We start from the raw sequence: 144,179 nt of genomic DNA on the forward strand, positions 1-144,179 counted from the left end.
TTTGTTTTTAAGTTTACCATTCACATACCGATAGAATAGTTTGGGTTGCTCTTTGCATTTGTCTATAATATCCTTCTCATGGTTCCTTTTCTCCTCTCTTCTCACATTAACATACTCATTTCTATAGTTAACATAAATTTGCCATTTGCTTTGTTTTTTGTCTTTTCTCCACTTTTTCCAAGCTTTGTCCCTTCTGTCTTTTGCCTCACTGCATCTTTTGTTGAACCAACATTTAATGTACTCTCTCTCTCGCTTTTGTCTTGGTACATGCCTGTTTACCCCTTCATTGTAGTTTTCCATCAATATATTCCATTTCTCTTCCACTGCTGTTTCTTCCCTGTAAAATATTTCCCAGTTTGCATTCCGGAAGAATGTCTTAAGTTTTGTAAAGTCTGTTTTGTTGTACCTCAGTCTTCCTTTCCTATGCTTTTCGTTCCTCTCTATGTCTATTTCTTCCTTTAGTATAGTTTCGATGAGTACATGGTCACTCTTTCCAATTGGTGTCTCATACTGGACTATATGCACTATTTCAGGCTCTGTTGTAAATATTAGATCTAGTTTCGATGGCTCTTCATTATTTCTGTACCTTGTGTTTTCACGGACCCATTGGGTCATTGTGTACTCCATGGTCATATCTAGCAGTACATTGCCCCACGAGTCATCTCCTCCTTGCACTGTCATGCTGTCCCAACAAATTTCTTTGCAATTGAAGTCCCCCATAACTACCAGATTACCCTTACCCATTAGTATCTCATTGAGTGATTTTCTTGTGTCATCTAGCATTTTTGTATGTTCAATTTCTTTCCAAGCGCTTGTTTTTGGAGGCACATAAGTCACCACAAACTTTCTACTTTTCATATTCTTGCCTTCGACTTTTATCATGATCAATTCAGCATTACCTTTGCCCTCTGCAATTTTTGTCACCTTTAGGTCTTTCTTGGCCAAGAACATGATTCCCCCTCCCTGTTTCTTGTCCCTGTTTTTTATCCAGTAGTTGTATAAACCTTGTCCGATAACAGTGGATGGTATTTCACCTCTTAGTTTAGTCTCTACAATTCCCATTATGTCTGGTTTTGCTTCTAACAGATAATCATTGAGTTCGTTCAGTCCCGAAATTAGTCCGTCAATGTTGGTATAGGCCACTTTTAATTTTCTTCCTTCTCCCTGGTTTCTTCTTCCCTTGTTTTGTTCGTTTTGAAGCGCCATTGTCTTAATCTCAAGTCTATTACTCTCCACTGGAATTCTTTGCATTCTGTCTCCGATCTTTTCAAGTTTTTTTCCTTTGCTTCTTCTCTTAGCGCCCTTTCTTTTTCTAATTCCTCAGTACTCATTTCTCTTTTTATCCATATCTTATTGTATTTTTCACTCTTTGCCAAGTTACCTACTTTTTCAAATATGTCTTCTACTACCACTTGTGACCTTAGTTTTATCTTTAGAGGTCGATTCCTATCCTTAGTATAGCGACCAATTCTGTAAGTCTCTTCTAAGTCTGTGCCTGAATCACTATCTCCCCCCTGAATTTCATTAAGGATTTCTACTGCTGTCTCTTTTTCTTCTTTTTCTCTCATGTACCTCGCCAATCCTTGTTTTTCTTTAAGCCCATAAACCACAATACATTTCTTCCTATCTACTGTGTCCCTGACCCAATTTGCTTTTTCGTTAATCACTTGAATGATTGTGTCTTTTGCATTATCTTGCATTTGCTGCTTGACTATTTCTTTGAAAGCAATTTCTTTATTTTCAATATTTTCTTTCCACTTCTTAATTTCCTGGATACTGTCCCCACCTAAGTTTTCTTCGATCTTTTGTGTCAATTCTTGTAATTTGTTGTTCACTTCCTGCTTTAGATTTTCACTATTATTATCATTAATTTTCTTCTTTTCATTATCATTCTTCAGTTCATTTATGTCTCTTTTCATTTCTTTAATTTCGTTTGTAAGATCCAAGTTAGCTTTTTTCAGGTCAGAAATTTCATGGTTAGTCTTAGATAAACAATCAATTAAACCAATGACCTCTTTTCTTAAGTCCATGATTTCATTTTCCCACCGAGTCCTATTTTTGCTCATCTCTCTCTCTATCTCTAATAATCTACTTAAGTTCTTTCTTTCGTACTTACCAAACCCTAAGAAATCATTGTCATAACATGTGTTTAGTTGTTTGTTTACATCGCGGTTCAGTGGATTGCCGCCAGATGGCTCTGATTCGCAACTGGCTTTCGAGTCGTTTTCATTCATTTTTGCTAATTTCGAGTTAACACAATTAACTAGCACTGCATAGATACCATTTCGGGCACTCACGTTCACTCCCCACCCCTACAGTACAAACCAGGTTTTCCTTTTTCGTCGTAAATCCTCTTCTTCTTGGTCGGAAGGATGCCTAAGACGATGCCGTCTGTACAGCTGCCGGTGTTGTTGTTGTGATAACGCCGCAGTGATGCCAGCTCTACCTAGCTGATGCAGCCAGTGTTACCACACGGCTTTATGCGCACCAACTTCAAATATATAATAGGTATTTTGAAAAAAATAATCGGCCGCGACTATTTTTATTTATTTATTTATTTTTATTTTTTAGGTCAAATCGCATATCTTCGAATATATCCCCGCACAAATCGAAAAGTGGTGCAAATTCTTGAATCGCATATACGCGAATTCGCATATATCGAGAACTACCTGTATATATATATATATGTCCCTCCGTTATGCTGTCCCCCAACCCCTTGTTTGCTGTCCTGTACCATTTCTCTGAGTATTCATTTTCTGTGGTGGGGGAAAAGAATACTGCCACCAAGTATTTCCACTTGGATCGTAAGAGGCGAGAAGAAAGGGACGGGGATTGGGACTAGGCATCCTTCTCCTTGTAGCCCCACAGGGGACATTTCTAAAAGAAAAAGTAAAGGCATGAGAGGGTCTGGGAGTTTTCCGACCAGCACCCTAAGGTTTGGGTCTTTTAATGTGCATGGATGTGGTACAGATGAGAGTAAAAGGGAAGAGATAGGTAGTATGTTTGTGAGAAGAAAGATGGATGTGTTGGCTTTGAGTGAAACTAAGTTGTTGTTGTTGTTGTCGTTCCCTAGACTGTCTGTCCGAGCAGTCCCGTCTCCCCAAGGAAGGCCACAGCCGAAACTGGGTTTTCCCACAAATCCTTTATAGAGTGTATGTTGTGTTGTTTGCGTGCATGATTGTGTATAATGCAGTCTTCCATTATGTGTTGTATGGTATGGGGTGAAGTGTTACATTCTGGGCAGCTGTTCACAACACGGTCGTCCAGCCTCTTCTGGTAGCTTAGAAGTGCTGGGTGGTGACCGCATCGCAGTCTGGCCAAGTGGACTCTGTCCTTACGTGGGAGAGAGGATTCATAAGGGTGGATATCAGGGGGTCTGGCATGTAGCAGTGTGTTGTCTTTCAGTGTGTTAATGGAGCGGTGAGTGATATGATTATGAATATGTTTCCGGAGGCTGGTATTTGGTGGTTGTGGAGGAAGAGAAGAGAGTATCTGTGTGTAATAAAGGTCTATGGGTGTAGTTTTAATGTTTCTTGGTGTGTGTGGGTGTTCTGCTATGTAGTGTAGTGGGTGTGATGTGTTTGTGGTGGCTGCAGCAAGTGTTTGTGTGCCTCTCATGTCGAGGTGGTCCTTGACTTTGAGGACTTTTGTTTCATGGTGTAAATGGTCTGTAGGTGATGTATTTGTGCAGCCTGTAATTGTTTTTAGGGCTTTGTTTTGTATGATTTGAAGGGTGTTGTGGTGTGTCTCACTGAGATTAGGAGCCCATGCAGGACTCGCATAATTCATCACTGAGCGTATGCATTGTTTGTATATTGTTATATTAGTTTCTTTGTTTTGTCCAAATGTTGTTCCAGTAATTGACTTGAGTGCGTTAAGTCTAGGTGTGCATTTGTTTTTTATGTTTGTGAGGTGTTGTTTGAAAGACATGGATGTATCGTATGTTACACCAAGAATTTTCGGTGTGTTTGTGTGTGGTATTAGAGTGTTGTTGATGTAGAGATGAGGTATGTATTTGTGTTCTTTTGTCCAGTTGGTGAGAAGTGTTGCTGTAGATTTGGTTGGAGCTATTTTGAGTCTGTTTGTGATGAACCATGTGTTGAGTGTGTCAAGGTAAGGCTGGATTATTTCTGCAGCTTTGTCTGTGTTACGATGTGTGCATGTGATTGTTATGTCGTCTGCGTAGGAAGAGATTTGTATTTCTGAGGTGTCTGGCGTGGGTAAGTCATGCATGTATAGATTAAATAATGTGGGGGATAGAACTGAGCCCTGTGGTACTCCGTTCTTAATGTTTCTGATGTGTGATGATTGGCCATTATATGACACATGAGCATTCCTGCCTGCCAGATAATTGGCCAGCCACCTTTTGGTGTTATTGTGCATGTCTGTGTTATATATTTTATTTGTTAGGTTGTGGCGGGGGATAGCATCAAAAGCTTTACTAATGTCCAATGTTATAAGAAGTGTTCTGTGGTGGGGCCTATCCGAATTGATGCCATCTAAAATTCTTTGTGTGAGGTTTGTCAGAAGAGTGTTTGTGGAGTGTAGTGGCCTAAAACCGTGTTGTGAGTTAGCAAGGGGAATATATGGTGTGACAAGTTTAAGTATTAGGCGTTCAATGACTTTAGAGGGGGTGCAGAGAAGTGTGATTGGGCGGTGCGATGTTGGGATTGTTGGGTCTTTGTTCGGTTTTGGAATGGTGATTATTTTACCATGCTTCCAGATGTCGGGTATAGTGTTGTGTGAATAGCTGTAGTTTGCAATGTTTGTGAGTGCGTGTATACCTTGTGGTCCAATGTGTTTTAGGTGGATGTTGCTTATGTTATCAGGGCCACAGGCAGATGAGTGCTTGAGACTATGCATTATGAGTTTTGTCTGACTGTCTATGAAGGGTGTATAGTCTGAGTCTGTGGGAAAGTCTTTCTTACGTCGAATGGTGCGTCGGTCGTCAGGGTGAGATGTAAGATGGCTCGTCTGTGCGAAATGACGTATGAGTGCGTTTGCTTGTTGTCTGTTTGAGTGTAGAATATCTGTTGTTGTGATTATTGCTGCGTGAGAGCGTGTAGTGTTAGTGTTGAAAGGGAAGGGTGAGTATAAGTTTGGGAGTGTAAGTGGGAGGTTATCAGGAGTGAAGAGAGGGCAAGGGAGGAGTGATTTATGGAGTTTTTGGCTCGAAGGCCAAGCGCCGGAGCCGGTAAGCCATTCAGCGCATATTTATCTTTTAGTTTAAAAATAAAATTCAAGTAAAACAATTAAAACAATAAACATTCACGAACACACTTCAACAACACACACTCACAAGCATTCACACACACAATTTTAATTTTCATAAATAAATTTATGTCTTTTAAAAACTTTAAAACGTTCTTCACACAACCTTCCTCCCCTAAAATGTCTTTAAAAGATAAATCTGTTAAGAAATTTGCCCTGCACTTATTAGAGAATGCAGGGCACTGAACTAAAATGTCTTATTGTCAAAACTACTTGGCAAGTAGGACATTGGGGGGCCAGCCTTTCTGCCCCACTTGCCATTGAAAATTTATGTGTAATGTAGGAATGGCCAATTCTCAGTCTTGTCAAGACAATGCTTGACCTTCTGTCCAAAGGAGGACACTTCCAAGGGTTCACTAAGGGATGAATTTCTTTTAATTTATAACTGCCGTCCAGCCTTGTCCATTGCTCTTGCCACTTCTTCATTGTATAACAATGGATCACTTGTTTCAAGTCCGTATGTGGGACTTTTTGGTCTGCTATATGGGTGAGCCTAGTGGCGGCTTTGGCTGCAGCATCGGCCTTTTCATTTCCAGTGACACCCACATGGGACGGCACCCAGCAAAAGTTTACTTTTATCTTCTTTCTGTTGTTTATGAGAATCAGCCATTCCTGTATTTCTTGCACTAAAAAATGATGAGGCAACAAATTATTTACAGAGGATAGAACGCTCATGGAATCCGTAAAAATAACAACGTTCCAACTACACGGAACAGAATTAAAAACAAACTTCAGGGCGTTGCTGACTGCAAGCAGTTCAGCAGTAAAAACAGAGCTAAAATCAGGCAACTTTCTCTTTAAAACTGTGCTATCAGTTACAACAGCACAACCAACACCGTCTTGGGATTTTGATCCATCTGTATAAATAAAAATTGCATCAGCATGTACTGATAAATGTTCTAAAAATTCATTTTTTAGCTCGACAGCAGTTCTGTTTTTCTTTTTAAGAGGACATATTTCAGTGGGGCATCAGTTCCAAGGAGGGAATTTGGGAGGCGTGATCTTAGCAATTGTGTTAGGAACAAGTCCTACCTTCTCTGTCTCAACTTCACATCTCACTTCTAAAGGTTTCGGCAGAGTACTTTTCCTTGGAGCTCTGTCTACCGGCTGCTTTACAAATTTGAAGTTTGGATTCTGTTTGGATGTCAAGACACGAGATATATATCTAAGGCTTAATTCCTCCCTGCGAATATACAGGGGAGGAATTCCTGCGTCCACATACAAGCTATCCACTGGAGATGTTCTATAGGCTCCCGAACAGATCCGTAAAGCCATATTGTGGACTATATCAAGCTTCTTCAGTGAACTTTTACATGCCGATCCATAAATTTGACATCCGTAATCCATTTTGCTAAGGCACAATGTTTGGTAAAGCCTTATTAAAGTTACATGATCTGCTCCCCAGTTGAAATGAGACACTACTTTTAGTATATTAAGTCGCTGTTTGACAGTGTATACAACCTCGTTTATGTGATTTGTGAATGTCAACCTTTTATCCAATACCAGACCCAAGTATTTTACTTCATCTTCATACGGTAATATGACACCCTCTAAGAATAGTGTTGGTATTTCTTCCTTGCGTCTTAGTCTGGAAAACCTTATGGCTTTGGTTTTTTCAGCAGAGAATCTGAAGCCCCTGCAATTAGCCCATATTGTTGCTAAGTTAATAACCTCTTGAATCTTTTGGCCCGTTTCTAATGTTGGGCCTAACCTGTGGGAACTTGTTCTAATAAACTATTAATGGCTATGCTGAAGAGTGTAGGACTCAGAACACTTCCTTGGGGAATCCCTTCCTCTTGAAGATATGCACAAGAGAAAAAAAGAGCCCACTCGAACTTTTAGATAACGGTCAGATAAGAAGTCCTTTAAACAATTGAACATATTACCCCCGATACCCCACTCTGCAACTTGCTTCAGAATGCCTCCCTGCCAGGTAGTATCGTAGGCATTTTTCAAGTCAAAAAACACACCAATGCTAGAGTTCTCAATTGCGAAGGCATTCTCAATCTCACGAGTGATAAAAAGTAAGGGGTCCAGAGTGCACTTATTTCTTCTAAATCCAAACTGTCTGTTAGATAGCAGATTTTTAGATTCCAAAAACCAAACTAAACGCGTATTAACCATTCTTTCATAGATCTTACAAATGCAGCTTGTGAGAGCAATAGGTCTGTAACTTTGTGGGTCATGAGGGTCTTTTCTTGCCTTTAAGATTCCTATGATGATTGAAGTCTTCCAAGATTTAGGAGAAGATCCAGAAGACCAAAATTTGTTCAGCACATTTAAAAGGAATTTCTTCGACGATATGGATAAGTGACCAACCATGGAATAAAGAATGCCATCCTCTCCAGGAGAGGTTGGGGAGGATAGAGATAAAGCATGATCCATTTCATCCAAGGTGAAGAGAAGATTATGCCTCCGAGTTCGTATTGGTAGGAGGAATAATCGTGGTCTTGGCTCTAATTCTTCTGAAATCATCTGAATAATGTAGTGGGCTTGAAATATCAGCATAATGTCTTCCAAAAGCCTCTGCTACTTCTCTTGTATCTGATATAAAACAGTCATTTATCTTCAGAATGGGTAAGGGAGATGGAGTAAACTTTCCTTGTAATTTTCGAATCCTATTCCATACTAAGGTAGGGGAAGAGTCATATTTCAATTCGCTAATATATTTAATGAAGGATTCCCTCCTTGCTTTCTTGAAGACTTTCTTCTGCTTTGCTCGAGCTCTTCTGTACGTTATCTTATTGACTAAACAAGGGTATCTCCGATATCTCTTATAGCAAGTTCTTGTAATCTTTCTGCTTATAGCACATTCATCGCTCCACCAGGGGACTACTGGGCGTTGAGGTTTACCAGCTGTCCTAGGAATGGAAGAGAAAGCACCAGAGAGTATCATGTCTACCAGGTAGTCATATGCATCACAGTTACTACCAAAATCACTAGTCTTATAATTAATCTCTGTGGATCTCCTAAATAATTCCCAATTAGCCTCTCCTGTCTTCTATTTAGGTAAGCAACAGGAGGGAGTGTTCTTTAAATATTTGATATGGATAGGCCAGTGGTCGCTACCATGTAATTCTTCATCTATTGACCAACTGTAGTCTAATCTTAAGGATGATGAACAAATAGTTAGGTCTATAGCAGAACATGAGTTGTGAAAGACATCAAACCTAGTTTTGGAACAGTCATTCATCAAAATGACATCGTTACTATCAATAAATTCTTCAATTATATTGCCCCAGGGGTCACACCTTGATTCACCCCATAGAGGATGCTTGGCGTTAAAGTCACCCATTAGAATAAAAGGCTCAGGGAGCTGGTCAACCAAAGATTGTAGGTCATTTAACTCAAACTGACGGGGGTGCTTATATATGTCTACGAGTCGATCTTCCAGTTTAGGTTCCAAATATAAAGAACATAAAGTGATCCATTTAGTGGTAAAGATTTGTACTGCACAAGCCTGCAACACCGAATGTAGCTGGACACTTCTGTGGTTTACACATTTCTTAACAATGATACCAGTACCTCCATGGGCACGGCCCCCAATCATAGGAGGAGATCTGTAAAATTTATAATTAAGTCCAGCATTAGGGGATAAATTGCCAAGCATAGTTTCTTGCAGAGAAAACAGAGACACATCATGTTCTTTAAAGAGAATCCCAACCTGCTCTCGATGAGAATTAAAACCTTGCATATTCCATTGAATTATGGACATTATACCGTTTTCTTTTTCCTTTTGGGGTCTACTGGTCTGGTAAGAGAAGTCTGGGAGAGAGAGGGTTTACAAGGTGGGTTCTTTTCTAATTTCTTTGCTTTCGTGGGTGGCATCCTCCTCTCTGACGATGGTCCGACCGACGATGTAGAGTCTGGGTTATTAGTTTCTTTCTTAGATTGTTTATCGCGATTTGGGGAAGAGGATGGAGATGAGGGTGGACTGTGGAGTCTTTTACTGCGCACAGCTTCAGACTCCATAGCTTCGCTTCTGTGTGCCTCGACTGAGTGGGGCACAACAGTCCGTGTTCCCTTTATTGGGGAGCCCCTCGAGTTTGGAAGTTTGACTGATTGAGAGGAGGCTTTATTAGAGGAGCCCTGTGGGGTCCCAGCAATGAGAACTTTAGGTGCCCCTCTAGATGGGGCAGGAGGCATTCCCTCAACTGGGGATGGGAGAACCTCCGCAGAGTAGGGTTGACGAGTACTACAATTTCCAACTTGTGGGGAAGACCGATTTGGTCTAGTAGTGACTCTTTCACACTGAGGCTTGGGTTCAGCACTTCCTTGATCCTCATTGCTTCTGTGCACCTCTACCGAGTGAGGCACACTAGTCAGCAATCCCTCTACTGGGGAATCCCCCAAGTCTGGAAGAGAGATTGCCTGAGAGGAGGCTTCATTAGAAGAAGCCTGTGAGGTTTCTACAATAGAAACCTTAGGTGCCCCTCCAGATGGGGCAGGGGACACCCCTTCAACAAGGGGTGAGGAAACCTCCGCACAGGAGGCTTCAGAAGTACTAGAAATTCCTACTTGAGAAGAAGAAAGACCATTAGGTTTCATAGTTACACTTTTACACTGAGGCTTGGGTTCAGTGTTAACAGAACCATTCATATTGGCATTTTTATTTCTATTGCCTTCTACTGTTGGCTGATCCACTTTACTATTTGTTTTAACAACATCACTGTATCTTTTGGAATTACTTAATAGTCTTTTAGCATATCCTACGCTTATATGTTCTGCATGAGCTTTTAGTAGTATTTCCTGTTCCTTCTTATAAATTACACAGTTCTTATTTCTGGAATCATGCTCTTCTTTACAATTCATACAAACTGTTGGGTGGGAACAATCCCCATGTTCAGGCTGAGCACATATCAAACACATTTTGTCCCTTGCACATCTGCGGGAAGGATGGCCAAAACCATAGCAGTTAAAGCACTGAAGGGGACGGGGCTTAAACTGCTTCACATAAACAATTTCTTTTTCTATCTCTACATAATGAGGTAGATCTTCACCACAAAAACTTAGGATAATCATACAAGAACGAGGGATTTTAGCAACCTTCCAAACATTAGTTGGGCACATTTCTAAAATCTCTTCTTCATCAAAGTCATACAGATCTCTATTAAAAATTACCCCTTTGGCATAACTAAAGGTGTAGTGGGGTTTAACTTCCTTAATGTCCGATTTCTGTTTCAAGTTGAGCACCATGGCAGCTTGTTCATAAGATTTTACATGAATTAAGAAGGAATTTCTTCCAAATTGTGATACCTGGGAGTTATTCAAATTACCACAGCCAAGGTGACTCTTCAAGAATCTTCTAAACTTGAACAAGTTAGCACGTTCTTTTGCAAGAGTGATAATGAGCCACTTAGCTGGGTTGGGAGGTCTCTGCACACTTTCCTTCCTTTCCTCTACCGGGATTTCTGGATAAAAGATATCCAAGTTAGGTGGCACTCTACCAACAAGTTGGGCTGAAGATTCATTCTCATTACAATTATTATAATCCAAGCAGGCAGCAGCTGCATCCTGATTAGAAAGAAATGAGATCCACACTAGCCAAGCTTTAAAGTTGTCAGTTAGTTTAACTCTGATCTCTTTAATTTGTCCAAATTTACGGAACTTTTCATATAAGTCTGTATAACTCTTATCAAGAGAGACATATTGTAAATGCAAGATTCTATGACTATTAGGGGCAGCATTTGATTGATTGATTTTACCGAAGTCCTTTTTCAAGCCGGAGTCGTCAACTGGGGTTTTTATTTTTGTTGAGTCAATATTGTCAACATTAGGATTGGCAATATTAGGAGAGGGATCAGGGGGTTTAGGAGGAGGATCAGGTAGTGGTGGAGGTTTAGAACATTCTGTTTCAACAGCCGCCATCATCGTGTATATTTATGAGGCCACACCATATATCAAGAAAGAAAAATCAGTGCATAGAAGGAAGATACTGCAGTTGCCCGTTGCCACGCACAATAAAAGAAAAGTCTCTGCAGAGTCGGGAGGTTCCAGAAACGACTATTTACACATGCAGGGCCTCGGAGGTGAGTTTGAGACTTTGTCAACCCGGGGTTTGTCCTCTTTTGTTTTGTCCCATCTAAGATGGGTCCGGCATAGTCACTCTGCATGTGTACTGGATAGGGAGAAAGGAAGTCAGCAGCCTAGTACCTACCTCACAAACATGCATTCCCCAGTCGGTGGGCTTTCGGCCCTCGCAGGGAGTAGTGACCTCGCGGTATACATCCCCACTTGACTGGGTTCAGACATGTAGCTTGGAAGGCACCAAGATACCAGAACCTTCCTTAACAAGTATTAGAGAAAGATGGTGAAAAAGGAGAGTAGGGTAGCAAATGTAAAGGATAGGGATAGGGGAATTCACAAAGGAAAAGGGTGAGGGACCCCCTATCTATTCACTACCCCAAAAACCTCATCCTAAAACAACTGTCATAGGATGAGGGCAACAAATCCTACGAATATTCCAGTCCATAATCAGTGCCAAGCTAGGGTCGTCTACAAAAAAGAGTTTTGGCTCAGTTTTCATCTGGTAGCTCGGGGCTGACCTCTCCAGTATGGTTGCACCTGGCTGGCACAGCTCAGCCCGTCCTTACTACACGGAAGCCCCCCCACTACATCAAAGTACTGGGCCTCGGGGGGGAGGGCAAGGGAGGGAAGGGGTGGCTATTCTAGTAAGTGAAGAGATAGGTAAACGTGTAGTGGAGTGGAAGGAGGTTTCCTCAAGGATAATGTGGATGAAGGTGAAACTGGGAAAGAGGGGAGTAAAGGATAGAGTAGAGGTAGGTGTGGAGGAGGAATGGGGATGGTTCAAGGAGGGAGTCATAAAGTGTGCAAGAATGGTGTGTGGAACAAGAAGGACAGGAGGAAATAGAAGGAAGGGTAGTGAATGGTGGGATGAGGAAACAAAGAAGGTTGTGGAAGAGAAGAAGCGAGCCTTCACAGTTTGGTTACAAAATAGAATGAGGGAGTCATATGAGAGGTACAAAGAAAAGAAAAGAGAAGTAAAGCAAAAGATAAAGGAGGCAAAGAGGAGAGCATATGTGAAATGTGGTAAGAGTATGACAGAAAATTTTGAAAGTAATAAAAAGATGTTTCGGAAAGAAATTAAGAGAGGAAGAGGAGGCGAGTCAAGTAGAGAAGAAAAGGTAAAAGGTAAAGATGGAGAGATGATAATGGAAGAGAAGGTAGTAAGGGAAAGATGGGCAGAATATTTTAGGGAGTTGCTAAATGTGAAGGAGGATAGGGAGGGAAAGATAGCTGCAGTGGGAAATGCTAAGAAAATGACCGTGATGAGTGAGGAAAACAGAGGAGAAATAAGGAAGGATGAAGTGAAGACAGTTGTTAAGATGATGAAAGCAGGTAAGGCATCTGGTCTGGATGGATGGCATGCAGAATGTCTAAAGAAAGGAGGTACAGTGATGGTGGACTGGCTGGTGAGGTTATTTAATGTTTGCTGGAGAGAGGGTAGAGTGCCGGAGGACTGGAGGAGTGCCTGTATAGTTCCACTTTACAAGGGAAAGGGGGACAAGTGTGAATGTAGTAGTTTCAGAGGGATTAGTTTGTTAAGTGTAGTTGGGAAGGCTTATGGGAGGATCTTGATTGAGAGGATTAGGAGAGGAACAGAGGGAGTAATTGGTGAGGAACAGTGTGGATTTAGGACAGGTAGAGGTTGTGTAGATCAGATCTTTGTGGCAAGACAGATATGTGAGAAAGCTATAGGAAAGGGGAAGGATGTTTTTTGGGCTTTTATGGATCTGGAAAAGGCTTATGATAGGGTAGACAGAAAGGCACTGTGGGAGGTTATGCAGATATATGGGATAGGAGGAAAGCTTCTAGGAGCTGTCAAGAGTTTTTATGAGAGTAGTAGAGCATGTGTCAGGATTAGAAATGGAGAGAGTGAGTGGTTCGAGGTAAAGGTGGGACTTCGTCAGGGATGCGTTATGTCACCCTGGCTGTTCAACTTATACATGGATGGGGTAGTGCGAGAGGTAAATGCAAGGGTAGTGGGTCAGGGATTGGAGATGGTTAAAGAAAATGGAGAAAAGTGGGAGGTGAGCCAGCTGTTGTTTGTGGAAGACACTGCACTTGTGGCAGGATGGGAGGAGGGATTGAGGAAGTTAGTGAGAGAGTTTGGGAGAGTATGTGATAGAAGAAAGCTAAAGATAAATGTGGGTAAAAGTAAGGTGATGAGATGTACAAGGGGTGAAAGTGGCAGTAGACTGGAAGTGAGCATTAAGGGAGAGAGACTGGAGGAAGTGGACAGTTTTAGATACTTGGGTGCAAATGTGGCAGGAAAAGGTGGAGTGAAGGTGGAGGTAGAATGTAGATTGAGAGAAGCGAGTAAATGCCTTGGTGGATTGAAGAGTGTAATGAGGAATGGACATTTAGGAATGGATGCTAAGAGGAGACTGGATGAAGGAGTGATTGTGCCAACAGCACTGTATGGGGCAGAAACATGGAACATATGAGAGGAAGAGAGAAGGAGTTAGAATGTGTTGAGATGAGGTGTCTGAGAAGTATGATGGGGGTTACTAGGCTAGATAGAGTGAGAAATGAGGAGGTGAGGAGGAGAACAGGGGAGGAAAAGGAGCTGGGAGATAGGGTTGACGAAAGAGTATTAGGATGGTTTGGACACATGGAAAGAATGAGTGAAGAAAGACTAGTAAAAGAGGTATGGAAGGCAGATGTGGAGGGAGTGAACATGAGGGGACATCCTAGGATGAGGTGGATGGATGGGGTGAAGGGGGCTTTGGGGAAGAGGGGAACGTCTGTTGAGGAAGGACGGGAGAGGACAGAAGATGGGGTGAATGGAGAATGGTTGTATATGGATGATGTTGTGATGTATGAGGTGGAATGGGTGGGGGGATGGGGGGTGAGGTAGTATGTGTGACCAAAATTTGATGCAGCCTAAAGGGATTTCTCCCCGTCTTCTCCTTTTATGCATGGGGGGACGGAGAGGGGGGGTCACCAATTTAATGAAGTGGCCTTGCTGTGGATGTGCTGTGTCTTGCAACACTGCCTCTGACCCAGGGCAGTGGACAAGGTGTAGGGATGACCTGTCATCCAGGAGGTGCTAAGATAAGAGGGAGGGTGGAGGGGTGTGGAGTGTATTCAGGGATGGAATGGGTGGGAATGATTTTATGCTTTTTCCTTTTTGGCTACCTTCCTTGTAAGGGGGAAAAATCCTTGGTATATGTATGTATAAAAGCCCAAAAAACATCCTTACCTTTTCCTATAGCTTTCTCGCATGTCTTGCCACAAAAATCTGATCTACACAACCCCTACCTGCCCTAAAACCCAGGGCTATGGAGTCGGAACACAAAACCTCCGACTCCTCTATTTTTGGCACTACCGACTCCGACTCCTCTATTTTTGGCACCACCGACTCCGACTCCTCTTCATGTAATTAACCGATTATGGCCTACATATTTTATAAAGCCTATACAACACACATACACTCCAATCTTGAGTAGACTTATATCATTATAACGGATGAGGTCTCTGAGAAGTATGATGGGGGTTACTAGGCTAGATAGAGAGAGAAATGAGGAGGTGAGGAGGAGAACAGGGGTGGAAAGGGAGTTGGGAGATAGGGTTGATGAAAGAGTATCAGGATAGTTTGGACACATGGAAAGAATGAGTGAAGAAAGACTAGTAAATGAGGTATGGAAGGCAGATGTGGAGGGAGTGAACATGAGGGGACATCCTAGGATGAGGTGGATGGATGGGGTGAAGGGGGCTTTGGGGAAGAGGGGAATGTCTGTTGAGGACGGATGGGAGAGGACAGAAGACAGGGGTGAATGGAGAATGGTTGTATATGGATGATGTTGTGATGCATGAGGTGGAATGGGTGGGGGGATGGTGGGTGAGGTAGCATGTGTGACCAAAATTTGATGTAGCCTAAAGGGATTTCTCCCCGTCTTCTCCTATTATGCATGGGGGGATGGAGAGAAGGGGTCGCCGATTTAATGAAGTGGCCTTGCTGTGGATGTGCTGTGTCTTGCGACACTGCTTCTGACCCAGGGCAGTGGACAAGGTGCAGGGATGACCCGTCATCCAGGAGGTGCTAAGATAAGAGGGTAGAGGGAGGGTGGAGGGGTGTGGAGTGTATTCAGGGATGGAATGGGTGGGAATGATTTTATGCCTTTTCCTTTTTGGCTACCTCCCTTGTAAGGGGGAAAAAGCCTTGGTATATGTATGTATATAACTGGTTTATATCAAAGAATATAGTTATAGTGTGGCTTTCCTATGTTTGACCTCTTCATTAATATTTTATTACTGAAGTAGTTTTTTTGAAAGGATACCGAATAAAATTCAGTAAAATAAAGATTCTATAATGTACCTCTTGATTTAACTACATACTGGTACTGGTATGTGATTATTGCGATGGACATTACTCTGGTTCTGGAATCGATCTTATCAATACGAGTACAATACAAAATACAGCTGAACGTGTTTGAAACGTGAAACTTTTTCAACTTTAAATATCCCTATTTCAATAATTCAATGTTAAAAAGTATAGAGGGGACAAAGAAGGGGAAAGGAGAGAAGAGATAGTATTATTGCGTTAATCTATAGTTGAAATCATAATTATCCTACTGTTTGGCAACACAGCAGAGGGAGAAACCAACAAACTGATGGAGTGATGGAAACGAGGCATATGGAACTTGACAGGAATGTTACAGGTCCCGTGACTGTGTGTCAACAGAAGGTGTAAAATGGAGGTGTTTATCTAATTTATTCAAGTAATACTTTGGATGTTTATCACTCTATGTATAAATTTGAAAGCCAGCATTGCACAAGGACGTTTTGGGGGTTTAGTGGAATGACCATGAAGATAAGACGATGAGATTTATTACATTTTATAAAATGATCTTTTTTCATATAATCTACTTATAAGGAGTGTGCACTGCATAACTCTACAGACTAAATGATGGCAATATAAAGTGTAAATTTAACTGGAGTCAGTATATTTTTACTGACTCCGACTCCAGTGACACCGTACAGGAGTCCCTCAAATAACGTGGATTCGAATAACACGGATTCAATCATATGCGGATTTTATTTCAAAACCATCTCAAATGTAGAGAACCGTTTTAAAATTCGCGCCGAGTCGGGCACGCATACGCACACACGCGGCAACATCGCAAACATTTGTGGTGACGGCTTTCTATTTTACCATATACAGTCGATCCTCATATAACGAGGTCATTATGTACACTGAGAACTGCTCAAACAAGGGTGTGGGGCGAGGGGATAGCCGTGGGTGGCTGCCTGCGGTTATGTGTCAACCTCCGGGTACTGATGCAGGAGGGAGGGAGGGGAGGAGAGGGGTGGTAGGGGGGTAGCCAACGATCTTTAGCTTGTCGCTTCCACCACCTGCGCCGTGCTATCGTGAAATTTTACCGCCCTAACCTGTTGAAATGTAATGTTTCTTTCATTTGGAACACAACTAATAAGTCTGATAATGACTGCGCTTGTCGTGTCTTAATTTCTCTTATGAGGTTCTTGTTGTTACTGGCGGTGGTGGTTTGGGAGATAAAAAACAGACATATACATGCTTACACACATGTAGACACGCACACGTAGACACGTGTTAGACAACCAGTGTATGTTGTGAATGCGCGTCCGTGTCCACACAAATACGAACACAGACACACACATGTACATGCTTACTTGTACATGTGAACACAGACACATACATGCATGCACACACACACACACACACTTTCAACGAACGGACGGCTTGAAGAACGCTCTGAAGAAAAGTGCAGATTGTGGATACCAACGCAAAGAGAAGTGCCTTTTTGTATTTGCAGGGGGGGGGGGAAATTGCTCGTGGGGTAGTGGGAAAGTAAGGAAAGAGGAGAGGGGGAGGGATTGCTGGGGAAATGGAAGGTAATGAGGAGGTGGAGGAAATGGCCCTGACGGGCCGCCGTAAGGTAGACAAACGACCCCAAGACGAGTTGGATGATAACATGTCTAATAGGAATGTGAAGATTAGAGGTATAGATAGGAGCAATATAGCAGAAAGTGATGAGAATATTTTCAAGGGATTTAAAGAGAGTGGGGGGGACACAAACCCCCCCCGACTGACAAGACTAGAGAAGAAGGTTGATAAGGTGATCGAGGACTTGGAGAGTAGGTTAGGTCATATGAACACCATTTTAAAAAGGGTTGAAAGATTGGAAGAACTGGAAAAGGCGAATAAAAACTTAACTGATGAAATAGAAGAACTAAAAAGACAGTTAAGAGAGGTAAAGGGGGAGAATGAGGAATTGAAGAAGAATAGTAAAGAAAACAGAGAAACAATAGCTAAAGAAAGTAAAAATTGGAAGCAAACCCAAGAAGGAAATAAGATTTCATTCACTGACATAGTCAAACAGCAATTGAAAGAACATACTGAAGACTCAGTTATTAAAGTGATGAGACAAAAGGAGAATATAGTAAGGGATTTAGCAGACAAGAAGAAATGTATAATTATATTAGGAATGGAAGAGAAACACAACACAGATAGAACCACAAGAATCAAAGAGGAAAATGAAAAAGTAAGCCAATTACTAGAATCAGTTCAGGAAGATGAACCAGGAATTATGAAACAAATCGAAGAGAAATTTAGACTCGGAAAGTATAGCACAGACAAGACCAGACCAATTAAGATTAAATTCAAGTCACAAACAACGGCAGAGAATATCTTATCCAAAACAGGGAAACTAGCAACAAGTGAACAACACAAAAAGATATGGATAAAAAGAGAAATGAATAAAGAGGAAAGAGAGGAAGAAAAGCAGAAAAGACTGGAAGCTAAGACAAAAAACGAGAACAGAACGGAGTCAGAGAAAGAGAGATTCTATTGGAGAGTAGTGAACATGAAACTAAGGAAGTTCGACATACAAAAGAAAAACATAAGGGAAACAGAGAACACAATGGAAGTGGCAGAAAACTAAGAGTGTCTTACACAAATATAGATGGATTAATAACAGGATTGAATGAGCTGAATGATTATTTGAAAGAAAAAGAACCGGACATAATGGGAATTGTAGAAACAAAATTAAAAGACCCACTACCACCCAACAGTGTAGGACATGATGCATACAATTATTGGATTAGAAACAGAGAGAAAAAGCAAGGGGGTGGAGTTATGTTCCTGACTAAGAAGGATATAAACGTGAAAGGTGTCATATATGGAAAGAATACAGTAGAGATGATTATGATAGAAGTGGAAGACAGAGATAAGAAGAGCAGAAAATTTGTGATCAATTATGTGCCTCCGAAAACAGCCTCATGGGAGGAGAGTGAATATAAAAGTATGCTAGAGGACACAAAGATAGCATTAACTAAAATAATGGAAGACGGAGGAAGAATAGTTATGATGGGACTTTAATTGCAAAGAAATCTGCTGGGAAGAAATGACAGTAAAGAGTGGTGATGACTCATGGGGAAATGCTCTACTTGAGATGATTACTGACCATTCAATGACACAATGGATACAAGAGAACACTAGGTATAGAAATGAAGAAGAACCATCGAGGCTAGACTTAATAATTACATCTGAACCTAGAATAGTGGACAAGATTGAATATAAAACACCAATAGGTAAAAGTGACCACATATTGATTGAACTGGAACTTAATGAAGAAAAATATATGAAAAGAAATGAACAATATAGAAAAGGAAGAATGATGTATGAAAAAACAAACTTTGATAAAATAAGAGAATTCTTCCAACAAGAAAACTGGGAAGAAATATACAAAGAAGAAACATCAGTGGTAGAGAAATGGAATATTTTGACAAAAATTTACAAAAAAGGAGTGGAAAAGTATGTCCCAAGACAAAAACAAGAAAAAGAATATGTAAAATGCTGGTACAACAAAAGTTGTAGGGAGTTAAAAGACAAAAGAGACAAAGCCTGGACCAGATGGAAAAAAGACAGAAGACCTGAAAAATGGAAAATATATACTGGTTATAGAAATGAATATGTACAAAAGTGCAGAGAGAAAAAAAGAAAATATGAAAAAGATGTTATAGAAAAGTGTAAAGATCAACCAAAACTATTCTACAGATTTGTAAACAATAAACTGAAAAACAAACAAGACTTGGAGAAATTGAGACAAGGAGGAGTTGAATACACTGAGGAAATGGAAATGGCAGAAATTATGAACAAACATTTTAAATCAGTGTTTACAAGGGAAAATATACAACCTGAAGAGATTGAGTGGAAAGAAAAAGTCCCCCCTATGGAAGAAATAGAAGTAACAAAGAATGAAATATTGACACACTTGGGTAATTTTGATGTCAGAAAATCGCATGGGCCAGATGAAATAGCAAACTGGATTCTGAAAGAATGCAGGAATGAACTGGCAGACAAAATACATAGCATAATAAGCAGTTCCTTAAAAGAAGGAAAAGTTCCAGAAGATTGGAAAAAAGCAAATATAGTACCTATATATAAAGGAGGAAATAAAGAAGAACCTACCAACTATAGACCAGTCTCTCTAACAAGTACAATAGCAAAAATTTGTGAAAGAATTATCAAAAGTAGATGGGTAAAATACTTGGAAAAAAACAACGTACTAAATCCAAGGCAATTTGGATTCAGACAAGGACGGTCATGCGTCACCAATTTAATATGTTTCTATTCAAGGCTAATAGATATAATACAAGAAAGAGATGGATGGGCTGATTGTGCATTTCTAGACCTAAAAAAAGCTTTTGACAAAGTACCACATAAGAAGTTGCTTAAGAAATTAGAATATGAAGGAGGAATACAAGGTAAATTGCTAAACTGGATGGAAGACTTTTTGCAAGAAAGAAAAATGAGAGTAGTGATAAGAGATCAGCACTCAAAATGGAATGAAGTAATAAGCGGTGTCCCGCAGGGAACAGTTCTGGCCCCAATAATGTTTGCTATATATATTAATGATATGGATGAAGGAATTGAAAGCTATATGAGCTTCTTTGCAGATGATGCAAAACTACTGAAAAGAGTGAAAACTGAAGAAGATTGTGAATCACTACAGAGGGATCTAAATAAAGTACAAGAATGGAGTAGGAAGTGGGAGATGGAGTTCAATACAAAAAAGTGTAGTATAATGGAATTTGGAAAAAGCAAAAATAGAATAACAGGATCATATAATTTGGGAGAAGAAGGAATAAAAAAAGTAGAAAATGAGAAGGACCTGGGAGTCATTGTTATGAATAATATGTCACCTGAGAAACATATAAATAAGATTTTTGGAGAAACTTATAATTTAATAAGAACAATCAAAGTGGCATTTACATACCTGGATGAAGAAATGGTGAGGAAAATCCTAATCACCCTGATAAGACCAAGATTAGAATATGCAGCAACGATATGGTCACCAAGTACAAAAAAATGTATAAAAAAACTTGAAAGAATACAAAGAGCAATCACAAAACTGGCACCAACACTCTCAAAACTATCATATGAAGAGAGACTACAAAAACTTAAACTACAGACACTAGAGCAAAGAAGAGAGAGAGGAGATTTGATAGCTATTTACAGAATCATGAAAGGCATAGAAATTACTGATAGAGAGAATCTGATAAAATGGGATGACAGAAATACAAGAGGACACGGAAAGAAAATAAAAAAAGACAGCTATAGAAGAGATTTGAAAAAGAACAGCTTTCCTCACAGAGTAATAGACAGTTGGAACAAGTTAGATGAGAAAGTGGTGTGTGCAAAAACAATACATGAATTTAAAAATAGTTTAGATAAAATGAGATATGAAGACGGGACCCCACGAGCATAGCTCCCCTTCCCGTAAAATACAACTAGGTAAATACAACTAGGTAAATACACACACACTTTCAACGAACGGACGGCTTGAAGAACGCTCTGAAGAAAAGTGCAGATTGTGGATACCAACGCAAAGAGAAGTGCCTTTTTGTATTTGCAGGGGGGGGGGAAATTGCTCGTGAGGTAGTGGGAAAGTAAGGAAAGAGGAGAGGGGGAGGGATTGCTGGGGAAATGGAAGGTAATGAGGAGGTGGAGGAAATGGCCCTGACGGGCCGCCGTAAGGTAGACAAACGACCCCAAGACGAGTTGGATGATAACATGTCTAATAGGAATGTGAAGATTAGAGGTATAGATAGGAGCAATATAGCAGAAAGTGATGAGAATATTTTCAAGGGATTTAAAGAGAGTGGGGGGGACACAAACCCCCCCCGACTGACAAGACTAGAGAAGAAGGTTGATAAGGTGATCGAGGACTTGGAGAGTAGGTTAGGTCATATGAACACCATTTTAAAAAGGGTTGAAAGATTGGAAGAACTGGAAAAGGCGAATAAAAACTTAACTGATGAAATAGAAGAACTAAAAAGACAGTTAAGAGAGGTAAAGGGGGAGAATGAGGAATTGAAGAAGAATAGTAAAGAAAACAGAGAAACAATAGCTAAAGAAAGTAAAAATTGGAAGCAAACCCAAGAAGGAAATAAGATTTCATTCACTGACATAGTCAAACAGCAATTGAAAGAACATACTGAAGACTCAGTTATTAAAGTGATGAGACAAAAGGAGAATATAGTAAGGGATTTAGCAGACAAGAAGAAATGTATAATTATATTAGGAATGGAAGAGAAACACAACACAGATAGAACCACAAGAATCAAAGAGGAAAATGAAAAAGTAAGCCAATTACTAGAATCAGTTCAGGAAGATGAACCAGGAATTATGAAACAAATCGAAGAGAAATTTAGACTCGGAAAGTATAGCACAGACAAGACCAGACCAATTAAGATTAAATTCAAGTCACAAACAACGGCAGAGAATATCTTATCCAAAACAGGGAAACTAGCAACAAGTGAACAACACAAAAAGATATGGATAAAAAGAGAAATGAATAAAGAGGAAAGAGAGGAAGAAAAGCAGAAAAGACTGGAAGCTAAGACAAAAAACGAGAACAGAACGGAGTCAGAGAAAGAGAGATTCTATTGGAGAGTAGTGAACATGAAACTAAGGAAGTTCGACATACAAAAGAAAAACATAAGGGAAACAGAGAACACAATGGAAGTGGCAGAAAACTAAGAGTGTCTTACACAAATATAGATGGATTAATAACAGGATTGAATGAGCTGAATGATTATTTGAAAGAAAAAGAACCGGACATAATGGGAATTGTAGAAACAAAATTAAAAGGCCCACTACCACCCAACAGTGTAGGACATGATGCATACAATTATTGGATTAGAAACAGAGAGAAAAAGCAAGGGGGTGGAGTTATGTTCCTGACTAAGAAGGATATAAACGTGAAAGGTGTCATACATGGAAAGAATACAGTAGAGATGATTATGATAGAAGTGGAAGACAGAGATAAGAAGAGCAGAAAATTTGTGATCAATTATGTGCCTCCGAAAACAGCCTCATGGGAGGAGAGTGAATATAAAAGTATGCTAGAGGACACAAAGATAGCATTAACTAAAATAATGGAAGACGGAGGAAGAATAGTTATGATGGGCGACTTTAATTGCAAAGAAATCTGCTGGGAAGAAATGACAGTAAAGAGTGGTGATGACTCATGGGGAAATGCTCTACTTGAGATGATTACTGACCATTCAATGACACAATGGATACAAGAGAACACTAGGTATAGAAATGAAGAAGAACCATCGAGGCTAGACTTAATAATTACATCTGAACCTAGAATAGTGGACAAGATTGAATATAAAACACCAATAGGTAAAAGTGACCACATATTGATTGAACTGGAACTTAATGAAGAAAAATATATGAAAAGAAATGAACAATATAGAAAAGGAAGAATGATGTATGAAAAAACAAACTTTGATAAAATAAGAGAATTCTTCCAACAAGAAAACTGGGAAGAAATATACAAAGAAGAAACATCAGTGGTAGAGAAATGGAATATTTTGACAAAAATTTACAAAAAAGGAGTGGAAAAGTATGTCCCAAGACAAAAACAAGAAAAAGAATATGTAAAATGCTGGTACAACAAAAGTTGTAGGGAGTTAAAAGACAAAAGAGACAAAGCCTGGACCAGATGGAAAAAAGACAGAAGACCTGAAAAATGGAAAATATATACTGGTTATAGAAATGAATATGTACAAAAGTGCAGAGAGAAAAAAAGAAAATATGAAAAAGATGTTATAGAAAAGTGTAAAGATCAACCAAAACTATTCTACAGATTTGTAAACAATAAACTGAAAAACAAACAAGACTTGGAGAAATTGAGACAAGGAGGAGTTGAATACACTGAGGAAATGGAAATGGCAGAAATTATGAACAAACATTTTAAATCAGTGTTTACAAGGGAAAATATACAACCTGAAGAGATTGAGTGGAAAGAAAAAGTCCCCCCTATGGAAGAAATAGAAGTAACAAAGAATGAAATATTGACACACTTGGGTAATTTTGATGTCAGAAAATCGCATGGGCCAGATGAAATAGCAAACTGGATTCTGAAAGAATGCAGGAATGAACTGGCAGACAAAATACATAGCATAATAAGCAGTTCCTTAAAAGAAGGAAAAGTTCCAGAAGATTGGAAAAAAGCAAATATAGTACCTATATATAAAGGAGGAAATAAAGAAGAACCTACCAACTATAGACCAGTCTCTCTAACAAGTACAATAGCAAAAATTTGTGAAAGAATTATCAAAAGTAGATGGGTAAAATACTTGGAAACAAACAACGTACTAAATCCAAGGCAATTTGGATTCAGACAAGGACGGTCATGCGTCACCAATTTAATATGTTTCTATTCAAGGCTAATAGATATAATACAAGAAAGAGATGGATGGGCTGATTGTGCATTTCTAGACCTAAAAAAAGCTTTTGACAAAGTACCACATAAGAAGTTGCTTAAGAAATTAGAATATGAAGGAGGAATACAAGGTAAATTGCTAAATTGGATGGAAGACTTTTTGCAAGAAAGAAAAATGAGAGTAGTGATAAGAGATCAGCACTCAAAATGGAATGAAGTAATAAGCGGTGTCCCGCAGGGAACAGTTCTGGCCCCAATAATGTTTGCTATATATATTAATGATATGGATGAAGGAATTGAAAGCTATATGAGCTTCTTTGCAGATGATGCAAAACTACTGAAAAGAGTGAAAACTGAAGAAGATTGTGAATCACTACAGAGGGATCTAAATAAAGTACAAGAATGGAGTAGGAAGTGGGAGATGGAGTTCAATACAAAAAAGTGTAGTATAATGGAATTTGGAAAAAGCAAAAATAGAATAACAGGATCATATAATTTGGGAGAAGAAGGAATAAAAAAAGTAGAAAATGAGAAGGACCTGGGAGTCATTGTTATGAATAATATGTCACCTGAGAAACATATAAATAAGATTTTTGGAGAAACTTATAATTTAATAAGAACAATCAAAGTGGCATTTACATACCTGGATGAAGAAATGGTGAGGAAAATCCTAATCACCCTGATAAGACCAAGATTAGAATATGCAGCAACGATATGGTCACCAAGTACAAAAAAATGTATAAAAAAACTTGAAAGAATACAAAGAGCAATCACAAAACTGGCACCAACACTCTCAAAACTATCATATGAAGAGAGACTACAAAAACTTAAACTACAGACACTAGAGCAAAGAAGAGAGAGAGGAGATTTGATAGCTATTTACAGAATCATGAAAGGCATAGAAATTACTGATAGAGAGAATCTGATAAAATGGGATGACAGAAATACAAGAGGACACGGAAAGAAAATAAAAAAAGACAGCTATAGAAGAGATTTGAAAAAGAACAGCTTTCCTCACAGAGTAATAGACAGTTGGAACAAGTTAGATGAGAAAGTGGTGTGTGCAAAAACAATACATGAATTTAAAAATAGTTTAGATAAAATGAGATATGAAGACGGGACCCCACGAGCATAGCTCCCCTTCCCGTAAAATACAACTAGGTAAATACAACTAGGTAAATACACGTACACATACACAAACATACGGTTCTCGGTATTTAATATGGAAAGTCAGCATATGCGGTAATTTCAGGAACCTAACCCCCGTGTTATTTGAGGGACTCCTGTAATTGCTTCCGACTCCGACTCCAGTGACCGTAATTGCTTCTGACTCCGACTCCACAGCCCTGCTAAAACCACACTGTTCCTCACCAATTATTCCTTCTGTTCCTCTCCTAATCCTCCCAATTAAGACCCTTCCAAAAGCCTTCCCAACTACACTCAACAAGCTGATCCCTCTGAAACTACTACACTCACACTTGTCCCCCTTTCCCTTGTAAAGCGGAACGATGTAGGCACTCCTCCAGCACTCTACCCTCACCAGCCAGTCCAACATAACTGAACCTCCTTTCTTCAGACATTCTGCATTGCATCCATCCAACCCAGGTGCCTTATCTGCTCTCATCATCTTAACAGCTGCTTTCACTTCATCTTTCCTTATTTCTCCTCCATTTTCCTCACTCATCACTCTCATTGTCTTAGTGCTTCCCACTGCAACCACCTTTCCCTCCCTATCCTATTTCACATTTAGCAGCTCCCATAAATACTCTGCCCACCTTCCTCTCACTGCCTTCTCTTCCATTATCATCTCTCCATCTGCACCTTTTACCTTTTCTTCTCTACTTGATTCACCACCTCTTCCTCTTTTAATTTCTTTCCAAAACATCTTTTTATTACTTTCAAAATTTTGTCATACTCCTACCCCATTTCACATCTCTCCTCTTTGCTTCCTTTATCTTATGCTTAACTTCCCTTCTCTTTACTTTGTACCTCTCATACAATTCCCTCATCCTAATTTGTAGCCAATCTATGAAAGCCTACTTCTTCTCTTCTACACCCTTCTTTGCTTCCTCATCCTATCACTCACTACCCTTCCTTCTATTTCCTCCTGCCCTCCTTGTTCCACACACCATCTTTGCACACCTTATGACTCCCTCCTTGAACCATCCCCATTCCTCCTCCACTCCTAGTTCTACTCTATCCTTCACTCCCTCCCACTCCTCTCTCAGCTTCTTCTTATACTCCTTCTCCTTTTCTTTCTCTTTTGAGCAGTTCACTCCAAGTACCTCCCTACCTTCTGCCCTTTTCCTCTTTCTCCACCTATTCTCCACTCTCAATTTACCTTCCACCAGAAAATGACCTCACTCTCTCCTTCATACTTCATACGATCTCCTCTTAACATCCATTCCCAAATGTCTATTTCTCATTACACTTTTCAATCCCCCAAGGCATTTACTTGCTTCTCTCAATCTACATTCCACCTCCACCCCCCTCCTCCCTTTCCTGCCACATTCACACCCAAGTCTCTAAAGCTATCCACTTCCTCCAGTCTCTCTCCCTTAATACCAACTTCCAATTTGCTGCCATCCTCTCCCCTTGCAGATCTCATTACCTTACTTTTACCCACATTTATCTTCAACTTCTTTCACACACCTTCCCAAACTGTCACTAACTTCCTTAAATCTCCTCTGATCCTGCTACAAGTGCAGTGTCATCAGTAAACAACAACTGGCTTACATCCCATTTTCTTTAACCACCTCCAATTCCCGGCCCATTAGTCTTGCGTTTACCTCTCCACCACCCCCATCCATATATAAATCAAACGGGATCCGGGCCGGATAGCGACTGTCAAAACAGCGACAGTCATAATAGCGGCTTCATAAGGGCGACGTAATCAGGTGAGCGACTTTCAAAACGGCGACTGTCATAATGGCGACTGTAACAATAGCGACTTTACTATCAACCGGTCAGAATGGTCGCAGACTTGTTTCAATTGCTTGTGTTTTCGTGTTTGTATTTACGTGTTCAGTTGTGTTTACTTTGTGAGATAGGTTCAGAATGAAATATGCTCAAAAGGTCGCAGACTTATGTTTCCATCGCTCATATTTATTTGTTCGTCTTTACATGTTTGTGTTCACTTTGTGAGATAAGTTCACTGAAGTGAATTTACTGGTCGGTCGCTCGATCGTCAGTCATAGTAATGTTTGGGTAGTTAATCAAAATAATGGAAGGTCGGCAACAACAAAAGGAACCAACAAGAAGACTAATCCTACCAACCAGCAACGTCACCTCCCTCCTCACCCGGACACTTGAGCCGAGCAATATTCAAGTAGTGGGACATTCTAGCAGGACCATCAAGGATCTGACAAAACAGCAGGACAAAAAGGACGCAAGTTGGGGCAAATCCGATCCTTCCTCCCTCCGTGGGTTGGTGTTCTTCCCCCACCCCTTACCGGGATCAGGTGATTTCGGCCCAGGGTTTTTCTGGGCCGAAATCGCCGGTGATTTCGGCCCAGCGAAAATAACCTTTTAAGCTTGAAGGCTTGGTGCCCTGGCTTGGTGCACTGTATAATTTAAGTGTAGTGAAGGAACAGAACCCTGGGGTGTTTGGTGAGGTGTCTGTGAGGACAGTGTCACGAAGGGTGCATGAGCTTGGGTACGTGAGTCACCAGCCTGTTGCTAAGCCACTTGTCACCAAGAAGCAGAAAGCCAGAAGGATTGAATTTGCCAAGAAATACTCTCACTGGACTGAGAACGACTGGCTTGACGTTTTGTGGTCTGACGAGGCCACCTTCAGTGTCACCTGTAACCGTGGTGCAAAGGTGTACTGGCGACATGGAAGTGACCCGCTTGACCCTCGGTACGTCAAGGGTACTGTCAAATTCCCTGATACTTTAATGGTGTGGGGTTGTTTCAGCGGCAAGGGCTTGGGGTCATTAGTAGTGTTACCCAAGAACTTAAAAGTGAACTAAAACGTGTACTTGGAGCTTCTGTGTGAAAATTTACCTGAATCATTTGAAAAAACAGGTGCCACAGTTTTTCAGCAGGACGGTGCCCCCTGCCACACTGCTAAATCCATCACTACTTGGCTCAACGACTGTGAAGTGAACTTTATAAAGGACTGGCCAGGTAATAGCCCTGATTTGAACCCAATTGAAAATTTGTGGCACATTATAAAGAAGAGGTTACAAGGCAAAGACGTCAGCTCTATACCCAAGCTCGAGGCAGCCATTCAGGAAATCTGGGATAATTTTGAGCCTACAACCCTCCACAACCTAGCTGCTTCACTTCCACGTCGTCTTGAGGCTGTGTTAAAGCGCAAAGGACTCCCAACCAAGTATTAGGTGAGTAAAAATCCAATAAATATAATGATTAATTACATTTTTGTGCATTTTTGTTTAGATTCGCTGAGGCGCCGCGAACTTTTGTCGAGCATTGTATATTACTACAAATTTTCTACTTTTCATGTCTCTGTTTTCAACTTTAATCATAAGCAATTTCACATTACTTTTTCCTTCTGTTACCTTTGTTACATTTAAGCCTTAGTCAAAAACCTGACTCCACCCTGTTTCTCCTTTCTATTTTTCGCCCAATGGTTGTGTAGACCTGGTCCCACAGTACTTGACGGCAGTGGACCTTTTAATTTTGTCTCCACAATTCCCATTATGTCTGGTTTCTCTACTGACAGTTGTTTAATTTGTTTAGTCCTGTAATCATGCCATCTGTGTTAGTATATGTTATTTCTAATTTTTTTCCTTTCTTCTTTCTTTTTTGTTTCCTTTTTTATGTACCATTTTCTCAGCCTCAGGTCTAGTACTCTCTCTCAAAAAAAAAAAAAAAAAAAAAAAAAAAAAAAAAAAAAAAAATCTTTTCAGTCTCCATTCTTCTCTTGTATTTTTTTTTTATTTGTTTCATTTCTATGTGTCTCTTCTTTCTCTTCATCATTTGTTTTTATCCATAAATTTTTTGTAATTTTCACTATTTGCCAGCTTTGCTGCTTTTGATAGTACTTCAGCTATCATTTCAGATCTCAGTTTGATTTTTTGTGGCTTATACTGTTTTTCTCTAGAGTACTGTCCCAATCTGTGTACTTCTTCAATCTCTTTCTCCATTACCTGTCCCTCCTCTTGTATCTCTTTCAGAATTGCTTTTGCAATTTCTTTCTCTTCTTTTCTCTTTGGTATCTGTGTACATTATATATTTTTAATACCATAAAATACAATGGACATTTTTTTATCCACTATGTCTCTTACCCAGTTTTCCTTTTCTTTAATTACTTTAATTACCATTTCTTTAGCATTTTCCTCTACCTGCTGTTGCACTATTCAAAGGTTATTTTCTGATTTTCTTGTTCAATCTTCCATTGATTCTTTATTTCTAGGAGATCCATCTCCCTAATTGTTTTTCCTACTTTCTCGGTCACTGCTTGTATTTGTTCTCTGACATCTTTTTTCAACGCCTCATTTTTACTTTTATCTTCATTTTGCATTCTTTTGTTATCACTTCTGACCATACTGAATTCGTTTTTTAGATCATTAAGCTCTTTTTCATCTCATCATTAGCTCTTTGTAGTTGGTCTATCTCTCCGTATATTGCCCTATATTCATCTTTCAAATCTATTAATTCCTCCATCAAATCAACAACATCCCAATTTCTTAGTACATTTTTATACCTAGTTTCTCTTTCCACATCTAAACCTCTACCTAATAATCCTCTTTCTTTTGGAAGAATCAAACATGCATGATCTTTTTGGTATTACCCCCAGCGATAACTCGACTCTGCTCTTGTCCAAATCTCTCTTTGTTGGTTCACTTTTTCTTCTTCTTTCTCCATTTTGTGTATTTAATACACTATTTACTTTAAACTTATTTTACCATTTCGGTCACTCAATAAACACAACTGTTTCTCTTTTGTAAGTACTGTACAACTAGGTGTTTCCTTTTGTTGTTATTGAAAAAGCACTGTACAAGAACTTGTTTTCTAGCCGTTCGTCCACGTCTGTGTCTCTCACCAAAATGTGTTGCAGAAACAGTGGGTAGAGGCAGGCACTGGGACAGGTGGGATGGTGGTGCCATGTGCTTCCAGAACTGAGCTGCTGCATGAAATGCATGCTGGGACCGGAAGTGGACCTGGTCATCAAGAAAACCCTCTCTTGTCTCCACCAGAGGTTCTATTGGATCGGCATGTGGCAAGATATCACAGAATGGTGTCATATCTGCTAGGTGTGTGCCACCAGGAAGGGACCTACTTGCAGGAACAGTGCCCCCCCCCTCAAGCTGTATTAAGTTGGATCACCAATAGAAAGAGTAGCTGTGGACATCATTGGCCACGCCTTGCAGCCCCTGAAGCAACTGTTTCATCTGTGTTGCAATGAACTATTCAACAAATGGCCAGAGGCATATGCTCTGCCTGATCACAAGGTGGAGATCATAGCAGAGGTGCTCGTTAGTCAGTTCTTCACCTGTTTTGGTGTCCTGGGTGAACTGTATTTTGACCAGGTGAGAGAGTTCAAGTAGAGTCTTCTGTGAATGTTGCACAATCCTATGTGTGCACAAGACACAAGACCCACACCACACCCCTAAGACCTCAGGGTGATGGCATGGTGGAGTGGTCTGACCATACGCTGGATGATAAGCTAGCCAAGTACTGTGAGGCGAGCCAGCAGGATGAACATCTGGCTCCCTTGCCTCCTTACAACCTACAGCTCCAATGATCACAAGGCTACAGGGTACACTCCCACTTGTTTCATGTTTGGGAAAGAGCCCTACTTCCCTGTTGACTTGGCCACAGGTAGGCCCCCAGATGAAGACTTCTCAATGGGAAGAACAGAGTTTGTGATGAAATTACTGTAACTTCTAGAGGACATCTGTAGGAGAGTGTGCCAAAGTCTTTGTGTGGCTGGCCAGGTGATGTTTCAATGAGCTACGTACTCTCCCGGTGACCATGTATGGTTAGACAACCCTCACTGGAAATGAGGGCTGCCACCAAGGCTCTAGAGTGCCTGGCGGGACCATATACCAACCTGGAAGGTTTGTTGGAGGTCATACATCATAATTTTCTGGGAGCATGGAAGTGAAGTAAGGTGGTTCATGTGGACCACCTATAGAAGTATGCTAGACAAAGTACTTTCATGTGGAATGAGGAAGACATAGCCATTCTTGTGAGTGACAATGATGGTGATAATGAAGCAGATATTCTGAAGAGTGGAAATGATAATGAAGTAGAAATGATAGTGAAGTAGAAGTAGAAATGATAGTGAAGTAGAAGTTGAAGGAGTTGAGGTTGGTGACACAGTTGAAGAGTTGAGGTCAGTGATGTGGAAGTAGTAGGTGCATTGGCCTTTTCTTTGGCCACTTAGGTCGCTACACTGCTTCTGACCAAGGGCAGTGGGCAAGATGCAGGGATGGCCCATCATCCAGAAGGAGCCAAGATAAGAGGGAGGGGGGTAAATGGGAGTATGTGGGGATGGAATGGGTGGGAGTGGATTTTATGCCCTTGTTTTTTGGCTACCTCCCTTGTAAGGGGGAAATAGCCATTGGTATATGTAAGATTTTGGAATTTTGCATAAGGGCTTCTCAACCTACATTATTCTTTTTTACCTAGTGCTATTGCATCATAATGTGATAGATTACTATAATAGTAATGAAGTAATGAAACCAGGTTCATATCTGCCCATTAACCTCTTCACTCCGGGGCACATCGCACGTCTGGCAGCATTAGCTGCCCGACGTGCGATGTTGCGTCATAATAATTGCATTATAAAAAATAAAGTCAGTGCTCAATCGTTCGTTCTTTCACCCGTGTATTTTGATAACCATAGAAAATTTATGAAGCCAGTTTAGAGAGAATGGAAATTATGTAGGTACGACTACAATAAATATAATCAAGATGGCGATGTCGGCATCATCGAGTACCCACTTGCTCCTCATGCCGCCTATGTAGGTGTCACCGTTTGGAAGTGGTTAAAGTTAAACACATAATTACCATAACCATGAATGGTACTACAAGTGCTGGCTGCTATGCATTTTAACTCAAATGAGAAAAGAGAGGTTACCACCTACCAGTGAGCATTGAAGAGAAGTGGAGAGCTGGAAAATAATGATGTAGGTAGAGGATCCTGTGCATGAAGTAGAAGGGCACATAGTGGAGGAGATATGCCAACAGGAGCCACCAAACTGCCACTGTCAGTCTTGCCTCACTACTGATCTTAGTTTCCACATCTTCAATAGTGCCTTTGTCATTGATAACACACATCTTTTTTCTTACTGTTATTTCTTTTGCTGAAAGGATTAGGTTACATTAGTAAGACAGAAAGAATAAAATATCTCAGTGATGAAAACACCTAATTCATATAGTTTCCCCTTATAACAGCATTTCCCAACCTTTTCCAACCCTAGCACCCACTGTTGTCAGATCTAAGTAGTCCAGCACTTCCTAATATCTTATTAAAAGAAGGATATGGGAAAGTGTATGTATGCATCACTTCCCAGCACCAACAATAATTTATTTCAGTATCCTAGGTTAGTAAACACTGCCTCATAAACAGGACAGCCAAGTCAAAGCATTAATTTATCCACACACATACCACATATATCCAAAACTCATTCACATCTTCTATATTAGATCTTACACCTTTAAGATGCTATGATGTGAGGGGTGACGAATAGATATTGGATGAGTGTAAGATGAATATGGGGTAGGTGTAGAGTTTGACTTGGCCACCCCTCTTATAAGGGAATAAAGGCCTTTTTGTATGTACTGTATGTAAATAAAGGGTGAGCATAATGTCTTTCCCTGATAACCATTTATTAAGCTATAAGACATGGTGGAAAGTAAGTTGGGAGTGGAAAACAGAGGGAGAAAGAGGAAAGGGGCAGAAAGTAGGGAGGTGCTTAGAGTAAACTATTTAAATGAGAAAGAAAAGGAGTACAAGAAGAAGCTGAGAGAAGAGTGGGAAGGAGTGAAGAAGGGAGTAGAAATAGGAGTGGAGGAGGAAAAGGGGTGTTTCAAGGAGGGAGTTACAAGGTGCGCAAAGATAGTATGTATTCATCTTTTTACCTAGTTGTATTTACCTAGCTGTATCTTACAGGAAGGGGAGCTATGCTTGTGATGTCCCGTCTTTGTATCTCGCAGTGTCTAGTTTGCTCTTAAGTTCATATACAGTTTTTGCACACGTTATTGTTTTATCCAATTTGTTCCAGATATCCACCACTCTGTGTGGAAAACTTTTTTTTTCGGGTCTCTTCAATAACTATCCTTATTGAGTTTCTATTCATGTCCTCTTGTATTTCTCTTATCCCAATTTAGTAAGTCCTTTCTATCAAAGGCTTCTGTACCTTTCATAATTGTTCCAAAGTCGGTAATTTCAATTTAGAGTCTTTCCTCATATGACAGTTTGAAAGGGTTGTGGTCATTTTTGTGGCTGCTCTCTGGATTCATTTAATTTTCTTTATATTCTTTTTGGTACTTGGTGACACAGTGTCACACCATACTCTAGTCTAGGCCTTATTAGTGTGACTAGTATATTTTTTAACTATTTCTTCATCTAAATAGGTAAAATCTCAGCAAGTTATAAGATTCTCCGACACTTTTGTATATCTATTTATCAGGGGATATGTCATTTGAGATAATTACTCCCAGGTCTTTTTCAGATCCCACTTTTTCTACTTTCTTTGTTCCAATTTCATATTGTTCTGATATTTTTGTTTACTTTTCCAAACTCCATTATGCTACATTTTTTCATGTTGAAGTCCACTTCCCACTTTTGGCTCCCTTTCCAAACTTCATTTAGGTCTCTAGTGGTGATTCACAATCCGTTTCAGTATTCATTTTCCTCAGCAATTTAGCATCATCTGCAAAGAAGCTCATGTAACAATCCACATCTTCATCCATGTCATTAACATAAACAGCAAACTAATATTATTGGAGCCAATAATGATTCCTATGGAACTCTACTAATCACCTCCCAAGCTGAACTCTTTTCTCTGAGCACTACTCTCATTTTTCTGCCATGCAAGAAATCCTCCATCCAGTTTAGTAATTTACCTTGTATCCCTCCTATGTTTTCCAGTTTTTTAAATAATTTTTTGTGTGGTACTTTGTCAAAGGCTTTTTGTAAGTCTAGCAAAGCACAATCTGCCTATACATCCCTTTCTTTTATTATATCTATTAGTCTTGAGTAGAAACAGATTAATTTTGTGACACATGATCTTCCCTATCTGATTCCAAACTGTCTCAGGTTTATCACATTGTTTTCTTCCAGGTGTTTAATACATCTATTCTTGATAATTTTTTCACAAATTTTGGCTACAATGCTTGCAAGGGAGACCGATCTGTAATTTGTTGATTCTTCTTTATTTCCTCCTTTCTATATTGGTACAATATTGGCGTTTTTCCAGTCCTTTGGTATTTTTCCTTCTTTGAGTGAGTAACTTATTATGTTATATATTTTGTCCATTAATTCTTCTTTACATTCTTTTAGTACAGTATCTAATTTGCAATTCCGTCTAGGCTGTATGATTTCCTGACATCAAGGTTCATTAATTGATCCATTATTTCTTTTTGTGTTATTTTTATTTCCCTCATGGGGGGAAGATCACACTTCAATTCCTTCGTCCCAATGCTGTACTTTTTCTCAAGTGAAAACCAAGTTGAAGTGGTTGTTTATGACTTCAGTCATTTCTAAATATTCTGTATATTTTATATTTCCATGACATAGTTTCACCATTTCCTGTTTATTTTTAAGTTTACCATTCACATTTTCCATTTTTTTTTCCAACTATTCCAAGCTTTATCTCTTCTATCTTTCACCACCCTGCATTTTCTGTTGAATCAGCACTTAATATACACCTTTTTCTGTTTCAGTATTAGTATGTATTTATTCATTCCTTGATTATAAATTTCCATCAAAATCATCCATTTCTCTTCCACTTGTGTCTCTTCTTTGAAAAGTTTTCCCAATTTGCATTTTGAGAGAATTTCTTAAGTTTCCCAAAGTCTGTTTTGTTGTACATCACTCTTCCTTTTCTGCATTTCTCTCTATATATATTTCCTCCTTTAGTTCATCCTCTATTTGTATGTGATCACTCTTTCCAAATGGTGTCTTGTATTCAATTTTATTCAAAATTTCAGGTTCTGTTGTAAATATCAAATCTAGTCTTGACAGTTCTTCATTACTTATATATCAATTTTTTAACCCATTGTGTCATTGTATGTTCTATAGTCATGTCAAGTAATACATTTCCCCATATATCCTCTCCACCTTTCACTGTCATCTCTTCCCAACATATTTCCTTGCAGTTAAAATCTCCCATAAGTACCAGGTTACCTCCATCCTTCAGCATCTTATTTAAAGAATGCCTTGTATCTTCTAACATTTTTAAATACATGCCCTCTTTCCAAGAGCCTGTTTTTGGGGGCACATAAATCACCACAAACACTGTACTTTTCATGTTGCTGTCTTCAGCTTTTATCATGACCATTTCCACAGTTTTTACACTCTGAAACCTTCGTCACATTTAAGCTTTTCTTGGCCAAAAACAGGATTCCTCTGCCCCATTTCTCATTTTTGTTTTTAATCCAATAATTATATAACCTATGTCCAACCCTATTTGGTGGTATTAGACCCCTTAATTTCATCTCCACAATACCCATTATATTTGGTTTTTCTTCTGACAGGTAATCATTTAGTTCACTCAATCCTGAGATTAATCCGTCTATATTAGTATAGGCCACTTTTAATTTTTTTTCCATCCCATTTTCTGTTCCTTTTGTTTCACTTACCTTGGTGTACCATTTTCTCAGCCTTTTGTCTAATACTCTCCAATAGAACTTGCTTTCAGTCTCCGTTCCTTTCACATATTTTTCTTTAGCTTCTTCTCTTGGTGTCTTCTCTCTCTTTCCTCAACATTCATTTCTCTTTTTACCCATATATTGTTGTATTGTTCGCTCTTTGCTAACTTACCTGATTTTGCCAATATGTCTTCTGCTACCAATTGTGAGCTTAGTTATATCTTTAGGGATTAATTTTTTTTTCTTTAGAATAATGTCCCATTCTATATACTATTTTTCTACTTCTTGGTCATCGTCTTATACTTGCCATTTCTTTTTCTGTTTTTTCTCTCAAGTACCTTACCAAACATGTTTTTCCTTTAATCCATATACTACATACATTTTTTCTATCCACTGTTTCTCTGACCCAATTTGCTTTTTCTTTGATTACGGTACTTGAATAATTGTGTCCTTTGCATTTTCCTGCATCTGTTGTCGTACTATTTCTTTAAAAGCTATCTCTGTTTTCACTCCATTTCTTAATCTTCAGCAAATTTTGGTCTAAATTTTCTTCAATTCTTTCAGATATTGCCGGTATTTTGTAATTCACCACTTTTTTATATTCTCACTATTGGTGGTATCACTGTTTTTCTTTTCATTTTCACATTTAACCTCAATTAGTTCTTTTTTTAATTCACTTAACTCATTATTTATTCCAGAGTTATTCTTCTTCAGTTCACATACCTCTCTATTAAGGAGGATGGGAGGAAATAGAAGGAAGGGTAGTGAGTGGTGGGATGATGAAGTGAAGGTTATAGAAGAGAAGAAGCGAGCATTCACAGATTAGTTACAAAACAGGATGAGAAAATCAAATGAGAGGTTCAAAGAAATGAGAAGAGAAGTAAAGCATAAGATAAAGGAGGCAAAGAGGAGAGCAAATGTGAAATGGGGTAAGAGTATGACAGAAAATTTTGAAAGTAATAAAAAGATGTTTTGGAAGGAAATTAAGGGAGGAAGAGGAGGCAAATCAAATAGAGAAGAAAATGTAAAAGGTGCAGATGGAGAGATGATAATGGAAGAGACAGCAATAAGAGGAACATAGGCAGAATATTTTGGGAGTTGTTCAATGTGATGGAGGATAGGGAGGGAAAGATAGTTGCAGTGGGAAGGACAAAGAAAATGACAGTGATGAATGAAGAAAATGGAGGAGAAATAAGGAAACATGAGGTGAAAGCAGTTATTTAAATGATGAGAGCAGGTAAGGCACCTGGGTTGGATGGATGTCATGCAGTGCCTTAAAAAAAGGGAGGTATAGTGATGGTGGAATGCTTGATGAGATTGTTTAATGTTTGTCTAAAAGAGGGTAGAGTGCTGGAAGACTAGAGAAGTGCCTGTATAGTTCCACTTTACAAGGGAAAAGTGGACAAGTGTGAGTGTAGTAGTTTCAGAGGGATCAGTTTGTTATGTGTAGTTTGGAAGGCTTATGGGAGGTTTTGATTGAGAGGATTAGGAGAGGAACAGAGGGAGTAATTGGTGAGGAACAGTGTGGGTTTAAGACAGGTAGGGGTTGCGTGGATCAGATTTTTGTGGTAAGACAGATATGTGAGAAAGTTTTAGGAAAAGGTAAGGATGCTTGATGGGCCATTATGGATTTGAAAAAGGCTAATGACAGGGTAGACAGGAAGGCACTGTGAGAGGTATTGCACATATATGGGATAGGAGGAAAGCTGTTAAGAGCAGTTAAGAGTTTTTATGAGAGTAGTAGAGCTTGTGTTAGAATTAGAAATTGAGATAGTGAGTGGTTTGAGGTAAAGGTGGGATTTTGCCAAGGATGTGTTATGTCGCCTTGGCTGTTCAATTTATACATGGATGGGGTGGTGTAAGAAGTGAACACAAAGGTAATGGACTTGGGATTGGAGATGGTTAGAGAAAATGGAGAAAAGTGGGAGATAAGTGTAGTGTATTCAAGCTAAAACAATGTTTAGGTTCATGGAGATATGCGCCTTTTGCTCTTGTTTTGTTGGTGTTTTTACACACTTTGAGCACCATGATGTAAATATAGTGTAATACAGACAGAGTTGTAGCAAGCATGTGTTTGGTTTATCCTTAATAATTTATGGATATACTGTATATAAAGAAACTGATTGGCACACATAGAAAAACTAAGATATAACACTTTGATCCTTGTCACCATTTGGTGACAAGGATCAAAGTGGGGTTTTTTTTGGTGGTTTAGACCAGAAAACAGTGTTAAACGCACCTAGTGTGGGTACCACAGCCTCCTTCTATTATGTGCATCATGACACCTGGGTTTTAGGCTATGCTAAAGGTGAGCACACCGAGTGTGCCTTTACTTATATTGCTTGCTGTTATACAACACCGGACATCACTGGTTTGTTTGTTTTTTCTCCTATTAGAGAGGAGAAAGGTTTATGATTACCTAAAGTTGTCTGAAAGTTTTGATAGCCAAGAAGGATGAAGTGAAAGCAGCTGTTAAGATGATGAGAGCAGGTAAGGCACCTGGTCTGGATGGATGCCAAGCAGAATGTCTGAAGAAAGGAGGTACAGTGATGGTGGACTGGCTGGTGAGGTTGTTTAATGTTTGTTTGAGAGAGGGTAGAGTGCCAGAGGACTGGAGGAGTGCCTGTATAGTTCCACTTTACAAGGGAAAGGGGGAAAAGTGTGAGTGTAGTAGTTTCAGAGGGATCAGCTTGTTGAGTGTAGTTGGGAAGGCTTATGGGAGGGTCCTGATTGAGAGGATTAGGAGAGAAACAGAGGGATTGGTGAGGAACAGTGTGGGTTTAGGACAGGTAGGGGTTGTGTAGATCAGATTTTTGTAGTAAGACAGATATGTGAGAAAGCTATAGGAAAAGGTAAGGATGTTTTTTGGGCTTTTATGGATCTGGAAAAGGCTTATGACAGGGTAGACAGAGAGGCACTGTGGGAGGTACTGCAGATATATGGGATAGGAGGAAAGCTGTTAAGATCAGTCAAGAGTTTTTACGAGAGTAGTAGAGCTTGTGTTAGGATTAGAAATGGAGAGAGTGAATGGTTTGAGGTAAAGGTGGGACTTTGTCAGGGATGTGTTATGTCGCCCTGGCTGTTCAATCTTTACATGGATGGGGTGGTGCGAGAGGTGCAAGGGTAGTGGGTCAGGGGTTGGAGATGATTAAAGAAAATGGGAAAAGTGGGAGGTGAGCCAGTTGTTGTTTGCTGACAACACTGTGCTTGTAGCAGGATCAGAGGAGGGATTGAGGAGGTTAGTGACAGAGTTTGAGAAGGTATGTGAAAGAAGGAAGCTGAAGTTAAATGTGGGTAAAAGGTGATGAGATGTACAAGAGGAGAGAGTGACAGCAGGCTGGGGGTGAGCATTAAGGGTGAAAGACTGGAGGAAGTGGATAGTTTTAGATACTTGGGTGCAAATGTGGTAGGAAAGGGAGTGGGGGTGGAGGTAGAATGTAGATTGAGAGAAGTGAGTAAATGCCTTGGTGGATTAAAAAGTGTAATGAGAAATAGACATCTGGGAATGGATGCTAAGAGGATGTTATATGAAGGAGTGATTGCGCCAACAGCATTGTACGGGGCAGAAACATGGAGCATGAGAGAGGAAGAGAGAAGGAGTTTGAATGTGTTTGAGATGAAATATCTGAGAAGTATGATAGGGGTTACTAGGCTGGATAGAGTGAGAAATGAGGAGGTGAGGAGGAGAACAGGGGTGGAAAGGGAACTGGGAGATAGGGTTGATGAAAGGGTATTAGGATGGTTTGGACACATGGAAAGAATGAGTGAAGAAAGATTATTAAAAGAAGTGTGGAAGGCAGAGGTGGAAGGAGTGAATATGAGGGGGCGTCCTAGGATGAGATGGATGGATGGGGTGAAAGGGGCATTACAAAAGAGAGGAATGTCTGTGGAGGAAGGACGGGAGAGGACAGAAGATAGGGGTAAATGGAGAGGGGTTGTGTACAGATGATGCTGTGATGCATGAGGGGGAGTGTGTGGGGAATGGGGGGTGAGGAAGTATGTATGAGAATTTTTTTTGACGCAGCCCAAAGGAATTCCTCCCTGTCTTCTCCTTTTCTGCATGAGGGGAGTCGCCAAATTTATGAAGCGGCCTTGCTGTGGATGTGCTGTGTCTTGTGACACTGCTTCTGACCCAGGGCAGTGGGCAGGATGTAGGGATGACCTGTCATCCAGGAGGTGCCAAGATAAGAGGGAGGGAGGGAGGAGGGTGGAGGGGAGTGGAATATATAGGAAATGGAATGGGTGGGAGTGGTTTCTATGCCTTTTTCTTTTTGGCTACCCCCCATGTAGGGGGAAAAAGCCTTAGGTATATGTATGTATGTATGCTAAAGGTGAGCACACGGAGTGTGCCTTTACTTATATTGCTTGCTGTTATACAACACTGGACATCACTGGTTTGTTTGTTTTTTCTCCTATTAGAGAGGAGAAAGGGTTATGATTACCTAAAGTTGTCTGAAAGTTTTGATAGCCAAGAAGCTATACCAGTTTTACAGATGGCATCTTCCATAAAGATTGGACTGTTTAACTCTGAAGAACTCCCTTTTGATGCCTACTTGGTTTTGTTTGAAGCCCATGTAGTAACGCAGGATATAACTGATGCTGACAAGAAGAAAAATCAACTGTTTATTTGCATAGGCACAAAAATGTTTGGAATTTTAGCAAACTTGACTGCACTAGACATTCCAACTACGAAGACATATGATGAGCTGATAGAATTAATTAAAAAACACTTCATTACAAAGCCATCCTATCACTGAAGCTTGTGTTCTTTTCAACAATGGCATAAAGCTGAAAAAGAAACTGTGAAAGAGCTCTATGCAGACCTGAAGAGACTGGCTAAGGATTGCAACTTCGGTACCACTTTTGATGCCAGGCTGTGAGACCAACTGTTTATGGCAGTTGATGAAGAACCATACTTCAAATATCTACTTGCTGAAGACCTGAAACTAGAAGCATTGACATCTTCAACACTCCTAGAATGTATTCTGTTGCTTGAAAAAGCTCACATAGGAGAAGGAGAGATGGCTAATTCCAGTTCCTCAGCTACATATGTGCACAAACTGCATAGCAAGACATCAAAGTGTAAGCATTGTGGTTTCCCACATTCAAGTTCTGCTTGTAGGTTTAAAAACTTGGAATGTCACTTTTGTGGTCGCCAGGGTCATTTAGGAAAAAATTGTAGATTTAAGCAAAATGATGCAAACAAAATAGCTCTAAAAGTTTTAAGAATAAAAATATAAAATCAGTTTCTGAACCTGAACCAGTGCAAGAAGATGAGTCAGAACACCAGTGTAGTGCCTATAATGTTGCTGATAAAAGCATGATGTTGAAAGTTAAACTAGAAATATACAAGTTTGTGTTAAATGATAAATCTATACCTTTAGAGATAGATTCTGGTTCATTTGTTTCAGTTAGGTGAAAATTGGCTAGAAGTACTCAATGTTAAAATGACTCCATCATCCAAAGAATTGACTCCTTATGGAGGTCATCAAATAAAGGTAAAAGGTCAAGTTAATCTTGTAGTAAGATTTAATAACTACAGTACAAAGCATAGATTTTTTGTTACTGATTCACAATGTAATGATTGATGTAGTAGAGATCTAATGAACAAAGTAGGCATAAAGATCACAGGTTTAGATGAAGCTTTGAAAGTGAACTCAGTAAATGACATGAATGTTTCTGATAATCCTAAACAACTTTTGGATAGTTATAAAATAAACGAAGATTTACCTATTAAAGGAGTTGAACCTAAAATATATATGAAAAAAGATGCTACTTCTAAATTCATCAAAGCAAGGCAAGTGCCATTAGTGCACAAAGAGTTAGTTGATATTGCTGTACAAGAGCTTTTACACAATGAACTCAGAACCTACAGGTTATAGTGATTGGGCTTCACCCACTGTACCAGTTTTGAAAGATTTAGGTAAAATGAGAATTTATGCTGATTTTATGCATTTAGTCAAATTAATATTGAGAAATACTCATTGCCTAAGCTTGATGAAATATTGGCTATTGTTGGAGATAATAATGTGTTCTGTAACCTCGATTTGTGTAATGCCTATTTGCAAATAAAGGTTTCTGAAGAAGACCAGAAATACCTTGTTATCTCAACTGAAAAGGGATTGTTTAAAAACAAGAGACTGCCTTTTGGACTGGCATCAGTACCAGTGACCAGTAATTTTTCAAAGGTACATTTCACAGTTATTAAGTGATGGTTTAATTATTTATTTAGACGACATCCTTATCTGTGCCAAGTCAAGAGAAGACCAAAGTAATACAGTTAAGCTTGTTTTGAATAAATTGGCTAAAGCTAATGTCAAGTTGAATTTGGAGAAATGCAAGTTTAATAAGAATGTAATTGATTTCCTTGGTTATGTAATTTCTGAAGAAGGCTCATCTCCATCACCAAATAAAGTTAAAGCTATCCTAGATGCTCCTATACCAAAAAACTTGCATGAGCTACATTCATTTCTTGGATTAGTCACTTACTATAGTTGATTTATCCGTAACTTTTCTGAAATTTTGTCACCACTCTGTGATTCAAGTTTGTATCTTTCCACATCCAGTTCTTTCTTAAAATCATGTATAGTTTTAGCACTCACTGTTTCCTCTTTCAAATTGTTCCATGTATCTATTACTCTGTGTGGATTTTTTTTTTCTGATCTCTTCTGTAACTTTTGCTTAAGCTTCTTGTGTCTTCTTGTATTTCTTCGGTCACATTTTAGTCAATCCTCCTTATAAAGGATTTCCATCCCTTTCATAATTCTGTAGATGGTTATCAAATCATCTCTTTCTCTTCTTTGTTCCAATTGATAAGTTTAGTTTGTCCAATCTTTGTTTGTATGTCAACTTGCAAAGCGTTGGTGCCATCTTTGTCAATGCTCTTTGAATTCTTTCTAGTTTCTTTATGTTTTTTTTTTTATCTTGTTTTTTTTTGTACTAGATGCCCATAGAGATGCTGTGTATTCCAATTTTGGTCTTAACAGTGTAACTAGTATCTTCTTTACCATTTCCTCATCCATGTAGTCAAAGGCCACTTTCACTGATCTTAAGTTGTAAGTTTCTCCAACTATTTTGTTTACATGTTTGTTCTGGCGTCATGTCGTTTGAGATAATTACTCCTAGATCCCTTTCTGAGTTTACTTTTGTAACTTCCTATGTACCAATTTTGTATTGACCTGACATTCTATTTTTGCTTTTTCCAAATTCCATTATGTACATTTCTTAATGTTGAAATTCACTACGTTCTTTATACTCCATTTCCAGACTTTGTCCTGGTCTTCTTGAAAAGATCTGCAATCTTCTTCTGTACTTACTCTCTTACTCAGTAGTCATCAGTTGAGCAGTAGTCGTCACTCAGTTGAGCAGCAGTTGTCACTCAGGTCAGGTCAACCCAGTAGCTGCTTCAATTATTGATATGGTGAGTGGTTATGTTACCATGTTCAGCGCCGATGAGGTACAATCTCTACTTAGTAGAATTGAAGCCTTGGAGGATGCTGTAAAGTGCCTTAAAGAGGAGAATTGAGTTCTCCACTCAAAGGCCCAAAATACGGAAGACAAAACTAGCTATGAGCTTGGATGGAAAACGGCGATAAATAAGATGCGTAATAGTGGAAAAAAGCCCTCACCAGCCCCACTAGATTGCAAGAACTCGTTTCAAGTACTAGCGAATCTGTAGGAAGAAGAAACAAATGAAATTCAAGAGAAGGGAAGGGCAGATGCTGGATCCCTGCCCACAGGTAAGATTTTGGTTGTAGGAGACAGTCAAGTGAGGTACTTAGACAGGGCTTTCTGTGATAAAGATAGGAAACATAGGACGCAGGTGTGTTTCCCTGGTGCAGGGATAGGAGATGTTAGAGATAGGATTGAAGAGTGCTTAGTAGGGGAAGGTAAGGACCCTGTAGTTTGCTTAAGTGCCGGGGGCAATGATATAGGTAAGTTAGGGAGTGAGGAATTGTTGTTCTGGGTGGCAAAATCAAGACACAACGAAAATCAAGGCACAAGTATATTTAGAAACACAAAGATCACAAGCACAAAAAAAAATGCGTGCAGCAGTCATCAAGGCTGCTTGAGTACTCGCTTCCGACGCCACGCTCTCAGTTTTGGCGCCGGTACCCAAACCATGGCGCGCACAGCATCTTGTATACATCACCATTCTCATGCAACACCAACACCACTCGACGTCTGACCTCACCGTCTGGCTGGCGCCTACCATATCCTCTATAATCGCTAAGTCTGCATTTTACCAGCCGAGCGCACCTCCCTGGGGGCCCACACACGCACTCACGAACACACACACATAATGGATGCCATTAGACACGACCCACATAACACACGGAAACATTACATATTAACGAGCCACCCACCTGGATATGTATATATTACGACTTGTATAAAAAATATAGTAGGTAATTAGTGGGTTGCCCCAGCCATGTGGGGCGACGGACTTTCAAGATGGAATTATTAAACAAAAGGATAAAAAGCACCTCAAAACTTTGCTGAGTTAGCTGCTTCCAGCAACAAAAACCCGGCGCAGAGGTCCAAGAGCGTCGGTCTGATAGACGTGCTCTGTGTAAGTGTACTGCAAACTGTGTGTAAAACCATGTATACTAAGTGTACTACAAACTCTGTGTAAAACGATGTATAATTCTATACTGGAAACTCTGTGCAAAGGTGTGTAAAAATATGTGGTGAACTATTCTTAAGATTAACCAATAAAGTGAAGGAAACTGAAGATCGTATCTGTAAATCCAAGAAGATACGGGAAGGGCCTATATAATCTGCTAAAACTTACAATAACACAATCATTGCACTATACACGACAAACATGCAACATCACAATACAAGTTAATAAATATATTTACATTGTGCTAACACACTGTTTATGCAGTTCCAGGATGTGCTAGACAAGATTAGAAATAGGGGAGGTTTTCCTGTTGTATATGGAATCTTTCCGAGGCGTAGAGTTGGAGGCATGTGGCATTCCAGGGCTATTGCAATGAATTGCAGGCTGGCAAAACATTGTAAGGCCAATGGATGGGCATTTGTCGACAACTGGGACCGCTTTTATGGTAGGAATCATCTATATACAAGGGACGGGGTGCACTTGTCGCCCAGAGGATTTCGGCTCCTTGCTGAATCCCTTGAGTGAGCGTCCCAGTACAAAAATGTTGTGATCATGGGAGATTTAAATTATAGAAACATTGACTGGGAAACTTTAATAGATCAAGAAACAAAGAAATTCCTAGATGTGGCGCAGGATAATTTCCTAAAACAAGTGATTACAGATCCTACGAGGGGAGAAAATACTCTGGATTTAGTTTTAACTAATAATGAGCACCTAATGAGTAATGTAAAAGTGGGAGATAGTCTAGGCTCAAGCAATCATCAAGAAATAAGATTTAATATTACTTGGGAAGAATTAAAAAGTACGAATAATGTCCACGTACCAGACTTCAGGAGAGCAAACTTTGACAATATAAAAACTTATTTGAAATTGAATATGAAATGTCATGAGGATGTTTCAGACATTGTCGAGTCTCGGTGCATGACCTGGGATCAGGTCATGGAGGGTAATATGCATACCTTGGGTCAGGTCATTTGGGGGCAAGGGCTCAACAGACAGGTCAGTGATTTGCATGAAATGTATAGCAATCTGACTTAATCATTAATGCACAAAATACATTTATCCCCCTGAAGTCAATACGAAAAAATAGTACATAAGAACATAAGAATGAGGGAGACTGCAAGAGACCATAAGGCCTACACTAGGCAGCTCCGTATCCATCACCACCTGTCATCCCCATCCATAAAGTTGTCTAATCGTTTCTTAAAACAACTGATAGTTTCAGCGCTTACTACATGGTTACTAGGTTTATTCCTTTCGTCGACCACCCTATTAGTAAACCAATTCTTGCCTATTTCCTTTTTAAATCTAAATTTGTCCAGTTTATCACCATTACTGCGAGTCCTGCCCTGTTGTTTTAATATGATGACCTTGTTTGCATCACCCTTGTTAAAGCCTTTGATCCACTTGAACACCTCTATTAGATCACCCTGCACTTTGCGTCTTTCCAGAGAGTGTAAGTTAAGGTGCCTAAGCCTCTCTTCATAAGGTCAATTTCTGAGTCCATGTATCATTTTGGTCATTCTTCTCTGTACTGATTCTAGTGAATTGATGTCCATTCTGTAGGACGGAGACCAAAACTGTACCGCATAGTCAAAGATGGGTCTAACTATCACTAGAGTTTAATAATCACCTCTGCACTTTTATTCGTTACTGTCCTAGCAATGAAGCCTAATACTCTGTTAGCTTTATTCCTGGCGCTAATGCACTGTTTCCTGGTTTTAAGGTCCTGACTCACTAGAACTCCCAAGTCTCTCTTGCACTCAGTTTTCTCTAAAAGCGTGTTATCTAAGCTGTATCTATTTTCGGGGTTGTTTAGCCCTACGTTTAACATGCTACACTTAGAGATATTGAAGTTCATTTGCCAAAGTTTAAATACTATCTATTAGGTAGGAATTTTGAGTTGAAAACTGATCATAAACCACTGCTTGGATTGTTTGGGAAAAACAAAGCAATTCCAATAAATTCAAATGCAAGATTAATCATCAGGTGGTCTGTTTTGTTGTCACAATATAGCTTTGATCTTGTTCATAAAAGTGGTAAAAACAATGTAGTTGCTGATGCTTTGAGTAGGTTACCTTTTGAAGATTGTATCAATTCAGGTACACCAGCAGAATATGTAAAACTTACAGAAAACTTCAATGTTTTTAACTTTTCTTTTATATGTGCCTTTTGCTTTTGTTTTGTTGGTGTTTTCATGTGCTTTGAGTGCCATGATGTAAACATAGTGTGATATAGACAGTGTTGTAGCAAGCATGCATTTAGTTTATCCTTACTAATTTATGGATATATACAAAGAAACTGATTGAAATGCATGGAAAAACTTAGATTAACAATAAGACAGTTGTTGTTTACCTAGTTGTATTATACGGGAAGGGAGCAATGCTTGTGGTGACCCATCTTTGTATCTTTCAGCATCAATTTTTTTCTTAAAATCTTGAATAGTGTTTGCACACACTTTCTTTATCTAGATTATTCCTGGTATCCAGTACTTTGTGTGGGAAGCTGTTTTTTTTTCAAATCTCTTTTATAGTTATCCTTTTTGGGTTTCTTTTTGAGTCCTCTTGTTTTTCCATTGTCCCATTTTAGTAAATCATTCCTATCTACGATTTCCATGTCTTTCATGATTCTATAGATAGTCAGAAGATCTCCTCTTTATCTTCTTTGTTCCAGAGTTGGTAATTCCATTTTGGACAATCTTTGTTCGTATGTTAATTTGGAGAGTTGGTGCCAATTTTGTCGTTTCTTTTTGTATTCTAATTTCTTTATATTCTTTTTAGTACTGGGTGTCCATAGTGTTGCTGTGTACTCCAGTTTTGGTCTTATTTGTGTAATTAATATTTTTTTTTAATAATTTCCTCATCCAAGTAGTTAAATGCCACTTTCATTGACCTTCATAGGTTGAAGATTTCTCCAACTATTTAGCTAACACTGTGCTTTTAGCAGGACCAGAGAAGGGATTAAGGTAGTGATGGAGTTTGGGAAGGTGTGCGAAAGAAGAAAGTTGGAAATATATCTGGGTAAAAGTAAGGTGATGAGATGTACAAGGGGAGCTATGGCAGCAAATTGGAAGTGAGTATTATGGGAGAGAGACTGGAGGTAGAATACAGACTGAGAGAAGTAAATGCCTTGGGGGATTAAAAGTATAATGAGAAATAGATATTTGGGAATGGATGCTAAGAGGAGATTGTATGGAGTGATTGTGCCGACAGCACTGTATGAGGCAGAAACATGGAACATAAGAGAGGAAGAGTTTAAATGTGTTTGAGATGAAATGCCTGAGAAGTATTGTAGGAGTTACTAGGCTGGATAGAGTGAGAAACAAGGTGGTAAGGAGGAGAGCGGTTGTGGAAAGGGAGTTGGGAGATAGGATGGATGAAAGAATATCGAGATGGTTTGGACACAGGGAAAAAATGAGTGAAGAAAGATTGGTAAAAGAGGTGTGAAAGGCAGAGGTGCATGAAGTGAACATGAAGGGGTCACCAAGGATGAGATGGATCGATGGGGTAAAAGGGACGTTGGGAAAGAAGGAAATGTCTTTTAAGGAAGGAAAGGGAGAAGACAGAAGATATAGGTGAGTGGAGAATGGTTGTATGTGTATGATGTTGTGATGCATGAAAGGAAGTGGATGGGGGATAGGGGGTGAGGGAGTATGTGTGAATGATATTTAGATGCAGCCCGAAGAGATTTCTCCCTGATGAGGGGATGGAGAGGGGGGTTCACCTATTAAATGAAGCGGCCTTGCTGTGGATGTACTGGGTCTTGCTACATTGCTTCTGACCTATGGCAGTGGGTGAGATGCAGGGATGACCTCTCATCCTGGAGCTAAGAAGAGAGGGAGTATGTGGAGTATGTGGAGATGAAATGGGTGGGAGTGGATTTATGCCTTTGTAAGGGGTAAAAAGCCATTGATATATGTATGTATTAAGCCATATTTGAACAAGATAAATAGTTTTTGGCATACTTATAGCATATACCTAGAAGTTTTTATTTATATAAACATAAAGTTCAATTCACCTTGATATGGGCTCCTTTTGTCTCTCAGAGGACATTCAAATGATACTTGATTTCAGGCCAGGTGTTTTGGATAATTTCCAGTGTTACATATATGATTGATTCCAGACATTACGAGTTTTTACTTTTTTCTCTCGGGGTATGTGAAGGACAAAGTGTACCATGCACAGGTTCAAACACTGAAGGCAAGGAATAGCTAAATGGGTCACATGAAGAATTGTTATCCCAGAACGCCTACATGAAGAATTGTCAGCCCATAAGATCCCACCTGAAGAATTGTCACCCCAGTATGCTGAATATCAACAGTGGAGTAAAGATTAGGTTAGATTAGGTTGAATGGGGGTTATCCTGATTGTCATCAACTTATACAACCAAAGAATTGTAAACCCAGTATGACCCACATGAAGATTTGTCACCCTAGGATGGCCCACATGAAGAATTGTCACCCTGTCGAAGTCTGGGGTGACGATTCTTCATGAGACCCACCTAAACAATTATTTCTGTAATACTGGAGATACTTCAAAACATATGGTGTGAAATTGAATATTGTTTATGTGTTCTCTGAGCGACAAAAGGAGCCCATGTTGAGGTTTACTGAACTTCATGTATATGTGAATAAAAACTTTTTTACATATGCTACAGTTATTCTAAAAAATTTGTTTTATCTTGTTCAAGTTTGGTTTGATGTTTATAATAAGGGAAATACTTCATGCTAACCCTGTATATCAGTACATAACTGGCTTCGAAAAGACTTCATATATCCAAGGCACTTGCATACATATATATATATATATATACACACACACACACCAATGGCCATTTCCCCCTTACAAGGGAAATAACAAAGGCATAAAATCCACTCCCACCCATTCCATCCCCACATACTCCACTTCCACTCACCCCACTTCCTCCCTCTTATCTTGGCTCCTCCTGAATGATGGGTGACCCCTGCATCTAGCCCACTGCCCTGGGTCAGAAGCAATGTAACAAGACACAGCACATTCACAGAAAGGCCCCTTCATTAAATCAGTGACCCTCCCTCTCCATCCCCTCATGCAGAAAAAGAGAAGATGGGGAGAAATCCCTTTGGGCTACATCAAAATATCATTCACACATACCCCCCACTCCCCATCCTCCACCCACTCCCTTTCATGCATCACAGCATCATCCATACACAACCATTCTCCACTCACCTCTATCATCTGTCTTCTCCCTTCCTTCCTCAACAGACATTCCTCTCTATCCTAATGCCCCTTTTACCCCACCCATCTATCTCATCCTTGGTTGCCCGCTCATGTTCACTCCTTCCACACCTCTTTTACTAATCTTTCTTCACTCATTCTTTCCATGTGTCCAAAACATCCCAATACTCTTTCATCAACCCTATTTCCTAATTTCTTTCACATCCTGCTCTCCTCACTTTTTACTCTGTCCAGCCTAGTAACCCCTATCTGGAGGAGAACAATATACTAAATCCAAAACATTTCTGATTTTGACAGGGAAGATCGTGTATCACAAATTTGATCTGTTTTTACTCAAAACTACTAGATATAAAACAAGAAAGGGATGGATGGGCTGATTGTATGTTCCTAGACCTACAAAAAACTTTTGATGAAGTCCCTCACAAACACTATTAACCCCTTCCATACGGTGCTGCATACGTAGGCGGCATAAGGAGCAAGTGGATACGTGAGGCTGCCATATCGGCGTCTTGATTATATTTATTGTAGTTGCCCCTGCGTAATAACATACTCTCTAAACTGTCTTCATCACATTTTCTATGGTTATCCAAATTCACGGGTGAAAGAGAGAATGATCGATATAAGCGGTGACTATATTTTATGATGCGAGTATTATTACGACACATCGTACGTCTGGCAGCTAATGCTGCCTGCGAGATTTTGCCCCATACTGAAGAGGTTAAGAAAATTGGAAACCATAGGAGGGATACAAGGTAAACTACTGAAATGAATGGAGGACTTTTTGCATAGAAGGAAATGAGGGTAGTGCTCAGACATAAGTTCTACTTGGGAAGAGGTAATTAGTGGAGTTCCACAAGGATCAGTATTGGCTCCAATAATGTTTGCCATTTATATGAATGACATGGACAAAGGTGTATTTACCTAGTTGTACTATAAGGGAAGGGAGCTATGCTCGTGGTGATCTGTCTATATCTTTCAGCATCAAGTTTTTTCTTAAAATCTTGAATAGTGTTTGCACACACTGTTTTCTTATCTAATTTATTCCAGGTATCCACCAATCTATGTGGGAAGCTTTTTTTTCAGATCTCTTCTATAATTTTTCTTTTAGAGTTTCTTTTCATGTCCTTTTGTTTTTCTGTTGTCCCATTTTAAGAAATCTTCTCTAGAATTTCCATTCCTTTCATGATTCTATAGTCAGTAGATCTCCTCTTTCTCTTATTTGTTCTACAGTTGGTAGTTCTAATTTGGACAATCTTTGTTCATATGTTAATTTGGAGAGGGGACAAGTGTGAGTGTAGTAGTTTCAGAGGGATTAGCTTGTTAAGTGTAGTTGGGAAGGCTTATGGGAGGATCTTCATTGAGAGGATTAGGAGAGGAACAGAGGGAGTGATTGGCGAGGAGCAGTGTGGATTTAGGACAGGTAGAGGTTGTGTAGGTCAGATTTTTGTGGTAAGACAGATATATGAGAAAGCTATAGAAAAAAGGTAAGGATGTTTTTTGGGCTTTTATGAATCTAGAAAAGGCTTATGACAGGGTAGACAGGAAGGCACTGTGGGAGGTCTTGCAGATATACGGGATAGGAGGAAAGGTTCTAGGAGCTGTCAAAGAGTTTGTACGAGAGTAGTAGAGCATGTGTCAGGATTAGAAATGGAGAGAGTGAGTGGTTCGAGGTAAAGGTGGGACTTCGTCAGGGATGTGTTATGTTGCCTTGGCTGTTCAACTTATACATGGATGGGGTAGTGCGAGAGGTAAATGCAAGGGTGGTGGGTCAGGGATTGGAGATGTTTAAAGAAAATGGAGAAAAGTGGGAGGTGAGCCAGTTGTTGTTTGCGGACAGCACTGCGCTTGTAGCAGGATTAGAGGAGGGATTGACGAATCTGGTGACAGAGTTTGGGAGAGTGTGTGAAAGAAGGAAGTTGAAGATAAATGTGGATAAAAGTAAGGTGATGAGATGTACAAGGGGTGAAAGTGGCAGTAGACTGGAAGTGAGCATTAAGGGAGAGTGACTGGAGGAAGTGGATAGTTTTAGATACTTGGGTGCAAATGTGGCAGGAAAGGGTGGAGTGGGGGTGGAGGTAGAATGTAGATTGAGAGAAGCGAGTAAATGCCTTTGTAGATTAAAAAGTGTAATGAGGAATAGACATTTGGGAATGGATGCTAAGAGGAGATTGTATGAAGGAATGATTGTGCTGACAACATTGTATGGGGCAGAAACATGGAACATAAGAGAGGAAGAGAGAAGGAGTTTGAATGTGTTTGAGATGAGGTGTCTGAGAAGTATGATGGGGGTTACTAGGCTGGATAAAGTGAGAAATGAGGAGGTGAGGAGAACAGGGGTGGTAAGGGAGTTGGGAGACAGGGTACATGAAAGAGTATTGGGATGGTTTGGACACCATGTGGATTGGCACATTATGGTATTGAGAAATGACTTTCCAGACTTAGTTTTTAGGAGAGGTCCTACACAATGAGCAGCAACAAAAATGGCACCCACACTATCAAATCTGACATATGAACAAAGATTGCGGAAATTACAGCTGTCAACACAAGAGCAGAGAAGGGAAAGGCAATTTGTTGACCATTTTCAGAATTATGAAAGGGATGGAAGTTCTTGATAGTGATGACCTATTAAAATGGGACAAAAGAGAAACAAGAGGACACAAAAAGAAACTAAAGAAAGACAGTTACAGAAGAGACCTGAAAAAAAAAAAAAAAAAAAAACTTTCCACACAGAGTGATCGATGTCTGGAACAAACTGAACAGAGAAACAGTGAATGCCAGAACTATACACGATTTCAAGAATAAACTGGATGTGGAGAGATACGAAAACAGGTCACTACAAGTGGTTGACCGACTATTGAGCGCAAGACAAATGAGCGCCGACTATTGAGCACAGTAACATTTGAGCACCATAATTTCAAAATAGTTAAAATCTATACAGAACATAACATGTAAGAAAAAATAAGAGATTCAGACATTAAACAAAAAATATATAGACATACATACATACATACTGTCAGGATATTACCCCTAGCCAGGTGACACAATACCCCATCTGGGTGTCAAGGTACCCATTCACCATTCCATTTATCTCAAGCCGTTTGGAGAAAAATTCAGGATTTAGGTTTCACCAATTTATACTGTAGCAGGAAAGAAATACAGCAATACACAAAAATGCTAGAGGCTTTGGCATTTGTTCCTCCCAATGATATAATAAATGTATTTGAATCTTTACATGATGTAATTTCTGATGAGCTAGATGAGTTGGTCATTGACTTTGAAGACACTTGGATAGGAAGACCTTGCAGGAGAGGAAGATGAAGAGATGCTATGTTTCCCCCAAGTGTCTGGAGTGTCTATGAACGTGTTGTCAGCGAGCATCCGCATACAAATAATTCGTTAGAAGGGTGGCATCGGGCAATGCAGATGTCAATAGGGCATATGCATCCTACAATTTATAAATTCATAGATATTTTAAGATTTGAACAAAATCATACATCAAATAAATTGATCAGAATAGATACTGGGCAGCATGAAGATGTAAAGCAAAGTAAATATGTAAGAGTTAATAAGGCTATATCAAAAATTGTTAGCGAATATTCTTCAAGAGATCAACTTGAATATCTTCGTTCAATATCTTTTATTATTAGCCTGCAGAAGTAGAAATTTGGTTTTATAAACTGTATTTAGGTATTTCATAGTATTTACATATATTTTATGGTATTTTACATTATGGTATTTATTGGTTTGATAAAATGTTTTAGGTATTTCATGGTAATTCCAATATGAATAAAAATTTAAGCTTTCACATTTCTGTTTTTTAAATAAATTTGTTTAAATATAATTCTATTTACATCTCATAACTGTATTTTATGGTATTTCACATTATGGTAATTCCAATACGAATAAAAATTTAAGTTTTCACATTTCTGTTTTTTTAATAATTTTGTTTGGATATAATTTTATTTACATCTCATAACTGTATTTTGAAATTATGGCGCTCAAATGTTACTGCGCTCAATTGTCTTGGACTCAAAAGTCGGCGCTCATTTGTCTTGCGCTCAAAAGTCAGCTCACAACTACAAGCATAGCTCCCGTCCTGTAAAATACAACTAGGTAAATACTATTTTACTGAAAGGTTTCTCAATGACAGGAACTTGGCACATGGGTATCTTCCTAAGAGTGTCATTTAGCTTCCCAGTCACTTGACACATAATGCACTGCTTAACTCTCCTCTTGACATCTTCTGACAATCAAGGCCAGAAGAAATGCATCAAGATTGTCTAGTTTTGGTGATTCCAAGGTGAGCACATGTAGTCGAATGAGCAAGCCTCACAATCTTCTCCCTAATCTTCCATAGAACTACAATTTAGGTAACATCTCCTACCTTTTCTGGTGCCTTATATTTTCTCATAAGTACACCATCTTCCATGACAAACTTGGTTCCGCTGTATTTTTCTTCTTGCTGCTTGGTGCATCTCCTCCAGTTCTGGGTCCTCTTGCTGTAGTCTAATGAGTTCTTCCCTATCTATGGCATCCTTAAAGATCATTTCTCCTGCCTGGGCATTCCCTCCCTGGTTTCCTACTACATTTTCTGCTGCTACCTGCTTCTCTTCTAATCCAAGTTCATCTTGTGATTCTTTTGGGACCTCGTCTGCAATATCTGCTTTAAACAACAGGGAATTAAGGTTGTCATCATCTGGTTCATTTTCCTCTTATGCTTTCTTGGCCTGCGATCTGGTGACGGCCGCCACTGGGTCTTCTATATCAGCTTCATCATTTGTCTGTCTGGTCATGGGGTCATCTACAGTCTTGAGTCTAACCTGGACTATCTCACCTACATCATTTCCGAGGAAGATGTCTATTTCTTTCACTGCAAGTTTCACTACTCCTACTTCAATGCTTGCTGTCTGATCATTTATTTCAAGTAATAACTTAGCTATGGGTGCTAATGTTGTCACTCCTCTAGCTATTCCCATGGTGAACTGACCTATGTACCTATTTTCTAATCCTGATATCACATTTGGCCTCACAATGGTGCAGGATGCCCCTGTGTCCCTTAACCTCTTCAGTACGGTTCAAAATCTCGCGGGCAGCATTAGCTGTCAGACGTACGATGTGTCGTAATAATACTCGCATCATAAAATATAGTCACCACTTATATCGATCGTTCTCTCTTTCACCTGTGAATTTTGATAACCATAGAAAATGTGATGAAGACAGTTTAGAGAGTATGTCATTATGTAGGGGCAACTACAATAAATACAATCAAGACGCCGATATGGCAGCCTCGCATATCCACTTGCTCCTCATGACGCCTACGTGTGTGGCACCGTATGGAAGGGGTTAAAGCTTTGACTGCATACTTCCTTTCACTTCCCTCTATTCCTATCTTGGCATCTTTTACATAAGGTAACCACTCTTGACTGACTCCTGTATTTTCCATCTTGTCTAACCTATTTTCACCTACACAGCAATTGCTATCATCCTTCTTGTCTGTTACTTCCTTCTTTGTCTTGTTATAGTCCTTTCTTTGTCTCCAGTTTTATATGTCCCCTTTGTTTCCATTTCCCCTGGGGCAATTTTCCATCCCATTATAATTTTTCTTGCAATCTCCTAATCTAATTCACATCCCTTGAGTTTGCTTCTACACACATTATCTCCTCCCTGGTTTGCTAGTTTCCCATTTCCTGCCTATACCTTTGTTCACTTTGCCTAGCATAACAATCCTGAGTTCTATGCCTGAATCTTCTGCATTGGACCAGTTTCCTCCAACTATCCCCTACTTGTGGCCTCATATATCTCTGACTCAGAATCTCATACGTGCCTCTGTTCTCACACCTCTGATTTTGTATCACGTTTTTCTTCCTGTTTTCACTTGTTCTTAGTACAAAATTTTCCGCAAAACTCACCACTTGTAGTAATCTCTCACAATTCTGTGTGGTTACATATAGCCTAGCCTCACTGTTCAGTAAGTTAAGGAATTGTTCAACTGCTATCACCTCCAGGACCTTCTTAGTAGTACCACATTTTCCACATGCATCCATTTGTCTAGGTTACTCCTCACATTCCTGGCTAGATCTATATATCCATGACCAATGTCCTTCCTAACCTCTCTGAATTTCTTTATGAAATACTCTGGAGAAATCTCATATACCTTTAATATTTCGGTCTTAATCTGATCAGTCACATATACCACCTCTATCAAATACCATGTACACATTTAAGACTTTTGGGGTTTGGCTAAATCTTATCATTCCTGAACAGAGGTCCATTCTCCATCTCAATTGTTTCGCTATAACTTCAAATGCAGAAAAGAACAATTCAGGATCCCTTTCAGAAAATTTGGAGATAAGTTGACTTTCTTTTATGATACTATCCTCTACACTTCTCTCACTACTTACCCAGTTGACCATGTTATAATATACCTCTTTCCCATGGATGTCTTTCACTTTCATTTCTAACTCATTCCATGTAATATCTCCCTCTTTTTATTGGTAATCCTTCACCTATCCTATAGTTACCCGTTATCCTATATACCATAATGCCTGTCCATTACCTGTGGGGTTTCCTCAAAGCCATGAAACTCTGCTTCCTGTCTTAGAATGACTCCATTATGTCTCATCCCACTTTCAATTCTATTTTCCTCCATGTAATATTTCCCTCTTATCCTATTTTCACTCCTATCATCCTCCCCACTATGGTATCTGTCCTTTACCTGTGGGGTTTTCTCAAAGTTATGAAACTGTGCCTCCTGACTTTAACTGATTTCATTCTGTCCCTTATTTCTATTCTCATCATCTATTCTGCTCTCACTCCTACTGTCTCCTACATCAAAAAATCTCTCCTACCTGTGGGAATCCTTTGAAGTCATGATTATTGTTGATACTATTTGAACAGCTTGAATGCAACATTTTCCTTTTAAATTTGAATGTGTATCCTATTGTAAACAACAAATATGGCTGACACACTTCTGTTTCTATGATCGATCATGGTTTGAATTCACTTGGAGACCTAATTTTTCTATCTTCCTATTTTCTCTTGATTATTTTGCACACACCAATTTCTTTATCCAGTGAAGAAGAAAACTGATCTCGGATGGGCCCCCATTTATGTCATAGACTAGCCTCTGTATTTGAGTTGATGTATCATATCTCAGCCATGATTTGAACAGTTCCTTCAATCCAGTAGATAGTATGATTATTTGCCTGTTAAAGGAATTTTCTCGCTTCATAAGGACAAAAGAAAGGGTGAGGTGCAAAGCTATTTAATTCACATGATATAAATATAAGTTATAACTTACAATAAGTTGGAGGATATGAACAGAGTGTGAGCAAGGGAATCAGAGAGGGACATGGCCTGCATCCCTTCCCTTTAATACAGAACTGGATAACACAGTGCCAATTTGTTACATTTTTAAGCTTACCCTATTCCTATTTACCTGGCTTCACACAATCCATCCACTTCTTTATTTTTGTTTGAAGAAGGTTTACAAACTTATGAGTGGCTAAGTTTATAAAGAGAAAATTGTTAATTTATGGCGACACTCAGAGGACTCAGAGGTGACTTGATACAGGTCTTTAAAATTCTAAAGGGAATTGACAACATCAAAAGTGACAAAATTTTTACATTGAATGAGAATCAGACAAGAAACAATGGTCTCAAACTGTCCGGATATAGATTCAATTTGGAAGTAGGTAGAAACAACTTTGCCAACCGTGTAGTTAATGAATGGAATAAACTTCCTGCACAGGTAGTGCAATGTAGTTTAGTTCGAAGCTTTAAGAATCATTTAGATAAATACCTAAGTAAGATGCTGTAATGATTATAATTTATCTTATATTATTTGTTTTTGTTTTGTTATCATTTGTCTGTCTGATTTTCATTTATTATTAGTTATATGTCAATTTATTATTATTTACTATTTACCTGTTTGTTTATTATTTAACTATACCTATGCATTTATTCATGTATTTTATTTGTTATTTACACTATCATAGTTTTTATTTATTATTTTATTATTAATATGATTTTTTTTTTGCATCCGACCTAGATATGGACCAAAAGGTCTCCTGTCGGCATGCTCCGCCTTTGTAATCCTTTGTAATTTTCTGCTCTGTTGTTGTTTGGATGACCCCTGATCTCCCTGGCAGAAAGTCCCATTTATATTGTGCCGTTACGAGAGGTAACGGGGCTTTTTTATATGTCCGTGTATCCCCATGTTTACATATCTTTTTGTCGTAAGGCTCGTTTCCCCTCGGAAGAGGTTTCAATTTTGTTTTTTGAAATGCTTTAATTTAAGTATGTTGCGAGCAGAAGCTTCGTCTGCTTAAGAATACTATCGTTGTAAGTTGTCTGCAAGCTGTGCTGCAAGATAGCATCTCATTATTTGTACAATGTTCACTTTAAGAATTAGACTTAAGAAGGTGTGTAAGAACCGGTTGCGGTGGTGTGATGTCACGTCACGCCTCCAGCCAGTGTGGTTTGAAACGCCTTCAGTTGTATACCCGCTCCCTTCGCGGCCTACTCGGTGAGTTTTGAGCCGAATTTAGTTTTAGATCTGGTATATTGTTTCTTGTATGTCATAATGAATTTAGCCTTAAGCTACTCGTATTTCATGTTCAGATTATTTGTAATTCTGTATAAAAGCTGTTAGTAACGAGCGTCGCTCTGGATTGTTTTACAGTTTTTTCATCTACTACTTCTACTCTTCCTCCCAATTACTGTCCGCTGCCATAGTTTCAATGGCAGCACCTGTTGTGTGAAGATGAGAAAGTCGTGTTTTCTATTGCCAATAAACGTTAGCGACGAGCACTCCGTGGATTCTTAACCCCGCGTTGTTTACGTTACGTAACGCCAGAAAAGAGGGCACTCGTTACGCTAACCCCCTATGCGTAGCAGAGTAATCTGTGAAGCCACAATGAAAAAACGATGGCCATTGGCGCTCTCTGCCAAGAAAATCGCTTTCGTGAAGAGGTGAATGAAAAGAGCCGCTGCGAAGGAGTTAAAAGTTAGCCATGCAGTATGCCAAGTCCATCTTGAGGATATGGCCAGACCACGCCCTGCACGCCGTTGCCACGTCTAGATTCCCCTCGTCGTCACCACATGAACTTGATGTGCCGCCTTCCTGGCATAAGTTGCGTGTGTAGTGGCGCAGGTTAAGTGTAGTGGCGCAAGTTAAGTGTAATGGCGCCAAAGTGTAGTGATCTTGTGTCGTCTTAGTAATCGTATCGGCGCGCGAGTGTGATGTGGCAACAATGTATGGTTGCGGTTTCTAATGTTTACATAACAAACCCATCGTATTTATGTAAGCATGTGTTTTTCCTTTTGAAGGCAAGCTACCTTGCCTAAGATCCTGTCATATGTTAATATAAGCATGCGACTAATGTGCATTTTTAGATTGAACCAAATGTAGGGTTTAATCTGTTGTTGTCTACCTCAATAGTCGTATAGTTAGGAGTGTGGTAACGTACTCCGTGGTTTTCGATTAAGTTCGAGTTTTCCTTGTCTTCTTTATCATATTACTGTCTTGTCTCTCACTGTTTCTCTCGCTTGGCAATATGTCTTCCAACCACAGTATAGATGAAGGACCCGTCTCCGGTAGGGTCAGAGTCCTCACGGCTGAAGGGCAAGAGGCCTTTCAGAGAGCGTCTGATCAGCATGAAGAGAGGGTAAAGGCGAGTAGAGAAGGAGTACAAGCCTTATTGGAAGAACCGAATCATAGTCCTTGGTTGTATAAGGCCCATGCTGTGTACCAGGATACTGTAAAAAGGTATCTGGAATTCTTAATGCGTGAACGTACTTCAGAAAGTCTGGCTCGTGCTGAATCAGTGAAGCACGAAGACAGGGATTTTCAGGCATCTTTTCGTCAGGTAATCAGTAACTATGCTTCCTCTTCCTCAGTTGAAGTCACGGAAGAGGAACACCACACTGAACCGTTTTTACAAGATGACCCGAAGTCCAGTCAAGTTCCTTTATCCCTCGTCGACCACTCTGAGTTTTGTATGCCCCCTTCCATGAAGGGCAGTTCAAGAAGGTCGGTTAGGTCAGGTCGTTCCAGTAGCACCAGTGTTAGTGTTGCAAGGAAGCAACGAGCCAAGGTGGAGACCGCTCGTATCAGAGTCAAGTTTGCCGAACAGGAGGGTCAGCTTATGCAAGAGAAGGCTGAATTGCAGACCAAGTTCAAAGTTATGACACAGCAAAAGGAGTTAGAAGAAGCCGAAGCCGAACTTAGGCACTTAGGAGCCGACGATGATTGGGAAACACGCAGTGACTGGGACCAATTAAAAGGTACAGTCGCTACCCGCACCCAACTATATGTGGAGCAACAGGGTGGTATAGTTGAAGTTTCCGCTAGTCAGAAGGATCCGGTAGGCTTGAATCCTGAAAGCCCTGTTTTCAAGCCCTGTTCTGATTTCAGAGTTAACTCACAGCCTGCTAACAATGTTCCATTCAGTTTTGAACCTCGTATCGAAAAAGTAAAGGTGAGGTCTGTGCAACCTGCGCAGCAACCTGTTGCTAACCATGTTTCTTATGCGTCACCACCTGTAGTAAAACCTCCCCGGAGTGCATCTCCTAGATTGGGGACAACCTCCAATTCTGCTGATTTGAGCAAGTTCTTCTTGCGGAAGGATTTACTTCTTAGCAGGCTGTCTACGTTTGATGATACTGCGGAAGATTATGCTGTTTGGAAAGAGAGTTTCAAGGAAGTCGTGCAAGAGTTAGGCACCTCATGTAAGGAGGAAATAGACCTGTTAGTTAAGTACCTAGGTCCTGAGTCTAAAGAATGGGCCCGTACAACTAGAAACTCAAATGCCAAGAATCCAACCCTGGCGTGCAGTAGAATTTGGGAGCGCTTGGATGACAGGTTTGCTGCCCCTTCGATCATTGAGACTTCAATTAAAAAGAAGCTCGCCAACTTCTCTAGGATTTCACCTAGAGACACCTTAAGGTTATACGACCTGTGTGACATTCTGTACCAGATAGAAGCCTTGAAGGCTAACCCTGTATACAGTACACTGTTTGCATATTATGACGCCTCGTCAGGCATCAATCCCATTGTTGCAAAACTTCCACCCTGTATACAGAGAGCGTGGACTGGCAGAGCCATGAACTACAAGACTGCTCACGGTGTGCCGTACCCACCTTTCTCCTTCTTCATTGAGTTTGTGAAGGAGATGGCAAGGGTCGAGAATGATCCATGTTTCTCTTATCAAAGCCTTGGAGCCGATGGTTTTGTGAAACCAGAGAAGCCACCTCCCTCTAAGTTTCCTCAAGTGCGTGTGAAGAAGACTGACACCATGTTGTCCAGTGGCAGTAAGTCGACCACGGGCGCTGACAGGTCTGTTGGCGCCGCTAGTCCTACCGAGCAAAGAAAGGCAGAAAAGGGAGATTTTTGCGTCTACCATGATGCCTACGTACACCATTTGGATTTCTGCAGGGCTTTTCGCACCATGTCAGTGAGCGAGAGGAAGGTTTTCTTAAACGATAAAGGAGTGTGCAACAGATGTTGCAAAGGTAACCATCCTCCTTCCAGCTGCAAAGAGAGAACTTTCTGCAAACTCTGTAAGGCCCATACTCATGTGACTGCCTTACATCACGATGAACCCAGGTCGAAGAGGAGTTCGACTCAAGCGGTTACACAGCATGGAAGGGAGGTTGCTCAAGATAAAACACCTCACTCCCCTGTAGTCAATCAAGTGCCGCTTCCAAATGTTCTTACCCCCATAGTAAAGACTCAGGGAGGGGAGGATGCTGCGGTCAATTCCAAATGTACCTTGATATGCAGTAACCCCACCTCCATGAGTAAGTCCTGCGCCAAGACCTTCTTGGTAAAGGTCTATCCTGAAAGTAAGCCAGAGCTCGGAGTGTGGTGTTATGCCATCCTAGACGATCAGTGCAATTGCTCTTTAGCAAGGTCTGAGTTTTTCGATTTGTTTGACAAGCAGAGCAAACGGGTTTCATATCGTCTAGCTACCTGTGCAGGTGTAACGGGCGCTTCTGGGCGCACCACCAAAAATTACACCATCGTGTCTTGGCATAACTCACAAGAGGTACATATCCCTCAGTTAGTGGAATGCGATAGCATTCCCAATGTAAGAGAAGAGATACCCACCCCCGCCATAGCTCGTGGTTATCCCCATCTGTCCGATCTGGCCGAATGTATTCCACCTCTGGTTCCTGAAGCTGAGATTCTACTCATCATTGGTCGAGATGTGCCTTCAGCTCATTACATTTTTGACCAGAGAATTGGACCTGTCAATGCCCCTCTAGCTCAACAGACCAGTCTGGGTTGGGCAATCATTGGGGAAGTGTGTCTCCATGGCACTTGTAGGCCTCCTGTCATTAGCAGTTTCAAAACATCCTTTGTACATGATAGACGACCCTCTATAGTCGCACCATGTGGTAACCAGATTCATGTTTCTGAACTAAAGGATGATTTGTTCAAGGTAACCAAAGATGATGACAAGGCTGCCCTGTCGATTGAAGACAGGAAGTTCTTGGATGTTATGAACTCAGAGTTCCGCAAGGATCAAAGTGGTCATTGGGTCGCGCCACTGCCTTTCCGTCCCAATGTTGTAGCCACCAGTAATAATAGAGACTTTGTGTGGCACCGCACACTGTCTCTCCATTGTAGCCTCAGCACAAAGCCGGAAAAACGTCAGCATATGATGGCCTTCATGCAAAAGATGTTAGATCGTGGGCATGCTGAGGTTGCACCACCATTGAAGTCTGATCAGAAGTGCTGGTATCTTCCATTGTTTGGGGTGTACCACCCTAAGAAACCTGACAAGATCAGGGTTGAGTTCGACTCTTCTGCCAAATCCAGAGAGTTCTCCCTAAATGATATGCTGATGTCAGGTCCTGATATGACGAACAGCATTCTCGGGATTCTTCTACGTTTCCGTCAGGAAGCTGTAGCAGTGGCAGCTGATGTAGAACAGATGTTCTACAATTTCAAAGTGAAGAATGAGCAAAGAGATTACCTCAGATTCTTCTGGTACAAGGATAATGACCCTGACAAAAGGTTGATTGAGTATAGGATGACTGTTCACGTTTTTGGGAACACGCCATCTCCCGCCATTGCCACCTATGGCTTGCGTAAGTCTGTAGAAGATGCCTCTCCTGAAGTTCGCTATTTCATAGAGAACAATTTCTACGTGGATGATGGGTTGGCATCTCTGCCAGATGCGGAGACTGCTTACAAGTTAATCCAAGACTCTAAGTCAGCACTCCAAGAAGGAGGACACCTGCACTTGCACAAGATCACTTCCAACAGTAAGGAAGTGCTGGAAAAGTTTGCCACCAGTGAGCTGGCTGATAACCTTCAGGAGCTGAACCTAACTTCTGACTCTATGCCTATGCAGTCTAGCCTGGGCCTCTTATGGGACATCCAAAGAGACGTTTTCGTCTATAAGTTCATGGATTCAGACAAGCCTTCGACAAAAAGAGGGATACTGTCTGTTGTAAATAGTCTGTTTGACCCCATGGGATTCTTAGCTCCAGTAATAATAGTGGGAAAAATACTCCTAAGAGAGATAACCAATCTAAAGTGTGGTTGGGATGAACCCATACCAGCTAAGATCCATACCAAATGGTCCAGATGGCTAACGTCCTTAAGGGACCTCAAGGACATAAGCATCAATCGTCAGTTTGCTAGTATTTCTTTGTCTCAAGCTCACAGGATAGAGCTTCATACCTTTTCAGATGCTTCCAGAGTAGCAGTAGGAGCTGTATCATATCTTAATGTTTTCAGTGATACCAAAAGCTACCAGGTGTGTTTTGTGAGGGGACAAGCTAAAGTAGCTCCCAACCATGGTCATACTATTCCCAGGTTAGAGTTGTGTGCTGCAGTGATGGCAGTTAATCTCAGCAATTCCATCTCGGATTGCTTGGACAAACCCTTAGACGCAAGGCATTTCTATTCTGACAGCATGATTGTCTTGGGCTATATTCATAATGAAAGGCGTAGATTTCATGTCTACGTGAGTAACAGAGTAGACCACATTAGGTCGTCCACCGAACCTAACCAATGGCATTATGTACCTACAGATTGTAATCCAGCAGACCTGGCTACCCGTGGTCTTGAAATAACCGGCCTAAATCAGAGTGATTGGTTGTCAGGTCCCTCAAGCTTATTTGAGGATGTTGTATCCACCAGTGGAAGTTTTCCTCTTGTAAGCCCTGAGACAGATAAAGAAGTAAAGGTATCAGACTACACAATTGAGTCTGAACCCGTTGTTAGTGCAAACAAAAGCAATGTAGAGCCTGCAATTGCGTCATTAGCTCAGAGGTTCTCTAATTTCTCCTGTTGGAGGAGACTTGTAAGAGCGGTAGCTCTCCTTAAGCATATAGCCCGTTCTTTCAAACAAGGTAACAAGTGTTGTTCAGGTTGGCATATGTGCAACAAACATAAGTCACCCGATCAACTAGAAGATGCAGCTGATTTCATTGTTCAGACATACCAAAAGGATTATTTCTCGTCTGCCATGACTAAATTACAAGGTGAAGTTTGTTTACCTCCTTCCAGTCCCATTGCATCTCTGTCTCCTTATTTAGACCAGAAGGGCCTACTTCGTGTAGGAGGCAGGTTGAGTCAAGGCGGCGATATACTGGGTATGCTTGCAAGGCCTATTATTATTCCAAAGGAATCCCATTTAGGCTTGTTGTTGATCCGTCACTACCATGAGACAGTGCACCACCAAGGGAGAGTGATTACAGAAGGAGCCGTCCGTACAGGTGGTTTCTGGATTTTGGGAGGGAAACGTACCATTTCTAAGGTCATTTCCAAATGCGTCACCTGTAGAAGGGTAAGAGGTAAGGTGTGTGTTCAGAAGATGGGAGACTTACCCGTCGATAGACTTACTCCCAATCCGCCATTTTCCTATGTAGGAGTTGACCTTTTTGGCCCCTGGCATATAAAAACTCGGCGCACTAGAAGTTCCTTCCTCGAAAGTAAAAGATGGGGCGTTCTGTTCACCTGTCTTGTTTCCAGAGCTATCCACATAGAGACTGTAGAAGAATTGAGTACTTCCTCCTTCATTAATGCCTTAAAGAGATTCATCTGTATTCGTGGCCCAGTTAAGATGATGCGTTCTGACAGAGGCACGAACTTTGTAGGTGCTGTCAAAGCACTGAACTTGCTTGCCATTACCGATGAAGGTGGTGATGTCAATAGTTTCTTGACAAGTCAAGGTTGCACTTGGTTGTTTAACCCTCCTCATGCTTCTCACATGGGTGGAGCATGGGAGCGTATGGTGGGGATAGTCCGCAACATCATGAATGTGATACTGACTAACCATCACCCCAAGGCATTATCACATGAGGTGTTAGTAACCTTCTTTGCAGAAGTATGTAAGATCGTGAATTCCAGACCTTTAGTTCCTGTTTCCTCGGACCCTAGTAGTCCTTTCATTTTGTCTCCGTCCATCCTTCTCACTCAGAAAACTGATATTCCTGTAACTCTTCCTGAAGAGATAGATATTAAGGCAGTATACAAATCTCAATGGAAGCATGTCCATCACCTTGCTGAGGAATTCTGGAAGAGATGGAAGAAAGAGTATCTTTCCTCTTTGCAACCCAGAAGAAAGTGGGTCAATTCCTCTCCAAATGTAAAGGTGGATGATGTAGTGTTGGTAAAAAATCAAGAGTGTCCCCAAGGACAGTGGCCCTTGGGTATTGTAAACAAAGTATTCCCTGGCAAGGATGATTTAGTCAGGAAGGTCCAAGTAAGAGTTGTGGTAAACAACAAAGCCCATGAATATGTAAGACCCATTTCTGAGCTTGTGTTGCTAGGTCAATAGATTTGGTAATTTTCCCCCCTAGAAAATTAGGAAGGGAGTGTGCCGTTACGAGAGGTAACGGGGCTTTTTTATATGTCCGTGTATCCCCATGTTTACATATCTTTTTGTCGTAAGGCTCGTTTCCCCTCGGAAGAGGTTTCAATTTTGTTTTTTGTAATGCTTTAATTTAAGTATGTTGCGAGCAGAAGCTTCGTCTGCTTAAGAATACTATCGTTGTAAGTTGTCTGCAAGCTGTGCTGCAAGATAGCATCTCATTATTTGTACAATGTTCACTTTAAGAATTAGACTTAACCCCTTCCATACGGTGCCGCACACGTAGGCGTCATGGACTTAGATCTCGGTGGCAGCAGCCAATGCCAGCCGTACGACGTGTCGTAATAATACTCGCATCATAAAATATAGTCACCGCTTATATCGATCGTTCTCTCTTCACCCGTGAATTTTGATAACCATAGAAAATGCGATTACAAAAGAATTAGAAAGAATGTCATTATGGAGGGGCGACTACAATAAATATAATCAAGACGCCGATATGGCAGCCTCGCGAATACACTCGCTCCCCATGACGCCTACGTGTGCGGCACCGTATGGAAGGGGTTAAGAAGGTGTGTAAGAACCGGTTGCGGTGGTGTGATGTCACGTCACGCCTCCAGCCAGTGTGGTTTGAAACGCCTTCAGTTGTATACCCGCTCCCTTCGCGGCCTACTCGGTGAGTTTTGAGCCGAATTTAGTTTTAGATCTGGTATATTGTTTCTTGTATGTCATAATGAATTTAGCCTTAAGCTACTCGTATTTCATGTTCAGATTATTTGTAATTCTGTATAAAAGCTGTTAGTAACGAGCGTCGCTCTGGATTGTTTTACAGTTTTTTCATCTACTACTTCTACTCTTCCTCCCAATTACTGTCCACTGCCATAGTTTCAATGGCAGCACCTGTTGTGTGAAGATGAGAAAGTCGTGTTTTCTATTGCCAATAAACGTTAGCGACGAGCACTCCGTGGATTCTTAACCCCGCGTTGTTTACGTTACGTAACGCCAGAAAAGAGGGCACTCGTTACGCTAACCCCCTATGCGTAGCAGAGTAATCTGTGAAGCCACATATATACTACTCTGACACTTGTCCATGGGTCTCCTGCAACTAGGGTACTTACATAAGATAAAGCTAAATTCATGTTCAAATCTTATTTTCTAACTTAACCTACTAATTGGTTGAATTTAACATCAATAGTCAATTACATTAAGGATGGCGAGCAATTATGGCTCTTGCTAGGATGTGGTTTATTTACCTCATTGTATTTACCTAGTTGTATTTTACGGGAAGGGGAGCTACGCTTGTGGTGTCCCACCTTTGTATCTTGCAGAGTCTAGTTTGCTCTTAAATTCATGAATGGTTTTTGCACACACTATTTTTTCATCCAGTTTGTTCCAAGTGTTCACCACTATATGTAGAAAACTGTTTTTCTTCAGATCTCTTCTATAACTAAACATGACACATCACAAACATGATACATAGCACGTCATGGGGCCAAGACCTATCAGTTTCAACTATATTTCTTACAAGTTGGATACACTTTATAAATTTGAGGTACTTGTTTGAATAAACATATTTTCTACTGGGAACATTTCATACATTACATATGTCCTATCAACTGAGAGACACTAATGGGACTGGGAATACCCACCTTTGATTGCTGTGGCCCTCTGGACACTGTAGGCTGAGGTGAAGAGGACTGCAAGTGCAACCAAGAGGAAGAATGAATTGATCCAGAAGATAGCTGGGTTGCCCAGAAGGACAATTCTGTACTTTACATCATACCAGGGTTGAGATTTGAGCAGGAGAGGCCACATCCATGGTCGGTGTTGTGTATATATGTCATCGCCCCTTGGCTTGAGTTGAGCATTGGCCCAGGACATAATCCAGTGAGTCTCCAAGAAACGTGACCAGAAACCGGTCTCTAGGTGCTTGAAGGTTGCATTGGGCACTGGAAGTGAGAGGAAAAAAAATCAGTACCGGTAGTTCTTAAATGTGAGAAAGTAAAATATTACTGGGGACTCAGATTTTGTCTTATAAAGTGAATAAAGTGTAAAAAAAAAAAAAAAAAAAAAAAAAAAAAAAAAAAAAAAAAAAAAAAAAAAAAAAAAAAAAAAAAAAAAAAAAAAAAAAGCATATTTGTAGACCATAAAATAATAATAGAGTATAGATAATAGAGGGACCAATGATAGGAACCTGCTTGTGGTCTTACAAGATGAACAGTGGAGCTGGCTATTTCCAAATCCTGTCAATCCCTTCACCTCCGTTAGGAGGTGCAACTTTGGGAGGTCGACACTTGGTCACCAGACTGGGGCAAAGACCTCTTAATCAACTTCAACTATATTTCTTATACATTTTTACACATGGAAAACAGACAAATTGTTAGTGTTCCCCACCTAGTTTTTTCAGCTTTGATACAGTTAGTGCCACATCAATATTGCACAGACAACAGTCCATAGATTTTTCACAGAGAGATCCTTGGGAGGGCCTGAGCACCAGTGTCAGTTGATGTGGGGCTGTGAGTTTTCCACCAAGTGAAACTTAAGGCAATAATTATTATTAATGTAGATAGACCTAGGCACTCTGATAGCATTTCATGCAAATGTTCATTAAATTAATCTAAGTGCAATAGTCAACCTATATCTGGTAAAGGATGTGGACTTAAAGACCAGTAATTTATGTATATGAAGGTATACAAAACTGACCTTAGGAGTAGCATACAGACGCTCCTCAACTTACGTATTAGTTACATTCCGAACGGCCGAACGTAAGTTGAAAATGAACGTAAGTTGTTACTGTACTATGCATCCGTAAATTCTATTACCGTATCTTATAAAACACCCCTAAATCATTACTTATACACATAACATTGTAAAATAATAACATTAATTTCAAATAAATTAAATTCAAGCAACATAAATTGAGATGGTGGAGGAGGAGGGGTAGGGGGAGGAGGAGGAGGAGGAGGCAAGGCATGTTCAGTTTGTCGTTTGTGCAATGTAAACAATGGATGCAGCGTCATGCGCAAGTATCGTTTGAACTACGGAGAGCGCGCTAAACTAAAAAATTCACTCAATTTTTTTTTTTTTACAGTCAGTTCAAACGTAAAATCGAAAAAACGTAAAATGAATGAACGTAAGTAGAGGAGCGTCTGTATTCTATTGAGAGATAGAAATATAAAAGTTAGAACTGTGGTCAATTCTAACAAGACCGAAGAAAAAAGGCAGATCAATACAAATAGATTCTTATGCATTGGGATGTTATGACTTCTCTTTTTGCTATGACAGCTATGTAGTGTTTCAATTATGTTGTTCTACTTTGTATTCTTCTTTTTCTTGTTTCCACTACATAATTGTGTAAGGCCAGGAATTTAATTGGGCATTACTTTCCATTCTTTTTAAGGTGTACATGACTAATGACGGGTAGGAATTGGGGAAATTACATCTCTCACTCCACCCCTCCATTACTTTATGAGGACATGTTTGTTTGTATGAACCGATTAGAAACCTTAAATTCTGGTGGAGAAAAATTCCCACCCAGTTCAGGATTCCAGTAGAGAAGCATTTCTAGAAATTTTGAACACATGAATGTTCCACCACAAAACGAGGTAGTGAAATATTAACTTAAATTATGAAGTGGTTGGTGGGACCTTCATCAAGTGATGCAAACACAATCATGGGTGCCTGGTGAGTATAACACAAGGGGTAGTCATTCAAAGGCAGACCCCATTGGCAGGTAGGTGCAAGTGTCTTGGTGAAAAAAGTGTAAATTATGAAGATATTGCATATAGTAGTTAGCCAATTTATATATAGAAATATTCAAAGGCAGACCCCAGTGGCAGTGACAAAAATGGATAGGGAATTTCTATCATACGTACAACTACACTAGAAATGAAGGAACATAGTGATCACAAGAATATGTATTCTGGCAATAAAAACAAAAATCATTTTGAAGAAAGAAATTTTGTGTAGGATGGTACTTAAAAGGTGGCCAGAAAGTCAGATGACGCAAATCCCACATATTTCACTCACACTACCGAGAGCATTAAATCATTACCCCCCATGCTACCTCTGTATTCCGTAGATTATTCAGGTTGGGTAATCCAAGGTAAAGATTTAGACTAATTTTGTGATGTAATCAGATAAAAGAGCCAAGGGAAAGGGGAAAACCAATGTGTATTGTGAGGAAGCATTACATACCTACCCCCTACTATGCATTACTTGTACCATACTTATGCTGCATTGAGTGTAGATTAAGGAGAAATTATATGTTATAATTATAAGTGTTGATAAGAATCAAAATAACATCACCTCATAAATCAGTAAAACAAACTTGATGTAGACTTGAAATCTTTTTATTTCCCTATGCTCCCAATCCCGCAAATGTAACATAGTAATTTAGCACCAAATACTGTGGGACAAGGTCTATACAACTGTTGGATGAAAAATAGAAAGGAAAAACAGGGAGGGGGAGTATTATTTTTGACAAGAAAAGACTTAAATGTGACAAAGATAACAGGAGGAAAAACCAATGTGGACTCAATTATGATAAAAGTTGAAAGCAACCACATGAAAAGTAGAAAATTTGTAGTAGTGTATGTACCCCCAAAACATAGTCCTGGACAGAAAACTATCATTCCAAACTGTTGGAAGATACTAAGTATGAACTGCCTGATATACTGAAGGAAAGAGGAAATATAGTAATTATGGGTGATTTTAATTCAAAAGAAATATGTTGGGAAGAAATGACAGTAAAGGGTGGAGAAGACATCTGGGGCAACATGCTGCTCGATATGACCATTGAATACACAAAGACTCAGTGGATAAAGGAAAATACCAGATACTTTTATATAACTCTAATAACAAAATAAACCAGGGACAAAGCTTGGAAAAAATGGAAAAGAGATAAGAAACAAAGCAAATGGCAAACATACATCAAACTAAGAAACGAATATGTAAAAATACGCAGAGATGAAAAGAGAAATTACGAAAAAAAGATAATAGACAAATGTTAAGAAGAACCCAAACTATTTTACAAATATGTAAATGGAAAACTGAAAAACAAATAAGAAATAGAAAAACTGCGCCAAGATAAAAAGGAATTTACAGAAGAACTGGAAATGGCTGAAATAATGAACAACCACTTCAGATCAGTATTCACAATAGAAAACTCACCTAACAGTGAAGTTAGAGGGAGAGAATTATCCCCAGCAATGAAAGAAATAGACGTAACACAAAAAGAAATCAGTGATCAAATTAAAACCCTGGATGTCAGAAAATCACATGGCCCAGACGGAATAGCAAACTGGATACTGAAAGAATGTATGGAAGAATTAACTGACAATATATATGATATAATTAAATCATCAATTAAAGAAGGAAAAGTACCATTGGACTGGAAAAAAGCAAACATTGTACCAATTTATAAGGGAGGTGATAAGGAAGATCCAACTAACTACAGACCGGTCTCACTAACAAGCACAATAGCAAAAATTTGTGAAAGAGTGATCAAAAACAGATGGGTTAAGTACCTGGAAGAAAAATCTATACTGAACCCAAATCAATTTGGATTTAGACAAGGGAGATCCTGCACAACAAATCTGATTTGCTTTTACTCAAGATTAGTAGACATAATAGAAGAAAGAGATGGATGGGCAGACTGTGCTTTTCTGGACCTGCAAAAGGCATTCGATAAGGTACCTCATAGGAAACTAATAAATAAGATAGAGTCAAAAGGTGGCATCAGAGGAAAATTATTGGAATGGATGAAAGACTTTCTGATTGGGAGGAAAATGAGAGTTGTAATTAGAGAAAAATTCTCCAACTGGGAAGAAGTAAAAAGCGGGGTCCTGCAAGGATCAGTACTGGCACCGATCATGTTCGCTGTATACATTAATGACATGAATGAAGGCGTGGAGTGCTATATAATTTTTTTTGCAGATGATGCAAAATTACTTAAGAAGGTAAAAACGGAAGAGGACTGCAACTCATTGCAACAAGATCTGGACACAATATGGAATTGGACTCAAAAATGGGAAGTAAAATTCAATATTAAGAAATGCAGCATAATGGAATTTAGAAAGAGTAAAAATAGAATATCAAAAGATTACAGAATTGGGGAAGAAAAAATAAATAAAACAAACTATGAAAAAGATCTTGGAGTGATGATTGGAAAGGACATGAAACCAGATAAGCATATAAACAAGATGTTCGGAGAAACCTACAACTTATTGAGAGCAATCAAAGTGGCATTTACCTATATGGATGAAGAAATTATAAGGAAAATACTTACTACACTAATAAGACCAAAACTCGTGTAAGCAGCATCACTTTGGACACCCAGTACCAAAAAGAATATTAAGAAACTAGAAAGATTACAAAGAGTGACAACAAAACTAGCACCGACACTCGCTGAACTAACATATGAGCAAAGACTATCCAAATTGAACCTACCAACTCTGGAACAAAGAAGAGAAAGAGGAGATTTGCTAACTGTCTACAGAATAATGAAAGGAATGGAAGTTTTAGACAGGAACGACCTATTAATGTGGGACAACGGTAAAATAAGAGGACACGGAAAAAACTTGAAAAAGGATAGTTATAGAAAAAACTTGAAAAGAAACAGTTTCCCACACAGAGCGATAAATACATGGAACAAATTAGACAACAAAACAGTATGTGCTAACACTATACAAGATTTTAAGATAAAACTTGATGCGGAGCGATACAAAGACGGGTCACCACGAGCATAGCTCCCCTCCCGTATATTACAACTAGGTAAATACACACAGGTACAGCCGACATTCAAATCACCTAAAACTTCATATCAACCAAAAATTATTTGACCACAATTTTTTTTTTTAACAGGGTCATTTATAACAATTGGGAATTAATGACAAAAAATTTAGATCATTGTCAGTAAAAGGAAAAAATCGGAATTCTAATTTAAATTGGAAGAATATCATGCCTGAGAATAGGAAGACCAATGTATAACAAAACAAATTTTTAGAAACTTAACAAAATTATTTCGTAATGCAAACTGGGAAAAACCCCTAAAGGAAGAAACAACAATGGAAGAGAAATGGAATTTACTAAAGGAAATTTATAATGAGTGAACAAATATGTACCACAACAAAAACAAGAAAGAGTACACACAAAGAACTGGTACAACAAAAAATGTAGTGAAGCTAAGGATAAAAGAGACAAAGCCTGGAAAAAATGGAAAAAAGAAAAAAAAAATGAGCAAATGGCAAACATACATCAAACTAAGAATACACAGAGATGAAAAGAGAAACTATGAAAAAGAAATAAAAGAAAAATGCAAGGAGCAGCCTAAACTATTTTACAGGTAAGTGAATGGTAAACTAAAAAACAAACAAGATACAGAAAAGCTGCACCAGGGAAGTTATCTACATACATAAGAACAAGAAATGGCAGAAATTATGAGCAATCATTTCAAATCGGTATTCACAACTGAGAACTCACCTAACTGTGAGGGAACAGAGAGAAATCCCCCCCAATGAAGGAAATAACTGTAACACAGAAGAAATCAGTGACCAAATAAAAAACCTTGATGTCAGAAAATCGAATGGTCTGGATGGAATTGCAAATTGGATATTGAAAGAATCCATAGAGGAGTTAATGGATAAAATATACAATATAATCAAATGCTCGCTGAAAGAAGGAAAGGTTCCACAGGACTGGAAAAATGCAAATATTGTACCAATATAAAGGAGGGAACAAGGAAAATCCAACCAACTACAGACCGGTCTCCCTAACAAGCACACTAGCAAAAATATGTGAAAAAGTGATCAAAAGTAGAAGGGTTAAACATCTGGAAGAAAAAATTATACTGAATCCAAATCAATTTCGATTTAGACTAATAGAAATAATACAAGAGGGATGGATGGGCAGACTGTGCCTATCTAGACCTACAAAAAGCATATGATAAAGTACTACACAAGAAACTAAAAAAAAAAAAAAAAAAAAAAAAAAAAAAAAAAAATAGGTGGCATCTGAGGTAAATTATTGGAATGGATGGAAGACTTCCTGACTGGGAGAAAAATGAGGGTAGTAATTAGAGACAAATACTTGAAATGGGAAGAAATGATAAGTGGTGTTCAGCAAGGGTTGGTGCTGGCTCCAATCATGTTTGCCAATTACATAAACAGCATGGATGAAGGAGTGGAGTGTTTATGAATTTCTTCGCAGATAACGCAAAAATACTAAAGAGAGAACAGAGGAGGATATTGAATCATTACAATCAGACCTGGACAAAATCTGGAAATGGACTCAAAAGTGGGAAGTGAACTTCAATATCAAGAAATGTAGTATAAAGGAGTTTGGAAAAAAGTAAAAAAAGAATATAAAAAATATAAAACTGGTGAAGAAGAAATAAAGATAGTGAACTCAGAAAGAGACCTTGTAATAATAATCAGCAAAGACATGAAACCGGACAAACATATAAACAAAATAGTCAGAGAAACCTTCAACCTATTAAGGCCAATGAAAATGGCATTTGACTATTTGATGAAGAAATGATTATACAAATATTAGTTGCATTAGTAAGACTAAAACTGGAATACGCAGCAACTCTATGGACACCCAGTACTAAAAAGAATATAGAGAAGTTAGAAAGCATACAGAGAGCAACAACAAAGTTGCCACCAGCTCTTCCCAAATTAACATACGAACAAACATGATCTAAATTGGAGTTACCAACACTAGAGCAGAGAAGAGAAAGAGGTGATCTACTGACTATCTATAGAATCATAAAAGGAATGGAAATCCTTGTTAGGAATGATTTACTAAAAAGTGACAATGGAAAACAAGAGGACATGAAAAGAAACTCAAATAGGATAACTATATAAGAGATCTGAAAAAAAAGCCTCCCACACACAGTGCTGGGTATCTGGAATAATTTAAAGAAACAGTGTGTGCAAACACTATTCAAGATTTTAAGAAAAAACTTGATGCTGAAACATACAAAGATGGGTCACCACGAGCATAGCTCCCTTCCCATATAATACAAGTAGGTAAATAATTAAACAGCCTAAATTGGGGGAATGGAACAAAACTGTGTGATGGTCATGAACTACTATGTACTCTAATATATTTAGCCTTGTGGTTGGGATGGTGGCAGGGAAAGATGACAAACATCTTGTGAATACTAATCAAAACAATTCTAATTAATATAGAATTTCCAAACTACCATTGTATAGGTATATTTGAATAACTACCATCCTATCAGTGGTATTCATGACTGGACATGCTTCTGTTCCTATGAAGGGGTATTCTACATCTCACCCATCCATTCATTAAATGAATGTGTAGTTGCCATACTATTATGGGCACTAAATGTTGGGATTAAAGCCCACTTGTTAATAATCTATCAGAGTTGCCAAATATGGCACTACATATTTGGTGGTAGGGGTGGGATTTATGTCATTAGCTAACCTGAAGCCCACCTGTCCATGCGTTAATGAAAACGTGGAAAGTATCACTAGTGGGTCACAGTCAAGCACCAAGAGTTTTGTGCATACTGGACATTGATGTCCAAGTGTATAGAGTACCAGGAGCAAATAGGCATAGATTTAACAGATATGGTATCCAGATCACAGGATTATAGGTATATCCTGACCTTAATCGATCATTACAGCAGGTTTGTAAGATTTTTCACTTTACATACAAAACACCACCTGTAACCATCACTAACCATAACCAACCACACGCATGCAACATGGTACTCATCTTTGGCAAGACCTCCAATATTGCAGACATCACTAAATCCAAATCTCAAACACCTGACTAAACATTACATAAAATCAAAACAGGACACCCCCCACAATGTTACAAAACAAGATTCCTAATGTCACCAGACAGACCCATTGAACTTTTTCTCATACCTATCCCAATTACATTACTGTAATGTAACATATATACACCATATCTAATCATACCCACCAACCACACAACAACATGCTCTAAACCCATCACCTCGAGCAGACAGACAAAGGGCTCAGTTCAGTGCAATATGTGCAAAAACTGGGCCCACCTCACTTGTACAACACTTGCTGACACAAACCAATACACAAACACTTGGACATGTTCTACCTGCCCTCCAGTAACCCGACTCCCACCTCCCCAACCACAGCCAGCACTCTTACCCACTCCCAATTTCCCTTTGCCCTTATCCCCAATCAGTACTCCCCTTCCTTTATCCCCAATCTCTCCTTTCCCCCCCCTCTAACCCAGATCCTATACCTTCCCCATTAACACCCCAAACGGCAACATACAACACATACAGAACACACAACATCAACATATTACAACACAACATTGATGGTATTAACACGAAAAAACATGAACTCGAACATTTTCTTAAACAACACAACATACACATGGCAATTATACAAGAAACAAAACTAAGACACTCACAAAAAACACCATCATTTCATAATTACACCACCATCAGACAAGACCGGACCGACGGCAATGGCAGTGGACTCATCACCCTGATCCACCACTCCATCTGTTTTGTGGACACAAGTGCCACAACCAAAATTCTCCTCCCTACCACAGATAACATTACAGAAATCCAATCCATTCAAATCCGCACAGGCAACAAATCAACACTGACAATAGTTAACATGTACATTCGCCCCCAATCATCCCCCACAGTTCCAAACACCTTCAGGCCTTAATCTAGCCAACTAGCCTCAATCCCCAACCTGATCATGGGTGGTGACTTCAACGCCAAGTCGTCTGCCTGGTATGTCGACAACCCGGACATAGACAGAGGGCTTGATATACAGACTCAGTTTGACTCATTGACTATCATGAACAACACACATAAACATACACATATCCCACACCAAGCCCTCTACACTCCCTCCTCTCCTGATGTCACCTTTAGCTCCCCCTGCCTAACCCCAACAACATCATGGAGAGTGGTCGGAGCCCTTGGTTCTGACCACCTTCCAATCATCATCACCACCAAAACAAGATGCACCCCAGTTGGCCACAGACACACATACTGTACACCAATTACAAGAGAGCTAACTGGGAAGCTTTTACTGAAGAGACAGAACAACATTTTGAAACACTTAACAGTACACCAATCACAAACATAAACAATGCTGTGCACACTTTTAATACAATCATACAAAATGCAGACAAGAGATACATCCCTAGAGGCAACAGAAAATCACACAACCCCAACTTCACACCAGAAATCTGAGGCCTCATCAGACAACGAGACACACTTACACACAATACCCCCACACCTATCCCTCACAACATAGCAGACCAAATACAAACACTAAACACTGTGATTGCCAATAAAATACACAAACAAAACACACAAAATTGGCAAAACTTTATCAATACACTTGATCACAAAACAAACACTAGCAAATTGTACAAAACACTCAACAGCATTACACTATCCAACAGTAACACAACACGCTCTCACACAGCAATAATCACAACAACAATCTACCCTCAAACAGACAACAAGCAAACACACTCATAAATCATTTTGCACAGACAAGCCATCTTACTTCTCACCCTGACGACCGACGCACTATTCGACATAAGAAAGACTTTCCCACAGACTCAGACTATACACCCTTTATAGACAGTCAGACAAAACACATAATACATAATCTCAAGCACTCATTTGCCTGTGGCCCTGATAACATAAGTAACATCCACCTAAAACACATTGGACCACAAGGTATACACGCACTCACAAATATTACAAACTACAGCTATTCACACAACACTATACCCGACATCTGGAAGCATGGTAAAATAATCACCATTCCAAAACCGAACAAAGACCCAACAATCCCAACATTGCACCGCCCAATCACACTTCTCTGCACCCCCTCTTAAAGTCAATGAACGCCTAATACTTAAACTTGTCACACCACATATTCCCCTTGCTGACTCACAACACGATTTTAGGCCACTATACTCCACAAACACTCTTCTGATAAACCTCACACAAAGAATTTTAGATGGCATCAATTCAGATAGGCCCCACCACAGAACACTTCTTATAACATTAGACATTAGTAAAGCTTTTGATGCTATCCCCCGCCACAACCTAACAAATAAAATATATAACACAGACAAGCACAATAACACCAAAAGATGGCTGGCCAATTATCTGGCAGGCAGGAATGCTTACGTGTCATATAATGGCCAATCATCGCACATCAGAAACATTAAGAATGGAGTACCACAGGGCTCTGTTCTATCCCCCACACTCTTTAATCTATACATGCATGACTTACCCACACCAGACACCTCAGAAATACAAATCTCTTCCTACGCAGACGACAAAACAATCACATGCACACATCGTAACACAGACAAAGCTGCAGAAATAATCCAGCCATACCTTGATACACTCAACACATGGTTCATCACAAACAGACTCAAAATAGCTCCAACCAAATCTACAGCAACACTTCTCACCAACTGGACAAAAGAACACAAATACATACCTCATCTCTACATCAACAACACTCTAATACCACACACAAACACACCGAAAATTCTTGGTGTAACATACGATACATCCATGTCTTTCAAACAACACATCACAAGCATAAAAAAACAAATGCACACCTAGACTTAACGCACTTAAGTCAATCGCTGGAACAATATTTGGCAAAACAAAGAAACTAATACAACAATATACAAACAATGCATACGCTCAGTGATGAATTATGCGAGTCCTGCATGGGCTCCTAATCTCAGTGACACACCACAACACCCTTCAAATCATACAAAACAAAGCCCTAAAAACAATTACAAGCTGCACAAATACAACACCTACAGACCATTTACACCATGAAACAAAAATCCTCAAAGTCAAGGACCACCTCGACATGAGAGGCACACAAACACTTGCCGCAGCCACCACAAACACATCACACCCACTACACTACATAGCAGAACACCCACACACACCAAGAAACATAAAAAAACACCCAAAGACCTGTATCACACACAGATACTCTCTTCTCTTCCTCCACAACCACCAAATACCAGCCTCCGGAAACATATTCATAATCATATCACTCACCACTTCATTAACACACTGAAAGACAACACACTGCTGCATGCCAGACCCCCTGATATCCACCCTTCTGAATCCTCTCTCCCACGAAAGGACAGAGTCCACCTGGCCAGACTGCGGTGCGCCCACCACCCAGCACTTCTAAGCTACCAGAAGAGGCTGGATGACTGCATTGTGAACAGCTGCCCAGGATGTAACACTTCACCCCATACCATACAACACATAATGGAAGACTGCATTATACACAATCATGCACGCAAACAACACAACATACACTTAATAAAGGATTTGTGGGAAAACCCAGTTCCGGCTGTGGCTTCCCTTGGAGAGACGGGACTGCTCAGACAGACAGAGTCTAGGGAACGCCAACAACAACAACCACACAACTAACCCCTATATAATGGAACTAACACCCATAACTATATTTGATGACTAACACATCCCACATATGGCAACCCACAAACCCTCTTTATTATTAGACAGCTGCGCCACTGACACAGAGGACTGCCGAGGTCACCAATACAGCTGCAGGACTGCCCAGGTCATGTACCTGGCAGAAGCGCCGAGGTCAAGGCCTGGCATGGGGAGTGCCTAGGTCAAGGACCTAGTTGTACATAATCTTCATACCTGAATAAAGCTTTTTGTGTGGTACTTTATCAAATACTTTTTGTAAATCTATATATAAATATATATTTTGCAGTAATTCACAAGGCACACGTGAAAATAATATGCAGAAAAAACCACTGGGAAATAAGAAGCTTAGTCCGAACGTTTTCGTCTATTTAAGACATTATCAAGGAATACACAGTTACAGAGACAAAGGTGGATATATATACATAAAGTAAAAGACAAGCTAGGAACATGGGAAGTACACACAAGATGCTTCACAATCAGGTAGAGCCGATGTTTACATATATGGACGTTTGGTCCATGACGTTACGTCACCCCCGCTTAGTAGCACTTGGAGAAGTTCTTACAATTTTATCAATAACAAAATCATCAAGTTTAAATAATCCTAAACTTAAATTGATATTATGGTCAAAGGTTTGTTTAATATGACTGGATTCGATGATGTTTCTTTCTAATAAGGATCTACAAGAAATTATTACATTCGAATTATCCCAGTCAATAGGATGATTGTGGTCTCTTACATGGACAAAAAGGCCACTGGAGCTTTGCCCACTCCTTACACTATATTTGTGCAGATTTATCCTAGTTTTTAAGTCTTTACCAGTTTGGCCGATATAAAATTTGTTACATTTAAGGCATGGAATAGAGTAAACACAACCCTCGTTTGCTTCAGGTGAATTTTTAATGAGCTTACTTTTTATAGTATTATTTTTGAAAACCAAGTTGATGTTGAATTGTTTGAGAATATTAGGCAGACCAATTAATTTCTCACTGTAAGGAAGAACCAAAAGGTTCTTTTTGTCGAATACTTTTCTTATGTGTGAGGTGTTATGGAAAGTTTTGTAAGCCATTTCATGAGAAGTGTTTACTAAGTGCTTTGGATATTTTAATTCAGAAGCTATGCTATATATCTTCCTCAGCTCATCATCCAAAAATTCCAGGCTACATATCCTGTAAGCTCTAAGGAACATAGAACTAAAGACAGAAAGTTTTGTCTTCTGATGATGAGCCGAGTAAAAGTGGACATATGATGCGACATTAGTAGGTTTTCTATAAACGTCATATTAAAATTGTTTACCATTTCGATGAATTAAAATATCCAAAAATGGCAACTTATTCTCTATTTCTATTTCAAAAGTAAATTTGATTGAAGGGACCATACCATTTAGTTTTTCAAGAAATATATATATGTTGGTGTATATTTTAAAGGAAAATTAAAGGAAATTTTTTTAGCAACAGACGGGTGAAGGAACTTTATATCAACTTAAAGGAGGGTAAAGAAGTTCATGTCGGAGTCTAGGAGAGAGACTACCCATGATGGTTATCAAAGACTCTCATTGGAGTAGTACTGGGGAATAGGGAAATTCTTTAGTTCAAGTTGAGGTCATGAACTCGACTCAGTTCACAATTACCAACCTGAGAGTGGTGTAGGACTTCAGGACCTGGTGGACAATCACTGATTGCCCAGAAGTGAGACCATGGAAGGAGTAGTGTGCCACCCATGGGGTGAATCCACAAGTAAGAGTTGATGGCTTAGCTCAGTCACAGCAGCCATACATGTCCAGTCAAGCCTTGTGTAAGAGGTCAACTGGGGAATCCAGCCAATACGAAGACTGATGGAAGAACCCAGGGAGGTATCCACAGTAAATTGGTGTACCCAAGGGTCACCTGTGATTAGCAAATCTATGAGTGTGTTGGGTTAGGGAGTACCTCATTGACCAATCAAAAAGTGGTCATTTTCTAAGAATGACAGGATGATGTTCATTGCAGGGCATGATCAACTCAGAGATAATCCTTCACATAATTGTGGGAATTTTTCTTCCAGGGGGGCATAAGGCCATGTAAAGCCAAAGATTTAATTGGGTATTATTTTCCATTTTTTGAAGGTGTATGTGACTTATCATGGGTAAGAATATGGGAAAGTACATCTCTCACTCCACCCTTCCATTACGTCATGAGAACATGTTCATATGTATGAACTGATTAGGAACCTTAAATTATGGTGGAGAAAAATTCCCACCCTCCAGTTTAGGATTCCAGTAGAGATGTATTTCTAGAATTTTTGGACACATGAATGTTCCACCACAAAACAAGGCAGTGAAACATTAACTCAAATTATGAAGTGGTTGGCAGGACCTTTGTCAAGGGATACAAACACAATCATGGGCGCCTGGTGGGTATAACATGAGTGGAAGTCACTCAAAGGCAGACCCCATTGGCAGGTAGGTGCAAGTGTCTTGGTGAAAAAAAGTGTAAATTATGGAGATATTGCATATAGTAACTAGCCAATTTATAAAGAGAAATATTCAAAGGCAGACCCCAGTGGTAGTGACAAAAATGGGATAGGGAATTTCTAACATAGGGCCTACATACAATTACACTAGAACAGAAGGAACATAGTGATCACAAGAATCATATGTATTCCTGCAGTAGAAACCAATAAAAAAAAAATTAGAAGAAAGGGATTGTGGCCAAGAAGGATTACAAAGGATTACAAAGGCGGAGCATGCCGACAGGAGACCTTTTGATCCATATCTAGGTCGGATGCGAAAAAAAAAAATCATATTACCGGTAATAACAAAATAATAAATACAAACTATGATAATGTAAATAACAAATAAAATACATAAATAAATGCATAGGTATAGTTAAATAATAAACAAACAAGTAAATAGTAAATAATAATAAATTGACATATAACTAATAATAAATAAAAATCAGACAGACAAATGATAACAAAACAAAAACAAATAATATAACATAAATTATAATCATTACAGCATCTTACTTAGGTATTTATCTAAATGATTCTTAAAGCTTCGAACTGAACTACATTGCACTACCTGTGCAGGAAGTTTATTCCATTCATTAACTACATGGTTGGCAAAGTTGTTTCTACCTACTTCCAAATTGAATCTATTTCCAGAGAGTTTAAGACCATTGTTTCTTGTCTGATTCTCATTCAATGTAAAAATTTTGTCACTTTTGATGTTGTCAATTCCCTTTAGAATTTTAAAGACCTGTATCAAGTCACCTCTGAGTCTACGCTTTTTTAGGGAAAACAGATTCATATGTTTTAGTCGATTTTCGTATGATTTATTTTTGATATTTGGAATCAGTTTTGTGGCTCGCCGTTGTACTCTTTCCAATCTGTCAATGTCTTTAATGAGATTCGGTGACCATACGGAAACAGCATATTCCAAATGTGGACGAACTAACGATTTATATAGCTTGTTAATGAGTGATGGACTTTTGAAATCAAAAGATCGCGCAATCAGTCCTAGAATCTTATTTGCTTTCTCAGAGGCTGAAATACACTGCTTGGATGATTTGAGGTCGTTACTGATAATTACGCCGAGATCTTTTTCACTATCCACTTTTGTTAGCGAATTTCCAAATAACTTGTAATCGTACTTACTGTTATTTTTACCTATGTGCATTACCTTGCATTTACTTGTGTTAAATTTCATTAGCCACTTTTCAGACCATTGCTGTAATTGATCTAAATCTTCTTGAATATCTAATTGGTTTGAGTGATCATTTGCCACTCCGCACAGTTTTGTATCATCAGCAAATTTGGAAACAGTAGATTTTAGTCCATGGTCTATATCATTTATATATACTATGAATAGAAGTGGCCCAAGAACGGAACCCTGAGCAACTCCACTTGCAACACTTTTCCATCCAGAAGTTTTTCCATTTAAAACTCTCTGTTTTCGATCATTCAACCAATTACTAGTCCAACCTAATAGGCTACCACTTATTCCATGCAAAGCTAATTTAGTAAGTAGTCTTTCATGTGGGACGGTATCAAAAGCTTTTGCAAAGTCTAGATATACTAAATCTATATTGTTTCTTTTGTCATAATTCGAGATAACTGTGTTGTAGAATTCGAATAAGTTAGTCACGCAAGAACGTTTCCGTCTGAAACCATGCTGGCTATCATTTATCAAACGGTTACTTTCTAAATGATGTTCGATAGCATCTCTGATGATAGTTTCCATTATTTTTCCTACGATTGAAGTCAAACTTATAGGCCTATAGTTATTTGGTTTCTTTTTGTCACCTTTTTTGAATATGGGAGTAACGTTAGCTAGCTTCCATTCTCTTGGGACATCTCCGAATGATAAAATTGGTGGATATTAGGTTAAATTAATATGTGTAGAATGGTACTTAAAAGGTGGCCAGAAGGTTAGATGATGTAAATCCCACATATTTAACTTGCACTACCAAGAGCATTAAATCATTATACCCCCCTACGCTAGATCTATATTCCATAGATTATTCAGGTTGGGTAATCCAAGGTAAAAAATTTGAATAACTTTGTGCAGTGTAAATCATGATGTAATCAGATAAAAGAACCAAGGGAAAAGGGACAAACATACGTGTAGTGTGGGGAGGCGTTACACGCCTACCCCCATGCCAATGCTTTCTATGGGTGTAAATTATGCACCACTTATACCATACTTATGTTGTATTGAGTATAGATAAGGAGGAATTATATGTTATAGGTGTTGATAAGAATCAAAATAACATCACCTCATAGATCAGTAAAACAAACTTGATGTAGACTTGAAATCTTTTTACTTCCCTTTGCTCTCAATCCCACAAATGTAACAGAGCACTTAAACGGCTTCAATCAGGGAATTGAATAAAACTGTGTGATGCTCATGAACTACCATGTACTCTAATATATTTAGCTTTGTGGTTGGGATAGTGGCAGTGAAAGACAACAAATTTATTATGAATACTAATCAAAACAATTCTAATTAATGTAAAATTTCACAAATAGCATTGCATCAGTATATTTGAATAACTACCATCTTATCCTTGATATTCATGACTGGACATGGTTTTGTTCCAATGAAGGGGTAATCTATATCTCACCCATCCATTCATAAAATGAATGTGTAGTCACCATACATTACAGGCACTACATATTGTTATAGCAATGGTGGAATTAAAGCCCACTCATTAGTAATCTATCATAGTTGCCAAATATGGCACTACAATTGTATAACTTTTGTATTGTACTGTGTCTATTGTGTGGATATATTCATTGTATTAATTTCCTTTTGTTGGTACAATTACATTACATTATAGGTAGTATTTAACTCACATACTGACCTGAAAGAGAAATAAAGAAATAAAGGTCAGAACTGAGATAAACTTTAATGAGTCAAAGGAAGATAAACAATGCTTGACTAGATTTTTGTATACAGGGATATTACTAGTTCTCTTTTTGCCTCGTCAGTTGTGATGTGTTTGTAGTGTATTCACATTAACCACTTCACTCCGGGGCACATCGCATGTCTGGCAGCATTAGCTGCCCGACGTGCGATGTTGTCATAATAATTGCATTATAAAAAATAAAGTCAGTGCTCAATCGTTCATTCTCTTTCACCCGTGAATTTTGACAACCATAGAAAATATGATGAAGCCAGTTTAGAGAGAATGGAGGTTACGTAGGTACAACTACAATAAATATAATGAAGACGCCGACGTCAGCATCATCGCATATCCACTTGCTCCTTATGACGCCTACGTAGGCGTCACGGTATGGAAGTAGTTAAAGAAATGTTTAGGTTAATGGCTATATGACCTTTTGTTTTTGTTTTGTTAAATGTTGGTTCGCGCGCTTCTCTGAGTGCCATGATGTAAACAGAGTGTAAAATACACACAGTGCCGAAAGCCTATGTTTCCTTCTACCCTTCCGTGTGACAATGAAGAGCAGGGAAACTGATTGGCACATCAGGAAATGCCAATACATAACAATGGCAACGAGGGTCAAAGTGTTTTTTCTGGTGGTTTAGGTCAGAAAACAGTGATAAATGGTCATAATGCAGGAAAACTTTCTTCAACTATGTACGTCATAACGCCGGGGTACGCCATGCTATAGGTGACCACACGGAGTGTAGGTACCTTTGCTTATACTGCTTCCTGTTACACAGCACCGGACATCTCTTGTTTTCTCCTACTTGAGAGGAGAAAGGGTTATGATTTCCTAAAGTGTCTGACAGTTTTCTAGCCACGAAGCTAGACCAGGGTGAAAGATGACATCTTCAAACAAGATTGGGCCGTTTAACCCTGAAGAACTCCCTTGTAATGTTTACTTGGCTTTGTTTGAAGCCCATGTAGCCACACAGGATATAACTGATGCTGGCAAGAAGAAGAACCAGTTATTTGTGTCCATAGGCACCAAAATGTTTGGAATTTTAGTGAATTTGACGGCACCAGATATGCCAACTACGAAGACATATGATGACCTGATTACATTAATGAAAAACCACTTCATTACAAAGCCATCCTATCACCGAACCTTGTGTTCTTTTCAACAAAAGCGTAAAGTTGAAAAGAAACTGTGAAAGAGCTCTATGCAGACTTGAAGAGACTGGCAAAGGATTGCAACTTTGGTACCATGTTTGATGCCAGGCTGTGAGACCAACTATTCATGGCAGTAGACCATGAACCCTATTTCAAATATCTACTTGCCAAAGACCTGAAACTAGAAGCATTAACATCTTCAACACTCCTAGAACGCATTCTGTCGCTTGAAAAAGACTGTGTCAAAGTGTAAGCATTGTGGTTTCCAGCATCCAAGTTCTGCTTGTAGGTTTAAAGACTTGGAATGCCACTATTGTGGTTGACAGGGTCATTTAGAAAAAATCTGTAGATTTAAGCAAAAGGATGCATACAAGCAAAATAGCACTAAAAGTTTTAAGAATAAAAATGTAAAATCAGTTTCTGAACCTGAACCAGAGCAAGAGGAACACCAGTGTAGTGCTTATAATGTTGTTGATAAAAGCATGTTGCTGAAAGTTTCTTGTAATTGTCTAAAATCTGTTAAACCAGAAATGTACAATTTTGTGTTAAATGATAAATCTATACCTTTAGAGATAGATTCTGGTTCATGTGTTTCACTGTTAGGTGAAAATTGGATAAAAGTACTAAATGTTAAAATGACTCCATCTTCCAAAGAATTGACTGCTTATGGAGGTCATCAAATAAAGGTAAAAGGTCAAGTTGATCTTGTAGTGAGGTTTAATAACTATAGTACAAATCATATATTTTTTGTTACTGATTCACACTGTAATGATTTATGTGGAAGAGATCTAATGAACAAAGTAGGCATAAAGATCACTGGTTTAGATGAAGCTTTGAAAGTGAACTCAGTAAATGACATGGATGTTTCTGATAATCCTAAACAACTTTTGGATAGTTATAAAGTAAATGAAAATTTACCTATTAAAGGAGTTGAAGCTAAAATATATATGAAAAATGATGCTACTCCTAAATTCATCAAAGCAAGGCTAGTGCCATTAGCACACAAAGAGTTAGTTGATATTGCTATACATGAGCTTGTAGAAAATGAAGTCATAGAACCTGTAGCTTATAGTGATTGGGCTTCACCCATTGTACCCGTCTTGAAAGATTCAGGAAAAATGAGAATTTGTGCTGATTTTAAGCATTTGAATGGTCAAATAAATATTGAGAAATACCCACTACCTTAGCTTGATGAAATGTTGGCTACAGTTGGAGATAATAAGGTGTTCTGTAAGCTTGACTTGTGTAATGCATATTTGCAAATAAAGGTTTCTGAAGGAGACCAAAAATACCTTGTTATCTCAACTGAAAAGGGATTGTTTAAATACAAAAGATTACCTTCTGGACTGGCATCAGCACCAGGAATTTTTCAAAGGTACATATCACAGTTATTAAGTGATATTGATGGTTTAATTGTTTATTTAGATGAAATCCTTATATGTGCCAAGTCGGGAGAAGACCAAAGAAATAAAGTTAAGCTTGTTTTGAATAAATTGGCTGAAGCTAATGTCAAGTTGAATCTGGAAAAATGCGAGTTTAATAAAACTGTCATTGATTTCCTTGGCTATGTAATTTCTGGAGAAGGCTTATCTCCATCACCAAATAAGGTTAAAGCTATTTGGGATGCTCCTAGTATTTACCTAGTTGTAATATTCGGGAGGGGAGCCTTTTCAGTTTTTTTTTTCGTGTCCTCTCATTTTACCGTTGTCCCACACTAACAAGTCGTTCCTGTCTAAAACTTCCATTCCTTTCATTATTCTGTAAATAGTCAGCAAATCTCCTCTTTCTCTTCTTTGTTCCAGAGTTGGTAGATTCAATTTGGACAGTCTTTGCTCATATGTTAGCTCGGCGAGAGTCGGTGCTAGTTTGGTTGTCGCTCTTTTTGGTACTGGGTGTCCAAAGTGTTGCTATGTACTCAAAGTTTTGGTCTTATTAGTATAGTATTTTCTTTATCATTTCTTCATCCATATAAGCAAATGCCACTTTGATTGACCTCAATAAGTTGTATGTTTCTCCGAATATTTTATTTATATGCTTATCTGGTTTCATGTCCTTTCCAATCATTACTCCAAGATCTTTTTCCGAGTTTGCTTTTTTTCTTTTTTCTTCCCAAATTCTGTAATCTTTTGATATTCTGTTTTTACTCTTTCCAAATTCCATTATACTGCATTTCTTTATATTAAATTTTACTTCAAACAAAGGAAACAAAGAAGGTTGTAGAAGAGAAGAAGCGAACTTGTAGAAGAGAAGAAGCGAGCTTGAGGAAACAAAGAAGGTTGTAGAAGAGAAGAAGCGAGCTTTCACAGATTGGTTACAAAATAGGACGAGGGAGTCATATGAGAGGTACAAAGAAAAGAGAAGTAAAGCAAAAGGTAAAGGAGGCAAAGAGGAGAGCAGATGTGAAATGGGGTAAGAGTATGACAGAAAATTTTGAAAGTAATAAAAAGAGGTTTTGGAGAGAAATTAAGAGAGGAAGAGGAGGCGAATCAAGTAGAGAAGAAAAGGTAAAAGGTGCAGATGGAGAGATGATAATGGAAGAGAAGGCAGTAAGGGGAAGATGGGCAGAATATTTTAGGGAGTTGCTAAATGTGAAGGAGGATAGGGAGGGAAAGATAGCTGCAGTGGGAAATGCAAAGAAAATGAGAGTGATGAGTGAGGAGAATGGAGGAGAAATAAGGAAGGATGAGGTGAGGGCAGTTGTTAAGATGATGAAAGCAGGTAAGGAACCTGGTCTGGATGGATGCCATGCAGAATGTCTGAAAAAGGGAGGTACAGTGATGGTGGACTGGATGGTGAGGTTATTTAATGTTTGCTGGAGAGAGGGTAGAGTGCCGGAGGACGGGAAGAGTGCCTGTATAGTTCCTCTTTACAAGGGAAAAGGGGACAAGTGTGAATGTATTAGTTTCAGAGGGACTAGCTTGTTAAGTGTAGTTGGGAAGGCTTATGGGAGGATCTTGATTGAGAGGATTAGGAGAGGAACAGAAGGAGTAATTGGTGAGGAACAGTGTGGATTTAGGACGGGTAGAGGTTGTGTAGATCAGATCTTTGTGGTAAGACAGATATGTGAGAAAGCTATAGGAAAGGGGAAGGATGTTTTTTGGGCTTTTATGGATCTGGAAAAGACTTATGATAGGGTAGACAGAAAGGCATTGTGGGAGGTTATGCAGATATATGGGATAGGAGGAAAGCTTCTGGGAGCTGTCAAGAGTTTTTATGAGAGTAGTAGAGCTTGTGTCAGGATTGGAAATGGAGAGAGTGAGTGGTTCGAGGTAAGGTGGGACTTCGTCAAGGATGCGTTATGTCGCCCTGGCTGTTCAACTTATACATGGATGGGGTAGTGCAAGAGGTAAATGCAAGGGTAGTGGGTCAGGGATTGGAGATGGTTAAAGAAAATGGAGAAAAGTGGGAGGTGAGCCAGCTGTTGTTTGCGGATGACACTGCGCTTGTGGCAGGATCGGAGGAGGGATTGAGGAAGTTGGTGGCAGAGTTTGGGAGAGTGTGTGATAGAAGAAAGCTAAAGATGTGGGTAAAAGTAAGGTGATGAGATGTACAAGGGGTGAAAGTGGCAGTAGACTGGAAGTGAGCATTAAGGGAGAGCGACTGGAGGAAGTGGATAGTTTTAGATACTTGGGTGCAAATGTCTCTGTCTGGGGTATTGGTTGCTTGTTATTGTGGCAAAGTAGCATGCAGTCGATACTTTAGGGTCTATATGGGGCGCCCCTACGGACCAGAGCCACACATAATTTTGTCTATGATAGAAGAAATTCTGTTCATAGAGAAATGATGACACTTTTATACTACGACTGTCCCTCCGTTATGCTGTCCCCCAACCCCTTGTTGCTGTCCTGTACCATTTCTCTGAGTATTCTCTTTCTGATTGGGGGAATTCCCTGTGGTGGGGGAAAAGAATACTGCCACCAAGTTTTCCCACTTGGATCGTAAGAGGCGAGAAGAAAGGGACGGGGAGAGGGACTAGGCATCCTTCTCCCTGTAGCCCCAAGGGGCAAATTCCTAAGAATCAAAGGAAAGGCATAAGGGGTGCTGGAGGGCCTCAGGCCAGCACCCTAAGGTTTGGGTCTTTTAATGTGCGTGGATGTGGTACAGATGAGAGTAAAAGGGAAGAGATAGGTAGTATGTTTGTGAGAAGAAAGTTGGATGTGTTGGCTTTGAGTGAAACTAAGTTGAAAGGGAAGGGTGAGTGTAAGTTTGGGAGTGTAAGTGGGAGGTTATCAGGAGTGAAGAGAGGGCGAGGGAGGGAAGGGGTGGCTATTCTAGTAAGTGAGGAGATAGGTAAAGGGGTAGTGGAGTGGAAGGAGGTTTCCTCAGGGATAATGTGGATGAAGGTGAAACTGGGAAAGGAGATGTGGGTCTTTGTAAGTGCATATGGGCCGGGCAGTGAGAAGAACATGGAAGAAAGGGAGGCCTTTTGGATAGATTTAAATGAGTGCATAGAGGGTTTAGGAAGAAATGTCAGTGTAATAGTACTGGGAGACCTTAATGCTAGGGTGGGAAATGGTCCAATCGATGGAGTGGTTGGGAAGTGTGGAGTTCCAGGAAAAAATCGTAGTGGAGAGTTGATGGTGGAAATGTGTCTAGAAAGAGAGTTGATGATAGCAAATACAGTGTTTCGGAAGAAAGTCAAGCATAAGTACACATGGGAGAGGGTGGTGGAGGGAAGGGTGGTAGATAGAGCGCTAATGGATTATGTAGTGGTAAATAGGATTATGATAGGAAGAGTTAAGGATGTACATGTGCTAAGGGGAGAGGGTGGGGGAATATCAGATCATTTTTTGGTGGAAGGTAAGCTGAGAGTGGAGGATAAATGGAGAAAGAGGAAAGGGACAAAAGGTAGGGAGGTTCTTAGAGTGAACTCCTTGAATGAAAAGGAAAAGGAGAAGGAGTACGAAAAGAAGCTGAAGGAGGAGTGGGAGGGAGTAAAGGATAGAGCAGAGATGGGTGTGGAGGAGGAATGGGGATGGTTCAAGGAGGGAGTCTTAAAGTGTGCAAGGATGGTGTGTGGAACAAGAAGGACAGGGGGAAATAGAAGAAAGGGTAGTGAATGGTGGGATGAGGAAACAAAGAAGGCTGTAGAAGAGAAGAAGCGAGCTTTCACAGATTGGTTACAAAAGAGGACAGGGGAGTCATATGAGACGTACAAAGAAAAGAAAAGAGAAGTAAAGCAAAAGGTAAAGGAGGCAAAGAGGAGAGCAGATGTGAAATGGGGTAGGAGTATGACAGAAAATTTTGAAAGTAATAAAAAGATGTTTTGGAAAGAAATTAAGAGAGGAAGAGGAGGCGAAACAAGTAGGGAAGAAAAGGTAAAAGGTACAGATGGAGAGTTGATAATGGAAGAGATGGCAGTGAGGGGAAGATGGGCAGAATATTTTAGGGAGTTGCTGAATGTGAAGGAGGATAGGGAAGGAAAGATAGCTGCAGTGGAAAATGCGAAGAAAATGAGAGTGATGAGTGAGGAGAATGGAGGAGAAATAAGGAAGGATGAGGTGAAGGCAGCTGTAAAGATGATGAAAGCAGGTAAGGCACCTGGTCTGGATGGATGTCATGCAGAATGTCTGAAAAAGGGAGGTGCAGTGATGGTGGACTGGTTGGTGAGGTTATTTAATGTTTGCTGGAGAGAGGGTAGAGTACCGGAGGACTGGAGTAGTGCCTGTATAGTTCCTCTTTACAAGGGAAAAGGGGACAAGTGTGAATGTAGTAATTTTAGAGGGATTAGCCTGTTGAGTGTAGTAGGGAAGGCTTATGGGAGGATCTTAATTGAGAGGATTAGGAGAGGAACAGAGGGAGTAATTGGTGAGGAACAGTGTGGATTTAGGACGGGTAGAGGTTGTGTAGATCAGATCTTTGTGGTAAGACAGATATGTGAGAAAGCTATAGGAAAGGGGAAGGATGTTTTTTGGGCTTTCATGGATCTGGAAAAGGCCTATGATAGGGTAGACAGAAAGGCACTGTGGGAGGTTATGCAGATTTATGGGATAGGAGGAAAGCTTTTGGGAGCTGTCAAGAGTTTTTATGAGAGTAGTAGAGCATGTGTTAGGATTGGAAATGGAGAGAGTGAGTGGTTTGAAGTAAAGGTGGGACTTCGTCAAGGATGCGTTATGTCGCCCTGGCTGTTCAACTTATACATGGATGGGGTGGTGCGAGAGGTGAATGCTAGGGTAGTGAGTCAGGGATTGGAGATGGTTAAAGAAAATGGAAAAAAGTGGGAGGTGAGCCAGCTGTTGTTTGCGGACGACACTGCGCTTGTGGCAGGGTCAGAGGAGGGATTGAGGAAGCTGGTGGCAGAGTTTGGGAGAGTATGTGATAGAAGAAAGCTAAAGATAAATGTGGGTAAAAGTAAGGTGATGAGATGTACAAGGGGTGAAAGTGGCAGTAGACTGGAAGTGAACATTAAGGGAGAGCGACTGGAGGAAGTGGATAGTTTTAGATACTTGGGTGCAAGTGTAGCAGGAAAGGGTGGAGTGAGGGTGGAGGTGGAATGTAGATTGAGAGAAGCGAGTAAATGCCTTGGTGGTTTAAAGAGTGTAATGAGGAATAGACATTTGGGAATGGATGCGAAGAGGAGACTGTATGAAGGAGTGATTGTGCCAACAGCACTGTATGGGGCAGAAACGTGGAACATAAGAGAAGAAGAGAGAAGGAGTTTGAATGTGTTTGAGATGAGGTGTCTGAGAAGTATGGTGGGGGTTACTAGGCTAGATAGAGTGAGAAATGAGGAGGTGAGGAGGAGAACAGGGGTGAAAAGGGATTTGGGAGATAGGGTTGATGAAAGAATATTAGGATGGTTTGGACACATGGAAAGAATGAGTGAAGAAAGACTAGTAAAAGAGGTATGGAAGGCAGATGTGGAGGGAGTGAACATGAGGGGACGTCCTAGGATGAGGTGGATGGATGGGGTGAAGGGGGCTTTGGGGAAGAGGGGAATGTCTGTTGAGGAAGGAAGGGAGAGGACGGAAGACAGAGGTGAGTGGAGAATGGTTGTATATGGATGATGTTGTGACTGCATGAGGAGGAATGGGCGGGGAAGTGGGGGGTGGGGTAGTATGTGTGTGTAAATTTTGACGCAGCCCGAAGGGATTTCTCCCCGTCCTCGCCTTATATGCAAAGGGGGACGGAGAGGGGGGGTCGCCGATTAAATGAAGCGGCCTCGCTGTGGATGTACTGTGTCTTGCGACACTGCTTCTGACCCAGGGCGGTGGGCAGGGTGCAGGGATGACCCGTCATCCAGGAGGTGCTCAGATGAGGGGAAGGGTGGGAGGGGTGTGGAGTGTATTTAGGGATGAAATGGGTGGGAGTGTTTTTATGCCTTTCCTTTTTTGGCTACCTCCCTTGGAAGGGGGAAAAAGCCTTGGTATATGTATGTATGTATGGGTGCAAATGTGGCAGGAAAAGATGGAGTGAAGGTGGAGGTAGAATGTAGATTGAGAGAAGCGAGTAAATGCCTTGGTGGATTAAAGAGTGTAATGAGGAATAGACATTTGGGAATGGATGCGAAGAGGAGACTGTATGAAGGAGTGATTGTGCCAACAGCACTGTATGGGGCAGAAACATGGAACATAAGAGAAGAAGAGAGGAGTTTGAATGTGTTTGAGATGAGGTGTCTGAGAAGTATGATGGGGGGTTACTAGGCTAGATAGAGTGAGAAATGAGGAGGTGAGGAGAACAGGGGTGGAAAAGGAGCTGGGAGATAGGGTTGATGAAAGAGTATTAGGATGGTTTGGACACATGGAAAGAATGAGTGAAGAAAGACTAGTAAAAGAGGTATGGAAGGCAGATGTGGAGGGAGTGAACATGAGGGGACGTCCTAGGATGAGGTGGATGGATGGGGTGAAGGGGGCTTTGGGGAAGAGGGGAATGTCAGTTGAGGAAGGACGGGAGAGGACAGAAGACAGGGGTGAATGGAGAATGGTTGTATATGGATGATGTTGTGATTGCATGAGGTGGAATGGGCGGGGGGATGGGGTGGTATGTGTGAGCAAAATTTGACGCAGCCCGAAGGGATTTCTCCCCGTCTTCTTTTATGCATGGGGGGAGGTCACTGATTTAATGAAGCGGCCTTGCTGTGGATGTGCTGTGTCTTGCGACACTGCTTCTGACTCAGGGCAGTGGACAAGGTGCAGGGATGACCCGTCATCCAGGAGGTGCTAAGATGGGAGGGAGGGTGGAGGGGTGTGGAGTGTATTCAGGGATGGAATGGGTGGAAATGATTTTATGCCTTTTCCTTTTTGGCTACCTCCCTTGTAAGGGGGGAAAAGCCTTGGTATATGTATGTATGTAAATTTTACTTCCCACTTTTGAGTCCAATTCCATATCGTGTCCAGATCTTGTTGCAATGAGTTGCAGTCCTCTTCCGTTTTTTCCTTCTTTAGTAATTTTGCATCATCTGCAAAGAAATTCATATAGCACTCCACACCTTCATTCATGTCATTAATGTATACGGCAAATATGATCGGGGCCAGTAATGATCCTTGCGGGACACCGCTTTTTACTTCTTCCCAGTTGGAGAATTTTTCTCTAATTACAACTCTCATTTTCCTCCCAATCAGGAAGTCTTTCATCCATTCCAATAATTTTCCTCTGATGCCACCTTTTGACTCTATCTTATTTATTAGTTTCCTATGAGGTACCTTATCGTATGCCTTTTGCAGGTCCAGAAAAGCACAGTCCGCCCATCCATCTCTTTCTTGTACCAGAAAACTTGCATGAGCTACAGTCATTTCTTGGATTAGTCACCCACAATAGTAGATATATCCCTAAGTTTTCTGAAATTTTGTCACCACTCTATACATATACATATACCAAGGCTTTTTCCCCCTTACAAGGGAGGTAGCCAAAAAGGGAAAGGCATAAAATCATCTCCACCACTCTATGATTTAAAAAAAAAAAAAAAAAAAAAAAAAAAAAAAAAAAAAAAAAAAAATCAAGTTTGTATGGTCAAACCAGTGCCAAGTAGCTTATAATGTCATTAAAGAAGCTTTATGTAAATCTAATGTCTTATACTTTACTGGAAAGTCAAAATTGATTCTAGAATGTGATGCTTTATGTAAATCTAATGTCTTATCATACTTTACTGGAAAGTCAAAATTGATTCTAGAATGTGATGCTTCTCCAGTAGGTGTAGGTTGTGCATTGATACAGGTTGAAAATAATGTTGAAAAACCTATTGCATTTGCTAGTAAAAAAAACTTACTTCTGCTGAGAAAAATTACAGACAGACTGGGAAGGGCTAGCATTAGTGTTTGGTGTCACAAAGTTTCACTAATATCTATTAGGTAGGAATTTTGAGTTGAGAACGGATCATAAACCACTGCCTGGATTATTTGGAAAAAACAAAGCAATTCCAATTAATCCGAATGCAAGATTAATCAGGTGGTCTGTTCTGTTGTCACAATATATCTATCATCTTGTTTATAAAAGTGGTAAATCCAATGTAGTTGCTGATGCTTTGAGTAGGTTACCTATTGATGATTGTATCAATTCAGGTACACCAACAGAATATGTGAAACTTATAGAAAATTTCAATGCTTTTAACTTTTCTTTTGAAGCTGTGCAGAAAGTGACAAAGACCCTGAATTGAGTAAATTAATTTCTCATGTAAAATTTGGATGGATGGATTAACATTTCAGATGTTTGTAGAGAATATTCTCATGTTAAAAATGATTGATCAATTCTTAAGGGTGTTGTTCTATTCAAAAATAGAGTTATTGTTCTATCTGCCTTAAGAGCTAAAGTGTTAGAGCTACTGCATTCCAGTCATAATGGAATTGTGGCAATGAAAGCCAAAGCTAGAGAAAACATTTGGTGGCCCAGGCTTTCTGATGATATTGAAGAGCTTACAAAGAGTTGTAATGAATGTAGTGTTAGAAATAATCAAGCTTCTTCAAGCAAATTGATGTGGAATTTGGCTAGTAAGCCTTGGAGTAGGATTCACATTGATTATTGTGGACCAATAGAAAATAAGTATTTTTTGATCTTAGTAAATTCTTATTCTAAGTTTATTGATGTTCAATATAATTCAAGCACGACAAGTGCTAATAGTATGGAATTGTTAAGAAAAAGCTTTGCTAATTTTGGTATTCCTGATGTCATTGTTTTGGATAATGCTGCTTATTTTGTTTCTGCTGATATCAAAGAGTTTTATGAAAGGAATGGAATAAAACTGATCAATCAAGCTCCATTTCACCCAGCATCTAATGGATTAGCTGAGAGATATGTTAAAAGTTTTAAACAGGGAATGCTAACATATCACAGTGGATCCCAATTAACATAAGAGTTAGTAGGTTTCTGTATAACAATAGGAGAACCATTCATTCAGGTACAAAAGAAAGCCCTGCAGAAATGATGTTTCACAGGAAATTTAAATCTCCTCTGGATATATGTAAAACAACTAAAACAAAGGAGGAAGAGAATGTGCTAGTTAACAGGAAAAATGCTCTTGATTGTGTAGAAAGCAGATTTGAAGTTGGGCAAGCAGTTTTTGCAAAAAACTATTCTAGAGGTGAACCTTGGTTACCATGCATTATCAATGAGGTTACAGGTGCCAGAAATTGTGTTGTAAAAGTGTTAACCGAAAGTGGAGATTTAATTTGGCATAGACATTGTGATCAATTGAAAGCTAGGTATAATACTATTGAAAATGGAAAATCACCAGTTTCTGCATCTTCTCTGTTTAATTGTCAAGTTGAAAATTCATTTATTAAACCAAATACTGGCAGTAATGTTGGAAACAGTGAAACTGTAAGTGACTGTGTTAACAGTGATACCATTTCACAACCTGCAGGTGCCACTGCAGTACTTCCTAATCATAACATTGACAAATCTATTACTGAACCTTATGTTCCTACTGAGCCTCTATTGAGAAGGTCAAATAGGTCAGTGAAACCATGTAACATTTTATTTTGAGTAAACCCATAAAAAATAAGAGGGGAGGAATATCGTATTTTTTGGACCATAAGGTGCTTCGTACCATAAGGAGCACCCGTAATTTCCTATTCCCTGTCCTTACATAAGGCGCACCTGGTCTCGTCATCGGATAATCATGCATATGTGAGTGCATTCAGAACAACATTTTCGTTGTTGAATGAGAAAAATCAAATGGGATTTAGCAAAATTACAAAAGTAAATGATAAATATTTTTATTTTGGTCAGTGAAATCAGACCACCTTCATGGACGGTATGCCCTGCCAATACTCCTAAAAAACAACAAACACATTACAGGAATTGTGGGGAATAAAACCAACATTAGCAGTTTTATTCCCGGAATTCTCTATTCACTTAAAAACACAGGATTACAAATGAAGGTAATTTTTTAGTTTCAACCATGGGCGCAATATAGCAATAAAAAATGAATGATTAATTTTGTAAATTATAATGTATCAACGTAATATGCAATTTTGTAAGCGGAAATAAAAAACAAAAAATGTGCTGAAACAGATTTCGTAAGTAACGAAGTCGTGTCGGACGAATGGTACGCCATGTTTGTTATGATAGATGTTGACGTCGAAGATATGAAAGGGTGATAAATTCGTCTAACCTAACCTAACCTGTGTTTAATAAATCATTACCTGCAAATTAAATGTCATCCGGCTCGTCCTCGTTGTCGTCGTCGTGAGAGACATTGGCGTCCCGATCCTATGCTACTAACTTCGTTCATTAGCATATTTGCTTGTAGCAAGGTATTTTTTTATTTTCATTTCCGCCCACAAAATTGCATATTACGTTAATACATTTTAATTTACAAAATTAATAATTAATTTTATATTGCTATATTGCGCCCATGATCGAAACTAAAAGAATACCCAAATGACTACAGTCTGAATGGAGCGAGACTATACCAATGCAAAATGGTTGTCTGTGTTGTAGACGCTATCATGTCATAGCCATGATAGCGTGAATGAATGCTGTGGCATGGACCCGAAAAATGTCGAAGTTTTCGCAATTTTCTTGTCAAGATACATGCATCTTGGTTATAACTTGGTTGTAACTTTTGCTAGGCCTATCATGCACTGTCGCCGTCGGCAGGCTAGCTACGAAACGTGTCAAAATAGTATGTCACTATCCGAGGCATTTTTTTGCACTGAAGCCACATATAAGGCGCACCGCATGATAAGGCACACCACCCGATTTTGGCCGATTTTAAGGATTTTTCCCGTGCCTTATGGTCCGAAAAATACGGTATGTAGTGTATTCACATTAAAGAAATGTTTAGGTTAATGGCGATATGTGCCTTTTGTTTTTGTTTTGTTAAATGTTGGTTCGTGAGCTTCTCTGAGCGCCATGATGTAAACAGAGTGTAAAATACACACAGTGCCGAAAACCTGTTTCCTTCTACCCTTTCGTGTGACAATGAAGAGCAGGGAAACTGATTGGCACATCAGGAAAAGCCAATACATAACAGTGTTGCTATCATATGTTGATTTGTATTCTTATACACTTCCTTCCTGTTTCCATTAGATCATCGTATTATTTTGTACTGTGTTGTATTTTTTATGTGGGTGTGTTCTACTGCACCAATTTCCTTTTGTTTGTACATTTATATTACAATTAACTGGAGATAACCAGCACTTTTAATTTGGGGGACAATATGATGCTGAAGAGGTGGAGTTGTAGATATGTTAAAGGAGGGCAGCAGAGATGAGGGAGTGGAAAAGGTAAAAAGGATCAGCCTTTTTTCTGAGTGGTAATCAGTCTCCAGTCATAAAGGAAACTCCTTAGGAATGTCATTAAAGCCCCTAAGATATTGACTGCACAAAATAAATGCAATCAGTATTTCATACAAGATAGTTACATTGTGTTGGTATTTCATTTGTGTTTGTCTTTTTTCATTATATTTTGTTTTTAATTTGATAAGGATTCTAAACTAAGGAAACAACAATACTTACAGTGTGGGTTGATTTGCTGTTCGATGATCCAATTGGTGTGTGGTTGCTGCAGATTAGAATTGCATGTTATCTCACTTTGGGCATAACCCCTGCAATGAGGAAAAATTAAATACTTTCCTAAATTTATTTGTAAATGGGGCAGGAAATGAGAGGTTGAACTTACATAACTGTTATAAGAATGAATCTAACTAATTGCATCCCATCAATTTTATCTACATTATTTCAAAACCTAACCCAAAGAGTAAATGAGATGCTATTATACCTTTACAGAGTTGCACCTACTTGTGTCCATGTGTGTGTTCTCCCACCTATTCAATATATAATTGTTTGTATATTTTAGTACCGTCTCACATTTTCTTTTTATTTGCCATTACTTTCCCTCTCCTTGCAGTCATGATACTCCTTGAAATTACTTATGGTTACCTGAAGGCTATGAGTCTTCTACAAGAGACCAGGGGCAATGGACTGATTAATTTCTTATGGTCTGGGTTTACATTATTTTTGGTAGTAATTCATTCCACCATTTTAGAAATCTCTACGGGAAAGAATTATCTTTTACACAATTGTTTTTTCCATTGGGAATTTTCAGATTTCAGCTTGTATCTTCCTGTCATATTCATCAATGTGTTTACATAGTCTTCAATATATATGGACTTTATAACCTCCTTTTTCTGTCTCCTATCATTATAATTTTGAGTTTCTTCATTCTTTCCTTGTATATCAGTCATTGCAGCCCAAAGACTCCCTTCATGATGTGTCATGATACTTTCTTTTTCAAGCTCAGCTACATCCTCTTTCAGTTATGAGCTCCACCTCACAGCTACATATCCTAATCTGTTGCCAGGTCAATTCTCTGTTCATACTGTTTTAATGCAAGGCGGTGACCTAAACAGAGGCATGTCAGTGTAATTTTTACTTGTCTTAGGAGTGATTTCACTGTTGAGTTGACTTCTGGAGGAGTTTTAAGTATAGAATTTGATGGTCTACTGTAGAGTGCTTGTTCTGTGATCTGAGTGGGCATCTATTTTTGTACATGTATTGTGGGGTACTGGGGGTGGGGGTAAAATACTGTTGGAGTTGTTTTCATATTGCATTCACTGGGCTGTTTGTGTGATATGGTGTGAGGGATATGATGTTGGAAGGCTCTTGTGTAAAACTTTGATTCACCACAGTATTGAATCACATGTTGGACTTATGATTAATAACAATTACCCCCCTGGATGACAGCTTAGATGTTCTTTGGAGTTGTTCTTGATATTGTCATTCCCTAGACTGTCTGGGTGAGCAGTCCCATTTTCCTGAGGAACACCAGAGCTGGAACAGGGTTGTCCCACAAATCCATTAAGAAATGTATATTGTGTTACTGGTGTGCATGATTGTGTATAAAGTCTTCCATAATATGTTGTATGGTATGGGGTGAAGTGTTGCATTCTGGACAGTTGTTTGTGATGCAGTCATCCAATCTCTTCTGGTAACTTAGAAGGGCTGGATGGTGGCTGCACCGCAGTTTGGTCAGGTGGACTCTGTCCTCTCAGGGGAGAGAAAACTCAGAGGGATGGATATCGGGGTCTAGTATGCTTCAATGTGTTGCCTTTCAGTTTGTTGATGGAACAGTAAGGAATAGGATAATGAATATGCTTCTGGAGGTTGGTGTCTGGTGATTGTGGGGGAAGAGAAGAGAGTATCTGTGTGTAATATAGGGGTTTGGGTGTTGTTTTGATGTTTCTTGGTGTTGGTGGATGTTCTGCCATGTAGTGAAGTGGGTGAGCTGTGTTTGTGGAGGCTGCAGCTAGTGTTTGTGTTACTCTCATGTCAAGGTAATCTTTAGGTGTTGTCTTTCTGCAGCTTGTAATTGTCTTTAGGATTTTCTTTTGCATGGTCTGTAGGGTGCTGTCTTAGTGAGATTAGGGGCCCATGTGGGGTTCACATAATTCATCACTGAGCACATACCCTGTATACTGTAGTGGTACTTTCATTGTTTTGTCTGAATGTTGTTTCTGCAATTGATTTATGCATGTTATGTCTAGGTGTGCATTTTGTCTTTATGTTTGTGATGTGTTGTTTAAATGACATGGATGTGTCATATGTTACATCAAGAATCTTGAGTGTGTGTTTGGTATGAGATTGTTGTTGATAAAGAGCTGTGGTATTGAAGTTCTGTCCAATTGGTGAGAAGTGTGGTTGTAGATTTGGTTGGGGTTGTTTTCGTGTACTGAGTAATTATGCTTGGTGTCTATTTTGTGTATATGTAGGCTGTCATTTTAGCTATTTTAATTGGTGAATACCATGCTCTGGATGCATAGTTAAGTATAGAATATTTTTTATACAGTAGTTATGGTTTCTGCTGTCCAAATCCTGTGCCTCCCACCTTTCTTAGTCTATTTACACACCAAGGACCTTTACCCTTATATAGAAGGTAGCCAGTTAAGACAGTCACCCACTCCCACCCATTATTTCCCTCTCATCTTAGCCCTTTGTGAATGAAGGGTCATCCCTGTCCCCTGCCCAATTCAGAATCAATGCAGCAAGACACAGCAGGATGTTCTGTTTACATGACTTCACTGTGAGGTCCAGAGGGCCCTGACAAAACAGTCATAAGAGCCTAAGTGACACCTTCAACTCTTCCTGGTTGCACAACAAAATCCCAACCATCTGGAAAAGAACTCACACAATTCCTATATTAAAACTAAACAAATCTCCAAAAATCCCCACATCAATAAACCAATCTTACTACTATCTACAATATCTAAGCTGATTGAAAGATTGGCAGTAGAAAGAATCAAAGCAAAATTACACACCTCCTTTAACTAACATGGATTCAAGGAGGGCCACTCCACCAGCATGCTGCTCATAAAAATCTCACAGCAGGTAATGGAATGATTCAACAAGAAAGCCCCACCAGAAAGAATGGTTATAATCCCCAAGGTGCAATACTTTACCTTTGTTCTTCAATCTCTTCTCCTTACCCCAGAATCAGAACTTAACAGCAATATACTCTGTTATGTAGATGACTTAACAATAACAACTTTGTACAATAGCTACAAAATTGCAGCAAAGAACACCCATGCCTTCATGAACAAATTAAAACAATGATTCAGAAATAACAGAATGGAAGTCTCATCCCCAAAATCAGCCATGAAATTATTCACTCCACACAACCATAAAAAACTACAGTATAACTTGATGGCCAAACCCTTCCATTAGAACTCTAAAATTCTAGGGTCATTCCTGCCTCTCACTGACTGCCTGGGCCAGAAGCAGTGCATCAAGACACAGCACCTCCACAGAAGGTCTCAACAGCCAAAGCTGATTTACTCCTACATTTCATTACATGGTGACCCTCCCTCCTACTCCACTCTAGATTAATAAGAGAAGACAAAGAGAAATCCCTTTGGTCACATCAATTTATTATTCATTTATAATTACTCTTCACATACACATCTATCTCTTGCCATTTCCTTTCCCTGCTCAACAGACATTCCCCTTTTACCCAAGGAATCCTTCATCTCATCCATCCATCTCCCAGTTTCCCCCTCAAGTTAACTCCATCCACCTAAGCCTTCTAGGTGTTTTTTGCTAGTCTTTCTTCATTCATTCTATGTGCCTAAACCATCCCAGTCTTCTTTCATCAATAATATTTGCCAGCTCACTTTCCATCCCTACTCTCTGCCTCATTTCTCAATCTATCCATCCTCATAACCCCCACCATAATTTTCAAACACCTCCTCTCAAAAACATTTAAATTTCTCCTTTTTGCCTCCCTTATATTCCAAGCATCTGTCTCATACAGTGTTGTAGGTACAATCACCCCTTCATACAATATCCACTTTGTGTCCACTCAGATACTTATTTCACATGACATTTCTCATTCCCCAAAGATATTTACCCGTTTCCCTCATCCTACAATATATTCTTCCATCTCCATTCCCCAATTCCCTTTTACATATGACCCTAAACACTTAAAACTATTGTCATGTAGTAATGTTATGCAGATGTGTCATGTAGTAGTGTCACAGTAGGTTATATAAAACAGGTTAAGTAGGTTATGTAATAATATGTCACATAAAAATGTCATGAAATGGGTTATGTAATAGTGTGTCATGTAAAATCTTATTTAAAATGTGTTAGGTAATGCTCATCCACGTATTCACAAGAGAGTTATATATTATAAATGCCATTGCTTAATGTCTTGTGCGCCATAATATATTTAAATTGGATTTGGTTACAATTAAGATATATTAAGCTATATGATGAAATGTAGGACTATAGAAAAACTAAAACATAGCTTCTTAGCTACAGTCTTGTTGAGGATAAAAATGATACAGAATATGGCAGAGGAGTACAAGAAACTGATGAAGAGGTCAGAGGTTGTGCACATAATGATGGCATAGGGAAGTAGTGCCATCATAAGCAAGATTCAGACAGGTAGCTAATGATAATTTGTAAACCTTCTTCACACAAAAATAAAGAAGTGAAATGAATGTGTGAAGCTAAGTAAATAGGAATATAGACTAGGCCTATAGATATAGAAAATGGAACCTATGCCATTGGCACTTATAAGTGCCCCACATACGAAAAGAGGATGTGTGCTATAACACACACAAGCGTACCCTTGTTCAAACCCTTTGTATTATCATGTAAGCAAAATTTAGTTGTTTTGTACTTCACCATTTATTTGTCCTGATTTCCTTACCAGGACAAATAAATGGTGAAGTACACAAAAACTAAATTTTGCTTACATAATAATACAAAGGGTTTGATCAAGGGTGCGCTTGCATGTGTTATAGCACACACCCTCTTTTTGTATGTGGGGCACTTATAAGTGCCAATGGCCCAGATTCCATTTTCTATATCTATAGGCCTAGTCTATATTCCTATTTACTTAGTTTCACACATTCATTTCAATTCTTTATTTTGACCAATATATAGGGAAATTGACCGATATTAAGGGAAAATAGCACAATTGGCCATTGATTGATAGGACTTGTTCAAGTCATGGCCAGATTTGGTACAGTTAATAAAAAAAAACAGCAGATCATGACATATAAGTTGGGGGGGCCTGAAATTAAAAATATGGGACATCAGACATCGGGTGAAATGAAATTATGATTGGACATCAGACATCGAGTGAAATTAAATTATGATCGATCACAAAAACAGAAGTACATTTGCCATTATAGTACTTGCCACCAAGTCTTCTCACTTGAGTCATATGAGGTGACAAAAAAATAGGACAGGGAGAGCACTAAGCATACTTCTCCCTGTAGCCACAAAGGGGAGATTCCTTAAAAAAAAAAAAAAAAAAAAAAAAAAAAAAAAAAAAAAAAAAAAAAAAAAAAAAAAAAAAAAAAAAAAAAAAAAAAAAAAAAAAAAGTAATAGCATATAAAGGTCTAGGAGTTTTCCAACCAGTGCCTTAAGGTTTGGGTCTTTTAATGTGTGTGGATGTGGTACAGATGAGAGTGAAAGGGAAGAGATAGGCAGTATGTTTGTGAGAAGAAAGATGGATGTGTTGGCATTGAGTGAAACTAAGTTGTTGTTGTTGTCGTTCCCTAGACTGTCTGTCTGATCAGTCCCGTCTCCCCAAGGAATGCCACTGCCGAAAGTGGGTTTTCCCACAAATCCTTTATAGAGTGTATGTTGTGTTGTTTGCGTGCATGATTGTGTATAATGCAGTCTTCCATTATGTGTTGTATGGTATGGGGTGAAGTGTTACATCCTGGGCAGCTGTTCACAATACAGTCATCCAGCCTCTTCTGGTAGCTTAGAAGTGCTGGGTGGTGGGCGCACCGCAGTCTGGCCAGGTTGACTCTGTCCTTTCGTGGGAGAGAGGATTCAGAAGGGTGGATATCAGGGGGTCTGGCATGCAGCAGTGTGTTGTCTTTCAGTGTGTTAATGGAGCGGTGAGTGATATGATTATAAATATGTTTCCGGAGGCTGGTATTTGGTGGTTGTGGAGGAAGAGAAGAGAGTATCTGTGTGTGATAAAGGTCTTTGGGTGTTGTTTTAATGTTTCTTGGTGTGTGTGGGTGTTCTGCTATGTAGTGTAGCAGGTGTGATGTGTTTGTGGTGGCTGTGGCAAGTGTTTGTGTGCCTCTCATGTCGAGGTGGTCCTTGACTTTGAGGATTTTTGTTTCATGGTGTAAATGGTCTGTAGGTGTTGTATTTGTGCAGCTTGTAATTGTTTTTAGGGCTTTGTTTTGTATGATTTGAAGGGTGTTGTGGTGTGTCTCACTGAGATTAGGAGCCCATGCAGGACTCGCATAATTCATCACTGAGCGTATGCATTGTTTGTATATTGTTATATTAGTTTCTTTGTTTTGTCCAAATGTTATTCCAGTGATTGTCTTAAGTGCGTTATGTCTAGGTGTGCATTTGTTTTTTATGTTTGTGATGTGTTGTTTGAAAGACATGGATGTATCGTATGTTACACCAAGAATTTTCGGTGTGTTTGTGTGTGGTATTAGAGTGTTGTTGATGTAGAGATGAGGTATGTATTTGTGTTCTTTTGTCCAGTTGGTGAGAAGTGTCGCTGTAGATTTGGATGGAGCTATTTTGAGTCTGTGATGAACCATGTGTTGAGTGTATCAAGGTATGGCTGGATTATTTCTGCAGCTTTGTCTGTGTTACGATGTGTGCATGTGATTGTTATGTTGTCTGCGTAGGAAGAGATTTGTATTTCTGAGGTGTCTGGTGTGGGTAAGTCATGCATGTATAGATTAAAGAGTGTGGGGGATAGAACAGAGCCCTGTGGTACTCCATTCTTAATGTTTCTGATGTGTGATGATTGGCCATTATATGACACGTAAGCATTCCTGCCTGCCAGATAATTGGCCAGCCATCTTTTGGTGTTATTGTGCATGTCTGTGTTATATATTATATTTGTTAGGATGTGGCGGGGGATAGCATCAAACGTTACTAATGTCTAATGTAATAAGAAGTGTTCTGTGGTGGGGCCTCTCTGAATTGATGCCATCTACATTTCTTTGTGAGGTTTATCAGAAGAGTGTTTGTGGAGTGTAGTGGCCTAAAATCGTGTTGTGAGTCAGCAAGGGGAATATGTGGTGTGACAAGTTTAAGTATTAGGCATTCAATGACTTTAGAGGGGGTGCAGAGAAGTGTGATTGGGCGGTGCAATGTTGGGATTGTTGGGTCTTTGTTCGGTTTTGGAATGGTGATTATTTTACCACGCTTCCAGATGTCGGGTATAGTGTTGTGTGAATAGCTGTAGTTTGCAATGTTTGTGAGTGCGTGTATACCTTGTGGTCCAATGTGTTTTAGGTGGATGTTGCTTATGTTATCAGGGCCACAGGCAGATGAGTGCTTGAGATTATGTATTATGTGTTTTGTCTGACTGCCTATGAAGGGTGTATAGTCTGAGTCTGTGGGGAAGTCTTTCTTACGTCGAATGGTGCGTCAGTCGTCAGGGTGAGAAGTGAGATGCCTTGTCTGTGCAAAATGAATTATGAGTGCATTTGCTTGTTGTCTGATTGAGGGTAGATTATCTGTTGTTGTGATTATAGCTGCGTGAGAGCGTGTAGTGTTACTGTTGGATAGTGTAATGCTGTTGAGTGTTTTGTACAATTTGCTGGTGTTTGTTTTGTGATCAAGTGTATTGATAAAGTTTTGCCAATTTTGTGCTTTTGTTCGTGTATTTTATTGGCAATCACAGTGTTTAGTGTTTGTATTTGGTCTGCTATGTTTTGAGGGATAGGTGTGGGGGTATCGTGTTTAAGTGTGTCACGTTGTCTGATGAGGCCTTGGATTTCTGGTGTGAAGTTGGGGTTGTGTGATTTTCTGTTGCCTCTAGGGATGTATCTCTTGTCTGCGTTTTGTATGATTGTATTAAAAGTGTGCACAGCATTGTTTATGTTTGTAATTGGTGTACTGTTAAGTGTTTCAAAATGTTGTTCTGTCTCTTCAGTAAAAGCTTCCCAGTTAGCTCTCTTGTAATTGGTGTACAGTATGTGTGTCTGTGGCCAACTGGGGTGCATCTTGTTTTGGTGGTGATGATGATTGGAAGGTGGTCAGAACCAAGGGTTCCGACCACTCTCCATGATGTTGTTGGGGTTAGGCAGGGGGAGCAAAAGGTGATATCAGGAGAGGAGGGAGTGTAGAGGGCTTGGTGTGGGATATGTGTATGATTATGTGTGTTGTTCATGATAGTCAATGAGTCAAACTGAGTCTGTATATCAAGCCCTCTGTCTGTGTCAGGGTTATCGACATACCAGGCAGACGACTTGGCGTTGAAGTCACCACCCATGATCAGGTTGGGGATTGAGGCTAGTTGGCTAAATTGAGGCCTGAAGGTGTTTGAAACTGTGGGGGATGATTGGTGGGGAATGTACATGTTAACTATTGTCAGTGTTGATTTGTTGCCTGTGTGGATTCGAATGGATTGGATTTCTGTTGTGTTATCTGTGGTAGGGAGGAGAATTTTGGTTGTGGCACTTGTGTCCACAAAACAGATGGAGTGGTGGATCATGGTGATGGGTCCACCGCCATTGCCGTCGGTCCGGTCTTGTCTGATGGTGGTGTAATTATGAAATGATGGTGTTTTGTGTGAGTGTCTTAGTTTTGTTTCTTGTATAATTGCAATGTGTATGTTGTGTTGTTTAAGAAAGTATTTGAGTTCATGTTTTTTCGTGTTAATACCGTCAATGTTGTGTTGTAATATGTTGATGTTGTGTGTTTTGTATGTGTTGTATGTTGCCTTTAGGGGTTGAGGTTGGGGTGTTAGTGGGGAAGGTATAGGATCTGGGTTAGAGGGGGGGAAAGGAGAGATCGGGGACAAAGGAAGGGGAGTACTGATCGGGAAGGGCAAAGGGAAATTGGGAGTGGGTAAGGGTGCTGGCTGCGGTTGGGGAGGTGGGAGTGGGGTTACTGGAGGGCAGGTAGAACATGTCCAAGTGTTTGTGTATTGGTTTGTGCCAGCAAGTGTTGTACAAGTGAGGTGGGCCCAGTTTTTGCACATATTGCACTGAACTGAGGGGTGATCGCCGGAAAATCACCCCTCAGTGCAGAAAAAACGTAACATTGCATGTTGGGAAAAAGGATTGTGGTACTCCCCAAGGCAGGTGTAGCTCCTCTTGGGGATCGGTGCCACCTGCGTAGAGTTGATGGCCAGGGGTGGTTGCTGCTGTTTGGCACCCAACTCTTGGGGTTGGGGGGTGGTCCCACGACGTAGACGCTGCAGCTCCAGGGCAGTGAAACTAAGTTGAAGGGGAGGGGTGAGTGTGAGTTTGGCAGTGTAGTTGGGAGGGTGTCAAGAGTGAAGAGAGGATGAGGGAGAGAAGGGGTGGCTATACTAGTAAATGAAGAGATAGGTAAGCATATAATGGAGTGGAAGGAAGTTTCTTCAAGGTTAATGTGGATGAAGGTGAAACTGGGAAGGGAGATGTGGGTTTTTGTAAGTGCATATGGGCCTGGAAGTGAAAAGAGTGTAGAGGAAAGGGAGTCTTATTGGATGGATTTAAATGAGTACATAGGGGGATATGAACCAATAGACAGAGTGGATGGGAAGTGTGGAGTTCCAGGAAAAAATCATAGTGGAGTTGATGGTGATGTGTCTACAAAGTTAATGATTGCAAATACAGTGTTCAGGAAGAAAATCAAGCATATGTACACATGGGAGAGGGTGGTGGATGGAAGGGTGGAAGATAGAGCGTAAATAGACTATATAGTGTTAAGGATGTACATGTTCTAAGGGGAGAGAGTTGGGGAATATCAGATAATTTTTTGGTGGAAGGTAAGTTGACAGTGGAGGATAGGTGGAGAAAGAGGAAAAGGACAGAAGGTAGGGAGGTGCTTAGAGTAAACTGCTTAAATGAGAAAGAAAAGAAGGAGTACAAGAAGCTGAGAGAGGAGTGGGAGGGAGTAAAAGATAGAGTAGAATTAGGAGTATAGGAGGAATTGGGGATGGTTCAAGGAGGTAGCCACAAAGGTGTGCAAAGTTGGAAAATGGGAGGAAATAGAAGGAAGGGTATTGAGTGGTGGGATGAGGAAGCAAAGAAGGTTGCAGAAGAGAAGAAACAAACATTCACAGACAGGTTACAAAATAGGATGAGAGAATCATATGAGAGGTACAAAAAAAAAGAGAAGTAAAGCATAAGATATAGGAGGCAAAGAGGAGAGCAGATGTGAAATGGGGTAAGAGTATGACAGAAAAATTTAAAGTAATAAAAAGATGTTTTGGAAGGATATTAAGAGGTGAAGAGGAGGTGAATCAAGTAGAAAAGGTAAAAGGTGCAGATGGAGAGATGTTAATAGAAGAGAAGGTAGTAAGAGGAAGATGGGCAATTGTTATGATGATGAGAGTAGGTAAGGCACCGGTTTGGATGGATGTCATGCAGAATGTCTGAAAAAAAAATGGAGGTACAGTGATGGTGAACTGACTGGTGAGGTTATTTCAAATATGTGAGAAAGCTTTAGGAAAAGGTAAGGATGTTTTTGGGGCTTTTATGGATTTGGAAAAGGCTTATGACAGGGTAGACAGAAAGGCACTGTGGGAAGTATTATAGATATATGGGATAGGAAGAAAGTTGTTAAGAGCAGTCAAGAATTTTTTCAAGAGTAGTAGAGCTTGTGCTAGGATTAGAAATGGAGTGAGTGGTTTGAGGTAAAGGTGGAACTTTGTCAGGGATATGTTATGTTGCCTTGGCTGTTCAATTTATACATGGATGAGGTGGTGTGAGAGGCAAATGCAAGGGTAGTGGGTTGGGGATTGGAGATGGTTAAGGAAAATGGAGAAAAGTGGGATATAAGCCAGCTGTTGTTTGTTCATGACACATCACTTGTACCAGGATCAGAGGAGGGATTGAGAAAGTTAATGACAGTGTTTGGGTTGTTGTGTGAAAGAAGGAAGTTGAAGATAAATGAGGGTAAAAGTAAGGTGATGAGATGTACAAGGGGAGAGAGTGGCAGCAGACTGGAATTGAGTATTAAGGGAGAGAGACTGGAGGAAGTGAACAGTTTTAGATATTTGGGTGTGAATGTGGCAGGAAAGGGAGGAGTGAAGGTGGAGGTAGAATGTAGATTGAGAGAAGCAAGTAAATGCCTTGGGGGATTTAAAAGTGTAATGAGAAATAAGCATTTGGGAATGGAGACTAAGAGGAGATTGTATGAAGGAAAGATTGTGCCTACATCACTATATGGGGCAGAAACATGGAACATAAAGGAGGAAGAGAGAAGGAGTTTGAATGTGTTTGAGATGAGATACCTGAGAAGTATGACAGGGGTTACTAGGCTGGATAGAGTGAGAAATGAGGAGGTGAGGAGGAGAATGGGGGTGGAAAGGGAGTTGGGAGATAGGGTTGATGAAAGAGTATTGAGATTGTTTGGACACATGGAAAAAATGAGTGAAGAAAGATTAGTAAAAGAGGTATGGAAGGCAGAGGTGGAAGGAGTGAACATGAGAGGAGGATGAGATGGATGGATGAGATAAAAGGGGTACTGAGAATGAGGGGAATGTCTGTTGAGGAAGGATGGGCGAGGACAGAAGATAAGAGTGAATGGAGAATGGTTGTGTATGGATGATGCTGTGATGCATGAGGGGGAGTAGGTGGGGGATGGGAAGGTGAGGAAATACATGTAAAAAATAAATAGATGCACCCCGAAGGGATCTCTACCTGTCTTCTCCTTTTATGCATGATGGGACGGAGGGTTGGGGGTTGCTGATTTAGTGAAATGGGCTTGCTGTGGATGTACTGTGTCTTGTGGCACTGCTTCTGACCCTCCCAAGATACGAGGGAGGGAAGGGGTGGATGGGAGTGGATTATGTTGGGGATGGAATAAGTGGGAGTGGTTTGTATGCTTTTGTTTTTTGGCTACCTCCCTTGTAAAGGGGGAAAAAGCCTTTGGTATATGTATGTACAAAAATATGAACCAATCACACAGTGTGAGTGATGTTAATAATAGATATGACTTTGAGGAATTTTTGCCAGAGCTAGGAGAAATTCCAAAATAGGAAAGAATAGGATGGCTGAGGAAAGGAGAGATGAAAGGATAAGGCACAGCAAAGCCGATCTTAGGGGGGAGACGGAAATTGTGAAAGACTTGGATAACTACTCAGATGAATAGGGAAAAAAAGTGTAGTACTGTTATAAAAGCCAAACAGCTTGCCCCATTTTTGATGAAAGGAAACTAGAACTGTTCTTTTCAACATTTGAAGGTACAGCAAGACAAATGGGATGGAAAAGGGACCTTTGGTTAACAATGATCAAACCTAACTTATCCCCAAAAGCAAGTGTGTAAGCTGTATTTGACATAGAAGATATACAGGGTGGGACAGAGCAACTTGCTTATTTGAATTTGGCACCCTGAAGTGATGGTTGCTCTGAGGAGGGTGGGGGTAGGCATATTTGAGATGGTGGGGTGTAAAGTTGTACTGCACCACTTTGTTCAGTAAGCACCATGAAGTGGACGAAGGTGGAGTGCCCATTTGCTGTTGAGGCATAATTTTCCAGCAGTTCAATCATTACCATGTAATGTGCATTCCATACACATTTCAATATTATACCCCCATGGTTGTGTTCCTGGCTGGCAGTCAATTGTTTCATGGGTAAACAACTTCAGGGAAACTGGTGATGTGAAAAAAAAGTGCTTCCACAAACAGCAAGGTTACCCCAAAACATAGACACAGTAAGGCTTTCTGTTTTGTGATCCTCACAACGCTCTGCCTACAAACATGCAGCTGCTGTTGGGTTGTCTGCTCATTCTGTAAGGTGATTCTTTCATGAAGAACTAAAATTTCATCCCTACAAATTGGCTGTGGTGCAGGAACTTAATCCATGCAATTTTGTTGCTTGAGAAAAATCCATGTGAGGTGCTTCTTGGCATGCCTCACAACACATTTTTCTTCAGTGATAAGGCTCACTTCATTCTCTCAGGATCTGTAAATAAGCAGAACCTGTGCTATTGGAGCCCTAATAACCCCAGACAACTTCATCAGCATCCCTTACATTCACAACGTGTAACTGTTTGGTGTGCACTATCGCAAGTTGGCATAATTGGTCCATGGTTTTTTGAAGAAAACAAACATGCAGTTTTGGTGATTCTTGACTGTTATGTCCACATGATTCAGGATTTTTTCCTGCCAACACTCAACCAGATGGATGTGGGAGATTTATAGTTCCAGCAGGATGGTATCACGGCACACACAGCATGTGTGTCAATGTCTGTTTTGCAGCAACACTTCCCTGGACGCCTCATCTCCTTGAGGAGTGATCTGCAGTGGCCAGCATGGTTACCTAATTTAGCACCCTGTGACTATTTTTTATGGGGCTACCGTATTTTCCGGCATATAGTGTGCGACTTTTTTCCGTTGGAAGGGCCTAAAAATGGGGGGTGCGCGTTATCCAGTGGTGCGCATTATCTACAGCCTACGATAAAAATTCTGCGGCTGTGTGTGTAATTTTTTTCACAACAACGTGACGATGTTGGCCGTCATTAAGTCGGGAGGCACACTTCTCCGTGACGTTCCGTGAGGACAAGAAGAACAGCCATGGTGACATGAAAGAATATGCCAGCATGGGCTACCGTATATAAATATTTGGTATAGGTAGGTATCTATCGAATCTTATTTTTCATGTTTAATTAGGCCTAAACACCATGAAACATGATCAATATTCATATTTGCCCATGTTCACAGCATCCTAGTTTGAATTTTTATGTTGGCTTTGTTGCTTCACTTTAGGTATGGTACAAATTCCGTTGCGGCCGTTCATAAACTCGTGTCAAACACCTGACTACAACACCCTCTTTCGGGAGTTATATTAACTAAACGTCACCTCAATGAGAGACTGTCCTATTTCACCACTGTCATTGCAGGTTCAAAGCTAAAACGAAACAGTCTGTAGTTTGTTTCAGTATCAAATAAAAAATGGTAAAGACGAATTATTTCCTCAACATATAAAATGAACATTTTCTGTAAAAATCCCGAAATTTTTCTGTATATTTTACTTTCAATAAACTTTTTTTAGATCATATTTCCTACAAACTATTTAAGCTACAAAGTAATAAGGGACCAACGCACAACATGAGTCATATACCGGTACATGTAGTTCCGACTTTTTCTTAGTTGTGTCCTGATTGATGCCTAAACTGACACTTAATTTAGTGACAAATCAACAGATTTCCCAGCGGTGGCTCTAGCCAATGAAAAATACTTCTCCATGTAACCTCATTCACATGATTTAAATACCAAGGTAAAACTGCGTTATAGACTAATGCGATCGGGCATGTGCATTATGCGTCGGTGCGCGCTATCTGTGTACTGAGATAACGAAGTGCATGGGTGCGCATTATAACCCGATGCACATTTTAAGCCAGAAAATACGGTATCTAAAATCACTTGTTTACAATGATCATCCTAGGACCCTGGCTCATCTGAAGAACATTCATCAAGCTGTTGACAACATGCCCATCGATGTGCTGGACAGAGATGAATGAAACTTTTGAGTTTGATTAATGCAGTGTATTTACCTATACCCGTTGCACTGAGAACTGGCCGTTAGGGCGGAGCACTGGGAGTTCCCCTGTGGTGCCACATCTAATTATTTCATAATTTTATTTTATTTTATAATTCTATTTTATGATTTTATAATGTTGCCACATATGATTATATTATAATTTTTGTCACACACCACCACTGAGGTAAAAATCAAAGCAATGTTTTCTATACAAAGGTTTCATTTCTTCGAGTGTAGACATGGCATATGGAAAAGAGAGAGCGACGTTGCCGCTACATCTAATCTCTGGCCCCGCCCCCCTCACACTACATTCAGAAAACATTGCATCCACACGCACGTTCTCGCCATGGATGCCCATGTGTGGCAACACCGGGAAATCTCCTAGCCCCGCCTTATCGGTCATTTCTCCTTGCGCTGGCTATAGTTGTATTTTCCGAGAAGGGGAGCTACGCTCGTGGTGTCCCGCCTTTGTATCTTGCAGTGTCTAGTTTGCTCTTAAACTCATAAATGGTTTTTGTGCACACTATTTCACTGTCTAATTTGTTCCAAAAGTCCACCACTCTATGTGGAAAACTGTTTTTCTTCAGATCTCTTCTGTAGCTATGTTTTTTTATTTTCTTTCCATGTTCTCTTGTGCTTCTCTTGTCCCAATTTAACAAGTCCTCTATATCGAGTATTTCTGTGCCTTTCATGATTCTGTAGATGGTCAGTAGGTCAGCTCTCTTTCTTCTTTGTTCCAGAGTCGGTAACTCCAGTTTAGCCAAACTCTTCTCATATGACAAGTTTGCAAGTGCAGGTACCATTTTTGTGGCTGCTCTCTGGATTCTTTCTATTTTCTTTATACAGTATTCTTTTTGGTACTGGGTGACCACAATGTCACAGCATGTTCTTGTCTAGGCCTTATCAGTATGACCATCTTTTTTTTTTAACAATTTCTTCGTCCAAATATGTAAATGCCACTTTTATTGATCTTAGCACATTGTAGGATTCTCCAACAATTTTGTTTATCTGTTTATCATAGGACAAGTCATTTGAGATAATTACACCCAAATTTTTTTCGGATCTCTCCTTCTTTACCTCCTTGGTTCCAATATCACATTGTCCTGATATTCTATTTTTGCTTTTTCCAAACTCCATTATGCTACACTTGTTAATATTGAAGTCCACTTCCCATTTCTGACTCCAGTTCCATACCTTATTTAGGTCTTCCTGCAGTGATTCATAATCCTTTTCAGTTTTTACTTTCCTTAACAGTTTGGCTTTGTCTGCAAAGAAGCTCATGTAACATTTCACATCATCATCCATGTCATTCACATAAATAGCAAACATTATTGGAGCCAATACAGATCCTTGGGGTACTCCACTGATCACCTCTTTCCAACCTGAATATTTTTTTCTGAGCACTACTCTCATCTTTCTACCAATCAGGAAGTCTTCCATCCATTTTGATAGGTTCCCTTGTATCCCTCCTATATGTTCCAGTTTTTTTTTTTTTTTTATAATTTATTTGTGTGGTACTTTGTCAAAAGCTTTTTGTAAGTCTAGGAAGGCACAATCAGCCCATCCATTCCTTTCTTGCACTATGTAATCTTGAGTAGAAACATATTAAGTTTGTGGTACATGATCTTCCTTGTCTAAACCCAAAATGTATTGGGTTTATTATATTGTTGTCTTCCAGGTGTTTTACTCATCTATTCTTGATGATTTTCTCACAAATTTTGGCTATAGTGCTTGTTAGTGAGACTGGCCTGTAGTTAGTTCTTCCTTGTTTCCTCCTTTATATATTGGTACAATGTTAGCAAAATCTCAGTCTTTTGGTATTTTTCCTTCTTTAACTGAGCAACTTATTATGCTATGTATTTTGTCTGTTAGTTCTTTTTTGCATTCTTTTAGAATCCAATTTGCAATTCCATCTGGACCATGTGATTTCCTGACGTCAAAGTTTGATAGATGTTCCATTATTTCTTTTTGTGTTATTATTATCTCGCTCATGGGGGAAGATTACCTTTTATTTCCTTCATCCCAATATTGTGCTTTCTAGTGAAAACAGATTTGAAGTGATTATTCATGACTTCGACCATTTCTAATTCTTGAATATTCTATATTCCCTTGGCATAGTTTCACCATTTCCCATTTGTTTTTAAGTTTACCATTCACATATTGATAGAATAGCTTGAGTTTCTCTTTGCATTTATCTATAATATCCTTTTCATGGTTCCTTTTTTCCTCTCTTCTCACTTCAACATTTTTCTATAGTTTATAAACTTGCCAATTTCCAGGTTTTTTATCTTTTCTCCATCTTTTCCAAGCTCTGTCCCTTCTATCTTTTGTTTCACTGCATCTTTTGTAGAACCAGCATTTAATGTACACTCTCTAGCTTCTTGGTACGTGTCTATTCACCCCTTCATTGTAATTATCCATCAAGATATCCCATTTCTCTTCCATGTAAAAATTTTCCCAGTTTGCATTCTGGAAGAATTTCTTTAGTTTTCCAACATCCATTTTGTTTTACATCAATCTTCCTTTCCTATGCTTTTCATTTCTCTCCATGTACATTTCTTCCTTTAGTTCAGTCTCAATGAGTATATGGTCACTCTTTCCAATTGGTGTCTTGTATTGGATTTTATCCACAATTTCAGGTTCTGTTGTAAATATTAAATCTAGTTTCAACAGCTCCTTGTTATTTCTGTATCTTGTGTTTTCACTGACCCACTGAGTCATTGTATATTCCATGGTCATGTCCAGTAGTACATTACCCCACAAGTCTTCTCCTCTCACTGTCATGTTCTCCCAACAAATTTCTTTGCAATTGAAGTCCCCCATAATTACCAGATTACCCCCACCCATTAGTATCTCATTTAATGATTGCCTTGTATCTTCTAGCATTTTCGTATACTTGTTCTCTTTTCCAAGCATTCTTTTGGGGGGGGCACATAAAGTCACCACAAACTTTCTACTTTTCATGTTGTCTTCGGCTTTTATCATGATCAGTTCTACATTACCTTTGCCCTCTGCAATTTTTGCCACATTCAAGTTTTTCTTGGCCAAGAACATGATTCCTCCTCCCTGTTTCTTGTCTATGTTTTTAATCCAGTAATTGTATAGTCCATGTCCAAAATCGATGGATGGTATTTCACCCCTTAGTTTAGTCTCCACATTTTCCATTATGTCTGGTTTTTCTTCTTGCAGGTAATCATTAAGTTCATTCAGTCTTGAAATTAATTCATCGATGTTGGTATAGGCCACTTTCAATTTTCTTCTTTCTCCATTTTTTTTTTTTTTTCTGTCTTTGGTTTGCCCATTCTGATGTACCATTTCCTCAGTCTCATGTTGATTACTCTCTAATAGAATTCCTTGCTTTCGGTCTCCATTATCTTTGCGTTTTTTTTCCTTTGCTTCATCTCTTTGTGCCAGTATTGAGAATACTGGATGCCATCTCCATTACTTTTGTTTTAACTGATTCTCCAATTAACCAAGTTGCTCTGCCCTATCCTGTACATGATTATGATCAAATTAAGGATGGGATATTAAAGACATGAGATTACCCCACAATACTTTATAAAGAAATTCAGAGAGGTTAGGAAGGATATTAGATATGGATATATGGATCTAGCCAGGAATATATGGAGTAACTTAGACAAATTGCTACATGCAAAAAATGTTGTAACCACTGGGAAAATCACAGAAATGTTTGCGATTGAACAATTCCTTGATATATTGAACAATGAAACTAGGTTATATGTGAACACATAGAAGAGTGAGACTTTGTTACAGGTGGCAAGTTTTGCAGAAAATTTTACATTATGGACAAGTGGGTCTAAAAAGGGAAACATGATACAAACTCTGAGGAGTGAGAACAGAGGCGAGCATGCAATTGTCAGAGATATATGAGACCACAAGTAAGACATAGGTGGAGGAGACAAATCCAGTGCTTTAACTGTGGTAGATTTGAGCATGGAACTCAGGATAGTCATGCTAGGCTAAATGGACAAAGGTACAGGGAGGACATGGGAAATAAGCAAGCCAGGCAGATAACGTGTGTAGAAGGAAAATGGATCTAAATAGTATGTGCTATACCTACGGTAAATACAGTCATGGGATGGAAAATTGCCCCAAAGGAAATGGAAGCAAAGGGGACACAGAAGACTGGAGATGAGGGAAAGAACCATGCAAGATAAAAGAGAAGGAAGTAGCAGGGGATAAGGATGATAACAATTGCTGTGTAGATGAAGATAGGTTAGACGAGATGGAAGATACAGGAGTAAGCCAAGAGTGGTTGCCTTATATGAAAAATATCAAGATAAGAGTAGAAGGAAGTGAAAGGAAATGTAGTCAAGGCTCTGCAAGACACAGAGGTATTCCACACCATTGTAAGGCCAAATGTGAGGGAGATGTGCTAAACAGCTAAGGAGGAGCAGCAGGAAGAAGAGTACAGCAAGACCAAGTTCATTGTGGAAGATGGTGTACTTCTAAGAAGATATAAAGTGCCAGAAGAGGTAGGAAGTGATGTCATCATGCAAATTGTAGTTCCAAAGAAGATTAGGGAGAAGATTGGCTGGCTCATGAAACTATGTGACCCACCTTGGAGTCACCGAGACCAAAGGGTCAGTGTTGCAAAATTTTGATTGGTTATTCTTGTCAGAAGATATCAAAAGGGTAATTAATCCCTGTATTGTGCACCAGTTGTTTGGGAAATCTAGTGACACTCCCAGAAGGTACCCATGTGATGAGTTCCTGTTAATGAGGAACTTTTCAGTAGAATAGTTGTTGACTGTGTAGGACGCCTCCCAAAAACTAAGTCTGGTAAGTCATTTTTGCTAACCATTATTTGTCAATATACATGGTATGCTGAAGCAATACCTTTGCCAAACATAAAGGCAAAGGCAATCATTAAGGCCATATCTTACTTTAGTAAGATGGGCATGCCTCAGGAAGTACAAAGTGACAGAGGCACTAACTTTTTTAGTGGGATATTCAAGGGAGCCCTGGAGGGCTTCAACAAAAAACATGTGGTCGCATCAGTATACCACCCACAAAGTCAAGGAAGTCTCAAGAGGTTCCACAGAACTCTAAAATGCATGATCAGAGCATTTATCTTAGAGTTTGAGACAGACTGGGTTGAAGGCATAGATTTATTGCTGTATGCCACTAGAATAACAACATGTGAAAGCCTAGAATTTTCTCCTTTTTATTTGATGTTTGGTAGAATTCTACAAGAATTCCTTGCCTCCTTGTATAAGAAAATGTCAAAAGGATCCAAAGGAAATACCCCTTACTCAAAGATTGTAGGTATTAACTTTGAAAAGCTGAAGAAGGTTAGAGAAATAGCTAGGAGGAACTTAGAAAAGAGCAAGAAGTTTATAAAGGTTATTATGATAGGAAGACTGTTAGAAGAGAATTCAGTGTTGGAGATTATGTTTTAGTTTCATCTCCTCAGCCTACTTCACTGCACCCAAAATATGAAGGACCATTTAAGGTGCTTGAGAGAAGGGGTGGTGATAATTAAGTGGTAAACAACCCAAGGAGATCAGGTGTGCAACAAGTGCATATAAATCTCTTGAAACCTTTTCACAGATAGATACCGGAGGTAGAAGCAGTTGGTGTGACTGAGACAGGACAAGCTGTTGGAAACTTTGATTCAGATATTGAGGATCTAAATTTCATTTATGATTTAGACAAGTCAGACATACATGAGGCATTAAAGGGATCTCTGTCATCACTAGTAGGAGAGATGCATGAAGTCAATGCTCTCACTCTGTAAAAATGCTGAGATATTTTCCTCATGCCCCACTGTTACTCAAGCTATATCACATGACGTTGTTTTAGAAGATGGAACCAAGCTGGTGAGACAGAACCCTTACAGATTGTCACCCCAGAAGAAGAGGATTATGGTGGAAGAAGTAAACTGGTTTATGGAACAAGGATTAGTGGAGCCTAGTAACAGTCCTTGGGCTTCACCAGCTGTACTAGTACCAAAACCTGGAGGTGAGTGGAGACTATGTATTGTTTACGGGAAGGTGAATATGGTCACAAAAGTGGACCCTTACTCTCTTCCCAGACAAGATGATCTTTGAGGAAGTTGCTGCAGTAAAATTTTTGTCAAAGATAGATTTGATGAAGGGATATCATCAAATCACTCTTACATGCAGAGCCAACAAGATATCTGTTTTTGTTACCCCATAAGGCCACTTTCAATATAAGGTTACCCCATTTGGAATGAATAGTGGAGTATCTTTCCAGAGCTTTGTAAATTGGTTAGTCAAGGAACTGCCAGGCATCAGATCATATTCAGATGACATAGTAGTGTTAGCCAACACATGGAACGATCATGTAACTAGATTGAAATGTTTACTTGACAGACTGAAAGAAGCTCAACTTACTGTGAACCTGAAGAAGAGCACCTTTAGTAGGAGCACCATTCAGTATCTAGGGCATCAAGTTGGTTAAAACTGCACTGTATCATTAGAAACCAGGGTGAAAGACAAATTGAATTACATGGTCCCTAAGACAAAAAGAAGTATCAGAAGATTCATGGGTATTCTTGGATTCTATTGAAGGTAATGTCCAAATCCTGCAGGGTAGCTCCTCCTTTGACCCACATGCTCTCTTATAGTCATTTCAGGTGGAATGAAAATGCAGATGCAGCCATTGCAATATGTAAAAAGCTTCTTTCAGACCATCCTGTCATGATAGCTCCAGATTATCATAACACCTTTTATCTTTTTTTGTGATGCCAGTCATGTAGCAATAGGTATGCTTGCTCTGGAAAAGGATGGTGTCATAAGGCCCATCTCATGTCTCATATTCTTAACGAATACCAAAAATGGTATTCTATCATTGAAAAGGAGCCCCACAGCCTCATATTGGCCCTATATAAGTTTAGGATATGGCTTGATGGCAAAGTAATTATAGTAAGTCACCACAATCCTCGGGGAAGACGAAAAGTGATAGATTAGCCAGATGGGCATTAGCACTCCAGGGATATGATTTAAGTAAACATCACATCCCAGGAAAACAAAATGTAGTAGCTGACACACTGTCATGCTCAGACACAAAATGTTTATACCTTCCTTCACAGATTTAAAAAAAATTATCCAAGGAAGGGGGATGTATTACGTAGTAGTCTCACATAGTAGCATCATTCAGTAGGTTATATAAAATATGTTAGGTAAAATAGGTTATGTAATAATGTGTCACATAAGTGTCATGAAATAGGTTATGTAATAATGTGTCACATAAAATCTTACATAAAATATGTTAGGTAATGTTTGTTCATGTATCTACAAGAGTTGTATATCATAAATACCCTTGTGTGTGTCTTGTGTGCCATGATATATTTAAATTGGATTTGGTCACAATTATGTTAAGCTATATGATGAAATGTAGGACTATAGAAAAACTAAATATTGATTCTTAGCTACAGGCCTGTTGAGGATAAATATGAGGTGGAATATGGCGGAGGAGTACAAGAAACAGATGAAAACCATTGGAGGTTAGAGGTTGTGCACATAATGATAGCACAGGGAAATAGTGGCATCATCACATGTATTTCTAAGCAAGGCTCAGATAGGTAGCTAATGATGATTTGTAAACCTTCTTCACACAAAAATAAAGAAGTGAAATGAATGTGTGAAGCCAGGTAAATAGGAATATAGACTAAACCCATAGATATAGAAAATGGGACCTATGCCACTGGCACTTGTAAGTGCCCCACATATAAAAAGAGGGTTGTATGCTATAACACACATAAACACACCCTCATCAAACCCCTTGTATCATTATGCAAGTAAAATTTAATAGTTTTGTACATCACCCTTTATTTATCCCGGTGAGGAAGAAATGACTGATCTGTAGGGAAACTAGCACACTTGACTGTTGATTGATAGGACTTGTTCAAGTCATGGCCAGACTTGGTACAGTTTATCAAAAACATGCCAGATCGCGACACTATCTGCTATTCTCTCTCCTTACAACTTAACTACAACTCCCTGCCAACCTCATTCCTTGTACATCTCACCACCTTTTAACTACATCTATTTTCTGAATTCTCCAATCCAATACCCTCCCAAACTCCATCACTAATTGCCAAAGACCCTCTTCTGGTGCAACCACAAGTGCAGTGTCATCAGCAAATGACAATTGATTCTCCTCCCACTTCTCTCCACTCTAGCCATCTCCTCTCCCATCCCATAACCTTCACATTTATATCTTATACCATCCCATCCATGTAACACTGAACAACCATGGTGTCATAACACAACTCAGGCACAGCACTACACAATGACTCAGTGGGTAAAAGAAAACACCAGATACAGAAACAATGAGGAACTATTGAGACTAGATTTAATACTTACGTCAGAACCTGAAATTGTGGACAGAATTGATTACAAAACTCCAATAGCGAAGAGTGACCATGTACTAATAGAATTTGAAATAAAAGAGCAAATGGAGTTAAGAAGTGAGAAACATAGAAAAAGAAGACTAATGTACAACAAAACGAATTTTGAGAAACTCAAAAAATTCTTTTGAAATGCAAACTGGGATAACTTCCAAAATGAAGAAACAAAGATGGAAGAGAAATGGAATACAGGGATACCTCTCATTATGATGCCCCGAAGCATGACAATTCGCTCTTGCAACATTTGAAAATGTAGGAAATACTCCAGAGGTGTAAAAAAAAAAAAAAAAAAAAAAAAAAAAAAAAAAAAACGCACTTACGACTGTCAGCCAAATATTTTTTAAAAGCCAGTGCCGACCTTCTGCAGCACCACCGCTAGCATGAGGCCATAATACGTACTACGCACGCACTGCTCTGTCTGCCCACTTGTGCTCCACCTCGCACAGCGACAAGATGTGCTGCTCCTGCTCTGCTCTGCTCAACCCACCTCCCCACGTGTGTAGCTGCCATGGTACCCAAGCCACTTTCACCACCTAAGAAGGTGCACAAGGCTCTGGATCTCCAAGCCAAGATGAAGATCATTCACTGAATGCAGCAGGGTGTCAGGGTGTCCACCTTGGCTAAGGAGATGAAGTTGGCTTCATTGACTATCAGCACTGTATGGAGCAAGGGGGAGAAGTACAAGGCATTAAGCAAGACCACTGTGTTTGGTGACAGGCTCAAAGTCATCAGGAACGAGAGACAGCCACATGGAAAAGAGACCATGCTGTGTGCATGGATTGAGGACAGGACTCAGCGCTGTCAGCCTCTTATTTGTGACAAGGTAATGTCACTGTGGGAGAGTTTGGCTGAAGTGGACGAGCCACAGCCATCCACTTCCATGGTGACACCATCAGCGCCACCTTTGCCTGCCACCACACATGCCACCATAACCATGGCCACCATCACCACCACCACCTTCAAGGCAAGCAATGGCTGGTTTGCCAGATTGAAAGGGCGCACTGGTCTGCACAACATGCGCATTACCAAGGCTGCTGCACTGTGACACAATCATGGACAATGACATCGATGCCGATTGCAGCTTTCAGGCACAACAGGATGTGAAGGCAGCTGTGGCTGTGTATGAAAATCTGATGAAAGAAAAGAAAAAACAGTCACAGCAATCAAAGATCACTTCCTTCTTCGTGCCACAGCCAGGCAAGCTGCTACAAAGGGTTGTGGTGGAGGAGCCTGTCAAGCCTGTGGAGGCTGTGGAGTCCAAGCTCTTGGAGCCAAAAGTTATCTTAGAAGACATGGATGAAGAAAAGGTGGATGATGTGGAGGTGATGTTGGATGAATAAAATTTTCTGTTTTTTCCAAGTGCACATTGTTTGTTTACTTGTTAATAAAAGTTCCTGTTAGTCTAAAACCATTCATTATTAATTGTGGCACCTTCTACATTCTGAATAATAATACATAAAAATATGTGCTATAAAGTACGTAAAACAAATGTTGCATGTACAGTTGAACCTCGAAAGCCCGGACCCCGAATGCCCAGACCCTCGTATGACCGGTCGAAATGAACAAAGGGCGGACTTTTTCAAGTAAAGTTCCTTATTTGTCCGGTAGATGGCAGCGATGGCCGTATACGTGTACTCAAACGCGGCCCAGTCAAGCCGGCCCCACAGGGCTGCCGTTTCGTAGAATTTTGTACCAAAACGTAGTAAAATAGCGGCATGTGGCAACTGCACAAGGACATGAGGAAATTTTTTCTACATAGCTGGCTGTTAAAAACATTCAAAAACTCAAACTTTTGTTTAAAGATCATAGAACTAGTTATCAAATAATAAATGGTACATCAAAATATGACTTTTATTGGTAATTGTGTTACTCATAAAATATTATACCCCAAAAGATACGTTTTTACGGTGTGGAAAAAAATTCTACGCTAAAGTTTCAGCTTTCTTTTAGCACCAGGGCTGCCGTTTAATAGAATTTTGTACCAAAACGTAGTAAAATAGCAGCATGTGGCAACTGCACAAGGACATGAGGAATTTTCTTCTACATATCAGCTGGCTGTTGAAAACATTCAAAAACTCAAACTTTTGTTTAAAAATCATAGAACTAGTTATCAAATAATAAATGGTACATCAAAATATGACTTTTATTGGTAATTGTGTTCCTTATAAAATATCATACCCCAAAAGATACGTTTTTACGGTGTAGGAAAAAATTCTGCACTAAAGTTTCAGCTTTCTTTTAGCGATAATAATATAAAGAAAAAAAAATTATATCTTACTGAATATGTTAGGGCATGGGGGCCTTATATACATTCAGGAATAAAAAAAAAATAGAACCAACATTTTGTCAAAGTTTGACAAGTATATCTTGCGATGAAAGTCTGCACACGCCTGAGAAAAATGTATGCCCCAGTATGGCAACACTCCCATTCTACACGGCAGTGTAGAAAGCGCGGCAACCCTGGCCGCCACCACTGTCCCGCGTGCATACCTTCCGATATTTACAGTGTACGCAATAAAAAAAATACAGTACAGTACACTGTATGTACAATACATTTACATGCCTGTATTACAATTATCATTACAGAATTATTAGTATTATAGTATTATTATTACAGTATTTTTATTATTACAGTGTTAGAGTATTATTCTTATGTGTTTCTATGCCATAGCATACATTACCTATACGTATACCACTACGAAAATCTACGGGTGTTAGGGCGACATTTTCGATGACCGGACTTTTGGCATGACCGGACCACCCTTCCCCCCAATTAGTCCGGGCTTTCGAGGTTCGACTGTATGTGAAAACCTCAGGCAAAAATTGAGGGGGTTGACAGGGTCCATGAACAAAACTCCCTATTTACATGTAAAACCCACCTTGATATACGAATTTTCGCATTGTGACCAGTCAGCTGGGAACACAACTCAGTCATATAGTGAGGTATTCCTGTATACTAAAAGAAATTTATATTGAGCAATGAACAAATATGTACCACAACAGAAGCAAACAGGAGTACACATAAAAAGCTAGTACAACAAAAAAACATAGTGAAGCTAAGGATAAAAGAGACAAATCTTGGAAAAGATGGAAAAAATAAAAAAAGAGGAAACGGCAAACATATATCAAGAGATGATTATGTAAAAATATGCAGAGATGAAAAGAGAAACTATGAAAGAGATATGATAGAAAAATGAAAGGAACAACCTAAACTATTTTACAGATATGTAAATGGTAAGCTAAAACACAAACAAGAAATTAAAAAATGAGCCAGGGAAATTATGAATATAAAGAAATAGAAATAGCTGAAATTATGAACAATCATTTCAAATCGGTATTCACAATTGAATATTCACAGAACTGTGAGGGAATAGAGAGATATCTCCTCCAATGAAGGAAATAACTGTAACACAGAAGGAAATCAGTGACCAAATAAAAAAACCTTGATGTCAGAAAATCACAGTCCAGATGGAATTGCAAATTGGATACTGAAAGAATGCATAGAGGAGCTGACGGACAAAATATACAATATAATTAAATACTCACTCAAACAAGGAAAGGTTCCACAGGACTGGAAAAATGCAAATATTGTACCAACATATAAAGGAGGGAACAAGGAAAATCCAACCAACTACAGACCAGTCTCCCTTACAAGCACAATAGCAAAAATGTGTGAAAAAGTTATCAATTGTAGATGGGTTAAACATCTGGAAGAAAAAATATACTGAATACAAATCAATTTGGATTTAGACAAGGAAGATCATGTGAAACAAACCTGATCTGCTTCTATTTGAGACTAATCAAAATAATACAAGAAAGGGATGGATGGGCAGACTGTGCCTTTCTAGACCTACAAAAAGCATTTGATAAAGTACCACACAAAAAACTAATAAGAAAAATAGAATCAATAGGTGGCATCAAAAGAAAATTATTGGAATGGATGGAAGACTTCCTGACTGGGAGAAACATGAGGGTAGTAATTAGAGACAAATACTCAAATTAGGAAGAAATGATACGTGGTGTCCTGCAAGGTTTGGTACTGGCTCCAATCATGTTTGCCATATAAATATATGACATGGATGAAGGAGTGGAGTGTTATATGAATTTCTTCGCAGATGATGAAAAAATATTAAAGTAGGAACAGAGGAGGCTTGTGAATCATTACAGTTAGACCTAGACAAAATCTGGAAGTGGACTCAAAAGTGGGAAGTAATGGAGTTTGGAAAAAGTAAAAATAGAATATTGAGAAATTATAAAATTGGTGAAGAAGTAAAAAAAGTGAACTCAGAAAGAGACCTTGAAGTAATAATCAGCAAAGACATGACACCGGACAAGCATATCAATAAAATAGTTGGAGAAACCTTCACCCTATTAAGGTCAATGAAAGTGGGGTTTGACTATTTGGATGAGGAAAACATTTAAAAAATATTAGTTACACTAATAAGACAAAAATTAGAGTACGTAGCAACACTATCAACACCCAGTACTAAAAAGAATATAAAGAAATTAGAAAGAATACAAAGAGCAACAACAAAGTTGGCACCAACTCTCTCCAAATTAACATAAAATCAAAGATTGTCTAAATTGGAACTACCAACTCTGGAACAAAGAAGAGACAGAGATCTACTGACTATCTATAGAATCATGAAAGGAATGGAAATCCTAGATAGAGATGATTTATTAACACGAGACAACAGAAAAACAAGAGGACATGAAAAGAAACTCAAAAAGGATAATCATAGAAGAGATCTGAAGAAAAATAGCTTCCCACATAGAGTGGTGGATACCTGGAATAAATTAGATAAGGAAACAGTGTGTGCAAACACTATTCAAGATTTTAAGAAAAAAACTCAATACTAAAAGATACAAATATGGGTCACCACGAGCATAGTTCCCTTCCCGTATAATACAACTAGGTAAATACCTCAAACCACTCACTATCACCATTTCCAACCCTGAAACAAACTCTACTAGAAGTGGTCAGATAAAATCTTTTGATGACTGCCCTCAACAACTTCCCCCCTATTTTATACATCTGTAACACATGTCACAGTGCCTTTCTGTTGACCCTTATCTTCTCTCATATCTCTGCCTTACCATAAAAATTTGATCCATGCATCCTCTTACTCTTACTTAGGTGGATTTTGGGCCATCCGTGGACCCATCTCCACTCTAGCCAGTCTACTTCATCTTCAGCTGTTTTGTACAATCTCTCTCCACCTTGCTGGGTCTTCTCCCCAAGATGTGACTGCCTTTTTGATAGCCTTTTCCCATCCCCTGCGGGATCTTTCTACTGAATATTTGCCTTGGACTCTTCTCTCTAAAACCCTTTGAAGGATCCTACCTCTTTTTGCCAGTACTACATGTCCTGCTCATTTTAGCTGTGACATCTCTACTGATTTTGTGATCTCTATATGTCAAGTGATATTCCTCAACTTATCACTGTGGCATATTCTGAATGTTTCTAGATTGTGATCATACATAGTGTCCACAATACATCTTATGATGGCCTTTTCAAAGAGAAGGAGTCATTGTTGTCGTTTTTCCCTAAAAGTCCATGCTTCCTAACCATACATCACAGTGAGCTTGATGACTGTATTATAGGTTTTTATCTTCATTATCATGGATATGCCCCTGTTGCATACAAACTTTACAGGGAGTTTGGTTTGCAGACTGGGTCCTAGCATTGATCTTGCATTCTATATCAGTCTTACTTATAATTTCAGTTCTGAAGTACTTGAATTTTCTCATCTGTTCAATGTTCATATCTGCTTCATCAATCATAACTTTACTCAACCTCCTCTCTGTCTTCAGAATCCCTACCCCATCTTGACATTTTCATCCCTTTTGTTTTATCTATATTTATTTCTATGCTTACTCTCCATCCTTCTCATCTATAGGGCTTGGCTAATTTTGCCACTTCTTCCCATGGTCTTCCTATAATGTACACATCATCTGCATATGACAAGTTATTAACCAATGTGTTATTAAAAAATTCCTTTTTCCATCACAGCATTCACTCTTATTACTTTCTCCATTGCAATACTGAATAGCAATAGGAAAGAATGCACCCTTGTCTTAAACCACTCTGCATATCAATTTCCTCTGATAATATATTGCCAATTCTGACTAGGTATTTGGTATTATTTAAATGTCTCTTGACTAGACTAACAATTTTCTTTGATATCAAAAACTTTCCTAAACCCACAAAGTTCTTCCCCAATCACTTTCTCTGTTCCCCTCCTTATTATCTCAATATCTTCCCATATGCCTTTCCAACTACATTTAAAGGACTGATCCTTCTAAAACTAAAATATTCATGTTTATCCCTATTTCATTTGGAGAGCAAAACTATACAAACTAAAAAATGAATTAAATATGGTCAGAAGTGATAACAAAAGAATGAAAAATGAAGATAAAACAAAAATGAAGTGTTGAAAAAAGAGGTCAAAGAACAAATACAAGCAATGGCTGAAAAAATGGGAGAATCAATTAAGGAGACAGATATCCTAGAAAAAAAAAATCAATAGAAACAAGAACAAGAAAATCAGAAAATAACCTTTAAAGAAATAGTACAACAGCAGGTAGAGGAAAATGCTAAAGAAACGGTAATTGAATTAAAGGAAAACTGGGTGAGAGACAAAATGGATAAAAAAAAAAGTGCATTGTAGTTTATGGTATTAAAGAAAAACATAATGTATACAAATACCAAAGACAAAAAGAGAGATTGCAAAGGCAATTCTGAAAGAGGTTCAAGAGGAGGGACAGGAATTAGACAGATTGAAGAAGTGCATTGGGTGCAACAATACCCTAGAGCAGGGGTTCCCAAAGCGGTCGATATTGACTCCCGGGGGTCGATGAGACCATCCAGGGGGCCGACAAATAGCCAAGGGGTCAAAAGGGGGGCAGTAGATTGCTGGGGGACTTATATCTACCCCTAGAGGTCGATGAAACCTTCAAAGGGGTCAAAAAGGGGTCAGTAGATTTCTAGGGGATCAAAAGGGGTCAGTAAATTACTTTGGGGTCGAAAGGAAGTCTTTAAAATTAAATGGTGAGCATGAAATGATCCTGTTCTCTTCCCATACTGAAAGAGTGAGAATAATCAACCAACGAATATCTAAACTTAAAGAAAAACCATGTCAGTTCACTCTGAGTCGAAAATCCTCCCCAGTCTGTGTATGTAGGGAGAATCTCACATAGGCTACACACAACCACATCATGAATGAACATCAAGTAATATTATTGGCTTGAATATTACTTATAGTAATAAAATAAAGAATATATAATATCACTCTTAAAGCTATTGGTAAATTATAAATATTTTAAAGCAGTTATGTTTATGTACATGTGAAAGTGTCTGTATCATTATTAAAACGCTGTTGCCTTGATGAATGTTGCCATTTAGCCCTTTTATAATGGTGCTCAGATGAGAGGAAGGGTGGGAGGGGTGTGGAGTGTATTTGGGGATGAAATGGGTGGGAGTGTTTTTATGCCTTTCCCTTTTTGGCTACCTCCCTTGGAAGGGGGAATAAGCCTTGGTATATGTATGTATGTATGTATAATGGATCAAAATGATGATAACACTATTGATAAGTAAAATCATAATAATACTACATACATATACCAAAGGCTTTTTCCCTCGTATACAAGGGAGGTAGCCAAAAAACAAAGGCATAAAAACCATTCCCACCCATTCCATCCCTAATACACTTCACTCCCCTCCACCCTCCCTCTAATCTTGACACCTCCTGGATGACGGGTCATCCCTGCATCTTGTCCACTGCCCTGGGTCAGAAGCAGTGTTGCAAAACACAACACATCCATAGCAAGGCAGCTTTATTAAATCCCGACCCCCCCCTCTCCATTCCCTCATGCAAAAAAAGAAGATGGGGAGAAATCCCTTCGGGCTGCGTCAAATTTTTCTCACACATACTACCTCATCCCCCATCACCCCACCTATTCCACCTCATGCATCACATCATCATCCATATACAACCATTCTCCATTCACCCTTGTCTTCTGTCCTCTCCCGTCCTTCCTCAACAGATATTCCCCACTTCCCCAAAGACCCTTTCACTCCATCCATCCATCTCATCCTAGGTCACCCCCTCATGTTCACTTATTTCACATCTGCCTTCTATACCTCTTTCACTAGCCTTTCTTCACTCATTCTTTTCATGTGTCCAAACCATCCCAATACTCTTTCATCCACCCTATCTTCCAACTCCCTTACCACCCGTTCTCCTCCTCACCTCCTCATTTCTCACTCTATCCAGCCTAGTAACCCCTATCATACTTCTCAGACACCTCATCTCAAACACATTCAAACTCCTCTCTTCCTCTCTTATGTTCCATGTTTCTGCCCCATACAGTCCTGTTGGCACAATCACTCATTCATATAATCTCCTCTTAGCATCCATTTCCAAATGTCTATTCCTTATTACACTTTTTAATCCACCAAGGTATTTACTCGCTTCTCTCAATCTACATTCTACCTCCACCCTTTCCTGCCACATTCGTACCCAAGTATCTAAAGCTATCCACTTCCTCCAGTCACTCTCCCTTAATGCTGCCACTTACACCCTTTGTACATCTCATGACCTTACTTTTACCCACATTTATCTTCAGCTTTCTTCTATCACACACTCTCCCAAATTCTGTCACCAACTTCCTCAATCCCTCCTCTGATCCTGCTACAAGTGCAGTGTCGTCTGCGAACAACAGCTGGCTCACCTCCCACTTTTCTCCATTTTCTTTAACCATCTCCAATCCTTGACCCACCACCATTGCATTTACCTCTCGCACTACCCCATCCATGTATGAATTAAACAGCCAGGGTGACATAACATATCCCTGATGAAGTCCCACCTTGACCTCAAACCACTCACTCTCTTCATTTCTAATCCTGACACAAGCTCTACTACTCTCATAAAAATTCTTGACAGCTCCTAGAAGCTTTCTTCCTATCCCGTATATCTGCAAAACCTCCCACAGCACCTTCCTGTCTACCCTGTCGTAAGCCTCTTCCAGATCCATAAAAGCCCAAAAAACATCATTACCCTTTCCTATAGCTTTCTCACATATCTGTCTTACCACAAAAATATGATCTACACAACCTCTACCTGTCCTAAATCCACGCTGTTCCTCACCAATTACTCCCTCTGTTCCTCTCCTAATCCTCTCAATCAAGATCCTCCCATAGGCCTTCCCAACTACCCTTAACAAGTTAATCCCTCTGAAACTACTACACTCACACTTGTCCCCCTTTCCCTTGTAAAGTGGAACTATACAGGCACTCCTCCAGTACTCTACCCTCTCTTAAATAAACATTACATAACCTCACCAACCAGTCCACCATCACTGTACCTCCTTTTTTTTTTAGACATTCTGCATGGCATCCATCCAGACCAGGTGCCGTACCTGCTCTCATCATCTTGAACAACTGCCTTCACTTCATTCTTTCTTATTTCTCCTCCATTTTCCTCATTCATCACGGTCATTTTCTTAGCACTTCCCACTGCAATCTGTCTTTACCTCCCCATCCTCCTTCACATTTAGCAACTCCCTAAAATACTCTGCCCATCTTCCCCTTACTGCCTTCTCTTCCATTATCATCTCTCCATCTACACTTTTTACGTTTTCTTCTCTACTTGATTTGCCTCCTCTTCCTCTCTTAATTTCTTTCCGAAACATTTTTATTACTTTCAAACTTTTCTGTCATACTCTTACCCCATTTCACATCTGCTCTCCTCTTTGCCTCCTTTACCTTGTGCTTTACTTCTCTTCTTTTTTCTTTGTACCTCTCATAAGTCTCCCTTGTCCTATTTTGTAACCAATAATAATAATAATAATAATAACAATAATAATAATAATAAAAATAATGGTAATAATAGTAATAATAATAATAATAAAAATAATAGTAATAATAACAATAATAATGATCATAATAACAACTACTATATAATAATAATATTACTAGCATTAATAACAATAACAACACCAATAATAATAATAAAATGACATAATTTGTGAATTAATAGTTTGGGGGTCTATAGAAAATCTTAAACTTTACTAGGGGGTTGATGAGCTGAAAAGTTTGGGAGCCCCTGCTCTAGAGAAAAACACTATACGCCACTAAAAATCAAACTTAGGTCTCAAATGATAGCTGAAGAGGTATTAAAAACAGCTTGGCTAGCAAATTGTCAAAATTACAAAAATGTATGGATAAAAAGGGAAACGAGTGATGAGGAAAAAGAGAATGAAAAGACACTTAGAAATGAAGCAAATGAAAAAAATGAGAGAAGAACAGAGACTGAAAAGAATAAGTTGTTTATAAGAGGCTGAGAAAATGGTACATACATACATATACCAAGGCTTTTTCCCCCTACAAGGGAGGTAGCCAAAAAGGAAAAGCCATAAAATCATTCCCACCCATTCCATCCCTGAATACACTCAACACCCCTCCACCCTCCCTCTCATCTTAGCACCTCCTGGATGACGGGTCATCCCTGCACCTTGTCCACTGCCCTGGGTCAGAAGCAATGTCACAAGACCCAGCACATCCAAAACAAGGCCGCTTCATTAAATCGGCGACCCCCCCTCTCCGTCCCTCCATGCATAAAAGGAGAAGACGGGGAGAAATCCCTTCGGGCTGCATCAAATTTTGCTCACACATACAGACGAACCTCGAAAGCCCGGACCCTCGTATGACCGGTCAAAATGAACAAAGAGCGGACTTTTCAAGCAAAGTTCCCTATTTGTCCGGTAGGTGGCAGCGATGGCTGTACATTTGTACTCAAACCCAGCCCAGTCAATCCACTACCAGGGCTGCTGTTTCGTAGAATTTTGAACCAAAACGTAGTAAAATAGCGGCATGTGGCAACTGCACAAGGACATGAGGAAATTTTTTCTACATAGCGGGCTGTTAAAAACATTCAAAAACTCAAACTTTTGTTTAAAAATTATAGAAATAGTTATCAAATAATAAATTAAATAGTTATCAAATAATAAATGGTACATCAAAATATGACTTTTATTTGTAATTGTGTTACTTATAAAATATTATATCCCAAAAGATACGTTTTTACGGTGTAGAAACTCAAACTTTTGTTTAAAAATCATAGAACTAGTTATCAAATAATAAATGGTACATCAAAATATGACTTTTATTGGTAATTGTGTTACTTATAAAATATTATACCCCAAAAGATACGTTTTTACGGTGTAGGAAAAAATTCTACGCTAAAGTTTCAGCTTTCTTTTAGCGAGAAAAAAAAAAAAAATTATATCTTACTGAATATGTTAGGGCATGGGGGCCTTATATACATTCAAGAATAAAAAAACTAGAACCAACATTTTGTCAAAGTTTGACAAGTATATCTTGCGATGAAAGTCTGCACACACCCGAGAAAAATGTATGCCCCGGTATGGCAACACTCCCATTCTACACGGTAGTGTAGAAAACGCGGTAGCCCTGGCTGCCACCACTGTCCCGCGTGCATACCTTCCGATATTTACAGTGTATGTAATAAAAAATACAGTACAGTACATTTACATGCCTGTATTACAGTTATTATTAGTATTATAGTATTATTATTACAGTATTGTTATTATTACAGTGTTAGAGTATTATTGTTATGTGTTTCTATGCCATATCATACATTACCTATACGTATACCGCTACGAAAATCTACGGGTGTTAGGGCGACATTTTCGATGATCGGACTTTTGGCATGACCGGACTGCCCTTCCCCCCAATTAGTCCGGGCTTTCGAGGTTCGATTGTACTACCTCACCCCCTGCCCATTCCACCTCATGCATCACAACATCATCCATATACAACCATTCTCCATTCACCCGTCTTCTGTCCTCTCCCGTCCTTCCTCAACAGACATTCCCCTCTTCCCCAAAGCCCCCTTCACCCCATCCATCCACCTCATCCTAGGACATCCACTCATGTTCACTCCCTCCACAGCTGCCTTTCATACCTCTTTTACTAGTCTTTCTTCACTCATTCTTTCCATGTGTCCAAACCATCCTAATACTCTTTCATCAACCCTATCTCCCAACTCCCTTTCCACCCCTGTTCTCCTCACCTCCTCATTTCTCACTCTATCTAGCCTAGTAACCCCCATCATACTTCTCAGACACCTCATCTCAAACACATTCAAACTCCTTCTCTCTTCTTATGTTCCATGTTTCTGCCCCATACAGTGCTGTTGGCACAATCACTCCTTCATACAGCCTCCTCTTAGCATCCATTCCCAAATGTCTATTCCTCATTACACTCTTTAATCCACCAAGGCATTTAATCGCTTCTCTCAATCTACATTCTACCTCCACCTTTTCCTGCCACATTTACACCCAAGTATCTAAAACTATCCACTTCCTCCAGTCGCTCTCCCTTAATGCTCACTTCCAGTCTACTGCCACTTTCACCCCTTGTACATCTCATCACCTTACTTTTACCCACATTTATCTTTAGCTTTCTTCTATCACATACTCTCCCAAACTCTGTCACCAACTTCCTCAATCCCTCCTCCGATCCTGCCACAAGTGCAGTGTCGTCCACAAACAACAGCTGGCTCACCTCCCACTTTTCTCCATTTTCTTTAACCATCTCCAACCCCTGACCCACTACCCTTGCATTTACCTCTCACACATCCCTGATGAAGTCCCACCTTTACCTCGAACCACTTACTCTCTCCATTTCTAATCCTGACACAAGCTCTACTACTCTCATAAAAACTCTTGACAGCTCCTAGAAGCATTCCTCCTACCCCGTATATCTGCATAACCTCCCACAGTGCCTTTCTGTCTACCCTATCGTAAGCCTTTTCCAGATCCATAAAAGTCCATAAAACATCATTCCCCTTTCCTATAGCTTTCTCACATATCTGTCTTACCACAAAAATCTGATCTACACAACCTCTACCTGTCCTAAACCCACAATGATCCTCACCAATTACTCCCTCTGTTCCTCTCCTAATCCTTTCAATCAAGATCCTCCCATTAGCCTTCCCAACTACACTTAACAAACTAATCCCTCTGAAACTACTACATTCACACTTGTCCCCTTTTCCCTTGTAAAGTGGAACTATACAGGTACTCCTCCAGTCCTCCGGCACTCTACCCTCTCTCCAGCAAACATTAAATAACCTCACCAGCCAGTCCATCACTGTACCTCCTTTCTTTAGACATTCTGCATGGGATCCATCCAGACCAGGTGCCTTACCTGCTTTCATCATCTTAACAACTGCCCTCACCTCATCCTTCCTTATTTCTCCTCCATTTTCCTCACTCATCACTCTCATTTTCTTAGCATTTCCCACTGCAACTATCTTTCCCTCCCTATCCTCCTTCACATTTAGCAACTCCCTAAAATATTCTGCCCATCTTCCCCTTACTGCCTTCTCTTCCATTATCATCTATCCATCTGCACCTTTTACCTTTTCTTCTCTACTTGATTCATCTCCTCTTCCTCTCTCAACTTCTTTCCTGAACATCTTTTTATTACTTTCAAAATTTTCTGTCATACTCTTACCCCACTTCACATCTGCTCTCCTCTTTGTCTCCTTTACCTTTTGCTTTACTTCTCTTTTCTTTTCTTTGTACCTCTCACATGACTCCCTCGTCCTATTTTGTAACCAATCTGTGAAAGCTCGCTTCTTCTCTTCTACAACCTTCTTTGTTTCCTCATCCCACCATTCACTACCCTTCCTTCTATTTCCTCCTGTCCTTCTTGTTCCACACACCATCCTTGCACACTTTGTGACTCCTTCCTTGAACCATCCCCACTCCTCCTCCACACCTAGCTCTACTCTATCCTTCACTCCCTCCCAATCCTCCTTCAGCTTCTTCTTGTACTCCTTCTTTTCCTTTTCATTTAAAGAGTTCACTCTAAGAACCTCCCTACCTTTTGTCCCTTTCCTCTTTCTCCATCTATCCTCCACTCTCAACTTACCTTCCACCAAAAAATGATCTGATATTCCCCTACCCTCTCCCCTTAGCACATGTACATCCTTAATTCTTCTTATCATAATCCTATTTACCACTACATAATCCATTAATGCTCTACCACCCTCCCATCCACCACCCTCTCCCATGTGTACTTATGCTTGACTTTCTTCCGAAACACTGTATTTCCTATCATCAACTCTCTCTCTAGACACATTTCCACCATCAACTCTCCACTACGATTCTTTCCTGCAACTCCACATATCCCAACCACTCCACCAATTGGATCATTTCCTACCCTAGCATTAAGGTCTCCCAGTACTATTACATTGACATTTCTCCCTAAATCCTCTATGCACTCATTTAAATCTATCCAAAAGGCCTCCCTTTCTTCTACACTCTTCTCACTGCCAGGCCCATATGCACTTACAAAGACCCACATCTCCTTTCCCAGTTTCACCTTCATCCACATTATCCTTGAGGAATTCTCCTTCCACTCCACTACATGTTTACCTATCTCTTCACTTACTAGAATAGCCACCCCTTCCCTCCCTCGCCCTCTCTTCACTCCTGATAACCTTCCACTTACACCCCCAAACTTACACTCACCCTTCCCTTTCAACTTAGTTTCACTCAAAGCCAACACATCCATCTTTCTTCTCACAAACATACTACCTAACTCTTCCCTTTTACTCTCATCTGTACCACATCCCGAACATTAAAAGACCCAAACCTTAGGGTGCTGGTCCGAAAACTCCCAGACCCTCTTATGCCTTTACTTTTTCTTTTAGGAATGTCCCCTGTGGGGCTACAAGGAGAAGGATGCCTAGTCCCAATCCCCGTCCCTTTTTTCTTGCCTCTTACAATCCAAGTGGAAATACTTGGTGGCAGTATTCTTTTCCCCCACCACAGAAAATGAATACTCAGAGAAATGGTACAGGACAGCAACAAGGGGTTGGGGGACAGCATAACAGAGGGACAGTCGTAGTATAAAAGTGTCATCATTTCTCTATGAACAGAGTTTTCCTCTATCATAGACAAAATGATGTGTGGCTCTGGTCCATAGGGGCTCCCCACATAGACCCTAAAGTATCAAATGCATGCTACTTTGCCAAAATAACAAGCAGCCAATACCCCAGATGGGAAGAAAAAGAATAAATTAAAAACAACATATACTAACATAGACAATATGATTTCTGGACTAAACAGATTAAACAACTATCTGTTAATAGAGAAACCAGACATAATGGGAATTGTAGAGACAAAATTAAAAGGTCCAATATCATTAAATACTGTGAGACAAGGTCTATACAACCATTGGGTGAAAAATAGAATGAAGAAACAGGGTGGAGGAGTTATGTTTTTGACTAAGAAAGGCTTAAATGTGACAAAGAGAACAGGAAAAAATAATGTTGAATTGATTATGATAGTTGAAAACAGAACATGAAAAGTGGAAAATTTATAGTAATATACATGCCCCAAAAAACATAGGCTTAGACAGATAGTCTAAAAAAAAAAAAAAAAAAAAAAAAAAAAAAAAAAAGTGGAGAAGAATTTTGGGGAAGTATTCTACTGGATATGACCATTGAATACACATTGAATCAATGGGTAAAGGAAAATACCAGATATAGAAACAATGAAGAACCATTGAGACTAGATTTAATATTTACATCAGAGCCTGAAATTGAGGATAAAATGGAATCAGGACACCAATTGTGAAGAGTGACCACATACTAATAGAGTTCAAACAAAAAGATCAAACTGATTTGAGAAGAAATGAGAAACCGAAAAGGAAGACTAATGTACAAAAAAACAGATTAAGAAAAACTTGGAAAAAAAAATTCAAAATGTGAACTGTGAAAATTATTTAAATAAAGAAACAAAGGTGGAAGAGCAATGGATCATATTATAAGAAAATTACAAGGAGGGAACAGATAAATACATACCAAAGAAGAAACAAGAATGGGTGTACATGAAGTGCTGGTATAACAGGAAGTGTAGTGAGGCTAAAGACAGAAGAAACAAAGCCTGGAAAAGATGGAAAAAAGACAAAAAAGACCAAATGGCAAATATACATCAAACTAAGAAATGAATATGTAAAAATATGCAGGGAAGAAAAAAGAAACTATGAAAAGGACATAATAGAAAAATGCAAGGACCAACCTAAACTATTCTACAGGCATGTAAATGACCAATATAAGATAAACATGAAATGTTGAAATTGTGTGAAGGAAATAATGAATATATAATGTAGAAATTGCTGAAATTATGATAAAACATTTTAAATCTGTATTTACAATTGAAAGTTCACAAAATTGGGAGGAAGGACAGAGAATAAGATCCTCCCCAGTGAAAGAAATAATGGTGACCCAGAAAGAAATAAGGAATCAAATAAAAAAAAAATTAATGTTAGAGAGTCACACAGGCTGGATGGTATTGCAAATTGGATACTGAAAGAATGTAGATGAACTAATGGACAAAATACATAAGATTATTGATTTCTCACTCAAAGAAGGAAAAGTACGACAAGACTGGAAAAATGCACATATTGTAGGCTACCAATATACAAAGGAGGGGACAAAGAAAAACCAACCAACTATAGACTGGTCTCTCTTACAAGCACAATAGCAAAAATATACAAAAAAAATTATCGAAAGTAAATGGATTAAACATTTGGAAGAGAACAATATACTAAATCCAAAATAATTTGGAATCAGACATGGAAGATCATGTGCCACAAACTTGATATGCTTTTACTCAAGGCTAATAAAAATAATACATGAAAGGGAAAGATGGGCAGATTGTGCCTTCTTACATACATACATACATATACCAAGGCTTTTTCCCCCTTCCAAGGGAGGTAGCCAAAAAGGGAAAGGCATAAAAACACTCCCACCCATTTCATCCCTAAATACACTACACACCCCTCCCACCCTCCCTCTCATCTGAGCACCTCCTGGATGACGGGTCATCCCTGCACCCTGCCCACCGCCCTGGGTCAGAAGCAGTGTCGCAAGACACAGCACATCCACAGCAAGGCCGCTTCATTTAATCGTGCCTTCTTAGATTTACAAAAAGCATTTGACAAAGTAACACACAAAAAGCTACTGAGAAAAATTGAAACAATAGGTGGAATACAAGGAAATTTATAGAAATGGATGAAATATTTCTTGAACAGGAGAAAAATGAGGGCGGTACTTAGAGACAAGAACTCGATCTGGGAAGAATTGATAAATGCAGTCCCACAAGGTTCTGTATTTGCTCCAATAATGTTTGCTATATAAGTGACATGGATGAAGGTGTGGAATGTTATATGATGTTCTTTGCAGATGATGCAAAACTAAAGAGAGTAAGTACTGAGGAAGATTGTAAATCACTACAAAAAGACCTGGATAAAGTCTTGGAATGGAGTCAGAAGTATGAAGTGAATTTGAACATCAAGAAATGTAGTATAATGGAATTTGGAAAAAGCAAAAATAGAATATCGGGACAATTTAAAATTGGTGATAAGGAAGTTAAAAAAGTCAATTCGGAAAGGGACCTAGGAGTAACTATCAGCACTGGCATGGCACCAGACAAACATATCAACAAAATATTTGGAGAAACTTTCAATTTACTAAGATCAATGAAAGTGGCCTTTGACTACATGTATTAAAAATGGTAAAGAAAATATTAGTTACATGGGTAAGACTAAGACTGGAGTACACTGCAACACTATGGACACCTTGTACAAAAAGAATATAAAGAAATTAGAAAGAATTCAATGAGCAATGACAAAGATGGCACCAACAGTCTCCAAATTGACATATGAACAAAGATTGTCCAAACTGGAACTACCAACCCTGGAACAAAGAAGAGAAAGAGATCTAGTAACCATCTACAGAATTATGAATGGGATGGAGTTCCTTTTTTATCCATACATAATTGTAATTTTCACTAATTGCTGGGTTTGCTGATTTTGATAGTACCTTTTCAGCTATCATTTGAGTCCTTAGTTTGATTTTTAGTGGCCTATAGTATTTTTCTCTTGAGTATTGTCCCATCCTATGCACCTCCTCAATATCTTTGTCAATTCTTGTCCCTCTTCTTAAACCACTTTCAGAATTTCCTTAGCAATTTCTTTCTCTTTGGTATATGTATATGTCAGGGGGAAAAGTTACCCCTTTAAAATTTTGGAAATACTTAGAAATTGATTCATCATCCAGCTCTAATATTTTTAATTTACTATTGTAATGATTAGAATTAATTATAAAGAAATCCATAAAAAGAACTGGATTCGTTAACAAATGATGAAAAAAAAATGTTACTACGTAAACATTAAGTCCTAATCTCGCTATCGGACGAAGGGTAAAGAAAGGGCTCATTGTTTTGAACTAGTCTAGCTACGTGGCATATTGGAGAAGCCACGAAAACTTCAAGACAGCCGACCCAGGCTGCTAAATCATAATCCGAAATAATCCCTTCACGAAGGGAACCAGTCCTGGAGTAAAATGTACTATTGAAATGGAACACAAGTTTGCAACACCCCTCCCCCTTTCCCTGGTGTGGGAAGTTTATGGAAGTTCTGGAAGAATAAATACAGAGAAAAGATCGAGTTTCCTTTCAACCAAGAATGGAAAAGTGGACTAGGACCCACTTACCCAATCCCCATGTCCTACCAGACGACTAATCTGCGGTCCAGTACCAACCCTCATCCTTCGGTTTGTGTGTCATTGACACAAGGAGCAGCGGAAAAATGATCGCTTACCCGGAGGGAGCGTTGCAATCTCTATCAACTGAACCAGTGTTGATCGGAACCTATGGTATTTTGATGTATTGATATGTCTGTCGCGTTTTCGCCGCGATAGAATGGTGGCAGCGTGTTCGGATTCCTTAGCTTTATGCTATTGATTCCATCTTACCCACGAGACCTAATTACAGTAAATATGGTCACATAGTGTAGTAGTAGAAAATTCTTTATTTTTTTCTTGAGCTTGATCTTTGTCATGATTTATACTTTGCATGTCTCAAGTATTGTTATTGAACAGATATGTCTTATGTTAGATGTTCACCTTTCTAAGATTTTTTTAGTGGTTAAAGCGCACTAGGAAACATGATGCCTAATGATGTGGATGACTCCTTTACGGAGTTAATTCAATTGGAAAATGAGGTCCATCAAGCGGTAACAGAAACACAAAACCTTACACAGTCCCACCAGGGAGTGTGTTCACAGGTAAGGGATTTAAAACAACAGATTAACAATATGGACAGGGAGATGTCTCATCTACAGGGGACAATGCAACATTTAATACAAATGCATAATAACGCACAACCACCAGGAACACCAACACCACATGCACCTCACAACCCATACAACCCCTCCGCAGGTGGACCCCTCAATACTGTAACAGGGACACCGCAATCCAGACCCCAGGACCATCCCTTAGCAGGATGGTGAATCAAATCTGTTCCTAGTTGTAAGATTTACTGTTTTTGTACTTTTATACTTTTGTACTTGCTTGTAACTTTTGTGTAGTATCATAGGATTAGTCAAAGTAGATATTCCTCTAGGTTTAAGTTGGAAGGAAAGAAGTTTGTAATGGAAATTTTGTAATGTGTCACAGAAACTTTCCATAAATGTGAATGTTTTAGTGGTATTATGGATCTTGTCTTGTCTTACTCTTGTGGTACCTGGTTGGTACATTTCTTAGGATGGAGTGCGCCCCTTTCCAAACCCCTTTGAAACTCAATTTTTACGAGTTGTTTCTGGCAAGGAAGTCTGGACGGATAGTCATTAGGACGCCTAGATAAGAGCCAAGTTTGTCTTCTTAAATGGAGAAGCTCTTTTGAGGTAGAGTGCCGTGATCTCCTGTGTAAGTGGAGTCAATCCAACCCCAGCATTAGGCCAGGCAAAGCTACTAGGAAAGCAGTTTGAATGCACACCTATAGGGTAGTGTCCCCATTTAAGTGCTCCAATATATCCATGTTTTATGTTGTTACAAGAGTAAATTTTTTTTGTGTGCTAGACTGAGTTTGTTAGACAAAGATCTATATTCCACTGGAGCAGACACATAGTAAGGGTTAGGCCAGCCCATGACGGAGAGTGACTTAATATTAGAGTGGACATGAATCAATTTTTCCCCAAGGGAAAAGCTATGTCAGGGGGAAAAGTTACCCCTTTAAAATTTTGGAAATACTTAGAAATTGATTCATCATCCAGCTCTAATATTTTTAATTTACTATTGTAATGATTAGAATTAATTATAAAGAAATCCATAAAAAGAACTGGATTCGTTAACAAATAATGAAAAAAAAATTTACTACGTAAACATTAAGTCCTAATCTCGCTATCGGACGAAGGGTAAAGAAAGGGCTCATTGTTTTGAACTAGTCTAGCTACGTGGCATATTAGAGAAGCCACGAAAACTTCAAGACAGCCGACCCAGGCTGCTAAATCATAATCCGAAATAATCCCTTCACGAAGGTAAGAGTTAGTCAGAACCATTAATTAACATTTAAAGAAATTTAATTGGGAAGCCCTTGTCCAATAGAAGAGTGAGGGGAATGAGACGATAGAGGGGAATGCAAGTCGAATGCTAGCAATAACTCCCTTGGAGTGTTGCTACGTATTTGAATACCCCTTTACGTTCTCATAACTAGGTTATATAATTTTTTAAATATGTATCAAACCCAATTCTCATTTATAGTCAGTTTTGAGGTCTTAAGGTGTCATGACATAACTACGGTATAGGGGGTTAGCCCTAACCTACCTAGCCTAACATAAAATAATTTGTAAACTTTAAGTAGGGTAATTTAAAGATTTCTGAAGAGGCGTTTCCTATGTTATATTTCAGGAAGAGGCATATTAACCTCTTGTTACCTCCCTATAGTCTTGTAAGGATTTATTCTGCCTCACGAATCTTTCAGCTACCCTACGCCGTTTCTTATTGATGTAGTAGTGTTTCTGAAGACGGGTTATAAAATTTTACAGGGAACCAGTCCTGGAGTAAAATGTACTATTGAAAGGGAACACAAGTTTGCAACACCCCCCCCCCTTCCCTGGTGTGGGAAATTTATGGAAGTTCTGGAAGAATAAATACAGAGAAAAGATCGAGTTTCCTTTCAACCAAGAATGGAAAAGTGGACTAGGACCCACTTACCCAATCCCCATGTCCTACCAGACGACTAATCTGCGGTCCAGTACCAACCCTCATCCTTCGGTTTGTGTGTCATTGACACAAGGAGCAGCGGAAAAATGATCGCTTACCCGGAGGGAGCGTTGCAATCTCTATCAACTGAACCAGTGTTGATTGGAACCTATGGTATTTTGATGTATTGATATGTCTGTCGCGTTTCGCCGCGATATATACATTATGTTTTTCTTACCATAAACTACAATGCACTTCTTTTTATCCACTGTGTCTCTTACCCAGTTTTCCTTTTTTTATTATTATTTTAATTACCATTTCTTTAGTATTTTCCTCTACCTGCTGTTGTACTATTTCTTTAAATGTTATTTTCTGATTTTCTTGTTCTTGTTTCCACTGAATTTTTTATTTCTAGGAAATATGTCTCCTTAACTGATTCTCCCTCTTTTTTTGGTCACTGCTTGTATTTGTTCTTTGACTTCATTTTTCAGTTCCTCATTTTTGTTTCTGCCTTCATTTTTCTTTCATTATCACTTCTGATAATACTTAGTTCACTTTTTAGGTCATTAAACTCTCTATTCATTTCTTCGTTAGCTTTTTGTAGATTGGTCATTTCTGTGTGCATTGCTCTATAATCTATTCTTAAATCTATTAGTTCCTTCATCAAGTCATTAATGTCTCGATTTCTTAGTACACTGCTATACCAAGTTTCTTTTCTACATCTCAAACCTTTACCTAATATTCCTCTTTCTCTTTGAAACTGAAAAAACATTGTTTTTCCACCTTTGAGTTGATTTTGGGGTGTTGTTTAAACAAGTCCTCTTTGGTATCACTCCTAGTGGCAATTTGAATCTGTTCATGTCCAATCCTTTCTTTGTTGGTTCATTATTCCTTTTTTCTCCTTTTCCTTCCTCCATTTTATATGTTAATACATTTTATCAAACTGGACACTTTTACACCAGAGGTCACTTGAAAGCCATAACTTCTCCATAAATATAAACAGGTGTTTCCTTGATCCTAGTAAAAAAGCACTGGCTTGGAGCTTGTCTGCTAGCCTTCTGTTTGCTCCAACAATGTGCATTGAAAGGCGTGTTTGAGATGAGGTGCCCGAGAAGTATGATAGGGGTTACTAGGCTGGATAGAGTGAGAAATGAGAAGGTGAGAAGGAGAACAGGGGTGGGAAGGGAGTTGGGAGATAGGGTTGATGAAAGAGTATTGGGATGTTTTGAACACATGGGAAGAATGAGTGAAGAAAGATTAGTTAAAGTGGTGTGGAAGGCAGAAGTGGAAGGAGTGAACATGAGGAGGCAACCTAGGATGAGATGGATGGATAGGGGTGAAGGGGGCTTTGGGAAAGTGGGGAATGTCTGTTGAGAAAGGACAGGAGAGGGCGGAAGACAGGGGTGAATGGAGAATGGTTTGTGATGCATGAGGGGGAGTGAATGGGGGATGAGGGGTGAGGGAGTATGTATGAGAAATAAATTGACGTAGCCCAAAGGATTTCTCCCCATCTCCTCCTTTTCTGCATGAGGGGATGGAGAGAGAGGGGGGGGGTGTCACTGATTTAATGAAGCGGCCTTGCTGTGCATGTGTTGTGTCTTGCAACACTGCTTCTGACCCAGGGCAGTGGACAAGATGCAGGGATGACCCGTCATCCAGGAGGTGCCAAGATAAGAGGGAGGGAAGAGGGTAGAGGGGAGTGGAGTATGTTGGGGATGGAATGGGTGGGAGTGGGTTTTATGTCTTTGCTTTTTGGCTACCTCCCTTGTAAGGGGGAAAAAGCCTTTGGTATATGTATTTCTCCATGCCC

This window comes from Oratosquilla oratoria, chromosome 2 (genome assembly GCF_046742065.1).
Source record: "Oratosquilla oratoria isolate Oo_2021 chromosome 2, ASM4674206v1, whole genome shotgun sequence".
Lineage (NCBI taxonomy): Eukaryota > Metazoa > Arthropoda > Malacostraca > Stomatopoda > Squillidae > Oratosquilla > Oratosquilla oratoria.